This window comes from Nipponia nippon, unplaced genomic scaffold (genome assembly GCF_047370975.1).
Source record: "Nipponia nippon isolate SJK-2023a ecotype South Korea unplaced genomic scaffold, ASM4737097v1 scaffold_3, whole genome shotgun sequence".
In the NCBI taxonomy this organism is placed as follows: Eukaryota; Metazoa; Chordata; class Aves; order Pelecaniformes; family Threskiornithidae; genus Nipponia; species Nipponia nippon.
Window position 1 is genome coordinate 50908385 of NW_028262347.1, and position 106470 is coordinate 51014854.

Here is a 106470-nt window from a genome sequence, read left to right on the forward strand (position 1 = left end):
GAGGGTAGCTTAATTTAAACATTTTTCAATAGAAAACATCTGGACTCCTCATTTCAAAACTATTTTCATTCTGAAATTGGTGGAGGCATCTTGAAAATGGAGTTAAATAACCTGAGAATGAAACAAAGCACTCCTTTTTGGAGCTGGATGGTTGAATCATTGTTTCTCAAAGAGACTATTTCCTTTAAAAGGCGTATAAATCTTGTGTTGGGTCCCTACAGTCACAAGGGCCTCTGATGCATTTTGCAAGTGATGGCTTAATTTCTGGTTTGATTTTATACTACAGAAACTACATGGCTGAAATAATGAATGATTTGGTAATATACCTTTCACTATTTATTGCTTATTTTCATCACAGTTCTGCCATTTTTATTCCCTCTGCAAGTCAGTACATCTTCCTTGATGTTAGAGACTGGTGAACTAAATAAATATAAAGCAGAAACTGTCTGCAGCAAAATTTCTATTAGAAGTTCTCTCTTTTCCGTTGTAAATAATTATGTCCTATCAACTGCACAAAGGAAATAACAAAGTCAGCCAGTAAATCAGAGGCAGTAAGTAGAAAAAGGGACTGTTGATGGTGTCTTTAACTGCTGAAAATGGATATATGCATGAAGTAGCAATACTTTACAAAGTCATAGTTATTCCTGACTTTATTGAAATGCCTGCTGCTCATTACAGAGATTTAAGAGGTTGATGCTATGAGGTATAACAGCTATATTTAATGAAAGTTGCAGCACTCCTGCTTTCTGGGCTACTGCAATTATGTTTTACACAAACTGTAGAAGCATTAGGTTCACCTTTAAGTGACCGTCAAAACATCCCATGTTGTTATTCACAGTGATTTCAACATTCATCGCTTGTAATAACTGTATGGAGTTTTTGTTAATCCTTCTACTTCCTACTTGTGCTGTTTATGTTAAAAATTCTTGTGTTTTAAATATTATATGCACTAATTTCAGGTACAGAAAAATTAAGGGCTTAGAGTTGAACAAAGCACCTAACCAAGTACTTACCCTTTTACCGTAAGAACAGCTCCGTTGGCCTTAAAGCACCTCGCTTACGTGCTTAATATAAGCCTGTGTTAAGAGCTTTGCTGGATTTGAAAGTGAAATCACTTAAAAGCACTATTTAGAGACCCACGCAAAATAGTTATGAAATACAAACTTTCTTCCTGTGAATAGCATTCCTCCTCTTTAGCTGTATTTTAATTTTAGAAAAAAGCTATTAACGAAAAGCTTTTCTGTAGGACAGAATACCTACATTACTGTCTTTTTTCCTACTATTGAACATGTGGTCTGGGTTATCCCAAGCTACCACATACCACTCTGAATTCAGTGCTTTTGCTGGGATAACTCTGATGGATATGCAAGGTAGAAGCATGCTGCAAGCTCTTGTAATGAGTCCCTCAAGAATAGCTGTGCAAGGCTCAAATGGTTTAGGTGCCCTTGAATAACCAAAGTACTCATTCACTTGAAATTATAGGCTTCACTTCATTACTCATTCACTTAAAATTATTAAAATTATAGATAAAATTATATATCCAATGTGGACTGCATAAGTAGAGTGCGCAAACAAGGGGAAGGATCTGTCTTCTTGAAAGAGGCTTGGGATTTAAAGACATTTTTCAGAAAAAGGTTGTCCATTTGCAGAAAAACCCTTCTTTAGAAGAACCTTGAAACCACATTTTTACAAGTGTGTCTTCCAAAGGCACAATTTTAATGCAATTTCTAATCAAATTGCTTTTGAGTCAAAAACTACTCATTCACTCAGAGCCTGTTCTGAAGTGAATAAGCCTCATGGCCATGTACCACAAAAAGAAGAAAAAGATGGCAAAAAAAGAATCCAGAGGTGGCAAAAGAAGATAAGGGCACTCTTGAAATGTTTATGAAATGCCAGAGATTATTTTTCCTGTTAAAAATCAGCAGATTAGCAGTAACCAGGTCAAACCTACCTACCATTCAACAAGAGAGGTAGGGCGCTAAGAGGAAGAGTGCAGCAAGATGTGTTTCTGCTGGCAAAGTCTATGCATACTTCTGAAAATTCAAAAATACACTTGTGGTGAGTATTTACTGATTGTAAAATGTTAGCACAGAAGTATCCTGTTTTATTTTGATTTTCTTTTGAATATGCAGTCACTTCATATAAATAGTACTTCTCCAGACCATCCTTACATAGTAATTTTTATCAGCTCTTGGCATCATGTGTTCTGGGATATCTAACTCCACAAAGGTTATTATTATCCTATAATTTGTCACTTACAAATGTGGGCTACATTTTAGCTGCCAACAGCACAGGAATCATCTGTGGTTATAGGTTCTAGCTGAATACTTCCAAGGCATTTATGTATTGTGGTTGCAATAGAATTATTCTTCAGATCACCCCGTAAAATTAGGAAACTATGAGGTCATTTCCAATAAATGATTACCATATAATTCACTGAGTGACTGGGGGGAGGGGAAGCTGTTGTCTCTTGCTTATTGTGTATTCCTTAAATGAGCACAAGGTAAACATTGAAACATTGGTGGAATAGGTAAAGGAGCACAACCTGCAACTAGCCCTGAAATACAAGAAAGAGATATGGAGAAAGTGCCCATTAGGAAGGAGAAAATAGAGTTAGATCAACGGGAATTGAAGTTTGAAAGGATGCTGAGGGAAACAGAGGTGCAAACTCATCATTAAGGTTCACTGGAGTTGTCAAGGTGTTGGTGCTGCCCTGTTGATGAAGCAGCTATTGTACTGGCTACGTAACTTCCAACAGTTGTTTTGGGTTCATGGACTCATATAAATCCTTCCATGTGTATCTCCATGTTCAGATTTGCAGCTTGGGGGTTTATGAGGAGGACGGGGCCATTCATGACTTGACTTGTTCTTTCCTGAAACATATCTGGCTCCAAGATGTGGAGATGTGCTATGACATGATGAGTGAGGTTTGGCTTCATTTTGTATTCCTTTTTTCCTGCTTTCAAGGTTTCCTCATATGCTGTGGGATTGCAGAAGCAATGAAAACAGCCTATGTGGAGATGAAATAGGTATTCATTCCCATGGCATCTTGGAGGATCTGACCTGGGTAGATACATGGGAAAGGTAAGAAGCAAGAGGAGGAAAGAGATGGGAGGAGGTTAAGACATACTTCAGGAGGTGAGGAGTGTTGCCTAATGTTGCCTTCCACATCTCCTTCTGGACACTCCTTCGAGTAACCCCTTTACACATTTTTCATTGCAGCTGTGGACAGCTGTGTTGGTATGACGGCAGCAAAGTGGCTGCTGTCCTTGCACTGCCAACTGCTGACAGAGGGAAAGCAACGCTGGTGCCTGTTAAGCAGACAGCTGCATGTGACACCGGGCAATACATTATCCATGCTGGAATGCCATGGAGACACCATCAAATGATCGGTCTTCAGGTTGCCTCCCTCTAAGGTTGGTGGTACAGTTACTGGAAAAACAGAGTTATGCCAAGACTGAATGGTCCTGAAAATCCTTTTGATTCTGATCAAATCCAACCAAAACTGGTGGCATAAAAGATTCCCACTGAACATCCCTGGCAATTGGATCAAGGCTTTTTTGACTGCTGTCTATCATACTCTGCTACTCCAAAAATGAGACGGGCTCTGCCCAGAGAAAAATGGACTGCTGTTTCCATCAAGCCAGCAGGAATGTAACCACCAACATATTGAAAAGGTTTTGTATGTAAAATGCTCGGCTTTGAGGACCGAGGCCTGAAGTCCTTACACAGTCTAACATGGTTCTGGATTGGCTGAAGTTCAGAAGCTTGCTTTCTGTCTGTACAAATAAGCCCCTGGAAGTCCAGTCAAGACATTCCTAAAACAGAGCTTCTTACAGTTTAAAATTAATACTCAGTAGTAAGTCATTATGATTTTACGTAATAAACCAGCTATAAGGGTTTGTAGCCAGTTCTTAAACTTCCAGGAACTGTGCTGCGGGATATAATGTTTCTATAGAGATCTTTTGTTGTGCCACAAAATAGGTCCACAAATGTACAGCAGGGTGTCCCCTCTTCTACAATTCTTATATCTCTCTGCCATATATTACAGTGGTGCCTCACTCAACAGGCGCACGTCTTCCCATAATTGTATTTTCTAAAGATGTCTTTGTGCCTTCCAAAAACATGGAGAGTAGAGATAGAAAAATAAGTTGACATTTTCAGTTTTCAGAGGAGTAAAACCTCAGGTCTACAATTGCTGCTTTTGTTTCCCTATACTGATTCTTGTATTCTACCCTTTTGCTCCTGCACATACAGCTTCACTGTATTTTACATTCATATTCTACTTTGAGTTAGAAAAAAATCTGAGATTTAGGAATGAGAGGTGGTTAGAAAATATTAATGTAGTACCGTTCACTCAGATTTAAAATAAATAGCAAGCTACTATAACATATTGAAACGGAAATAGATTTTTAAATGTTTTCTACATAAACAATTTTTTTGTTGGAAGCTCAGGGAACTGGGAGGGTCTGATAAGCAAAGTTAATTTCTTTAAAAAGTAAAGAACATTGGAAGGAAAATCACATATGGAGCAGGATTATTGATATACAACAAATTTATAATGAGCTATTTCTTATAGCTGCTAAAATCAATAAGAGAAGCCGTGAGAATATTCCTTCAAATGACTAAATTTCTTCACTCAAATTATTTTAATGGATTTCTGTAGACTTTATGCATACTCTTCTATGTTAAATTAAAAGAAACGGTAAAAATAATCTTGCTGGAGAGAATTGTTTAAAGAAATACTGTAATTTCCATTGAAACTGCAAAACACTTTTCAAAAGAATTTTAAAGGTATAAACATGAACTCTTGCATTGGAAATCTGGCTCAAAGGATTAAGTGGATTGTGACTAAGACCACGTTTATGTTCTGACTTTTTGGTCTAGACACAGTTAACCAAAGCAGTGAACTTTTTTTTAATCAACGACTTAAAACACCTTTATCATTTTCTACAGATCAAGAATTTTTCTGAAAATTACAATAAAAAGAAAGAAAAATAGATTCCAGAACTTCCAGAACAATGCTAGAACAAATTAAAGATTTAGAATCCATCCAAGGAGTATTAGACTTTAGTTATTTTTTTCCAACAGTACTGGGGAGTATTGTTTCTGTAAAAAAAAAGAAAAAAAAAAGACAAAAAAAAGACAGTTTCCAAACACCAGAATTGCTGACTAAAAGAAGCTAATCTTGCAACATGTTTGTTGAGAAACCATTAACTTCCCTGTTTAAGACCAGCTGGCACTTCACAGAAGCCTTTTATGAACATTCTGAGTTTAATTAATCCTTTGGGGTTCTCCATTGACCTCAGGACAGTTACACAAGGATGAGATTTGTCTTCTTGTTACAAACAACTCTGATTATAAACATGTCTTTAATTTTGGTGGGAGCTGGGTGGATTCTTCACTCTTTCTCAGTAGAGCACTATGAGCACAAATCCGAGTTATTTGTTCTTTGTTCGGTTGCTGCTTACTTAGACTTCACAGTTCTAACCAAGCTTGTTATGGAGCTCACCTGCTGCTGGGCTTGTGTTATAAACCCAGCTTTCATCACAGGCTCGCACGCTCTTGTTTGTTTGCATCTACAGCATGCTTTCTATGGTTTTCTAGATAAAAGAGGCCAAACTTGCAGCTTTCAAGACTTGGGTTAACCCAAGGGAGAAGGGCATAGTCTTACGTGACCTCTTTTTTTTCAGCTGTGATTTCTGAGTTTACATGAGCTGGGGACTCCACACAAAGTTAACTGGGAACAAACCAGCACAGATTAAGGTCACCGTAAACCCTCCCATTAAAACCACCCATCTTTGCCTTGGCCGTAAATCTTCACATGTGTCAACCTAATCTTTGATCGTGTTCACAGCAAGTAGCTGTGATGTTACAAAGAGACTTCTCAGTCACTTGAGGAACGAGTAGCAAGAGCTGTTGAACTTGTATAGTTACGTAAATTCCTATCTCTATGTCAGGAAGCTTGTTAATGTATGAATAAGGAAAGGTGGGGAAAGGAAGGCACGTGGGAGAAAAGCCACACACATGCCAGCATTACGCCTTCTCCTTCAGGGGAGAGTGAGTCAGAAATTTTTGCCTTCCACACATCCTTGCTTTGAAGTGGTTCATTTTGGCTTGATTTGACTGTGCAGGAGACATTGCAAACCAGCGTTTGTCCTGATACTGTCAGCCCTCTGGTGGGTAATGAATCTGGTGTAGACAGCTACCACAGTACTCCCCAAAACTTGTTCAAAAACATCAATCACGGGGATTACACAATGTATTTCATAGCTATTTACATGCAGAAATCTCACCAGCTGGGCTAATCTTGTAGAAGCAAGTACAATTAGATGATATTTTATATGTATTATAAAGGCTGAGCCACAGGGCTCTGCGCCAAACTCCGCTCTCATAAACAGCAGCGTAAATCCAGAGCAACTCCCTCAACTTCAGTGGAGATTACATCAAAGCTGAGCCAGGATTCATATTCTAGGTTGCTTCCCACTGCCTACAGACAGCCTACTACGTTGCCTAAACTGAACCCTGGCTGCCTCATTTCTGACACCTTAAAGGAACAGTTACCAAATATGTACATATAATGTACATATATATGTATTTTTATATATATGTAGTGTGATTTGTTAGCAATGCTGGAAATAGTAACCTAACACCACAAATTTACTAGTATGGATTTTACATTTCAACAAGTGCGCATGTTCTTGTGCATGCACCTACGCGACGTTCACACAGACAGTAGATTTTAGAGATGCGTGTGTGAGCCCTGAAGAAAAGGAAGAGAAAGGGAACTTTAACAAAACAACAGAGAGGGAGATGACAGGCTGATTTCAAGGTTATTCTTCCAAACTTACAGCAGTGACAAGCAACACTCAGGATGACTACGCTGGAGAAAAGATATAAAGTGTTATATAGTGTGTTTTGGACCTGTGACGTGGTTTTTAAGTCAGTTTTCCCATTTCCTAGTGTAGTCCTTTAATGAGGATATCCTGTGGCTTGGGTAGGACAGTCACACAGCAAGAGCTTACAGAGAACCTATTTTTAGTTGAATTTCCTACAGCTATTTGGCTCTTCACATGATTACGTAGCCTGGAGATCTGTCTGTCTTTCTCCTTGTGCTTCTCAATGACTTTTGGCCAGTTGCAGCCATATCAAAGAGAGATGCAGAATTCTTAAATATATTAAATTCCTACAGGTTTTGTGATCTTTTGTGACTGGGTGGAGGAGAAAGACCTAAAATAGTGCTCTTAGTGTGAACTCTGAACACTATGACTAGACGTTAAGGGAAGCCACCCAGGAGAAGGGAAGTTTAAATACTGCAGTCATAGGAAATGCTTCCATCAGAGCTTGCACCGTATGAGGTGCAGAATGTCATTAGTACTGAGGCACAAGTAACCAGAGCTCATCGGTTCTTCTGCTCAGGAAACTGCTTCTTAAAACAATGGGAAATATCATGCTTCCACCCCAAAACCTGATAAGGCATAGAAGAATAAAATTGGAAAGTGGATTTAAGTCATTACTCTAGTTTTCTAATAGATCTCCAGTAATTTTCTAATTGGCAGTGACCCTTTATAGCTGCTTTAAAAATCTGTTCTAAAATGGTGTCATTTATTTGTTTCTGTGTGTTGTGTTCTCCTTCTTTATGGTCTTTAAAAGCAAACTTTGCATTCTAGCACCTTGCATAGGAATCTCTGGTGAGCTCAAAAAGATTTGTTGTGGTTGGGTTTTAATCTGGAGCTTTCTGGCAACCTTGCAGAAAAAACCTTGATTTATATATGACTTTTGTAGCCCACACCCACCTTAGCAGATAAAACAGTCACTGGATTCACATCTCTGGATGGGCTGACCCCTGGAAACTCTGCCATTCCCTGTGGAAGCTTCCTGTGCCCATTGAATCCTCCACCACAGCTCGGCATTCACTTAAGATGAAACGATCACACCAGTTCTCATGATTTCAAAGAAACTCTTGAAAATAGATATCCCAGAGCCTGAGCTTGCAGCTGTCTGGGCAGTGGCTGGGAAATATGACCTCCAACTTTGTGCCTCCTTGCTGTTAACTGTGAAGTTTAAAGCTGACATATTAGGCACCGAAGACAAACAAATCATGTGCATTTCATTTAGTATTCAACTAAATAAAATTGGAGTTCCTGTAGCTCATCTTCAGATGGAAAAAACCACACCAAAACCTTCAGTTTTTCAAGTGCCAACAGGTTTCGCAGAGATTTGTATCCAAATGTCACAGATGGCAAGCACCACGCTGCAAAGCATACAAAAGCATGAATTCATCCGTTGGATCCTTGACGAGGATGTACTGTGCTCATACTTGGAAAAGAAACATTTGATTAATTTCCAGGAAGTCAAACTTTCTAAACTATAAAACTATAGGTATAAACCTAACTCTTGCAGTCAATACTGATATGCTTTCTTGGCTGCTGAAAAAGACCTTTTCACTTTGTTAAGCAGCACCTCCAGAGCCCTCCCCTTTCCCATAGGACGTGCTGTGCTCCCATCCCTAATCATGGCAATCACAGAGATGTACGTTTCTGTAAAGCCTTTCATGGCACATCACGCTGCTCTATAGACGTGCTTTCTGCCCATGCTGAAATCCTCTGGAGAAAGGGGGAAAGTAGGTTCCCTTTGAAAACAAAAAAAACAAGCAAGCAAATAAAACATCTATTGACACCTCGCCGTGCCAGTGCTGCGTGTGTTTGCTCTCCTGGGCAGCCCACTGGCAGCACCATGGCTGAGTCAGCTAAATCAGCCACACAGCGAGCTGAACCTATTGCTTTCCTACCACCTTTCCCAGTGGTGGTAAGGAGCCAAAGCCCATGCCTTATCTGTTGGACCATGCCCTTCGCACCCACAGTGGATGCCAAGAGCATCGCTTCCCAGAAGATGTCACGTGGGAGCTCCCCCCGCCATCCTCAGCCAGCCGGGGGGCTCTGGGGGCTGCTGGCCCCTGCAGAGTGCGGTGACCTTGCCTGCACCCCACCTCTCCCCACCGACTGCCGAGCATCTTGAACCTGTTGTGGTTCCAGAACGGGCAGAGCTTGGGCTCCCCAGCCATGCTGAGCACTGCCCTTTGAACGGGGAGCAGCAGCAGCAGCAGCCTCTCATGCCTGGGGATGGCTTGGCCACCGACTGCCGGCTGCGGTGTTACTCATTATCCCAGCCGCACGCATGGCTGGAGTTACGATGATTTCTACCAGCTTGAGGATAAAACTCTAAATGTACAATTTCCTGCCCCGAAGGCCTTGGCTTTTGAGGATATTTAAAATGTGGGCTTCTCATTTAGATGAAAAAGAGGAATAAGTGCTTAAATCTCGCTCAGGTACTGGTTTTAGACTCTTCTCATCGCTTTCCAAACAATCTTTCTTAAGCCGGGAAGTTTAACAAAAACAGGCTTGTTCAGTTGCATACATAAACCAACTAAAACTGGAACTGAGGGACAGCAGTAAGAGAAGAACTGGTGTGTGGAAGGCAAAGGCCTAATTACCTGTGGTGTGTTAGAAGATCTGATAACAAATACAAAGCAGAATGGTTTTTAGATGATCTGCATCAACAGGGAAGACTCCTGTTGTTTCTTAACCAAGCAGGAGGGTAATAAACCTCTTGCTGCGCCGGTTCGTTAGGACTGGAATGCATTGTGACTAAGGAAAAGAAAAGCAGCTCTGACACTTTTAACTGATGAGGGGTTTTTTAATGAGACTAGCTGGCCTGACTTTCAAATGTTCGATAGATGTGTGCAGGGTTGAATGGAGGTTGCTTCATAACTGTAATGATATTGCGAAGTAAATGCAGGCAAAGTTATGTGAAACCAGTCGAATGTGGTACTCTGAGTTACTGTGGAGTTATACTTACAGACTATATCTAATGAATATGGAAATTGACTGATTTGGAGACAAAAGGGTGTTAAAAAACGGTTCCTTGGAGCTCCTTCTCAGGCTCATGTTTTGACACTTGTTTTTCACCTTGTGCCTGCCGTGCCAGGCTTCTCTAAATGCGGAGCTTGTTTGAATTCTGAGTTCTTAGTACTGGTTTTAATGTTAGTAATGTAGTTCATTTGGATTTTGTCTGGTTTCTGCTGTGCTAAAACACAGCTACATGAAACCACCAGTTTTTTAGTGGATGAACCTAACAAAAACTATCAACATTTACAACATTCACAACACTTAACATTTACAACAAACAGATCAGGAACTTCAGGAAACATTTAGGACCCTGCTCATTATTATCTTGACAGTGAGTCTTCTGAGTTACAGCAGGCCAAGAACAAACCCCGAAGAAGCTGGTGTCCACAAACTGTAGGCTTTAAACAACAGTTAAAAATCTACTTGTCATCTACAGCCCCTTGGAGTTTGTCCCTTATTTTGTCCAATTCAGAAGTTCAGTTTCTTAATTTGTACAGTTAAGCCTTTCTGAAGAAATAAAAAGCAGAGGGAGGAATTACTCCATCTATACCCTGGCATCACACTGGTGTTCAGGACCACCGGGTGCAGTAACTTGTTTTGATGAACCGGGAAGAGGTTTCTACAAAGACTGACATTTCCCACCTCTGCTTTCTGCAGTGGATGCCACCAGCCCTGGAGCCACCCCATCGACATCTGCACCACCTCCTGCGCTGCCAGAAGGAGAAGTCAATGACAACCTTTATTTTTGTGCAAGCTCTACAGACAGAGCTTGCAGGAGATGCACTGTGAAGGCTACCCCAGCATGACCTGCTTGCCCCAGGGGAAGAGGCAGAGAGCACCTTTGGCAGGAGAAGAGGGTGTCCCTGCAGTGGGACAGAGGACAGATGGCAAACAGCCCATTGACACAGCATGTAGAGAGCTCGTAGCTGCCAAACTACCTGCCCTTAGGTGTCCTGAGAGACTTCTAATGAAACGGTCACTTGTGGAAAATAACCTTTATGCTGGAGTGCATTCAAACTGGGAGGGCTGAGGCATCCCGTCAGAAAGCCAGCCAGAATGCCGTTTCACCGGGTGGATCCGACGGGCTTGCACCAGTCCCCATGGAGCAGGCAGGTTGCCTGCAGCTCCGTGTCCCCCCTGTGCGCCCCGCCGTCCCCACGGGGAGAGGAGCCCTCACCTTCCAAACCTTGATGCAGCAGAAGGGCACATTTGAAGTGTTTATTTGGGGAACAAAAGCTTCCTTATACCTTGACAGCGGGGCTGCCTTCAAAGCCTTCGTTCAAACAGAGCTGTGTTTATTGAATTCCTCTGCGCTGAGTATATACATGCCTGAGATTTTAATTCTTTCGTAACTGTGAAACACTCGGTCGTATTTCTATCTGTGGCATCAGGATGGGAATTATTAGATATTTGTGTGAATTTCGGTCTGTTTAGATCAAGACTGGGAAAAAATCAAGTATGTGGGACTTCAGAGGTTCCCTGGGCAGAGAGACTCGGGAGGAGGGAAATCTCTTCTCCCCAGTGGCCTGTTTTGTGACAAAGTGTGTCATAAAATCTCAGACATGGAATAAAAAAGCCCACATATTGCTTTTGATAACTACTCACCCTCAGGCTTTCCGAACAGATGGGAGCACTAAACACCAAAATTCTTCAGCTTACAAACTGGCAAAAGGCCCGGCAGCGCTGCTAACAGAAGGACTTGTATGAGCTCTTCATTATTTACAAATTGAAATTCTTCTGGAAAGAATTACTATAATATGTAGGACATGATCCCAGGGTTTTGGCAAAATGTATTAGTAACGTGAGCTGTTGATCCTAGGAATTAAATTAGATCTTGGAAGGTTAAAGTGTGATGTTGTCTAATGTATCGGGAACTTTACCTCTAATGGAAAGTTGTTTACACCTGTTGCAAGTGCTTTAGCTAATACATGAAAGTTGGTCTTTCCAGGAGGGAATAGGCCAGCCGTTCCTCTTAAACTGTGCCTGTGGATATCAGGTGAGCAGTTCTGGGCTAGAAGCATGATTGTAATATCACTGCCACAGGACCAAAATGCTACATCTACTTTATCTCCTGTTTTTTGTCCAATGTAACGTTTTGGTCCCAAATATCTCATTGTGGAAACTTCCGGCAAATAATTCAAAGCTTAGAAAGTTTTTTATTACAAGAATATTTTAAGAGGCAGGGTTTTTTGCTTCTAGGTACTATCAAAACAGTTTACTTTTAAGGATTCAACTATATCATATCAAATTAGATCTGCAAAATTATTACTGTCTTTGTAGCACATAATCAAACAGAGGTTTGAAGCACTGGAAATAAAACGGTGGGAACAGAGGGCTCAGCTATATGGAGGTGCTTCTGTAATTTCAGAAAACTACGGAACTCTGAGTTCTGATGCCGGCGGGAGCTGGCAGCTGCCGACTCAGGCAGCAGTGAGGCAGTGAGGAGATCTGCTGGGAAGGGAGCGGGAAGCATCATGCAGACATTTCCTCCTTCCCCGGGAGTTTCTGCCAACACGCTTCATCTCTAATTTGGGAAGGGAGGATACCATCTGGCATACTGGCTTTGAAGGGAGTATGCCCGCAGTTTATATTGCAGGCAGCAGCTCCGGTGGGTCTGGGTGGAGGGAGACACCCGGGCACAAATTCAGTGAGCGGTAGTTTCCCACTTGCCAGCTCATGTCCCTCACGATGGGGTACCTATCAGTCGGAAGTGGATGTGTCTGTCTCCGAAATACCTTCCTCATTAAACTTTCACTGGCACTCCTATTGTTTCCCTTAAATGTTTTGGTGTTGACATGTTGTTTTGTTGAAAAATTCCTGTCCGGCTCTGCTCAGTATCCCTTTCTTCAGTAAGCTGTCAGCGCACTTTGATTTGCCAGGCTTATGGCAGTCACATAACAAGGAAACTTGCAATATGAATCAGTGATATGTAAGTGTCTCCCAGAGGATGCAAGTGATGGAAATCCCAGTTATTGGTTATTATTGGACCAGTGGGAACTTAGGGCTGGGAAAGAGATCGTCTTACCAGTCTCACTGTAGTAAACAGAGCCCCTGCCTTTTTCCCCTGAAGCCACTAACTGTAATGGCAGTTATTTTCAGGCCCCAATTTCGGGACCATCCACATGGGGTAAGGGAGACTGAAGCATTCGGATTATCCTGCAGGCTCGAGCTTTTGTTGGTTTGAAGTCAGAACAAGATCTCCAGAAGGCAGTCAGACTATGATTATTTCTGCAATGCATTTCAGGAATATCCGAACCAGCTTTAGCCAAGAAGCAATAGCGCTAATTTTTTGCAAGAGTTGTGCAAGCTTCGGCTGAAGCCTGCTGTTGCTGTGCCGTGCTTAGAAAGTTAATAGTGGGAAGGAGGCTCAAGCACTGTATCTTTGGATCGCAGCAAAGGCAGAGTATTTGTTCAGCTGTGCACGTGAAGGTGGGCAGGCTCTTCCCCCTGCTGAGGAGTTTAGTAGATCTCTCACTGTTTTATTCTCCAGTCTGTGCTACAGAAGACCATGCTGCATTTTTTTTGTTCAGGAAATCTCAGATTCCTGCTCCTGCCAGCTTGCCTGTGTGGGGCATCAATAAAAAGCGACTGACTCAGGCCTCCTTCCATGCCTTTGCACTTTTGCTCCTGTCAGATCTTTTTAAAAAAGCACAGTTGAGTTTGACCAGTGCTCTAACTAGAAAAACTCTGAAGGACAAAAATGGTTGTCTTTGTTCAGCACAAGTATCTATGGTTTTTCTACAGCTATCTGCCGGCAGGTCCTGCGGCAGTTGGATTGTGTTACTCCCTCCTCCCCCACCCTTCTGCTGTATTCTTCATTAGCTTAATTCTTTAAATAAATATTGTTCTTTCCCACCACTGTGAATGCAATTGTCAATCATCTGCCAAGTGGCTTAGCAACTTGAGCCCACATCGCAAGACCTGCAAAAGCTAAAGGCACTGGCCCAGCCTGCCCTTACGCCGGCTGCAAGCAGGCAGGTGAGAAACAATGCAGATACCATTATTAAGGAAAAGGTGACATGGTTATCAGTCTGGGAAAACACAACACCAATTACATTTGCAAACAGGGTCGAATGCCTATTCTTTTCCAGTAACTGCCAGTGCCTTCCCAGCTCCTACCCTAGCTGCCAGCGAAACAGTCCCTTCCACCAAAGTCCTCACATGGGAGATGCAAGAGGATGCAGAGCCCCAGTGTGGTCACAACAGCTTCAAAAGGAGCTGCTTGCCCCAAGATATGAGGTCTTGGGGGCCATCCGTTCTCTCAGGACACAAGTTCATGGACAGCAATAATGACTTCACATGGCGTTAGCTAACCTGTGAGTAAATAGCTCATGCAAATAACACCCCATTGCAGCACCTCTCTAGGGAAAAAAGAGTTTTGAGATGGTGATTGGATTTGGCAGAGGAAGGTGAATTTGTTTAGAAGAGGATTTGGGTGTTTTGGAAGGTGAGGAGCAGATACCAAACTGCTTCATGTTCTCCAAAAGGAAGTAACAGCCATGGATCACTCGGATTCAATACCAAAAGCCATCCGGCAGCTGAGCTGCCATGGAGTAGGGCAGGAGTACGTATATGCCTACACACATGTGTGCATTCACGCGCACGTCAGGCAGGAGACTGCCAGAGCTTTCTCTGAACGATTTCAGCAGAGTGTTTTGATTTCTACAGCCTGACACATTCCAGCCATTTAATGAGAATCTGGGGATTTTTATTGAGCTCACATTTAGGGAACTGAGCAGACTGTTTTCCTATGGGAACATCAGTCCTGTACCTTGCACGGAAATGGCATGAAGTCGCCCTTAATTTCTTTTATTTACTTTTTAAAATTCAGGATCTTGCAGAATACAGGGAAGTGAAACAAGGTGATATATAACTAACAGAAAAATGTGAAATTCTTTTCGAAGGCTTGACATTGAAATGCATGCCTGAAACTCACTGTTGCATGAGCTAATATCAGGCAAGTGAAAGCAACTGGCTATGAATAGAGGCAAATTTCTGTTTAAAATATGAAATCCCGTCGGCAATCAAGAACAGCTCTGTGAGGTTATTTGTCAGCCTGTCGCCATGCTGCACTATCACGAATTGAATTCAGGCAGAGGATCAGTGAAATTATACCTGCCTTGGCCAGATGCCAGCAGCATTCAAGAAGTTATGATTTCCAGGAAAAATTTATGACTTCCAGGATGACAACATGGTCTCTATCACCTGCAAAACCATGAATGTAGGTCAGTGGCTCCCAGTTGTTTTGCAAGAAAGGCTCACTAGAGAAAATTGGTAATATTATATGCCCATGTCCCTCTCCCCCTAAATCCTGCTCCTTTTACTCCTGCCAGTTGTCCCCAGTGCTGCTGCTACCACCACTCCCCTCTTCTTCTCTGGTCACCCAACAAAGGATTCCCACCACATCCTTCTCTCCCTGCCTTTTGTCATTGCCTCTCAAAGGAGACCCAGGTGAGTGCTCTGCCAGTGGTTTTCAGCCAGCATCTGCCCAGCTGTTGTTGGAGAGATGACTCAACAGCATTGCATTTTCTCCTTCTAACTGAAGATGCTGCAAAATGCTGATGGGCTTTTCAGTAAGTAGTTGCATATGTTGAGATGTATGCTTTTCCCATGTTAGAAAATATGCATTTTCTTAACCACTGAGGACCGCAAATAAATGTTTTCAGGACTGAATATATTATTAGACTACCGTGATGGTATCGCAATTACAACCGGCAGTTCCTGACAGAACAAAGGTCGCTAAAATAGTGAGGATAATGTGAAAAAAAAAAAAATCTGTTTGAAAAAAATCTGCATTTTACTAAAAAAATATCTGAAATGGTACCTTTCTAATGAAGATGAAGGAGATGTTTGAAGTTTGGAATAGGATTAATTGCTTCACTAATACTTTTAATGAATTTGTATGACAGCAGAGATGCATAGCTTATTTTCAGCGGCTTCATCTCAAATCATATCATAAGAATCAGGGTTTTTAACCCTCTATAACCATATGATGTTTATGAAATACCTCTTAAAGTTCTCTTTTAGATCCTTTTATTATTAATTCTGCCCACCTTTCACTTGTGCACTTTAATAAAAGGCCATTCTTTTGTGAAGAAACATCTTGACTGCAGCTGAACTGAAGCCCGTTGGTGACTGCAAGAAGGCGGCTATTGTATAAACCTTTGGACAACAGGCAGCCCCACAAAACCTAGTGTCACAGGCCGCGTTATAACAACGCATGCTGTTAAAATTACAATCTCATATTTGCTGGAGGAACTGGTTTTGTCAACTGAATTGGTAGCGGCACCCAGTGGCTAAAACACAGACTGCAAATTTTACTAGCCCAAAGATTTCCCAACTCCAGTGTACTCGTGTCCATCAGGTAAAGAGCTTCCCCCTAAGCCTAGGGAGATCCTACCAAGGGGAAACTGTTTCCAGCCTCTCTCATGAGTACTAAAAGAGTTAGGCATTTAGGAATCTGATTACCCTTGGAATACACCCTTTTTCATCGAAACGGCTAAGTATACATATTTTCCTAACATTATTTTCCTGTGCAAATGCTGCAGTTGCCATGGGAGAGTTATATAATGATTTGTGGGAAGGGATGTGATCCACGTACTTGCAAATAGGAAGCAAAATATCTGCAGTGAGCTCCTGGCTATATCTATGCTATAACACACTATAATATTCCCTGCCTTTGACATTATATGTATTTCTTTTTATATATGTACATACATGTTATATATAATTATATATGTGTGTGTGTGCGCACATGCACACGGACCATTTTGCAGGAAAACAAATAGGTCGACCCAGAATATCAACACCAAGAGTCCACTATCTGCTGGTGCATGTTGTTTGCTCCCTAAAAGCTGACATGAAGTTGTGCAGCATTTACACTTCATAAATCAGTGTTTGTGGAAGAAACACTGGGGCTGAAATACTGGCCCCCTGAATGCATCCGCCCCAGGTAGGCACAAGGGCAGCTGATGCTCGCGCTCCCCGGCAGGCTTCGTCCCCCTGCTCCAGGTAACAGGGGCAGCAGTGCTGCAATGGCACTGGCTGTGACCTACGGTAACTGGAGATGTGCTGGGTCCCTTACGTGTGTGTAGGAAGGCTTCGGCTGCTGTATCTTCCCCACTGCTGGCAAAACTCTCATGGACTTCCCTGAGACACGGGTTTCTCACTGCATGGCCTTGGGCCTTTGGACTGATCCTTAGGACCCTTTCAGGACCCTCAGGGATGAACCCTGGGGTGGACCCCAGGGTGTCTGTCCATAGAGGGGCACCTACTCTGACAGCAGCAGCCAGAAATATCTTGCTATAATAATAAATGTCTTTCTAAATACCCAGCCACAGCTCTTAGTGCAGCACATAAAAGTAAAATAACATTTTCAAGGCAGTGTAAGATCACTACTAGTATGAGAACCACCAACACACCCTTCACATGAGATAAGGAACAGAGCTGGTGTGAGGTGCAGGTGGTTGCAAATACATGGCCACTCATGGTAGTTCAGAGAGATAACCCAGTGTGTGAAAAGCTGGAAAGGAGCAAAAAAAAAGAAAAAAAAAGGAAAAGCTGGCTGATGCAGAGAGGCAGTGACAGTGAGCAGTCACTGAGGGCTCACCACAGCCCAGACCTCGCCTGCCGGCTGGTGATCATAACTATAGATCACTGCTGCCCTCGCAAAGCCATCTATGAAGCTTAAGGGGAAGCTGCCCAGCACACTCACCATAAAGAGCTTTAAAACACGCACCAGCAGGTGCCATGTTGTTCTGTCCCTTGTGCACCAAGATAAAAGGCCTGGAGGGGCAGTTTCCAAACTGGTTTCTGTTCTAGTTGTTCCACCTAGTTGTAAGTCTCTGTTGTGGTTTAACCCCAGCCAGCAACTAAGCACCACACAGCCGCTCGCTCACTCCCCACCGGTGGGATGGGGGAGAGAATCGGAAGAGTAAAAGTGAGAAAACTCATGGGTTGAGATAAAGACAGTTTAATGGGTAAAGCAAAAGCCGCGCGCACAAGCAAAGCAGGAATTCATTCACTACTTCCCATCGGCAGGCAGGTGTTCAGCCATCTCCAAGAAAGCAGGGCTCCATCACGCATAATGGTTACTTGGGAAGACAAGCGCCATCACGCCCAATGTCCCCCCCTTCCTTCTTCTTCCCCCAGCTTATATACTAAGCATGATGTCATATGGTATGGAATAGTCCTTTGGCCAGTCTGGGTCAGCTGTACTTGCTCTGCTCCCTCCCAGCTTCTTGTGCACTTGGCAGAGCACAAGAAGCTGAAAAGTCCTTGACCAGTATAAACTCTGCTCAGCAAGAACCAAAACATCAGTGTGTTATCAACATTATTCTCATCCTAAACCCAAAACACAGCGCTCTACCAGCTACTAAGAAGAAAACCAACTCTGTCCCAGCTGAAACCAGGACAGCCTCCCTCCTACCACACCAGACTTTAAGCACCAGAGAGAAACAAACCTAAGGCTCAACTAGTTACAGATGTGATCCTCACTTGGTGAGTTGTTCCTCCTTTGGGAACCACAGGCCAAGAGAATGCCATATGAATGCTCACTTCTAAGTGGAAGGTGTTGGAATTAGGAAGAAGCAAACAGCTGGAGACAGCCCCATCTCTAACCCCCACCTCTCGTCCAGAGTTTCCTCTACCCACAGCTGAAGCAAATTCATCTCAGCACCCACCTTTATGGGCACTTACACAGGCTGGACCATGAGCTTGATGCACTGGAGCCTTCTCCATTTTCACTCTCCAGCTGCTGGACAGACAGCAGATTGCAGAACAGGACAGCAAACCTTTAATGATAGTTTCCTAAATAGCCAGAGAAGACCTGGTTCAGCTTATCCATTCAGTCTCTGCCTGTATGGTTAATGAAGCACAGGAATAGCTCATCTTGGGAGGTAGAGGACTCTCCACCGCTGATGACTCTTACAAATAGGAGAGACAAGAATCTCTTGAGAATTATTTACTTGTAGCTGTTCTTCCATTATGAGAAAGAAGATGGACCTCTTAAGGTACTGTTCAGCCCTATTTTCCATGATCTCTAGTTGTGACTGAAATTTTCAGTCTCTAGAGATCTCTGACTGATGTGAAGGGACTTTCTACATCGATTACAATACCCAACAACAACACACACAAAAAAAAGAACAAAAAACTCCACTACACCAAGAACAGCGAAACTTCTTTGTAGCAAATGTAAAGTCTTATTCTGTCTTAATCTCATTAAGAGCACAAAAATACATGCTGATTAGTTGTGGTCAATTTTAAAAAAACCTGTTTAATATATGACAAAGTTTGTGTTGCATTTAAACTTGTCCTTAAAAGAGGATCAACATCCCTTTTTCATGCTTCAGTAATTGCTGTCTTTCATATCTGAAATAATTCTTCTACCTTTAATAAATATGTATTAGTGAGATATTTTCTCATCAGTTTTCCCAGGCAATACTTTGAAAATGTTCTGCCTGCAAAATGTTGACCTTATTTTGCCTTCATCAAGCTCAGTGGCTTCTGCAGCTGTCACACTACGAGGGACCTTCCCTTTTCTCACAGTGGTAAGAGAGGTCAGCATCCCCGGGTGGACTTGCGAGAGCTTTTTCCTAATCCCTGGAAAATGCAGGATGTTCAAATAGGATGAGGGAGTGAGAACCCCTTTCCCCACTCCTCCCCCAACCAAAAAACAGTTTGAAGGGGGAGAAGGAATGACAGACACAGAACTGATAGAGAATGAGAGAGAGAAGCAAATGTCATCCTGACATCATACAGAATATTACTGGCTTGAATTTGGGATGAAGATACGGAACATGAATGCATAACACATCTTCCCCAATAAATAGTGTCATCCCTAAACACACACCCCCCTCTCCCTCTTAGAGTTACTCATTATTCATGTCTGCTCAGGCCCAGTTATTTTCAGCACCCAGGCAAGACCAACTCTGCCTGTCATTCCTGACCGAGGTTTACATTCTTAAATACTGCCCAGCAATCGACCCTTTGAGACTTTGCTTTCCTGACATTTCCTAATGTCAAATATGAACCTCACTCACTGTACTTTTCCTGTCATGCAATCAACCGCAGACAAGGGGAACAAACTGTTCCCTTTCCTGTTGCATAGTTGAAGATCATCACAACCCTTCTCAGTTTACCCTTTTCTCTTTTCCTCTGGAGAAAAACAAATAAAAAAAAATCTAATTAATTCAGTCTTTTCTTCAAAAGCCCATTCTGGTTTTTGTTGCTTTCACTGGTTCTCCTCCTCCTTGAAGGGTGATGCCCAAAACCAGAGGCAACGCATCAGCTGCTGCCTCGCCGCTGCTGAGCAGAGCAGAAGGATTGCTTCATGCTCTTGCAGACAGTATTTCTGCTTATACAGAAGTTTCATCTCAAAGTGATTTTGCACAAAAGCATGATACTGTTGAATGATATTCCAGCTTGTGATAGGATACCCCATGGATCCTTTTCTGTAAAACTGTGGGTTACCTTGTTTCTCCCAATCTTGTGCCTGCAATGCCGGTTGTTTCAGTTACATGTGGAACTTTCTACTTTCAAGGAACTTACATCATCTTTCTAGCCGTGGGTTTTACAGCCAAACTAATTATGTGGGTTTTTCTTTTCCTTTATTGAATTTCATTCTATTTTTCCCCCAGGCTACTTCTCCAATTTGTAAAGATCATTTTGAATTATAATCCTGTCCTCCAAAATGTTTGAAGCCCCTCCCAGCCTGGTGGCTGCCAACACTCATTGCAAACAATGTCCCCAGGAGACTTTTGAACACAGCTGTTAAACGTTGACTTTTTGCTGAGCTCCATCACCTATGGGTCAGTTTTGGAAAGTATTTTCCTTAGCCTGGATTAAGAGACTCTAAGTACCTTGAAAAGGGAGAGACTTTATGTACTGCTACTTTTCTAAAGGAACAGACATCTGGGCTGGCAAACTATGTTAATCCAGAGCAGTCCTGCAAAGATTCTATTTCTTGTGGCTCTTCCCTGTCTAAAAAGCAAGCTTCTTGTTTTGCTCTTTGGGCCACTGTCTGGCCTTCACACACTTCTGTAACAGATCTAATTCTTGAACTGCCTTTTTGAATCATTTTGAAGACTAACTGCATATATGTCTACTCATTTTTTTTTTTAAGACAATGATTCAAAGGCTTTTTGTACATGTTGAATGTTCACAGAAATACTTAACAGAAGTGCTCGTGCAGAAAACTAGTTCTCACCACGGTAAATTTTGGATCAGGATGACCTCTTAGCTTCTGGGTCATTATCGCATACTTTATATTATCACAGATTAGCATTTTTTCCAATGTGTATTTTTGGCTTAGTGTCATTGTCCTGGTTTCAGCTGGGATAGAGTTAATTTTCTTCTTAGTAGCTGGTATAGTGCTGTGTTTTGGGTTTAGGATGAGAATAATGTTGATAACACACTGATGTTTTGGTTCTTGCTAAGTAGTGCTAAGCTGTTGCTCAATAGTTGCTAAGTAGTGCTTACACTGGTCAAGGACTTTTCAGCTTCCCCTGCTCTGCCGGGTGCACGGCGGGGCTGGGAGGGAGCACAGCCAGGACGGCTGACCCAGACTGGCCAAAGGGCTATTCCATGCCATATGACATCATACTCAGTACATAAGCTGGAGGAAGAAGAAGGAAGGGAGGGACGTTTGGAATGATGGCGTTTGTCTCCCCAAGTAACCATTACGCGTGATGGAGCTCTGCTTTCCTGGGGATGGCTGAACGCCTGCCTGCCCACGGAAGTAGTGAATGAATTCCGTGCTTTGCTTTGTTTGCCTGCACAGCTTTTGCTTTACCTATTTAACTGTTCTATTTTATTTTTCTTCAATTATTAAAATGTTCTTATCTCAACCCACGAGTCTTCTCCCTTTTACCCTTTCGATTCTCTCCCCCATCCCACCAAGGGGGGGGGGGGAGGGGTGAGCGAGCGGCTGTGTGGTGCTTAGTTGCTAGCTGGGGTTAAACCACAACAGTGATGTTATCTAGAGGATGATTTGGGTGGGAGGCCTCACAATAGATTATTTGGTGAATTAATGAATATAGAGATTATGAGATAAAATGATAAGTATGTAGAGAACATAAAGATATAGAGAACACCATCACCTTTCAGGCATTGATTTTGCAGACAAACAAATAATGGGGGTTTTTTTCTTTTAATTCAGACTAAATTTTCTCCTCTGTTTCAGATCCTCCTTTGGGATAAACTGCTATTGCTTCATTGACCACAACAGACTTGTGACATTTTATACCAACTGAGGACCTGCCTCTGTTATACTTCAACAAGAATATTAAAAGCAATATACTGCTCACAAAACAAAAACACAAACAAAAACAAAAAAACAACTGTATCTGGTATCCTTTCATGTAGATTAAGTCATGGAAGGTTTTAAATCATGGTATGCTTCAGTAATTTAAGCTCTATTTCAGTTTCAGACTGTACAGTAAACATTTCATTTCATATAACTGGTGTCATTATAATACCCAGAGAGTTATTTGGATAGGAGATCTAGTAGATTATGTGGTGAATTACTGAAGTTAGAGGATATGGGGAACATGAGGGATCCTGGATGCATTTGTGGGTGATGAGAAAAGCCACAGGTGTTTGTAACAAGATAAAAAAGAAGCAAGATATTTCTGAAGATAATAAATAGGCTCAATGGCATTTGTAATGGGGAAGCTGACCACTCTCATATACACCAAGGTTTCTTACTTCCACTGACCTTCACTCAGGTATAGAGTCCACCATCCCTGTTTTCCTCTGGCAATCCAGAATCCCCTGGCTTCACATTCACACTGTGGATTTCATTCAAGCAAGAGGGCAAATAGGGCATGCAGCACAGGTTTGTTGCCCAGATCTGGCACTGAACAATGTCCCAGGTGGAAGGAGAGGAACAGAGTGGGAATCTGTGGGAACATGGTCCTATACTGGGGTGTAAAAAACTCCCATGAGAGAAGGAATTTGCAAGGAGCAGGCAGCATTTTTAGAAGCATGAAGACAAACACGATTAGGAAGGGAAAAATAAGAGGAGAAAGAGGAATAGGAATAGAGAAAGAGCAAGCAGGAGAGTGGGAGAGAGGAAAGAAAGAAAGAGAGAAAGAAGGAAAGAAAGAAAGCAAGAAAGAAAGAAAGAAAGAAAGAGAAAGAAAGAAAGAAAGAAAGAAAAGGAAGAGAAAGAAAGAAAGAAAGAAAGAAAGAAAGAAAGAAAGAAAGAAAGAAAGAAAGAAAGAAAGAAAGAAAGAAAGAAAGAAAGAAAGAAAAAGAAAGAAAGAAAGAAAGAAAGAAAGAAAGAAAGAAAGAAAGAAAGAAAGAAAGAAAGAAAGAAAGAAAGAAAGAAAGAAAGAAAGAAAGAAAGAAAGAAAGAAAGAAAGAAAGAAAGAAAGAAAGAAAGAAAGAAAGAAAGAAAGAAAGAAAGAAAGAAAGAAAGAAAGAAAGAAAGAAAGAAAGAAAGAAAGAAAGAAAGAAAGAAAGAAAGAAAGAAAGAAAGAAAGAAAGAAAGAAAGAAAGAAAGAAAGAAAGAAAGAAAGAAAGAAAGAAAGAAAGAAAGAAAGAAAGAAAGAAAGAAAGAAAGAAAGAAAGAAAGAAAGAAAGAAAAGAAAGAAAGAAAGAGAAAGGGAAAAGGAGAAGGAAGAAAAGAGAAAAAGAAAGATAAAAAGACAGAAAGACAGGAAGGGAAATAGGTTGAGCAATCTCTGTGAGACTCTTCATTGCAAAAGTGGCAACAATGAAAAGACTGGAGATCTGCTTTCCAAACGGTATTCCAGCTTGATGTAGTGCGGGTACAACCACCAACTAACAAGCTCTCCTGGGTAAATTTGTTGGTGAATCACCAGAGACAATGGCAATTGAATCAGATCCTTCTCAGAATGAACAGAGTGAAGGGAAAGATCAGGAAAAAAAAAAAAGAAACCATTTCAAGCAAATTCATATCAAATTAAGGGGTTCGTCCCTGTTCCCTTCAGAGGCACCGCTGTTCAACAGCATTCAAGGAAAGGCAAGCTCTTGCATTTAGTGCATGGTACTAATTAAAAGCAATTATTGTTGTAATTAAAATACTTAATTCCACTGCTCTCTGGTGGCAAAGGTAGTGTATATCTTGGGTCTTTCTATTAGCTCAGAGTGGGAACACTGAGGAGATAATTTGGCAAAAACTATCTTTGTAGCCTCTGGACACAAAACTGAAAGTTCTCTTGGTTAATTTCATTAGCTTAATTAATTTGGCTAACTTAATTAATCAGACTTTCATTAAAACCAATGAAAAAACAAACTAAGTACTGCTGTCGTGTTGATAATGGTTTTTGAAAAAATGCTCATTAAAATATTGTTGATACCCAGACAACTTTGAAAAATATTCTGTATAGAAATAGGGGTTTTTTTAATGTGCCAAGCTTGTCTTTCACTCTGTTGTCTTTTTGATTCCTCTTAGATGACTGTAGAAGAAAAAAAATATCAGCTTGCAGATCGCAGCCTTCAGGCACTCAATATCCTGCAGCATTGGGCTAGCTTGTCTGCCTCGAACGTCCTGTTTCCATGCAAAAGTCCTTCATCACCAACAAAAAGGGGGAAGTGAGACTGAGATACACGAAAAACAATCACCAGAATGATGAATCAGGAGTTAAACTTGGGTCAGCTTTTACCTTTCCTTGAAGGCTTGCTCATGGAAACCAGCCATGGAGCCAGGGAGGAAAGGTCAAGCACCAGCAGTGAGAGATCAAGACTGGTTTTCAGGTTACCCCCGAGTGGAGTTAACATCTTTCATTGCCTTCCTACGCACAGACAATTGCAAAGTTGTTTTTTCCTGATAAGCCATTAATTTCACGGCATAATTGCATAGATCTTTAACTCTGGGAAACAATACAGTTGTTTTTCTTTCTCTCACCAACAGTATTTCCAAAGATGAAGGTCAGTATGCAAGGAGAAGTAGATACATACATAGATAGGTGCTTAGTTACACAGTCCCTTAAGTGAACACGCATTTGAAAAACATTTTGTTCTCTATTCCAAAATCAACTTTAATTCCATGCATCTCTCTGAATTAACGTATCTAGCACCAGTGTGGTGTTTACATCTTTAATTACAAAAGAAAAATCCAAGATGCTTTTCTGCAGACATGTTGGACCTTTCTCTAACATAGGTAAGCATTTTAATTTGTTGAACGGGGTATGTGGAGGCCTGCACACTTAGTAACGACTGGATTCTGCGGTCAGCGTTTCAGTTGGGATCTCTCCCACAGTTAGTGTCTGGGTTGTAGAATGGTAGGACTCCCAGGCTAAAGGAGCCCGAGTTATAAATAAAAATGAGTGTGTTTACACACATCTGCAGTGGGATTGCACAAAATCAGTGGCATTTGGGGAAATCAGAGAAAAGAATGGTGGAAACAAATAGTACCTGATCCATTCAGAACCTATTGTAATCCCAGAGCATATCAATACGTGACAATACCATGACAGCTATTGCACCAGGTCTGTAGTTAAAGGTGAGATGACTATTCTTCAAAGCAATCATTCATTTTGCTTGTCCCTGAGGAAGATTACAGCATCCTATTCCCAATTTTGAGCACTTGGGTTTTTTTCAATTCTGTGTGAGTATTGCGAGTTTAATTTGAAATAAATTCAATGAACTAATTTTAGCATGCATTTTAAGACTTTTCTATGACTTGAAGGTTCTTATTAATGGAATGACACAGGCTTTTCAAATTCTACTAAGTGAAAATTTCTTGAATTCAAGTGCAAAAAGTTCTATTTTAAAAAAGCTCTTGCTAAACGTATCTATTAAAGATTGTTTGTAAATCCATTAAATTTGTTATGTTTGTTAGAAGCAACTAGGGTGAGGGCAAAACTGAATAAGGGAAGGGTGCCAGAGATGAGAAAATATTAAGGATTTAGGCAGAGGGTCACTCTGCAAATGGCTGTGCTGACGGAAGACAGTACTACGGTGTTTTTGTGCTGAGATGCTCTTGATGACAGCTGATGAGTCTTTAATAAAGACGTAAATTAAGAAACACTCAAGGCGTCTGTGAAAGGGATGTATGCATCTCACTCAGGCTCAGTTCACATCAACGAGACACTATCAGAGAGACATACCCAGACTCCTGGGGGGTCAGCCACTGTTTCCTTTACCACTCCTTGGCCCATACCCAGCTATTTACCACCACAACCCTCCGCTTGAATTTATCATCCCTTCAGATCTGCCAACAGAAAAACCTGTGCAAGCTCTCTTACAGCTGTCTCATTCGAATCAGATGGGCTGGTTTAGACAGCTTAAATAGCAAACATGCTGACCCAGCAGCTTTTGTTTGAAATGGTTTAGTAAACCCTTGGATGAGTATCTCCTCTGCAGGTGTAAAGGTGCAAAGGGGAAAAATGAGGAGGAGTTCAGGACAGGTTCTTGATAATTTTCCTTTTCTACTGGCACAGTTAGATGCGGCAGATAAAATTTGTCCTTGTTTTACTCAAGGCATGTTTGTCTAATACTGAGGAACTGACTTGATACGGAAGTTTCTGTTTTGTATTTTGGCACACACAGGAAGGGCCACACCATACAGCGTTTACTCTTCTCTCATTTGATCAAAATCACTCTTGCTTCACACCTTGCTCTAGATCTTAGGTCCCTCCACTGTGTGATTATTATCACTGACCAAAGACACAACCAGGTCAAGAGCTTGGGTCCCTTTTAAAAGCATTGAGTAACACTAGGCACCAACCTTCCTGGCTGGTTTGACACAAGACTGAAGCACTGGAAAGAGCCTTCTGGGTCATAAATTCCTGCAGGTTTCCATGTCATATACCCCCACCATAAAGTCACAAAGTTCCACTCTAAAAGCATTGCCACTCCTTGTACTCACTGCTCCTGTTAAAAATATTTTCTAGGACCACGTTATGATAGTCAGAAGCCATCCCTACGTTTCCAGCCCTGCTTAGTTGGAGGCTGAGTCTTTGCTTATAACATGCTGGTCCCATGAAAGGAAGCACTAACCAGCATCCAGAGCACTCTGCTAGGTCAGAGATGCCCAGGCATTGCATATAGCTTCAGTGTTTCATCAGAAGGGAGCATCTCCCTGGCAAGTGGCTCAGATGCACTAGTGGGACTCCAGCAAAGCAACATTTTCCCTGGAGCCCATGGACATATCGCTGGTGGCTACAGCTGACACCACCCCACACAGATCCCCAAGGAGTTATGACAGCATAGTCCTCGTTGGCTGTTATCAGCCTTCTCTCCAGATTTATCTACACTCCGCTCATTCTTACCTAAAAAGATATTGTTCCCTTCCCCTTATCTGCCTCACATCCTTTCTCATCCTCCATGGTTCAACCTCTTTCTCTCAGTAATCCCCAGCATTATCCTCATATGAGTCTCTCCACATTCCCTCTTGTCACACCCACAAACCTTTTCTTTTGCTCAAGCCCTGGGACCTTTTATTCCAACTGGGTTCTTTTTTACCTTCACAGACAGGCAGCACCAGAAAAATGAAACAATGTGCATACCTACAGAGGATGGAGGTACCTGCCATGGTTTTGCGACACCTTTGTGCCTTCCTTATTCTGCATTGCCCTGGATGTTGGCAAGATACACTGATACACTAAACCCATCCCCAAGTGACTATAGGCAAAGCTCTCTGTCCAGAAGTCCTTCTGTGCTGGGTACTCTTTGTGTGCATCCAAACGGCAGAAGCAAACACACCAGCAAATACCAGTTTCAGGTATATTACCATGCTTTGGCCAGTACCATCCGGTTGCCTCGTTCTGCTTCAGTGCGATACAAGCCAGACGGCACTACCCATGAACCCTGCCAGTTGTGAAGGAAAGAAAAGGAGATGATTGGTATTGTTCAACTCTTATTCCTCTTAGTTGATTCATAGAGACATTATTTTGGTGGATGCCACGGTACAAACTTTTATAATAAATAAAATAAAAAGAAAATACATCCTAGGTAATACATAGCTGTTGATATGTATCATCAGCTCTGGAAGTTAAGATAAGCTGAGGATAAAAAACCATTATTTTCAGTAATGATGTTACGTATATGTCATGTGTGCCTTCCTGTAATCCTGTAATTTTATTTCCCATGCATATAATGCCTTTACTGGTGTGGATTCCCAGAGCTTCCTTGAAAGGTAAGTAATTTTACTTCTTTCATAAACTGAGGAGACAAACATGGGGTTCAGAGAGGGATTTGTCTTGTCCAAGGTTATATAGGAAGGTTATATAGGTGGCACGGATCATCTAGAGCCCAGGTTTCTTGCTTGTGTTTCTGATACAAAATCAACCTTCTCAGTGTCGCTTTAATTTAGAGTATGAACATTTTTCAATGTAGAGAAGAGCAAACTATATTTTTCCTTTGTGTATATTCCTCAGTTCCTTTTCTGTAACATTGCTACTGTATCTCCAAAATATCACATTTGAAAAGAAAGGAAACATAATGGGATTGAAAAAAATGTGGTTTAGATCTATAATCGTGGTTTCCTGATTTCTTATCCAAAATTTTATAGCATTTATAATGGAGATGATAGGATTAAAACTTTCTTCCTTTGTTTCTTCATCCCTCCCTCTCTTCTTTCCCTCTCTCTCCTACAATACAGAAAGTATCAGTACCTGTGAATATTTTAATACAGGCAAATATGTGACTAGTACATTCATGAATTCAGGTCAATGTCCTCTACCTTCAGTTGCATTATTTGCAGACCTTTCACAGTTAATTGCTCATTTTTTGCAATAGCGACTGGAATTTCCTCTCGAGGGTCACAAAGGCGCCTGTTCTTCAATCTGCCATTTCCTCATTGTGAAGACCACCAAAAAAATGCAGAAGGGTCAGTAACTTTTAGATTAAATGATGCATAGAAACGAAACTGAAAAGCAGAACTAAAATCCAAATCTGCAAACTCAGTTTCAGTAGTCAAATGCGCTTCGTCAGGAAGGGAATCCTTCTCAGCATAGCCTTGTGAAAAATTGCCCAGCATTTCTTTTTATTTTGTCAACATTTAGTTACAGTACAAAATTGACTTAACTATATAATGAGAAAAGCAGTTATTTCAAGTATTACACTGAGGATAAAATGCATGTTAACATTAATGTTACCTATTATTACTTTTTAAATGGAAAGTTATTTACCCTTTGAGAAAAAACATTTCAGAACCAAGCTAAGATAACCACATGCATTAAATAAACAAATCAAATCAAACCTTAATTGGGCTTGGAGCTTCAAAACAGGGAAAATTATCAAAGTTAAGCTAAATAAATTAAACATAAAAAATAAATCTCATTTACTGAATAATATTTTGCCAGATTCTCTGTGGAGTCATAAATTCAGAGAAATTTAGCATGCAGATGAGAAATAAGGAGGAGGGAATCAGGCAGATGAACTCTAGTGGGAAAGCAACCGTAAGTTAATTCAGGATGTGTTCTGCCTAATACTGATGAAGATCTAAATGAGAGCTCTTTAAATTGTACATGTAGAACCAAGTCCTGGTGTGATTCACATTCTAACTTCAGATCTCATACGCTGTGCTGAAATACGTAAAGCTGACTTAGCCTAGAGAAGGAAACTCAGTTTGGTTCCCTGGCTTTTTTAGAAATTTTGGCCGGAGTGCCAGAGTTAGGCAGCAACGCTTTGTAAAGTCTAACATTAACAGGCAGACTCCCTTGTTTGCACTTCCTTCGGTGCCTGAAAAATAAAACACAGTGCAACAACAGGATAAAAACACGACCAAGAAAATACAGCAAGACAATTTGCCATTGTCTGCTTAGTTTTTATAAAAGTATCATAGGATGGCTTGGGTTGGAAGGGACCTTTGAAGATCATCTAGTTCCAACATGAACATTAGAACATGTTCATGTTGGAATCAGTTCAATCATGAACTGGTTGCACTGTTTTCTGGTCTGCTGTATTAATAACAAATATTACACTCTGCAGCATTACAAAATAAACCTGTAGCCTCCCCTTCTATTTCCATAACATCAGTGGAAGCTCAACTCTTCCTGTATCCTATTGGGTATCTCTGGAAGAACGGGTTGAAGATAGGATCTCCTATTTACTTCACAGGCTTTGAAAGGAATTGAGAATACTTTGCCACTTCAAGAACTCAGCCACTCATGAGTAAAACTTCATGCACTAATTCTCAGCGCAAATCTGCTTCAGTGGCTCTCAGAAGTGTGTGCAAAATTAGACGTTGCAAGATGAGGCTCTGGACCGAGCTACTGCTTCCAGGAAAGAACAGACACAGAAAAGTCATGCAGGCAGGGAAGACTGCAGAATTGGGCTCTGATGGCTGTCCCTGGGACAGGTGGGGTGCAGCCTCCTATCCTATCCTATCCTATCCTATCCTATCCTATCCTATCCTATCCTACCCTACCCTACCCTACCCTATCCCATCTCGTTAGTACCTGCTACCCCACACCACTAGACTGTTTTCTTGTGAGGGCAGCCATATGCAGTCCAGCCTTCCCAGGTCCTAGAATAAGCAAAATTTGAAGCAGAACACTGCTGTTTTGGCAGTCAGAGAAGTCTGCAGCCTTAGGAGCTGTCGCCATTCTCTAAGACTAGAATAAGCCTGGCCTCACCCATTTAACCAAATCAGTCATTCGGTGAAGTACACATGGCTTATTTTAAACATAAAGCCTGAGAAACAGGCTGTTTGGTCAGTCCTGAAAGCCAACAAATGCAGAGATCGGTGATTTTGCAAATGGAGGGATGTCTGCAGAAGGAGACCTATTGCTGGACGTGCTCTGTGGCCAGGACCAAAGATGTCTTGCAGATAGGTTGGTGTGCTTTCCCGGTTAACCTCCTAGGCTGTGAGCAAGACGTAGATCACGGAGAGCTTTATATTTGCACTGAAAAGCCACTAGAAGGCAAGGTAGTGTAGAATGCACTCCAGCGTGACATGTTCAGCCTCCTTTGCAAAGCTGTATAAATTGCATTTCTGTACACAATCTGTTTTGGTGATACTGGCATGAGGATTTACTTTGCTTACATGTTGACTAGAAGTTCAGTCCTGCACGGGGAGCTGCAGGCAGTGTTTGTTAGTAGGCAGAGCATCTCTGCATCTGGCAAGAAGAAAAATTGTGCAATGATTCTGTTCCACATCCTCTGCTACATTTTGCAGATTTTGGACGCGTTTTAGAGTCACTGTACAAGAGATAAGCAGATGAGTTGTGGTGGGCTCCGGATTTCATGGTAATATTTGTCCCAGATGCTGATCGCTGCAAGATGGTCAAATATTTTTGCTGATCAGAGCAACATCAATTCTTGCACAATAACTGCTGCTGGGTACAGTAATGGAGAAAGATAATAAAAATTTGCTAACTATGTCACACTTCCTACTTGAAAATGTTGTGCTTGACTCATTTATACAGAGGTTACTTTTGTTCTAGTTTTAATAGTTCCACTTATTCCCGTTGTAAAGCTACTTTAAGATAAAAGCGATGTAAATGGAGGGTCAACTGGCCTCTTCATTTTGAACATTATGCCCTCTTCTTGGTAAGAGTGGCAATGGGCCCTATGCCCATCCTCACCCAGAGTTTCCAGAGACACCCATGAGAGAACACTAAAATGCATCTTTGCTACCTTTCATAAGCCCATTTTTCATTTAAAATTCAGCAAAACGATCATTTACCGTTAGCTGAGCGTGCAGCTTATACTTCTCGTTTTGTTGAGCCTGTACCAGCAACGCCCCAGCGGGAAATAAAGTGAACCGGTTGGTGCCATTCGGTGTGGCCCGTCCTGCCCCCCAGCACGCGTTGGAGGGGCGTCCGTTCCGCAGCAGCACAGCTGGAGAGGGCTTTCTGCCTGCCCTGCGGAACTCAGGAGAAAGCCTAGAGCCTTTGCTCTGCCTCAGGCAAGACCATGGGATCTCTAACTAGAGATCTGACACCTCAATCTTCCCGCTCAGGGTGGCAGCGACTGACCCGGCTGCTGGGGTGCCGTTTAGCAGGCCGGTTATGCGGAGTGTTTTAACGGGTACAAGCCGGGGTTCCAAGCTTGCAGCGTCCAGAGCCTGCCCCCGCCAGCGGGCCGGTCCCCCGGCCTGCCCCCGCTCGGCACCTTCACCCCCGGCCGCGCTGCCCCGCTCCTCCGCCCGCTGCCCGCACGGTGGCCGCAGGGAGGCTTCAGCCGGGCAGGGAGCGAGGCAGAGCGGGGTGCGCGGGGCCCGCCCGGCCCCGGAGGGGTCCCCGCGAGTGACCGGGTGCTGGGCGCCGCCGGGGGAGGCGCGGAGGGGGCCGCTGTCCCGGCTGGCGGCCAGGCGAGGCGGCCCGCCTGGGGCGAGGCGGGTCTCGCCCCGCTCCGCGTCCCGCTCCGCCGCGGCGAAGGGGCCGCCCCCGGCCCCGGCGCCCCCCAGCCCGCCGGCCGCGGTGGGCTCCTGCCGCGCCGCCGCCGCCGCCGCCGCCGCCGCCCCTCGTCCGCGGCGAGGCGGGCCGGCAGGGCCGGGGGGCGGAGGGGGAGCGGCGGCGCACGGCGGCGAGGTGGCTCGGCAGCCCTCCCGGAGGAGCCCGGCCCACCTCTCCCGTACAGGCACCCCCTCCTCCCCGCCCCGAAAGAGGAACTCCCCGCCCGCCCGCAGCCCCGCCGCGGCGGAGGGAGAAGCGGCGGCGGCAGCGGCGGCAGCGGCAGCGGCAGCGCGCCCGGCCCCTCCGCGCAGCATGGCGCAGGAGCGCCCACCGCCCGCCGCCGCCTGAGGCGCCCCGCGGTGCCGAGCCGAGCCCGCGCCCATGGCGGCGCCGCCGCCCGCCCTCGGCTGGGCGCTGCTCCTGCTGGCGGCGCTGGCGGGCGCCGCCGGCCCCCAGAGCTTCGAGCTGCCGGGGGCCGCCATCGACAACATCGAGGTGAGCGGCGGCGTGCTGGTGGCGGGCGGCAGCTGCCTCTACGAGCTGTGGCACGACCTGCGGCTCCGCCGCCGCGTGCTGCCGGCGGCGGCGGGGCAGGGCTGCGGGGAGCCCCCCGGCGTCCGCAGCAAGCTGCTGCTGCCCTACGAGGAGGCCGGAGGGGAGGGCGTCCTGCTGACTGGCTGGACCCAGAAGGATGGCACCTGCCAGGTGTGGGAGCAGCCGGCCTACCGGCAGCGCTTGAACCGCAGCGAGGTGGTCAGCTGCCTGCCTGACGGCTCCACCGCCGGCGTCGTCTTCCAGCAGGCCGGCGCCTGGTACCTGGCCGTGGCGGCCACCTACTCGACCGGCACCTACGGACACCGGCTGGGCTGCGAGCCCTCCCAGTCGGACGAGGCGACCGTCATCACGGTGCGCAGCATAGCCAACCTGGAGTCCAAGGAGGAGCTGGGCATCATCAAGCGCAACGAGGAGCCTTTGCACTTTGTTGACGCGCTCCAGTGGGGAGATCACCTCTTCTTTCCCTACTACAGGTTGAAGGCCAGGTTGGGCAACGACACGGAGTCACCAAGCATGGCTGTCCTGGAGCAGCTGGGCTCCTCAGAGAGAGGCTTTTCTTTGCAAGGGCATGTGTATTTGGACTGTGGGTGCAGGAACCTCATCGTTTCCTCCAGCCTTGTCCGCCAGGGCAAGCGGGGCTGGTGGGCGGGTGTTTTCCGCCACAGCAACGACACCAAGTCCTGGAACGCCAGCGCCGTCTGCATCTTTGGGATGGAGGAGGTGAAGGAACAAGCCCGTGCGGTGACACACTTCGTCACGAACAAGGATAGCCCTGTAAGTCTGGCAATCGTTTTGCTAAGCTTTCCTCCTGCACACCGTTGTTGTCACTGTTGTCGTTGTGGCTGGTGTCGCTGTGCGTGACTTGTGGGGTGTCCCTGACCTGAAAGCACGTGAAGTTTGCAGGGAACTTCAGAGCCGTGCCAGGCGTTGCGCATCAGCCCTGGCTCCATCAGCTCTAATGATTTCTCCAGCACTTTCTGTTTCTAAAAAGCTGGTCCCTTACCAGATCCTGGAGTGTCATTCCCACCTATGTCTTGGGAAGGACATGTCTGACGGGACACCTGAGGGCATCCTGGGTCAGGCCCGAGTCTCAGGCTCCTCACTCAATGTGCCCTTTTCTGTCAAGGATTAGCGTATTTCATTGTATTTTCCGTACAGCCTAGATAAAGCATCTCCTACCTTATTCAGTGCATTCACATCTATATCAGAGCTGAAAAAAAAAGCCCATCAGATTGACTCCCGTGCGCTGGGCGGTGCATGTTGTTATCCACATTGCTCGCTAGTTAGTTATGCTTGCTTGTTCGGTGGTAGGTGTTTCCCAAACTTCTCAGGATTGGTCCTGCTTGAGAGGGGTCACAGCCACCCCCCCAAACCCATATGCCCAGCAGACAGCAACAGGAGATATGTCTTTGTTGTTGCAGTGGTTACATTTTCACAGGCAGTGGTATCTCATGGAGATCCCCTGGTCACCTACTTCTCTAACACTCTCTCTTCAGCTCCTTCCTCCTTTTGAGGGTGGGCTGTGCATATGGAGGGCAGGGTGGGCAAGGCTACTGGCTTTGCTGTGGCCTCCGTAGCTAATAAAGAAATGAACTAGAAATGAAATTCAAGAAGCTAAAAATGTAATTCAGGAGAAGAAGGTGCTTTTGCAAGGCCCATCCATGCTTTTAAGTCACACTCAGAAGTCTTTTCAGAGCTGTGGCAAAAGGAACAACACTGAAAAGTATCAGGGACAGCCGTAGGGGATCGAGCAAGCCATCATAAAGCAAGCCCTGGCCTTTTGCAGCTCCCCCACCAGCCAGGGACTTTGCAGCTTAACCCCTGAATCCTTGCTGTGTTAAGATGGGAGTTTGTTGGAAACTCCTTCAAAGAAGTGTGGTAGATTTACTGTCGCTCCTTGGCTTCCCAAATCTAGCCCACAGCAGAGCGCAGTGCCAAGATTCTTCCAAATACAAACTACTGGAGCACAGGTGTGATTCAGTCTGCTTGTCTCCCTACTGAGCTGCGAGACTATTGCCAGTGTTAGAGGACATAGTTAGGAATGAGAACCCCATATGTGGGTGAAACAACCGTGCTGAAGTAAATAGTGAAACTCTCGCAACAGAGCCGGAGCCAATCCTTTGATTTCCAGTGCCAGTTTGTATCTTACTGCATGATTTCTGTGTTCTCCCAAGACAAACTTGCTGAATGCATTTGAAGTCTCATCCTCATCCCAAAATGCCTATTTGCTAGTTGAATTTTTAATTTGTATTCCTTGTTCCTAATTACTCATGGGGTTTCTTTGTGAGGTGCTTTCTGAGCCTGCAAAACAAAAAAAAAAGAAACCTCCTTGGGCAGCAGATCCTTTATAAACACTTTCTAAAGCCCCACGCTAGAAATGCCAGAAGAGTCTCGTGGATGTCATAGAGTAAGATAATGCACGTAAGGTGCAGTAGGTATTTCTGTCTCACTGGTGTTCCTCTCAGTCCTCCGTCTCCGTTGCCTCCCAGTGCCTGAATATGAAAAATCGATGATCCACTTGTTTAAGGATTGATCTGATTCACATCAGACTCCTGTGACTCCAAAGTTACTTTCGTGTCCCAAAAGGCTCGTCCCTCCTGGAAATGTAATTATATTTGGCTACAATGCTGAAGAATCCCAACTTTAAAAATTATTAAAAGGATTGTTTACTTAACATTATATCCCTTACTATGGTGATGTTATTAATCATGATATTTTGGCACAACAATAAATACAGTTTACCACTGACAGGAAAGTGGTATTTTAATATTTTGTGAGATAACAGGACATCTGGGTGTTGTGTAGTAATACGACCTATAACATTACATGGCTAATTATGCTTCATTTTTAAGCTAATTATATGTGCTTATGGTGTATAAACATAGAAATAAATGCATGTCGTTCAGCTTTAATACGTTTTTTATAGTACAGAAGGTTAGGCTAGGCTATTGCAGAGTAAGTTTGGAGATGACAGGCGCATATGCTGCTGCTTCTGGGTTGTTTTAGTCCAGATCCTTCTACTGTCTCTAACCAAATCATGGGGGTCCCTGCAAACATGGAACGTGCTCTTCTTGGACTCAGAAGTACGCAGGCTTCAGAACGGGCAGAAAGAGGGTGTGCGGCACGTCCGTCAGTGAGCAGCTTGTAGAAGTGTGTGCAATAGCTAGCAGTGGCTCTGGCCAGAAAGGAGTGCCGCGTAGCACGGAGCCGTCATGAGTATGTTGTAGTATGATGTGTAGGAATGGCAGCAAGCAACAGTACTTAACGTGTGTTGTAAAGTCCAGTCTTTTAAAGACAGTGTTGGTGCCTGGCAAATGAATGTGTTGCAGCATTATGGTTGCCTGGAGTACAGGACCTGTACGGCGTTTGTGGTGGGCTGACCATGCTGAATGTCAGCCTGACTTTTGCATTGCAGATGCCATGTGTTGTAGGGTGCTGCGGGTCTTAGTCTTCTTTGGTGAGTACACTTGAATTCTGCAGCTCCAGTGTGGTGTTAGGTACAACGATCATGATCACAGGCACGGACTGTCACTTTATGTAGGAATTGAAAACACAATTTTTTTTCACAGCAGGAATACAATTTATGGTTAGAGTATACGTTAGGGAGTAGTGGCCGTTTGTTTTGCTTCTGATCTTGTCATTCTTCAGATTTCTGTAATTATTCTGATTACGTTTAGGCAAGACATCCTCTTACCTGTCTGCACTCACACAGCTGCTTGTATTTGCACTGTGTTGGCACTGTGCTTCTCAATAGCACACTGCAAGAGGGACTTAGCCTGAAGTATTTGTGGTCCTGAATTCCCTGCTATGCTACTGCTGCATGTTCTGCTCTGAACTCATTCCTGTAAGGAACCGAGCTTTCTGGCCCTAACCCAGTAAAGCACTTAAGGGCATATTTAACATTAGGGATGTAGTTCCATCATCTTCAGGGGAACTGCTCATGCATTTAAAGTTAAGCATGAACTTGAGTACTTCACTGGATTGTAACCAAATTGTTCCGCATCCTGTAGGAACTCATTGTAGGTGTGTAATCTCTTTAGCCTCGCATTGCTACTTAGGCCAAAGTCGACATTTGCATTAAGTTTTACTGCTGCATTTGAGCCTGACGTTGAAAATCAGTAGTTTTTAAGATCCTTGCTTACCAACTTCATCAAAAAGTAGGTGACTGCTACAAATTCTTGTGGAATTTCTGCTTATGAGAACTAGCTAATTCTGTTTTCATTTTGTGCAGTAGTATGCACAAAGCATTTTGTCCTAGTTGGATGTGTTTATTCTGGACATATATAATACTGGATTCCCAGAAACACGATCATAACTAGCAAGAGGCAAGTGGTGTCTTAGATGAAACTACTCTGAAGACATTTTGCAGTTTTATATTCCGCTTGTTGTCCTCTGATCCACATGTCTCTTAGTTTTGATTACATCTACTTATATGCACCATCAAGGTGTATGTGTTAATGGACTCGCTAGCATAACCTACATGTACATAAGCGCATCTTCTTCACAATTTCCTTAGTTAATAAATGTGAATTTGCCAAATCTCATTCTCCGTTTCTTTTCAGAAACTTGACTGAGCACTCACAAATATTTTTCGTGGATCACAATTATGAAATCCAAGCTCCTGAGACAATACGTAGGATGAATGCTGGAATTTGTCACAAACTCGCTCCAGTAGCTAGTGAGCTTTAAGAAGGCCTTTCTTTCTGTTCCGTGGCTGAACAGGAGCTACTAGAATCTCAGATGTCTCCCAGGATCTTGTGGATCACAGCCAAGCAGATCAGTAGGAGAAGTGCTCAAATTAGAGAACATCAACAGGAGAGAGTTGTAGGATGTTACCTAACCTCAGTGACAAATCTGGAAATTAGTTTTGCCATTAAAAAAAGTTGCATGGGAAGAAAAGTATTCTACAATTTTTCAGGGAGAAGATCCAAAAAAGTGTTAGGCATATACGTGTAAGACAGAGACAAGTTGCTGTAGTTAAATTAAGGTGTTTATTTTATGATGTGCAAAGGCTAAGTAGCTGTGATAGCTACTGAATGCTAAGCTATCTCGGTTGGATTTTCATCTGCTATTTAATGCAAGTAAAGATATGTAACAGCCTGTTCTTTGAATTTTTGCATTTTTCAGTGGGTGATGAATATGTGGGTTGGTATATGCCCCTTAATTTATCAAGCATAGTTTGGAATCCTAGGACAAATCTTAGCTGGTATAAGCTCTACTGAAATGAGATTTTGAAGTCAACAGAGTCACATCAGTTTAATCACGGCCATTAATTTGCAGGAATGGCATTTGAATTTGTGTGGTAACTCATTCCAAAATGATTCATAGTCTTTTATTTAAGGAAAGAATTACAGACTTCTAAATATCGTTTGGTATCAAAATTGATTCTGTAATAGTTTTCTAGTAGTAATCTCCTGTGTATTACCAGACCGCTAGTATTTCATCTGATGTTTGACAGATTTCTAGATTTAACATTTCTAGACTGAATATTTCTGTCCAGTTACAATGAATTTCCAGTTCATCCCTGTTTGGTGTGGGAAGTAAGCCACAGAAAACTTGTAAACTCTTACATTGTCAGTGAGAAGAAGAGTTGCTTTTAGTCATCTGTCTTCACCAGGTGCTCTTAGCGGAAACTTTTCAGAGCCTGGGGGCTCTTGAACAGAGGATTCGTTTCCTTGGGATCACAGAATCGTTCAGGTTGGAAGGACCCAGAAGAGACCTCCAGTCCGGCTGCCTGCTCACAGCAGGGTCAGCTCTGAGATCAGACAAAGTTGCTCTGAGCTTTGTCCTGTCAGATCTTGAAACGTCCAGGGATGGAGACTGCACAACCTCTCTGGACAACCTGTTCTGCTTAGTTGTCCTCATAGTGGTATTGTTTAATCTCCTGTCCACTAGAAACATCCCCTGTTTCAGTTTGTGTCTTTATCTCTTCTTGTCCTGGATACACCTCAGTCAAGAGCCTGGCTCTGTTTCTCTGGTCCCTCTGAAACTGTCTCTTCTGTAGGCTGAACCAGCGCAGTTCCCTCAGCCTTTCCTGCTAGGGCAGGTGCTCCAGGCTCTGACCATCACAGTGGCCCACTGTTGAAGTCACTCTGATTTATCAAGATCAGTGCTGTACTGAGGCTCCCAGAACTGAGCGCAGTATCCTAGACACAATTGAATATGTGCCAGGTAAACGAGGATAATCACTTTCCTCGCTCGATCTGGCTATGCTCCTGTCGATACAGCCCAGGATGTTATTAACCTTCACTGCTGCCTGGATACACCGTTTAGCCTACTGCCCTCCAGGACCCTTGAGTCCTTTTCAGCAGAGCTGCTCTCCAGTCTGTACCATCACAGGGGGTTAGTCTATCCCAGGTGCAGGACTTTGCATTTGTCCTTGTGGAATTTCTTGGGGTTCCTGTTGGCCTATTCCTACAGCCTATCTAGGTCCCTCTGAATGGCAGCCCTGCACTCAAGCGTGACAACTTATTCTGATGTCATCCACAAGCTTAACCCAGAAGCTTTCAGTGTCTTCCTCCAGGTCCTTGATAAAGATATTGAGCAGAAATCCACTTGTAACCAGTATCTAGGTAGAGTAAAAACCATTAACCAATACCCTTTGAGCCTGACAGTCCATCCAGTTTTTCCACCCATCCAGTAGGCCCCCTGTCTAAATTGTAACATCTCAACTTGGATACAAGGATGCTGTGGGAAATGGTGCCAAGAGCCTTGCTAAAGTCAAAGTAAATGACATCCACTGTTCTCCCGTCCTCTGCAAATCAAGTCATATCATCAAAGAAGGCAATCAGGTTGGTCAGGCATGATTTATCCCTGGTGAATCCATGCTGGCTTTCCCCAGTCACTTTCTTCTTCTTCTTGTGCCTAGAAATGGCTTCCAAGAGGATTTGCTCCATGGTTTTCCCAGGGAAAAAGTGAGACTAACCAATGTGTAGTTCCCCAGGTCATCCTTCTTGTCTTTTCTTGAAGATGGGTGTAGTATTTGCCTTTATTCAGTTGTTGGAGACTTCCTCTGATCTCCACAACTTTTGAAATATGAGAGAATGGCCTCACAGTGTCATCAGACAGTCTCTCAACATCTTCCTACAGATCCCATCTGGTTCCCCTGGGACTTCTATGAGCTGAAATTTCTTAAGAGATATCTGGCTTAATCTTCTTCCAGTACTGGTAGTTTCTCTCCTCCTTGAACTCTGTAGACCTTGCTGGTGAAGTCAAAGCCTTATCTGCATCCACTGTCAGTAAATCACCTGATCTATTCAGCAGCTGGCACACATTTTCATTGTTTATTCTTTTATTGCTCATGTGGTGGTAGAAACTCTTCTTGTTGCCCATAACATCCCTTGCCAGTTTCAACACTGGGTGAGGCTGGGCTTTCCTAACACCATCCCTGCATGTCCAGGCAGTTCCTCCTTAGTTGCTTGCTCCTGCTTCCACCTCCTCTATACTGTTTTTCTGCATTGTCATTCAATCATGACTTCCCTGCTTGTTTTCCTGAGTTTTGTGCTTGGAGGAGGTTGTCCTGAAAGACCTACTAGCTTTCCTGAGCTCTGTTTCCCTTCAAAGCTGTTGCTTAGGGGATCCCACTAACCAGTTCCCTGAACAAGCTGAAGCCTGGTCTCCGGCTCTGTACTCTGCTGTTCTTTCCTCACCACCGTAAGGATCCTGAACTCAGTTATTTCATAGTTACCACAGTGAAGGCTGCCATTGATTATCACATCCCCAGTCAGTTCTTCCTTGTTTGTGAGTAGCAAATCCAGAAGAGCATCACCCTTCACTGACCCCATAGGGTTACAAAGCCTGGGGTCCCATCTCCTTCACTTTCCCCCAGAGCTCTGTAGGCCTGATCTGCACTAGGCAATGTCTTTGGTGTCCACGTGGATGTGCAACAATGGGTAGCGGTCCAAGGAACGGAAAATGATTGGCAGTCTCTCTGCAATGTAATGGATCGGGGCCCCTGAAAATAAAGAAACCTGTTGTGTCAGCATGACGGTTTCACAGTTGTGTGCCTTCATCCTTTGCAGGAGGGAAGCTCCAACCACGGTCACCCACCACTTCCTTTTGCTTTCTGCTAATGCTCTGTTCAAGCTCATTTGGTTTCAAAGCCTTCCTTAATGGAGCTTGTTCTCCCTCATTGGTTATTAGGACACTTTATCAATTCTGTAAACACAAATCTAAGTGCGTTTCTGCTGCTGCAAGAAGCCGCAAATTTCTAGCCTCCCCCATTTCCGGAGTCTCCATCAACCTCTTGCTCAAGTGTAGCCTCTGACTGTCCTTCCTGCCTTGCATCATGAGGCTCAGGATCTTGCTTCTGCAAGGTCTCTGTGAAGACCCTCTCATTTCCTGGTCATCCTCCCTGATTTTTTGCAGTCTGCTCGCCTGGGATGATTTGTCCACCTAGCATTGCTATGCAGTGCACAAATTAAAAAACCTCATGGAAATAAAATTTTGGAACAGTTCATCTCCTCATTCCTTAGCCCTAATAAAGGCTCGCTGCATGCACCAATATTTGTTACCCTCTGATATAATAAAAATTGGGCAGGAGGTCAAAGGGTGGTGAAGTTAAGAAAGAAGAATGAGGTTCCAGAAGTTTTTTCCCTCTAGGAAAAATATCTATGTATTGTTCCAGTGTTGACTATTGCTATACGCTGCTCACAAGTCTTGTGTCCTTTTGTGTAGCTGCATCTGTTCATTCAGGCTGATGCTCAACCCCCTTATTTTTACTTTTTGGCCAGCTGCAATATGTTGATTGCTGCGTGAGCTAAAAATGCTGCCCTTCCCTCTGAGGCATGCAATGTAAAATTATCAGGAGGAAATCAAGACAGACAGTAGAAGTGTGAATATGGTTGCTGCAGCTGGAATCATATGGAGATAAATCTGCAAATGAGATGCAAAATAGAAAATTAGTATAAATACCTTTCATGCCAATAGCGGAGTGAACATAAATGCAAAATGTAAGTTAATTCAGGAGATCTCTAGGCTGACCTGTGCATGTCAAGATTTTGGGGGACTATAGAATAGAACAGAGGGTGGAACTGAAGAATTAAAAAAAGAAAGGTCTTCTAGAGCAGTATTGTCTTTTCTTTTGCTTTTCTTGTTTTTGTATGAGCCTGAAAATGTTACAGGATAGACAGACAGATGATTGTGGAGATGAGTGACTCTTCAAGTATAAAGGAAGTTTAGACGGTAAATGCATTTTAAGGATGGATTTAGCTGTGAAAGAAAAAGCTTGGGAAGGCCCTACAGCTCTGTAACCCCATTAGTCACAGTGAAAGATGTAAAAGAGCTTGTTAGAAAAATAAATGCACATGGAAAAGGGATGACAGAAGGGTCAACAGCAGCTGCACCCTGGAGGAAGCAGGCAAGCTGGAGAAATAGGTTGCAAAAGAAAGAAGGCAATTTTTGTTGTGATTGCCCACCGTCTAAATTCCCCCTCTTCTTATCTGTATTAGCTCAATGTCACATTGACCCTCCCTCTAGCAAGAAGAGTGAGGGGAGGAGGCTTCCACACTTGTCAGCATTGGTTCTTCAGTCAGATGAGGAGGATGCACTGATATGACACTAGTTATTTTACTAGTATGTGGGTCAAAACAAAATCTGGCAGCAAAGCTTTTCAGAGACTGGGTGAGTCCTCTGCTCTTCTGCGATCTTATTGTACAGAGTCTACGAGGAACCTAGGGTGGTTTGTTTTCCTTACACCACTATATGGTGCGTTGCAGAAAAAAAAAATCCTAATTCTGGTGGAAATGAAAGCCTGGAAGCTTCACCTCCTCACTCCTCAGCCTGAGTGAAGGCTGACTGTGTATACCAGTGCTGGAGTTCTGTTACCTTCTGATCTAATAAAAAAGTGAGTTAACTTTTTCCACCTTAAAATGCTTGCAATCACTTCCCCCCCACCCCCCATATCTAAACCAGACCACCGTGGTAGTGGAGTCTCATGCCTAAGTGGGTTTCACTGAAGTTCTGTGCCAGTACATGACAGTTCCTGTGTTTTCTTCCTGCTGCATGAAAAAAAAAAATGTTTAAATATGAAAGTTAATCAAGTCTTCTTTTACTCCAAGTGGCTGTTCTTGCAAGCTAATTAAAATAATTCACACGACTGAAAAACATTTTAATTGACTGAGGTTTGCAGTTCAGAAAAAAATTATTTCTATGTGGAAAGACTTTTTGGGGTTAAGCCAGCATCCTAGCATGCAAGAGAGTTGAATTCAGCTGTTACTATATTATGGATTCGCTTCATAACTTTGAGAAATGCCTTCACCTTTCTGCAAAATGTCAGGTTTTATGGTCCATTCTCACACTTTGTCTTGTGCATTAAAGCGAAATAGGTTCCTGCACTCAGAGGGTTGTTGTAGGTTGAGGAATCCGTCCTTGAGGCTGAGATTCTGGGCTTTGTAAGCTGACCTACTGGGCTCGTTCCGAAGGACCTGGTCCTGTGCGAGCTCTTCCCCCCACCTCTCCATGCCTGCCATTCCTTTGTGCCGGCACTGGCATCCGTGCAGCCACATGTTCATGTGATGAGGAGAAAGAATGACTCAAATGAAAATTTAGGTAGGTAGATGCATTTACAGACCATTTTCTAGGTGCACCTCATTTCCTTAACGAAGCTCACTGGAAAGCATTATACTAATAGAGGGGAAGGGGAGGGAGAGCTCAGCTGGGGTTGGACCCATTTGATGAGCAGGTGTGATCACACCTTTGGCAGCATCTGCTATGGAGATTGACTTAAAGCACTTACAGGACTGCAAAACTGAGGTACTGCTTGCTAGGGAGATATCTGGGCTTGTAGGGAGTTTGGGGCAGAGATCATCTCTCACCTGGTGAATGACCTTATTCTCACACATCAGGGCTTCCTTTCAGCACTTGATCGTCTACAGTCGGGGTTACCTTGTTTGGTTTTTCCTTCCACAAGATACAGGGATTTCCTGCATGATGTTTACTTTCCTGAGCTGCTTACACGTGTTTGTCACTTAACTTTCTTCAGCTTGGACAGAGAATTGTAGGTGACATGTTGATTTTAAAGTTCACATGGGTACATTTATATTCTCCCTGACATGAACTTTATGCTGCTTTATCTCATTTTTATATTTATGTAATATGCAAGTCTTGACTTCCTTTAGTGTAAAGCAGGAAACCAGAAAGGGGAGGATGAAGCTCTGCATTTTCTGACATACACACACACACATACACACAAAAAAAGTTTGTGTGTTTGAAGCGCCTCTTTTCTCCAGGATATTTGCATGCCAAGTGGTTGCTGAGTGTATCTGTAGCCTTCATGGTAGGTGTAGTCAGATGATGGCACAGCATGGCTTCATTGAGAAGAACTGACAATTCGGAATAAGCCCAGGGCATTACGTCCCAAAAAAGGGAAATTCTCTTGCAAAGTAACTTGCTGCTGCTCGGCCAAGTCTGTGTCCCACTGAGGTCAGTGATTTAGCTGCAGTAGATGTAATCTCTATCACAGATGTGACCAGTTGCCTCGTATAAAAAAGAAGTAGTTTCATGTGCCATTTCCAAAGATATGTTGCTCTGAAATTGTGTCAGAATTAAAATGTTACTCGAAGTATTGTCTAAAGTTGAGTTCTCTGAGAATCTTTCCAGGGATTTTTCTTTTTCTTAATGTTTTGCAGTATAGGTGAATGATTTTGTAATAGCTTTCTCTTATATCTGATTTTCAGAAGGAACGATCAATCAAGAAATTACCTACCTTGATTCGCTCTGGATTAGTGGCTGTTTATGGCACGGTTGTTTTGAATCAGATAGTTCTCTTTCTGGGAACAGATGATGGACAGTTACTGAAGGTAAGCTGGGCATGGCAGTTCTTCCCTTCTCCATCAGCTGCTGCTGTGTTCAAGCGGGTAAATGTTTCCTGGTTTAGGCACTGTGTTATAAAGAGATACAATCCCCTGAATCTCTATTTCTTTTTTGTTTGTTTGTGAAGTAACTGCTGTATTGTTACTTGGAGAGCAAGATAACTTTCAAAAGCAATTATGTACCCTGCTTAAAATTCACGGAAACATTTTGTTAAACTGCTAATGCCCACAGTGTCAATTTATGGACTGTGGAGTTCTGTTACTCTGTTTTTTGTTTCCTTCCTTCCTTTGATTTTCCAGTAGAAATATTAAATATTGTTAGATGTTGGAAGCATGTTTGTTTGTTTGTTAGCGTATCTGTGTGATGTGAATAGCTGTCCATTAGAGAGAAAAGTCAAGATTAATTTTGCCTTAGCTTCTGAACAGTTGACCTACGCTAGCTTAAATCAATCACCTGGAAGTGAAAGTCATCTTATCTCATTATCAAACTTTTCAACCATCCAGTCAAATGTCTTTTATGCTTTCATTTTTTCTGGGTTTTGCAAGAATATGCATTTCCTGTCTACATTGCAAAGGATGACTCTTGTTTTTTGTTTTTATTAAGCAGACAGTTGGAGAGGAATATAGTAGAGAGCTTGAAAAGCTTTTACCCATATGTTTCACTGTGCTTTTGATAATGAAAAATGAATTTGAAATCTTCTGTGTCTCTTTAGCACAGTGAAGACCATGAACGTATCTCCCTTGTTTAGTCTTGTTTATGGAAAACCTTGTATCAGTGTTGGTGTGCTTATTAACTTGCAAAATAAAGTTTCTGTGGTCTCTGGTTCTCTTGAATTCTGTGCGAAGGGTGGCAGAAAACTGTAGAGTTGGGCAAGGTAAGAAAAAGAAGTACCACCTCAGATGTATGCTCACAGAAGCCATAAAGAAACTTCTGTCCTGAAGACAGTTGTCACTAACTTGCGTAGGTTCCTTTTTCCATTATGGGTGTCTGGACGTTAGTTTGTTTTCTGAATGCTAATCCTTTCTTCTCCATTCATAGGAGTACTTACCACATTATGACTTTGGGATACAGGCGTCTCTTCCACAGTCATTTTCTGCATCAGTCAGGAACATACTTGGTGGTAGGGATGTTTCATACACTAAACCAGTGCCAGATTCATTGCAAAATGTGTCTGGCATGGATTTTGTTGAAATTCTGTTCTGGTGGTCTTTTCCTCCATCTTTCTGCAGTGTGAGAGCCAGTGCAATAGGTGAATGGAATCAGGTCACAGTAAATCATCTCAGAAGCTGTGATGTAGCTGAAATTAGGCTTTTGTTTAAAATGCTGACTGATCAATAAAAACTTGTGAATAATTTAATTTCCTGTGGTTTAGGCTGTTCTTAATGAGGATATGGAATCTAATTGCCCAGAGGTTTTATATGAAATTAAGGAAGAAACCTCCATTTTCCCCAAACTTCGACTTGATCCAGTAGATAATAACTACATTTATCTGTCCTCTGCCAATAAGGTAAGCACAATATTAAATAAAATAATAAATTCAAGTAAACTACTGCTTTAAGGGTTTCTGCCACTTTATAAGTGAAGCATCAGTTTGGGTCAGAGTTAGACCTTAAATATCCAAACTGCAGTTACCAACTTTACATCTAATATCTGGTTATGTTGTCTAAATTTGGGCTGCCGTTCTGCAGAGCTTAGAAGAGCTTCTACTGTCATGGTGCTGCCCACTGTTGCTATGATCCAGCGACACACTTAATCCCACGCTTATTTTATGTCATTCTGTTGAGAGAGTCTTTGTTTCTCTTTTTCCTGGAGGCATCATGCAGAATCAAGCTTGGAGGTAGCAAACAAAACTTGTAGACTGTTTGGTGACGGAGTTCCTCTGAATTAGCAATCCACGTATTGGTAGGGCAGGGTTTGCTAGTCAATTATGGAGTTTCTAATGTGGAGGAATCTCTTAATCTGAGAGACAGGTTTGAAGTCTTAGTTCTGCTGAAATCAATGATAAAATTCCCATCATCTTCAGTTAGGCATAGACTTTAAAAAACAGAAACAAAAACACAGCCAGAAGTGATTAACATGCATGCATAGTGAGGCCAAGGAGTTCAGCAATCACTGGGGGCTACTGCACGTGAGCAAAGGCATCAGCGCTGCGCGTCAAGCAGCGAGTGGCTCCCAGGAGCCGGTGCAGTTGTTGCAGCACATCCTGCAGCAGGGCTACTGAGCACCAACTCGGCAAATTCCTTTGTCTTACCAGCAGCAGGGAAGATGGCAGTGAAAATATAAGGGCTGGCTGTCCATCTTAGCTGGAGAGGATTTCACCCAGCACTTGATTACCTTCATTTACAATAAAATCACTTTTCCAGCACTGAACATAGCATTTTACCCACTCTCTCAGACAGCAGGCTAAGTTGGTAGGAGAACTCCTGACTAAACCATCTATCACAACTACAGAAGGAATCAAAATTTCAGTCAAAAGTATATGTAGATGTTCAAAGTAAAGACTTGAATTTTCTTTAGCTTTGGTAAAAGAGCAAGTTGTTATAGAGGAACAACAGCTTTTAGGAATAAATGCCTCTCTCTGATCATCTCTTGGAGCTTAAATAAGGCTTCTACACTGTCTTTTTCAACTTGCTAGTAGTCTATGATGTTGGCTGGTTTCTGGACTGATTATCTCACACACCTTCAGATAAATTGAATTTTACAAGATATGTCTGGAAACAACAGTAAATATAGTTTTGCAGAAAGCCATGTATCCTTATTTGTGTTCATAAAATATAGGAACTTGTAATTCTTGCAAATTTGTAAAAAAATGGTTTGAATTAGGACTATTTTTCCTACTAAGATTATTCATTAACATTGTTATTAATAACATTATTTATATTTGTATTCAGTATTTGTAATCAGCTTTCTCTTTTTTCTTTTTCCTTTCCTTTTCTGAAAATGGCTGGCTAGGATATTCGAGCTGAATGTACAAGTATAGCTACATACAATATAGCCACAATTATCTACATTTACTTGTTGAAATGGCATTTTCATGCATGCTAAGTAGTTGCATGCATTTGTTCTAGTGTGCACATGCAGTAACCTGACATGGTGATGCAAACACAGATGCATTTTGTTTTGTGCATGCATTTTTGGATGCACCTTCATCAATCATTTAATAATCTCAGTTCTGATGAGAGGAAAACAGTATTCTGCTAAGCAGAGCATTATTTGTAAAATATACCTCCTTTCTATTGCTATCTATAATTCGCTATGCTAATCAGTCTTTCTTGCATTAATCTGTCCATGCTGGCCTTTGAGCAGTAGAATCAAATTGTCATTGTCAGAGGCATTTCGTTATCTGATGGCAAAATACAGCGTGCATAAAATAGGTTGCATATTTCTATCCAAAGGTCGTCTGGCAGAGGGGAGTCCATAAGGAAACTTTCCTGAAGGGATCGTGCTTGGTTGCTGTCAGATTTTTAATGGTAATCCTCAATTTCTCTGGTTATGGAGGCTATTTTAATTCAGTGTATTATTGCATTCTTTGGTTTTAGGTGAGAAGAATACCGGTTGCAAATTGCAGTAGATACGTTTCTGAGCAAGAATGCTTATCTGCAAAGGATCCCTACTGTGGGTGGTGTTCTTTGAATCAAAGGTATTTTTTGGTATTTTAGACTTTCATATAAAAGCAATGCATTATTAGTCAGTGTACATTTTGACTGGCTTGGAGCTATTCAGCATCACGATTGTATCTACTGAATTTTTATGGAATCAGTCATAGCCATAAATGTGAGACACTTTATTGTCATGTGGAAGGGAGCTCTGTACCTTTTAAAGACCATGTTAATCCTCAGATTTTTGAGATCTACCAATAAAATATATGTTGGGCTAAGAAGAAGAAATTATTTTGGTTTTAGAACAGATGTTTTTGCTTTCCAGATTGAGGGATAAAATTATATCCTCTTACTTGAAGCATCTTAATGGCTGGGAGCATCTTGCATGTGAGAACAGGGAAAGAGTGCTCAGTTGTCTTCAGTATTCAGAGTTTCTTGCTTTGGAACCACTGCCTTTGGTTTAGGCCAGAGGAGAATTTCTTTCTAAATGCTTCATCCTCATATTTGAGTCATTAGTTTTTCTGCTTTCTTTGAAGCAGGTTTGAAAGCTATTTTACGTCTTTTGCCTGGACTGGCGAAATCCTGGGTCATCAAGCCCAGTCTTGGCAATTGCAAGCAACCACATCGTGTAAACCTACTCATAAACTAATCAAAGACCATCCTAAATTTAGATTTTTGTCCTCCCTGCCCTGTTTGTGTGGCTGAGTGTCTCATTTTTCTGCTGGTTACAACCTGTCTGCTCGTTTTCATCACGTGTATGTTCATGGACAGGTTGTACTCATTTGTTCTGGTGCTCACGTCGCCTTGGCTTAAATAGGTTTTCCCCCTCCCTCACACTTATCTCCTCAATGTTTTTGTGAAAGCAATCTCTTTTTTCACTTTCACTTTGGTGTGCTAAAACAGCTAACTTGACTAAGATCCTCTCACATAAGACACTCCTTTCTTAACACTGCTCTAGTAACCCTTCTGTGAAGTTTATGCATCCTTTTAAAATAAGGATGGCCAGGACTGTCACAGTATTCCAGAAGGGATTTCGGCTGTGCCTTGCTCAATGGTGTTTGATCAGTCCATCCAGAAGTCGTCTTATTTAGTGTGTCCTGGGATCACAAACGTCTTTTTCATGACAGCATCACATTGACAGGCCACAGTCATCCATGATCAAATAATGCCCCCAGGTCCTTCTCTTTCTTTGTTTTCTTTCCAACTGATGAGTTTCCAGTCTGTAACACATATGGGTTGTGAGATTTTTATTGCTCTAGATATATGTTCTTGTACTTCATGCTTTGAAATGTCATCCCATTTCAAGGTTATCCAAGTTTTCCTGTGTGATATTCTCATCTTCCTCTGCATGCTAATGTTCCCAATTTTGTACCATCAGCAGATGTCGACAGTGTAAACCTTCTTTTATGCCAATTCATCAGTGATTCAAACATTAAACAAAAGTGGTTATAAGATTGATTTTTGAAGAATTCTACTAGTAGCCTTCTTTTAGAAGGTTAATACTACCTATTTTGGTTTGTTTCAATGTTAACGTGATTTTGCTGAAGACCTGCTACTTTGTGTTTGCAAAGGTAGTTATTAGAAGAGAGTAGGTGTTTATTCTGTAACGTGTTTTCTTCAAACTGTCTTTTGCTACCTTGTTAGAAACTGTATATGTTACAGTGCTAAGCTTTTCAGGCTTTTAGTTACCTTATAAAGAGTTTGCGAATAACGGTTATTAGTCAGTAAATCCCCTGTTTATGAGGGGAATCACCAAAAGTTTCCATCTGGTTGAAACAGAAATAATTTACTCTTCTGGAGAAAAAATGAATTACTATAATATGAATCCCGTTCAACACCCACGTAACTTTTCACCGTTAAGCACGTAGCGTCATTAAATATTTGGTTTTGTGAAGAGAGAGCTCTGAGTGAAGCTTTAGAAAAAGAGGAGGACAAGTTTTTAGCCAGTATTTTAATGTAAGTCCATACATGTCCACTAAAGCACTATATTTCATAATAACTTTGAGATCAATGATACGCTTTCTACTCTTACTGGGAAATAAATTTTATATTAAATATGTACTATATTTTTAAAATAAAATTTACCAGCAGTGCTTCATTTTAAAGACAGTGTGAACTCAAATCCAGTATTTTGATGAAAAAATCTGCACATCTTATTGCAAGCGAAAACAAAATGAAACAAAATGTTTCTGCTGTTCCTATTTCTACTCTTTCTTCCATAGGGACAAATATATAAATTCTTCTTTTCACTTACAGTTGTTCAAAACAATTAGTCATAGCATTGTGTGATTTCTCTTAAGGTTTATATATTTTCTATAGATGAATCAGATTTACCTGAAGTATGCTGAAATGATTCCAATACAAGGTACTGATGTTTTACATGTATTTTCCATATGGAAATAACACAATAGATCTTAGTTATCTGACATGACCAGACTTTTGAATTTGGTCAGTGTGCGTGACATCTGTGGACTTCATTCAGGGGCTGGTACCTTGGAAAAGGAAGCCAAAACTTTCTCTGATCCATGTTCTCATTCCATGAGGAAATCAGTATGCTTTAGCAAGGCAGAGAGGGCAAACTCAGTAGGATCTGTAATTAATACAAAATTAGTGAAGCAGAGACTTAAGTAAATATAAATGAACCAGTATGCATAGGTATCATGTTATCATAATGAAATAAGAGGAACTCAATTCCTATTGTGAAGAGGAATCTTTAGTAGTATAAAGAACTAGCTTGCTGTGAAAGATTAAAAAAAATCTTGACTCTGCTTTTCTCTGTACACATATCTATGCATGTCTGGAATCTGATCCTAGGGTTTCATACCTTATAGCTTCATACTTGTTTAGGGTCCAGTCCAGTCCACCATTCTAAGAAAGCCAGACTTAGTAGTTGTCTGAGTCTGTATATTAATTCTGTGGTTCACAAATAATATTTATCTGTTACATTCATTCCAGTGTGCTTGCAAACAGTATCAATTATCTAAACATAGGGATATAACAAAATAATCTCATCTTTAGGTGAGTGGAATTCATGTTACTCTTGGCCTGTGCAGGGCAATTGTGAGAATTTCTGCCGGGGGGGCATCAGATGCTTGACTGTGCCCTTTGCGACTGCTTGCTACAAAATGACGGTTCTCCGTAGCACATTGTTTGAGTGTTAAAGGTCAGCTTTTAGAGCAACAAAAGACACATTTTTTCCTGGCATGAAGACAAGCATGACCCTGGGTCCTGAGTGGCATTACTTTTTTTTGCCATTAAACTCTTAGATTCTTCACCGTAGATGAGGGAAACAAGTTCACTGCTTGTGTTTCTTGGGCAGTCTAAGAAGGCAAATAACTTTGTCCTAGGACAGTTTTAAATATTCAGCTTTATAAACAGTTTTCTTTTTTAATATTTTAATATTAGTGTCATTGGAATGCATACACTCATTTAGTGCCTTGCATCTTCAACATTATAATCCTCCTCCTATAGTCAGAAACTATAGGATGTCTCTTTCATTGCCAGTGAGAGTTATCTACCCATACATATCTGAGCATCTGGTTTGTGCACATCTGGCGATGACAGATCCCATCCTCTGTGGTTCTAAGACTGTGGTGCTAATGGACCTTTGTGATCTCAGTAAGGTGAAGAGAGATGTAAATGAGACTGAGCTTTGTCCTAGTTCAGACAGTTTGAAATATGTCAGGCATAGTCCCAATTTCTTACAGTATAGTTGTGATCTGAATGTATTCAGATGCAAAGCCCCACCAGGTTCTTGTGCAGCAGGAACTCAGTTTCCTGAGTTAGACCGCAAAGGAAGTGACCTTGTGCTTAACTGCATTCCAGTTGCCAACGTCTTGATCTACAGAGAAGACAGCTTTATGGTTTCTATGGTTTGTGGGGTTATTTTGGGCATTTTGGAAAGCGATAGATATTTTTCTTGAAAGTCATTCTTGTGTTATTCCTTCTGGAGAGAAAACACATTGTGAAATACGTTTAGTGAGCTCCTCATGGAAAAAGGCCCATGCTTTGCAAGTATGTACTCATTTCTAGTTTTTAGCGAAGGAGTAGTTCATTAAGGCACATGTCACTGATCACATGATTGAAGCTATACATGCTTCTATGTTTGGTAGAAAAGTAGTATTATTAAAACAATATTAAACGTTACATTTATTTATAAATATTCAATCTTAATATTAAAATATTAAGTTACATGCAGTTAGCACTTAAGTGTCTTTAATTGCTAGCTATATGAAATTACTTGAAGTTAATCCATGGATTGTTCATTAACTGTTCACAGCAGACAGTATTTTAAGGATTCACCTTTCAAACTCAGTGGTTGTCCATCTAATTTGTATGCCTACATTCTCCTTTTCTTATCACATGTTTTTAATACATGTAATCTTTGTAGTACCTGTATATTCCAGTGTTTCCTCATTCTTCCTTTTCTGTTGTGTAGTTTCTGTTTCCTACAATTTGGCATCTATAACATTTTTATTAACTTTGTTCCATCCTACTTCTGAAATGGATTTTATTCTTGAAGACAGAGAAATCTATTTTGAACTACCTTTTCAAACCTGTTGGTTTTAACCAAGTGCACTGACATAAAAGGGAAAGATTACCATTCACATCAGTGGACGACAGAGGAGATTAAGGAAGGAGGATGCATCTCATCAACTATACGCATTCGTAGCATAGCTCTACATCTGAGCTTCACCCCCATCTCCTCTTTTACTCTTTGGAGAGAACAAGCAGCTTGTATAATGTGATTCATTTCATTTTTGTATGAATGTCTAAAATAAGTTCGGTGAATTGCACCTTGAAAGAGTGTACTTCTCCCCATTGAGTGTAGAGGAAACTGTGGGGGTCAGATCTAGAGCTGTACAATGGAGCAATCAAGTTGGGGGTGATGAATTCCATCCCAGGCTACCAAGTCCACTGTTACTGGCCAAGCATCTAATATTTGCTAGAGTCCCACTGACTTAATCAGGACCCTAGAGCATGTATCAATGCATTGTAATTCATTTTGGTAAGCAGAAGATTTTACTGATTGTTTTCCTGAAGCTTTTTGCAGTTATAACCATATTCCTGTAAAAAATCAATAGTGTTCCTGTAAAAAAACAATAACACTAAATAAGTTGAAGTACAGTGTCTGAAGTCAAAGCCACGATAAGGAGGCTAGTATAATTTTATGTATACTTTTAGGTGCACATTAAAAGAAAATTGTACACGTTCAAACAGCATAAAAGGTTGGTATAATATTTCACATGCACCTGATAAAGATCTGAAAATCCTGCTAAGTTTCCCTGCCAAAAATCAGGTATGTACACCCAGTTTTTTGCGTGTTTGTTCATTGTGACTTAAAATGTGTCATTTTGTTGCTTGTTGCAGCTTCCCTTCTTTTGTCACCATGTTCCATATATTAGTCCCTCTTACCTCAACAATTGGCAAATGTATTAGAAATCCCAGTAAGCTGAATGTGTCAATCAAATAGATGTTCTCTTCCTCTCCTATAAAATGTATCCTGAAGCTATACTTCATGATGTTGAGTCAAAAATTCACTGTGCTGACAAAGGCAACGTTTCCGTTATATCACTTTATCAGCTATTTTAATATTTTCAGTGACTATATATCAAGTGCATTATGTAAGTTCTGAGCTTTGTAACAAGTTACAAAACATTCACTGGGACACATATGCTAACACAAATGCGTCTTTAAGTGTTTGATATTAGTATTTATTCAGTATCTCTTCACAGCACACACAGCCTTCAGTATTTGATTATCAAGTATTGTGACTGGCCACTTAATCTACATGCTATTGTTTCTGGTTTCCTGATTGAATGCACTAATGTGATCATATTTGTAAAGCGCTCTCAGCCAGAAACAAAGGATAATTCATTACAAGACAAACTCTGTTTCATAATTAAGTGCACTTTGGTTATGGATGCAAACGTTGTCTCTCTGTGAGGATTTGTACATTCTTGCTCAAATATTTGTAAGGGACTATAACAGCGTATAACACTGTTATAGCAAAGTTCTTGTTTTAAAATCCAAAATTATTCCAGATTGCTCCCCTAACATACCTTACAGATCCATGTAATGTTTGAAAGTAAGCAATGCTGTTCCTTTTAGGACTCTTTCTGCATTGCTTCTTCAGTTGGGAGAGGCCCTCTCCTTTGAGAGGCTACCTAGTGAATTGTCTGCTTCTGCCACAAAAACTCTCATTTTGTACATTTCATAGTTTGTAGTTTTCTGTAAAGACAAGGTGACGACTTCACAAGTATTACAAGAAATCTGTTGTATTCTTGTTTTTATTGTTTTATAGGTTGCTGTGGCTGCAAGCATAAACAAAATCCTTACTTCCTGTATGATAAAAATTGTAAAACCTGTTGAAATATTTTATGAAAATGTAGTGCTGAAAAACTCATTCTGTTTCTGCAATCTAACCGCTCCAGCGATAACTGATAATGGTATGTTTTACTATTAGATGTATTTAATGCTTATTCACTGTCCTTTATTACTGAGGAGAACTGAGCGTACCTACAGGCCTAATGAGTGTGAGAGTAGGTAATGCTTTTTATTAAATGTCGTTGAAGAAAAAAAAAATCATGTTTTGTCAAGTGATTTGAGTATACTCACGCTATTCTTGATAATTAAAGATTTGTTAGTATGGAATCCTTTCTAGACGTAATAAAATGTTAACCTGTGGCTAGAAGTAGCTTCTTCAGTTCAGCCTATAGCAGTGCAGTGTTTTAGCATTAGGAGTATATTTACATGGTGCTATTAATCACTGTAACATTAGCATAGCTGCAGTGACAATCAAGCTGGCGGAGCTATGGAAGCAGTGTTGGTCCAGTGCTCTGCCTTGACAAATTAACCCATCTTAACCATTCTCTCATCTGCAGACAGAATTTGTTTTTGCAAGAAACTGTATTAGCATAAATAAGAAGAGAATCTGACTATGGATGCCTGTCCAATAAATATTCTTAATATTCAATTAACTATTTCAACCTAACTTAGACACTCGTGAGAAAGTGATTGTCCCGTGTGGAAGATTAGCAGAAAAATATATGGTTCAGGGGCAATTTGGCTGGTACATCTTTTTGACTTGATTTCATTCATCTTTCTGAATTATTGGTTGAATCATTTTCCAATAATTCTTATACTACTTTGTTCACCAGTAGTTCTCAGAATTAGAGACCTGAGCCATTTTTATCGGATGCATGGTGCATGTGATCTGTTTTGTGCATCTTATGGGCAACTACAGGTTTTAGAATGAGGTGGTAAATTACTGAATGTCTAGACTTTTGAGCTGTTCTCTAGGCTTTGGTCTCAAAGATCAGATGATAATCCTTCACAGTAGAGTCTTATTTGACTAATAGGAGGAAAACGTCCCCCTTGCATTGCTTCAAGGGTCTGTATAGAAGCACAAAGCTTTTTTAATACACGTTGACCTTGTACCTTTTAAAAGTTGCTTATGTTAGAATACAAAAGAGAGTTTTAATCTAAACTGAGGGACAAAGATAGCAAGCTCAAGGATACGTTGTGCTCTTAAGGGACTTGAAGAGGAAACAGAAAATTCAGATAAATGCCTGCCTTTATCTTTTCCTAGATAATATAGCCCAAAAGACATGTAATACTCTGCATGAATCTGATTCTTTTATAATACCTCTGTGTAGAAAGAGGAATAAAATGTTAAGCAGAACTTACAATGATCTGTTGTTCTGAAGAGCTCAGTGCTGCAAAGAGCTCTTTCTCTCGGGGACCCTTGCCCCTGAAGGAGGTTCCTTGGAATATTGGGATCTCAGGAGCTCATCCTATGGCCTTTGTATGGGAAAAGCTCCTCTGACATCATACAAGTGTTGTGTCAAGTTCCTGTCCAATACTGATTTGGGAATCGAGAAGGAAAAACATTGTCGCTAGCAGGTGACAGCTAGGGTGATATCCAGGAGTATTCTGGTCTATTAAGCTGTCTTTAGTAAACACTATTACTGGATTTTTAAGAGGGACAAATGCATTAGAGAAGAAAAAAATGTCCTTTATTGACCCAGTCCCAAAAGCCATGTTTTCTTATAATTATGGAGTACATTGTTTTGGTCCTCTGTCTTCTTGGGCTAAGGCTTTCTCTTACTTCATTAGCAGGTTTTCAGAGTATAGAGTTATGGAAGCCAGCTCATCTTGCCTGTGCTTTGTGTCAAAGATGAGCCCTTTGACAGTGTTAACCAGAAGGCTGTGAGCTTAGCTTGTGCCCATCAGTATTACTGTCACTCACATGCTTCTATGAGCTGAGATACATTAGTGGATAATGCAAGTGTGAAAGTTATGTTGACTATGGCACCTCACGTAATGTGACCTCAGTCTCACAAGAAGATGCACTTGCAAAACTCCTTCAGGTATCATTTCTGGAAAAAAAACATTTTGAAAATAACTCCTACTCAGTGCAGTTGTGGTGCATTTTGAAAGATCAGCCCAGGCCATACAGAAAATAATAGGTTATGTTAATTTCAACACAGACAAAATCAGGAAAACATATTTGACAGTGTTCTTGTTAAAGTATTTATACAAAGTTAAAAGAGAAGACAGGCTCTGCCAGAAGCAGATAAATTCCTTACTTTTACTTACTACTCGTAGTAAAATACTGTTTTTCAGTAGCTCACGGCTTGAGACATATAATGACCTAGGCAAGTGATTTAGGCAATTCTGTGCCAACATATCAGATTTCTGCAGATACATAGATTTCTGCAGATACATAGATTTCTGGAGATGCAAATAGGAGTTCGGTGAAGGATTTCAGAATGTCTATGTGTGCTCATCCACATCTTCAAGCTTTGAAACACCTTTAAAAATCAGACTCTTTCTTTGTTATCTGTTTAGTAAGGTATTTAAGCATGCAAACAGTCCCAAGGGCTGTTTCTAACAAGCCATGCAGGTGACCTTTGCAGTGAGCACCCGAGTGGGAGGCTGACGTGTGGAGCTAGGAGATACTTCTGATTTAACAATGTAGATGTAGTCAAAGTTGGTTTTCATCTGAACAAGCCAGCCTGTGATAAAGACAAAGCTTTGTCTGCCTTTGCAAGGTAGATATACTTTAAATCTGTGTAACTTTCCCAGATTAAAAAAGCTATCTACTTCCCAGCATAGAGAAGCCAGAAAAGTCTGCACGCATGGATTTCGTTTGATCTCAGACAGTCATTCATTTCACAGACATACGCATCTGCAGGCACACAGATGAAAGGGACCGTGGCTTAAGTGGTATATATCTAACTCTACTTTTCGATGTGGTATTCTGCTCATGGGAGAAGATACTCTTTCATTCCACAGCTGTCAGTGAATTGTCGGTATAGTAATTGCTAGCTGAAATAATGGCAAATTGACTCATGCAATCATAAAAGATTTAAATAGGATGAAAATTGCTACTGCATAGATTACAGAAGACGACTCTGAAACCAAGTCTCTGAGACAGAAAGAGAGAGAAGTACGGTATGTTGGGGTCTCACATTAGAACAATCTGTTGTGTTAGAAGGCTTGAATTTGGGGTCTGGCTGTGCCACAGTATACCGCTGTGTGCTCTTCGGGAGCTGATTTTATATCCCTGCTCCACAGTAGCATTTTCTTATCTGTATCCTGACAATAACATTACTTTTGTATGTCATGCAGTGATGGCATCAAGCTTAATTAATGAGTGTGTATAAAATCTTGGAATAACTCAGCTGAAGGGTGCTATGGAAGGACAAAATGTAGTTATTTTTATCAGTCAAAAGTGTGAGTGAATGTTTAAGAGAAGGTGCATACCATGTAGAGAGCAGCTGAAGGCACATGAACTTTCAACTGGATTATTTTTTACAGTTATTTCTTGTAATATCCAGCATATGTCTAACAGTCACATTTTTCCAGATTGTCTAGTTCTCGAAGCATCACTGTCCTCAAGCTCTTGGAGTATCACAGAAACATTTCGGTTGAAAAAGTAAGAGCCTGGTTCCTACTGAAGTTCATTGAGGTGTTTATGTGTGTGTGCAGGGAGGGCGGTGGAAGTATGATCATTCTTTTTTTTTTATTATTTATTAAGGACATGCATTTTGCTAAAGATAGTCAAATCCCTTTTCTTGGCCCATTTCCTGCTTCTCCTCTTTTTTTTATTGTCATTAGAAAGCTACTTCTTCTGATGACTCTCTTATTTAACGGGACCCTGGCAGCTAGCTGTAGGAGAGTCATTACAATGACTGAATTTATGACAAGTGCCTGAAGAGATAATAAAGGATGTCACGATGACATTAAAATCCTTTTTGTCCTTGTGAAAAAGGTGGGCCCCTGATACTCAGGATAAGACCTAGATCAGAGGAGTCAAGAGATTCTGTAAAAGTCACTTTAAGGAGCTGTTTTTTAATAGAGCCAGATGCAATTTAAATATGGTCCATGAGTAACATGAATGCAATTAAACCAGAAAGTAACATCTAATCTGCTAATAGGAATAATGAATACCTATTGTTCTGTACACATTATTTTTCAGCGTGACACTCTTTGTTGAGAGCTCGCAGTAGAAAGCATTTGCACCCAGTACATGGCCTAACCCTTTACGATACGTGGTTGTTAAAACTTAGAAAGTTTTACCTGTAGGTGACTACAGCGTTCCCATTCAGAACGCTCCTCCCCTATACAAAGAGGCTCATTCATAGGCACCTGGGATGAAACTGAACTCCTGCTTTTTGGGAAGTGGCACATCACTTCCCTGTCCCTGGAGCAACACAGGGAAGGAACTGTCTTTCTCTAAATCAGAGCATTTCTCAGCATGCGTGGAGAGGGCCTGTGCTGCTCTTGGCTTTCCTCCATGCTGATAGATGCATTGCAAAGCAAGATAGGGACTAACTAGTCTCCAGCAGGCATATTTTTTGGTAGGGAAAGGCAATAGCAAACTAGCCATACTTGCTAGCACTACGCGCACAGAACAGAAGTTTAGGCAAGGTGCAAAAGAATCAGTGATTGTTTTCTGCCCTTTTCTGGTTAAGAAGTACTCTCTGGCTCCTTATGTACTGGAGAACACCACAGCAAAATGAAACCCGAAGTGTTCCGTCTGCTTCATGCTTTTTGGAAATTTATGACTCTCAGCATCTCAGCACAGATTGTATTTCATGCTAAATGTGTCCTCAGAATAAGCACAACAGAACAATAGGCTTGGAGGGTAAATGCAGGTTACGTGTTTTATGCATTTCATTACATGTTTGCCAGGTTGTTCTCTTGGGTTTGTAGTTTTTTCTGTCACTTGAAATTTCACATTCATAGGTGAATCTAGATTGAGTTCCTGTGTCTTACAAAAACTCTCTTTTCTGTGTTACCAGCTGCTCACGATGTATACACAAGGGTGAGTGTGCCAGCTGTAAATGGACGCGTGTTTCTCCTGCCACCACCTGCCAGGTGAAGTTTGTTGGGGAGGACTGGAATGCCCTGTGATGCCTTTTCCTTGTATTTTTTACATCTGAGCAGCAATCTGTCTCTTCCTTGTCCTGACATGGAGAAATGCTGATTTTTTTTTTCAGGATAGTTGTAATGCAGCTGCTTCCAAGGGGATCACCACTGTGCAGAAAACAGAGGTTAGTTCGCATTTTAAGATGGGCATTATTGAGGTTCTGTGGGTTGGGGGAGAAATTTATTTAAAATGAGAGGATTTTGCAGGAGGAATAGAGATATGGATGAGGAGGCAGTCAGTTGGTTACATAGAAAGGTAATGCGGGGCTTGGATTGATACTATTTTTTCTTAGTGCTTTGTTGGTGCGTAAAGGTACCAACAAACATTTGTGTTTCAGATCCAGGCATTGAAACAGTGAATACTGCAATAGTCATGTGCCTACCTCTAGATGCGGTATTTACAATATTGCTTTAAATGCCCAAGTCCTTGTATGCTGTATTTAGGCACTCCACAGGAGCCAGCGTGCTGAGGGCTGGGGCATGTAAGTTGACCAACAACAACAAAAAAAAAGCTAAGGAGAACATCTCGGGCTTAATCCTTTACCTAGACTTAAGTGCATGTTGGAGTCCTGCTGTCACAGGCAACTCTGTGGAAATACGTTTCAGAGTCTCAGACCTCTTTCTCATTTAATGCAGCTAGATCGCAGCTTCTCCTGAAACATAGCTGCCAAGGGACCAGAAGGAAGGGGAGGATGTGCCACCCAGTTTCTGCATAACAGACAAGTGGCTAGAGGATGCATCCAGGAACTGAAATCCCTGGGTGTTAGTAAATCCCTGGTTCACACTTCCAGAAAAATTTTCCTTGCTTCCAGGCTGTAGACAAAACTGGAGATGGAGCTACTCTCCATCCATCCCGCTCAAGCTGGATCGCTGGAAAGGAAGGAGTGTTGCTGGTGCCAAAGTACCTTCTGAATCTGGTTGTTGAGTTTTCTGTTGAAATCATATAGACTGTATCTGAGCGCACAGCCTGTACTATTCGCCTTGTAGGCCAGCCCTTTAACCACGAGGTTATCCCTTCATTCTTTATTGTGCCAAAATGGTTTTATTTTCTCATAAAACTGAGCAATCTTGTCATCAGTGGTTGCTTATGACATGCAGGTGTTAGGAAAGAAATGAGTAGTGAAGAGAAATTTGACTGATGAATTAGTACATAGAGATTTGCTGCCTACACTTTTTGGTTTCTGCTTTTCTGTGAGTGATAGCATGGTTGGTATAAATAGCAACTGTGTTCTTATCTCTAAATGTGTTGTTAGAACTACCCAAACTTTTACCTCTGAAGACAGGAATTACCTCTTAAATTCAGCTGTTCAGCTGAGGTTTCTCAAACAAAATCACAAAATCCATTTTGTTTTTCACAGAGATGAGTGGGATTGTAATACTTGTGCTTCTGAGCATTAATATTCTGGATTTGGTCTGCATACAAAGCATTACGGCTGGTGAAAGACCAGAGGAAATTCTTCTTTGCTCTGCTTCCAAGTGCATTAATTTGACATTGGTAAATAGTTGGAATTGCCTGGGAGATGGCTTTCTTCCACACGCCTTATCTTGGAAAGACAGTGATGGACAAGGCAGTGAAAGCACTAGAGGCAGTCCAAAGGCAGATGTTTATTTAGAAGTGATTGATCCATTCAGAGGGCTTGAAATTGCATTTGAAATCCTGCTCTCCTTTGACTGCTGGTGCTTTAAGGAGAACATACTGGAGAGCTGAGAAAAAGGATTTGTGTTTTCCCACAACCCCAGCCGAGCGTTTAGATTAATATACCTTTTTTACAGTAGCAGCCCCAGCCCTCCTCCTGACTCCAGCTGCTGGTTTCCACGCACGCACCTTCCCCCTCCCTGCGCCAGAGCAGCAGTTGGAGCGGTTGCACGAGTATGCTTGGCTGGGGAACTGATTTGGCTGGAAATAGCTGTTGTCTTTCGGCAGGTTACTTTTCATCTGGGCCAGTTCCCTGATCCAGTTCTTCATGTGGCCTCAGGGCCCCATGCTAGCACCGCAGGAGGGGCTGTGCCAGAGTGGGGACGAACTCCCCGGGGTGGCAGAGGCTGCTTAACCTGGGCTGCTGCCAGATATCTCGCTGCAACCTGCAGCCATGCTAACCACACCTCTGAGGATGTGGCTGTGTGTTTACGCAGCCCAAGGGAAGCATGAGGCTGTCCAGGGGACGCGGGGCTGCAGCTCAGAAATGTGGAGCTCTATTGAAGTTGACAGGGCTGTGCTGATTTACATTACCTGAGGACCTGGCGCACGCTTTCTGTATGTCTCTCTGTGTGTTTATGCTGCTTTCATCGCATGCCTCACAACTAGTGATTTTTATAAATATCCTTCTGCCTCACCGCTGTCTCCCTTCCCTTTTGCTGCTGGGCATCTCTCCCCCTGCCATGCAGCGACCGGAAGGTCAGAGGCTCTCTGGCACTGGGGAAACGAGCACCGCAGACCCCAGCGAGGACGCTTGGTCCCTCCTGCATTCAGTGAGGAAATTCACGGTTTCTTTTGCTGCTGAGGAAGGTGTTGCGGACCATGGCGGTCAAGCCGGGAAGCAGCCTCTTGAATAGCTGAGGCCAGCTTGCCTCAGTGCTGCGAGTGACTGTGCTGACGCCGTGAGTCTGAGGCAGGATGCAGCGAGGGAGTCCATGTGGTGTAGCCACAGGGAAGGCATGATTTCAGGGGGGACTGAAACTTCCAGAGTGAACCATTCTTCCTGCCATTTCTTCTTGGTGTAAGAAAAGAAACAAGGCAAGCTAAGCTGAGGCACCTTGTGGTGCGCGGTGCCTGGCAGAGGGACCAGCGGGAGCCCTGAAGTGCCGCAGCGTCCCGCCGCAGCCCTGGGCAGGGCATGCCTGGCGTTTCCCTCACCGGGGCTCGCAGCCCTGATGCAGCCCTGGGGGATCTCCGTGTATTTGTGTGATACTGTGTTATTCCTGTGCTTCAGGGCTCCCTGCTGGTTACCAGTGAGAGTCCCGAAGCAGTGTTTTACTCCTTTCTGTAATATTTGGCTTCTGGATTTGTGTGAGGATATTGACTGTCCTTGGTGCGCTGGAGGCTGGGCACAAGCAGAGGGATGGGATGTTGGACGAGAAAAGCACGGGTGCTTCACTGGCTTTAATCTCTCAGATTTCTACTTCAGTTGTCCTGCTTGCATACTAAGGGTTAAACTGATCTCCAGGTCAGGGTGGGAGTGAATTTTACCCCTCAGGCTGTTTGTCAGGGGTTTCCTTTGCCCTCTTCCATTATCCATACCAGAGGTCATCTTGGAGGCCCTTTTGCAGGCCCTCTGGCGCCCCAGCCTTTGCACTCTCTTGCCCTTTCCTAAGGCACAAGTTGCAGCTTTCAATCAGTTGTGACAGGTCTCACATTTGCTGCAGAGTGCTCTGGCATTCAGCAGGCCATGGTAGCATGTGGGGACAATGTGCCAGGGACCTTTCTGAAATGGGCAAGTGCTGTGTTTGCAGTGGATGGCAATGTGACCGTGGTGGTCTCCTCAGGCCACCAGCCTGAAGGCTTGGTGCTGCTCTGGGTACATGAAAAGATTAGTGGGGAGAAAAAAACCCTGTGGCAAGGACTTTCCTAGAGGTTTTGCACCAGGTCCCTTCTCAGGGTCGGGAAGGCTGAATTGCCTGGTGGATGTGTCCACAGGTGCACAGCAGAAATCAGGATAATCACAATACTCTAAAAACTCACTTTAAACTAGTATTATAGGCAGTCTAAAAGCACACTAGAAATCTGCCTGAGAAGGTCCCAAACAGTTTGTGGTTTCACATGCATATTTTCCTGTTTTTTTGAATGTTTTCAGTTTGTTGTCTGAAAGATACACAGAGAGGAAACCGTCTGTGTGATTATAAAACAGGGGAAGCAGCAAAACTGATTAAACATGAGATGCTGTCAAATGTATCAAGTAAATATACTAGGGAAAAAAAATCTCTCTTCTTGCTCCATAGTGTTTATAAGTTAGAATAAGTAAATATAAAGATACACAAAGAAAAGCACAGTTTAAAAATTGGCCACATTTCTGCAAGACTGTGACAGCATCAGAGCAAACTAGGATTATTCTTAAATGCTGGAAAACAGATTTGTAAACTACTTAGCATCAAAATGGGATACCAAAAAATCCCCGCAGTTGTGTTGTACCTTTAGCTCTATGTATGACTTTGAAAAAAAACTTTCTAGTAAAGCTAATTCTGGGGCTCTTTCTCAACTTTTCATTCTAGGATTTGACCCTGCTTCCCCTTTTCAGGTCTTGAGAGATGCCTTCATTTGTTTCTCTGATCTCTCATAGTGACAGCACGATGGGTTTTGTCTTGCATTGTTTCTTAGTTCTTCAACGGTCACACAAAGTGTATCATTTCAAGCTGTGTTTTTATGATACTTACCTTCCAGTATGTCAGATTGTGATTCATTTGGGCAACTTTGTTATGAGGTAAATTGAAATATAAAATATGTAGGTAAAAATAGTTGGCTCATAAGTAAGTTGTGATTGACAGTACTTCCCAGGATCAAGCTTAACAAGATTTGAAATTAATAAGAAAAATGTATCCCAGTGCCATAAAACCCACATTCCTGAGTGGTGGTTGGTTTTGCAGCTGTTGTTTAACTGCCTAGCCTTTTTATAACCAGATTTTGTTTTGCTTTGTTTTCTAATAGCATATCAGCATTCACTCCATTGAACCTTTGTGGATTTCTACATTAGGCAAAAGTGAAATAACAGTCAAAGGAGAAAATTTTACACGTGCATCAGGCATAAAACTGATATTGACTGGAATCACTGGCTGTAAACCAGACATGTGAGTCAAGCTCTGAAAAATAATACCGTTTACTTTGCATGGTAAAAATTATGCCCGTTTTGTGTGAATAATTGTCACGGAGCTCTCCTCAGCAGAGGGGGAGATGCTCTGCACTCCTTTAGTTATACTTCCACTTTAAATTCCTGAAGGATGGAGATGAATTTGGTGTTTGGGTAGAATACAAAGGATGGGTGGGCAGCTCTCAGCAGTAGTTACAGCAGTTCTGTACCTGTGGCCTGCTGTGCCTTGCAGCAAGTGACAAGAAGTTAGGTCACAGGAAAGCCTCAGCTTTTGTTTGACTCGCACCTGCTTCAGAATATCCCCCATATATTCTAGGATTCTGCTTGTGAAAGCACAGACACCGTGCCAGGGAAGGGAATCTCTCATGCAACAGCGCGTACTTTTCTCTGTTGATGATTGCACAGCGTAACCCCCTAGATAATTAGGCTATCTTATTCTGAATCAGTCATTTTCAGGTGCAGCTGCAATGGCTGTCTGTGATTACCAAGCCCATTTTACATAGCTAGCACTTGAAAAAGTATTCATATGGTACAGTTCAATTTTTAGTTCAACCCTGAATTTCTTGGGGACCATAGAAAACAAAAGGAGAGAAGGATGGAGAGAGGGAAAGGAGAAAGAGAGAGGGAGTAGAGACAAAGAGGAAGGAGAGAAAGGGAGGAAGGAAAGAAAGGGAGAAAGGAGGGGGGGAAGAGGGAAAGAAAAGGAAACTGAAGATTCTCATTCTTGACTAGCTGGTGTGTTGGTAGCACACAGAAGTACACAGCAAATTACAGTCTACACAGCAAAGTGATACATTGCATTACATAGCCTCATCCCAAGGCCATAAGACCAATATCTGTACCGTCTTCTGTGATTATTGTGACACACAGCAACTTCATTCAAAAGAGACCCTACTTTGTCTTTTCAGCTCCCTGCTTTCTCTTTCCACTTCCATCTGGCAGCTCAAAGAGAGATTCATTCCTCTTCTCTCCTCATCCTTTGCTTTAGGTTATCGGCTTTGTGTAGTAACACCAGTGAGTGGCATAGTGGCATCTGTGTTTCAGCATCTGACTGTTTTTTTTCTCCTCCAGCATTGAAGTTAGAAATGTGCTAAATGATACACAAATGACGTTTGCTCTCCCACCAACACGTAAAGAGGCCAAAAGTATATGTATACTGGCTAATGGGAAAAAATGTTCACCACCAATGACCCTACATTATGTTTCACTGCCATCGTGTTTTGGAATCACACCAAATAGCTCCTGGATCAGGTAAATTTGTCTTTCTGTACTTTTTATGTATTTTTTAAAATGTAGTCCCACTGAGCTGATATAAGCCTTCTTCCTTGGCCAGACTGCAGCTGATGTAAACTTGGATGACTGCTGTAACCTGTGGTGGAGGATGAATTTATGCCGGTGAACTGATTTAACATTTAACATACAGATAGGGTCATGATAGCTGCAAGACAGATTCTGTGTTTCTGCAAGAAATTCTGAATTCTGCAGGATTCTGTAAACTCCTTTCTGCCCACCCCAGGTCTCCTTTGTAGAAGTCAAAAATAGTCTCTTCATACTAAAGCTAAATCCAAAATATGGGTAGCACACATAAATTCAAACTCCAGTTAACTTTGATTTCTTGATACTAATATACCCTTCACCTCCAAAACAGTATAAAGTGTCAGTGAATTGGAAATGAAGTGAAAATAATCACCACTGCAGTGATACGTGCAGACTTGCTTTAGGACCAGGTTTCCTAAAGCCAAAAGAGCCCTTTTCAATCCTCTGCTGTGTTCTGTGGGAGACTCACAGCTCCGGTGAAAGACTTACAGAGTGGTTTTAAGATATTCTCAGGCACAGCTTTCCACCTGTCCCTCTGCCTGCACAGTTTTTACCCACTTTCACGTACTTAATCTGATATCTTGGCATCAAGCGCTGGCAAGTGTAGATTTGAGGTAAAAAGTTGGGCTGGCAGCTGCAGCAGCTGAGCAGCTAGGACACATGCCCTCATCTCCAAGGTGAGGGGCAGCTCAGGCAGCTGGAAATTAATAATGCCTTAAACCACTCCAACTGCGTTCAGCAGAGGTGGTGAGCCAGAGCCCTCAGACACAAGCACCATTGTGTGTGCTGAGACAGATGGTCTGAACGCTGCCGAGAATGTTTCCTGTGAGGTGCCTGGCACCATCGGTTTGTCCTGAAGAAGGCAAGAATTAAGCACAGGTGGGGCTGCTCTGGGGCAGTGAAATACCATGTCTTCAAGACAGAATATTAAATCATGGTCTAGTTCTTTGGCTGCATGAATAGAAAACAAGGCGGAGAGTCCCTGAAAAGAAGTATGCTATCAAGTCATTTGGTTTTGCGGTAGCAAAAGCATTTACCGTTACATTATGAGGAAAGAATAGAAGTACACTGTATAGCTCAAATTATCTTGTCCTGCAGTTTGACTTTATTATACTGGCTGCTACCAAAGCAAAATGCATGTGTAGTTTATTCACGGCTGAAGCCTTAATGTAGGACTTACCTGTGGGAAAACAGATGATGTTAACCTTCCTTTCCCCCCCTTCTTTTTTTACAGTGGTGGTCGCAGAATTACTACAATTGGTAGAAATTTTAATGTGGTGGACAGCGTGATTATTTCAGATGACCAGAGATCAAACCTCACTGTAAGTCTTAATCTCCTTTACGATACTAAATAAAGGAGGGATCTTCAGGGATTAGGTTTTATTCCTAAGGTTTCAGGAGGATCTCAATATTTTTCAAACCCTTGCAGGCACACAGCAGTCACCCTACTGAAATAAATATGACCGCTTGTAGGATTACAGTTGCACACATTCTCCGGACAGGATCATGGAAACACATAAGCTACTCTCCTGCATAATTCCCTGAGCCTTTTTGTTATGCTCTAGAGACTTGCTCTAAATCCATCCTTTCTGAGCCTCCCCACCCTCCATATATGGGGTCTTTTGGACGAGGGGGTGCTGTACTTCTCTCTGGCTTTGTGTTGAGAACCCAAATGGTGCCACTGCCTCAGCAAGGGGCGGGAGACTGGAGCTGATTTTGGGACAAAACCCCTCCTCTGAGGCTGTGAGGAGGTGGGCACCCTGTTGCCTCCTGGGCTTGCAGCACAGAGACCAGAAAACAGCAGCACCCCCCCATGGCGTTACCAATGGAGTGACTGTAGCAACTCCCCTCTGTCAGGAGTTAAGCTGGGGAGAGCCAATGCCCAGGGGTGCTGGAAAGCTCGTCCTGCTCTTCTCTTGTCACCTGCATTGAGGGGAAGGAAGGAGAAATCACTGTGACTATTCCTGTCTCACTGCAGGAAATAGCTGCCTTAGCAGCGTGCAATCTGCCTTAAAGCAGCATGCAGAGTGTGTGATAAACGTGCGCAAAGGTAGACACAGGATCAACACAGAAACTTTCCCAGGTGCTCTGCATGCAGCCCTGATCGCAGAGAAGAGGTTTAGCAGATACCTGTGTGAAGTCAGGAAGATGTTAAAATGATTTTGAGTGCCTCTGTTTGTAAGTGTACCCACTGTTGAGTGCTTAATGACTGCAGCTTTGCTATTGCATTTCTAGGTCTCTAGGTGTCCTGGAAATGAATCTGAATATCATTACTTAACGCCAAGCCTGAGCCATGCAACAGAGGGTAAAGTTGTTGATATGATGTTAAAAGTGGAAACTACCTTTATACCATGTGTCAAATTACACTATCACCCTGACCCAGTGTTCATTAACTACCAGCTGCACACTGAGCTGGATCCTGATCTGGAATTAAAAATATATGTAAGTTTGAAAGTAATAAACTATAATTCCTTATTTGAAATAGTTGTTGGGGATCATTTTACTTCTTATTGTATTTAGTGACTGTTTATTATCTTCAATTTTTTCCCTCTAGAAAGAAAATGACAACTTGAATATTTCTAAAACTGAGGTAGAGGTTTATCTGTCATATATGAATGGTGCACAGACCAAAAAGGTATGGTTCAGCGTCCAAAATATTACCGAAAAACCAGACCGTAGCACCATACTGTGCAAATTCAAAAGGGAAGGAACAGACAAGATTGACTTTTCCACAGTGAAAGTTTTTGTAAGTAGAATTCCCTTTTGTTGCAATTTAACAATATTTGGATGTTTATGCAAATGTAGTAAAATGTAGCATTAATGCTCTGGTCATGAATACTCTTTATAGTGGGAGGAACTGGATGCATTTTTTGTTCTCCTGGTACTTGGTAATCCGGTTATCTTCCTCACATCTGAGCATGCCTGCCTAGCTTAGGGACCACTAACAGTACTGAGTTCATTCACTGCCTGGTTACTGCTGTAGTGTCAGAGGTAGGCTTTGCAGTCCAAGCTCAGCTCACTGCTGCTGAGCTCCAGGAGAGCAGTAGCTTGTCAGACCTCTGGCTGCAGCAGACATCACCAATAAAGCATCACTGGCTCCAGGAGAGCCCCTCATCTTAGATCTGTAAGTAATCTGCTGCTGCAGTGTGGCAATAAGGAAAAGGATTGCATTCTCCCATTCACTTTTTCCCACTAAAGTGGGTAAGGTTCTTGAGCAGTGCATAGTGATCACCACTAAGACAGAAGAGAAGGCATTTCTGGATGAGAAAGGGGGTAAAATTCAGCATGCACTGGGGAGGCCAAAATGCTGTGAACATATGGCACAAAGCCAGGCCCAAATATAAGAAACAAATATAAGAACATTAGCATGGATGTCAAAGCTAAATGGCAGCTTAAGATATTTGCTCCATGAATAAGATGAAGATATGAATTTTTTAAAAAGCAATCATCACCATTTATGAGGGAGAAGAATGATGCCAGACTCTTATTGCAGTGTATGGTGGTAGAAAACTGAAATAACTCTATTGACTTCAAGGCATATGGCTCATAGTAAAGATTAACGAAGCTACTCTCAATTTCATATCACTGTTAACTGATCCCCCATCTGTGGATCCAGCCGTCTGAGCCAGTTACGGCATGGAAAAGCCTTTCTGAGATTGGTGTTGCATTTAAATATTAACGTTGCCTTGCAATATCACATGTTCATCCTGCAAGCTTCATAGGAGTGACTGTCACAGAAAGGTCACCACTTTGCTAAGGCAAATCAAATGCAATAGTTATAATGTAACATTTCACTTCTGATACCTTAAAAATTGTTTTTTCCAACATCAAGAAAAATGTAAAAGTAGGAAATCATCACACTTTTTTTTAATCTTATAAATAAATCATCATAGAAGAACTAGGGCCACTCTGCAGAAAGGATAAGCTGGGTATAAAAGGTAGGTATGGCCCAAGAATAATCATATCTCTTGCTTTAGTTTTCAGGAGGAAAAAGGATATTAAGTGTGGGGTCAAAGACAGGATGATCAGTCTGAATGGAGGTGTCAAAGAAGAAAATGCCATTCTTGTGACAGAAGCAAGATTCAGATAGATCAAGGGGCTCAAGGCAGCTGGAACAGGATCATTCCCATAACAGCACTGAGGAAGAACTGGCACATGATATTGTAGGCTTAGTAGGAAAGGTTTTAAATAAACCTGTAGAGTCAGGAGAGATACTGTATGACTGGAGAGCAGCAAATACAAAACCAGTATTTAAAAGAAAAAAAAATAACTAGGCAAATAAAGGTTTGCTGATTTAATCCTAGCTCTGTGTAAAGCTTTATAATGTATTTTGAATGAGGGACTCATGAAAGACCTGGAGGTAAATGGAAAATGGCATAATTGTCAACTTCTTTTTAATAAAGGCAGATTATGCTAGATATCTTTATTTGGTAAGATGAGTGATTTCCTCAACAGCAAAAAAGCAGTAGATCACATGTACCTGGAAGTCATTCAGTAAACTACTTAACATGGTGATTATGAAGACGCTAGGGATTAGAAAAACTAGATGCTGTGTATGGGGAGCTGACTTTGGACAATGTTGATTTTCATACAGATATTATTTAATATCACTAGTGACTTGAGCACAAAAATGTACTAAAAACATTTGCTGATGGCATAAAGCTTAGAGGCATTACCAGTCCAGAGGAGATTTTATAATGTCATGCAGGAAGAATGAAATGAATTTAGGAATAGGAATCAGATGAATTCAGTTGTACTTTATTTAGTCCGTGATTCATAAGCAAGATAAATAAAAGATAAGGAAGGAAATGGAGCCATTGAGTAGGAAGGTTATGGTGAAGATTGAAGATAATCTAAGTATGAACAGAAAATTAAATGAATGCTTTGCCTCAGTTTTCAATAAGCAGGGATGAGTAACAGGAATTTCTGCATTAGGAATGCTTTGGTTGTACATGACAAGTGCAGAAAGTCAGGTGTATTAGTCATGGGATGATTCATGTATGTAGGCACCAATGCATTTCAGCCTTAGAAAAGGCAAATGGGATCCTAGAAAGGCTCGGACTGAAAGTACTTTGTATAGGAACTGTGAAAACACATAAACAACCAAGGGAAAAATACATTTGATGGAGGAAATAGGTCTGCTTTGTCTTCTGTTCTTTGTAGCCCCAGAAATACGAGGGCTGTGTCCTTCCAGTCCTGTGGGGTTTCTTTGCTCACTCATGTCCGTGTAGCTGTGAAGTAACGATGCAGTTGGCAGCATCCAGCTGCCCTGGCTGCTCACCTCCTGTGACAAGCCACTGATTGAAATCACCAGATCTCTGCCTTCCCTGCTGTAACCCAAAATAATTTCAACCCAACTCTCCTTTTCAATTATCTCAGGTTCATTTCTATCCCTGGCACTTGGTGGTATTCTTTTTCTGTGTCACAGCGTATTTTTACTTCTCACTTGTTTATAGTCTTAGCTACCCTTTATTTATGTGCTTTCACAGTCCTCTTTGAGATCCTCCTTTGTGAAATTTCTTCTGCCATAATTATCAGTGGTGAATGCCTCAGTTTGGCATCTGGCAGACTTCAGCACTTTCGTGTATTCCTAAGAATTAATGCCTGTCCTGCCTTTGACAAGCCCAGTGGCTGTTGGGGGATGTTGTACATGTACTGTATGTTGTATTTGTTCTTAAGCGGACCTTCAGGAACGCCCTACATCCTACATAAAGAGGTTGAAACTTCTGCAAAGAAATAGGGAAGAGGGCTGTGGGCCAGGCATCTATCAAAAATTTTACTTCCCTCATTATTAGCGTGAGTCTTATCTTACTTTTCTGCTCAGCAGAGTAACACTGTGAGTGCAAAGGAATGTTTTTAACTGTCAACGTGTGCCTTCCTCGCTTCAAAATGCCAGAGCGTTTAGCAGCGATTCTGAAGTGCATGAGCCACTTGACCAGCTGGAGGCTAGATCTTGCCATTCATTTGTGCGCTCTAGTTTGCAGTGAGAGCAATGGCAAAATTTGGTGCTGCATGAGGACCTCCAAATTTTTCTCTTGTCGCTGCTGTTACCCTGCTTAAACATCAAATACAGTAAAAGTTAAGTTTCTGCGGTTCACATATGTTTTCCCGAATTGCTCCTGTCTTCCCGATAATCTGCAGAACCAGGGTCCTTCATACGCCTCAAATACATCTTTTTTTATACATTAAATGTCGTTTTAAGTACTGATATAATACCTATCCTCTATTAACACAGCCATTATTTTTCTTCAGGTCAAATTAGGAAATTTTGAGCATGAAGTCAAACCAACATCATCACACATATATTTATATGTTCTTATTTTGCTGCCTATCATAGTGTGTGTCATTATAGGTAAGTACAATAATGTGTTTTCAATTTTTGATTTGCTGAAGGGTATAATCATGAAACATAAACACATATACATACACACATACATGTTTGGGACTGTCACAAATAGCCTGGTGGTTTTCCGCTGTTCCCGATAAGAGTGGACAAAGTTAACTCTGGTCTGGCGGTGAAGTCTGTCTTGTCAGACTACAGCATGTTACAAGACAGTAGTTTTGGCTGTTCTGCTGGGATTCTTCACCACCGTTTAGTGAGGCAAGCCATAGGACTGACTCCTTGTGGCACAAATGGGGCCTTTCCAGCTGTCAGAGCTGGGCCCCCCTCCTGTCCCTGGGGCAGATGTTCCCTAACAAACTGCTTATCCTCAGGCAGTGTGTGTGGTGCTTCTGCTCAGTCTCATTTGGATCATTCATGAATTTGTAGGTCATTACTAAATTGAGGGGGTAAATAGTTATCCTCTCCTCTTTCTGTCACTCCTTTTTTTTTTTTTTTTTTGAATGTTTTGACCTGGTTATATATTCGATAAATTTCCATTTATTGTAATAAATTTAGGGGTTTGTTCTTTTGTTTGGTTGGGTTTCTTTTTAAAAAGGGCATTACCTTTACAGGAACTGTATCTCATGCCTTTACTCTCTCAAAATACGTTTTAGAGAAGTTAACAATTTGGAAGTGGATTTCTTGTTCAAAACAACTGTTTTTCCTGCTTAATCAGTGCAACTTTCAGCAGGTTGCTAGTAGTAGAAGCGGTTGTTAGATTCTGTGTCTCACTGTGCGGGTTGTACATAGCAGGGTGTGCTGTACTTTCAAATAAATTTGGATTGACAATTCTAAGACCTTGTTAAAAAGAACGTTTTTTATTAAACATTGGGGTTTAGATCCAGATAAATAGAGCTCATGGGTACTAGCACACTGACAACAGTAGAAACAGTAATCCTCCTGGAGAGTGCAAGTGTTTATTAATCTTTCTGTTTCTTAAAATAATATTAAAATATGTCTTGTATAGGGGTTGTCTGTTCTGCAGTTTCTGTGCTCAGAATCTTTTTTTCTTCCTTTTTAGTGGCATTCATAGTTACTAGATACAAATCCAAAGAGTTAACTCGTAAACAGAGTCAGCAACTTGAACTACTGGAATATGAGATTCGGAAGGAAATACGGGAGGGTAGGTCTAAAGAGCTTTATAGAGCTTAAGTACAGCATAATTTCTGAACTGAAACTGTCAAGAAGCTCATATTATATAAACATTTTAATTCTACAACTGTTAGAATATTTTTGTGTTGTATCAAAGTTCCTCTTTAACGTTGGTGTGCACTGCAGTAGCAGACAGCATTGACCTAATAAGATTGCATGTAATATTTCCTTCAACACAAGTGGGAAAAAAATGGATTGGTACTTTCCCGCTCATAAGAGCTTCAGCTAGAAAAACAACCCCTCTTCCCTGAAAACTGTTTTTTTAAGGAACATCTATTGGGGCCAATTTATAATTGTGAAGGTGATTTTATGTCAACTAAACTAACTCTCTGGGTGGGGAGGGGGGGTGCTTTTTCAGGATTTGCTGAACTGCAGATGGATGAATTGGATGTGGTGGATAGTTTTGGAACCGTTCCCTTCCTTGACTACAAACACTTTGCTCTTAGAACTTTCTTTCCAGAGGTAAATATTTGAGTCTTTCAGTTGTCAGTCCTGTCTAATAATGAAAAAGCTAGGACGGTCAGAATCAAATAACTAAAGTAAATACTACACAGTAATTGCACGCTGTTTTCACAAGAAACTTTTCTTAAATCAAGAATTACCAGAGAACACTTCATGCTATACATCTCTATATTTAACCAAGCCTCAGTGCTGTAGATAAAGCACCGTTGTTGAATTTTCAAGGGTTGTGTGTGCATCCATTTCTTTTTTGCCCAGCCTCACTAAGCTGCTTGCCTTTCAGGCCATCCTAACTAAGCTATAATTTATCCATTGCTTTTTTTGTTCTCATGCTTTCACTTTCCATGCTATAGCTAATTAAAGTAATGGTCAGGCTAGCTAACATGCTAGCTAACATCATGACACTTTGTAATTAGACTTGTGGAATGAAGAAGTGGTTCTAAGGTCATGCTGTCTTTTTACTTCAAGCTGCTAACAGAAATGGTAAGACCTTGATTCAAAGGAGTGCAGGTCAAATGCTTTAAAATTACATAAGTACTTATGGGCTGTCCAGTTTAGAGGAGGACATTTTCATTGTTCTTTGGAGCAGTTTGTGCCACTGTGTCAGAGGACAAAAGAGGCCTTCTCTTGAATGTTTTACTTCTCTTGCTATTTTTTTGCATATGTGGCCCATTACGATGCTGATAAGTGCATTTGCCACAGCTTCCAAAATTATGTCATGATGTTAACCAGTGCTTACCGGCATTTACTAATTGGCAGAAGCTGTGATCTCAGCTGGTGATATTTTGCTGTGTAACTGACACCAATGAGTAGAAACCCTTGGTTAGTGCTGTGGTGTTTTAGGGTATAGCTGGTATGTATGTGAATTTTGTACTAGTCTTTATGTGTTACTCATCACTGCTGCGGCCCAGTCCTGCAGTCTTATCTGCACACTGCTTCACTTTATTGCCATGTGTGATCCCGCTAAAAGCTCATTGTGATGAAGTTAAACGCATGTCATAGTGCAGAATCAGGGCCTTTTTTTTGTACAACACCAAATACCAGATACTAAGGCAGAATAATATTTAACAATTACATATGCATAGTCCTTGTACACTTTGAGTCCAGTTCTCACACCAAAGGAAACTGGGAGTATCTCTTCTGGTACTGGTGTGATGTCCCCAGTCTAATTTGTATGGGGTCACTAGGAGGTTTGAAGAAAGTGGACCAAGAAAACCTTACTTTCTGCATCTCTTTCCTTCCAGTTTGTTTTGTTGTCAGGCATATTAGCATTAAAATAGTGGTTTTATTTTTAGGAATATGTCTTTTCCTAGTGATAGTCCCCTGTCAAAACAGTAACAATCTGTAGATGCTGTCTGGGTTGAAATGCTTTGCTTTATGCAAATAAAAAGGAAAGAAAAAAAGGCATGAAGTCTGCCACTCTGTTGCATTATGATGTGAGGTCAGAAAGGGAAGGGCTCCTGTTTTGCCTTGGCGAGTCTCAAGCCACTGCACGTCCTGGAAATTATTCCAATTAGATTTTGTCTCAGTTTGAAGTACTGATACCACGAAGGTAAACTTGCCACTATTAGCTCTCTACAGACATGCAGCATCAGGCAAGTTATTTAACGTATTGTGTACCGATTTTTCCTGCCTAGTACTTATCGTTTACATTGCGGGAGTGTCCAAACATGCCTTGTGCTGTATGAATGTGGTAGGAGACCAGTGCTCTACTAAACAAATATTACAGATGAACAGAAAAGGCAATGGGGTAGTAGATTGAAACCGAGTGTCAGAAGGGTTGACAGAAGGGTCGAAGTGACAAACCACCGCTTCCCTCACTAACCTCATGTGTTTGAATGATGTCCATATTGTACTCCCTCTGCCTTCCAGTGCGTTCGATGGGTTTTGTCTCATCTAATCTAAGGTTTTTAAACACGGAAATCAAAGCTGTTCACTGAGCATCTTCTGTAGTCAGTGCAGAGACAGGCAGCTCAAGAAAGTGAGTCATCCCGCTTGCCTGAGACATCTGTCTCAGGACAGGATGAGTTGCTTAAAGAGGGAGTCAGATACCTACAATTAAGAGTGATGGACCCTGTCTTCATTTTGAGCTTCTCACTTCCTGCTGCTTCAGTTTTCTATATTTAATCTGGCTTGATAGCTTTTGTTTTGTGCTTAATACTTATAGGTGTTAAATGGATATTACATCTATTCTTAAAATATTCCTTATGTTCAGCCTGATTTTTGCTTTACTTGTTAAATTTGGATTATTATTTCTGTTTTCCCTCAATTTCCCACATTGTTTGGTTTAATGCTACCATGCTTGTTTCCTGTTCATAAGCACTTTTAACCTTGAACATGGTTCCCGTTGTTTCACTCTGTGTGTGTGTGGTTTTTTTATTGGTAGGTGGTGTTAGGGATGCTGAAGAAGTTCTGGAAAAATGGGAATAGCCAGTGGAGGAAGAGGAAGAAGAGTATGGTAGGGGAGAAGAGAACAGGAGGCATGAGGAAAGGGAGGGGTGAAAAATCAGATAAGTAGATGAAAAATGAGATGTGAGCCGGCAATGTGCGCTTGCAGCCCAGAAAGCTAACTGTATCCTCGGCTGCATCAAAAGAAGTGTGGCCATCAGGTCGAGGGAGGTGATTCTCCCCCTCTACTCCACTCTGGTCATACCCCACCTGGAGTACTGCATCCAGCTCTGCGGTCCCCAGCACAAGAAAGACATGGACCTGTTAGAGCGGGTCCAGAGGAGGGTCACAAAAATGATCCGAGGGATGGAACACCTCTCCTGTGAGGAAAGGCTGAAAGAGCTGGGGTTGTTCAGCCTGGAGAAGAGAAGGCTCCAGGAAGACCTTATTGCAGCCTTTCAATATAAAGAAGGCTTATAAGAAAGATGGAGAGAGACTTTTTGCCAGGGCCTGTAGTGACAGGACAAGGGGCAATGGTTTTAAACTGAAAGAGGGTAGATTTAGATTGGACATAAGGAAGAAATTCTTTACTATGAGAATGGTGGGACACTGGAACAGGTTGCCCAGAGAAGTTGTGGATGCCCCATCCCTAGAAGTGTTCAAGAGCAGACTGGACGGGGCTTTGAGCAACCTGATCTAGTGGAAGATGTCCCTGCCCATGGCAGGGGTTTGGACTAGATGATCTTTGCAGGTCCCTTCCAACCCAAACCATTCTGTGATTCTATAAGGAAACTAGGGGCTGCCAGCATCACAGATAAAGCAGATGACAGTAAATGTTACTAGTGTGAATTTGTTGCTCAAGAGTGCTGCTTTGGGAACACACAGCTGTGTTGGGGCCTTACAGGCTGTAAGAGTCAGACAAGAGGCATTGACAAGGTATTTGAGAACTGGGGGCTTCTCTTTGTTGTGAGAGCTTTTGCTAGGACTGGATGTGTGGTGGCAGCTGTGCCTCTCTGGAGACTGACAGCATGGACCTCCTGGAGAGTTCATTAGGGAACATTCATGAAGTGCCTTGAAATGAATGGAGGCAAATGAACTCAAGTGTCACTCTGTTACAGAAACCCCGTATACCAAAGGCTATCATTGCTGTCCAAGAAGGATGCAGCCTGCAGCACCCCTTGCACACCAGCACATGTGCAGATGAGGGTAATAAACAGCTTTTCCTGCAGAGCATTAGTTGACTGCTGTGCTAGTGTGGCTCAGCACCACAGAGTAACACACACAGTAATGCTGAAGTCAATACCAGGTCATCTTTGAGAGTCTGCTTTTCAGTGAACCTTGGCAGCACCTTTGCAGAAGTTACTGTGTAGAGTTTTTATATTGTAGCCTCATTAGAAGCCAGCATTTCCATTGTTTTATTTCAGGTTTTATGCTATCAGGAACATGCTTGACGTGTTTAACGTACATGTGTTAGAAACTTTTGGTATACATAAGAATGATAAATATCACCTGTCTTATATTTTAGTCAGGAGGCTTTGCATCCATCTTCAGTGAAGACATGCCACAGGTAAGTTGATGTAGTTTGATATGCCTTAATTAGTAAATATGTTTTCAAGAGTGATTGTATCCCGTATCTCAGTGTTGTCCTAGAACACATCAGATTGCATTTTCAATATGTTCCCTTTCCCCCATAAGGAAGGTTACATGAATTTATACATAAAAAGAATTTGCTGTGTAAGATGCTGTTATCCAATGTATATTATGACTTATTTAAATAAAATAAACAGAATCTAGTCATGGGAAATGACAGGCAAACTTAACTATTGGCATTACTTTGTGTATATGACAGAAAATGCATGCTTTACATGTGTGTACTCCGTGTTGTACACAAATGCAAATGCATCTTCGGTAAAATCCTGAGACCCATGAAATAAATGCAAAATTCCCACTGATTTGAATGAGGCCAGGATCTTATGCCATATGCTGCTTACCGTTTTTCTGAGCATTAAGAATCCATCAGAGCCAAACTACAGTTTGCTTATTTTTGTTTAACTGTTCCAGAGCAGAGACCAAACGAGCAAGGATGAAAGCTTCAACATGTTGCATGCTTTAATTTGTAACAAGAACTTTCTTGTTACTCTCATTCACACCCTTGAAAAGCAGAAAAATTTCTCTGTGAAAGACAGGTATAGTATGATTATGCTTATCATCTTCAAGACAAAGAATTAGCAGGAAAAAACAACATGGATTGTAGCACAAAAATGTAATTTCTGCTTCTTGCAAAACAAACTTGCATTACTCCAGAGCATTTTTCCATCTTCTCCATCTGCACACACTGAGGAAGAAAAAACATTGCGATTAAAACAAGCCATTAAAGAGAAATCAGGATGTTTGTACATGTAAACAAAGAGACAAAGGAGCGGGAAAACTCACTTCAAAACTGTAAACACTTCCTGCAGTTAGATCAGCAGTTCTACAGCTTAGAACTGTTCTGTTGCTGAAGAGGGTGTTGTTCTGCAGAATTAAATTTAGAGACACAAATTCTGTGTTTAAAAAATAATCACAAGAGCAGATGGACTTGCATTTTTTTATACTTTTGTAGATATCAGTGGACAGTTTCTGTGCCTGAGGAGGGAGAACTTAGGATATGAACTGCACTAAAGTGTGTTTCATTTATTAAAGATGACTGGGAAGAGAAATTCCAAATATTATAGCATTCCTGTTTCCCGCCCCCCGCCCCCCCTTTTTTTTAACAGGTGCTTGTTTGCATCCTTCTTGACTATTGCACTACAAACTAAGCTAGTTTATCTAACCCATATTTTGGAAGTATTGACAAAGGATTTGATGGAGCAATCAAGCAATGTACAGCCTAAGCTCCTGCTCAGACGAACTGAATCTGTGGTAGAAAAATTACTGACAAACTGGATGTCTGTCTGCCTTTCTGGATTTCTCCGGGTACGTGTACATCTTTTCACTATCTAAGATAAGCAAAGAATTTTTTAAACTGATTTCTTCCCTAGGAATTAGAGGGATCAGTTTAAAGCATTCAGTCTAACATTTGACATTATTAACGTGCACTCTTCTAGTTTAGGTGACTTAACTAGCTGTCATCAATGGGATGTAGGAAAAGAGCGCATCTATAAGCGATGATCATGTCATTTATTTGGCTGAGATTTGGGTAATTTTGCAATTCTAGCATATCCTTTCCTCATGTCAGACATTATTTCATCTCCGTGAGATGTATTGTGATCATACTAAAAGACTGACACACTTGTTAAAATGCAGCTATACCTTTCTATGCAAGCTGTTGGAAAGCTACCATGTAATAGAGATTTAAGGAATACCATCTTTTGGAAAACTAAACTTGTTTCCAAACTTTTTAACCTCCAAACAGCATTGCAGATTTCAAGAACTAAATGACTTCAAGTGGAAACAAAGTATGCATTTTCTTTAGTTTTACTGTTTGTTTATTTTAGCCACTTGGTAGCACTTCATTCTTGGTTCCAGTGCTTGGTTATGCTTCCTATCTCTCTTGCCAGCGTGATGGTATCGCACTGTTGGTATCACTTATATCAGTCCTTGCATTTATACAGCAGCAGAGTTGTCTGAGGCTCAGCAGCTCACACCGGTTTCCTGAGACCCCAGGAGAGAGCCAAGGAACTGTCAGAGATGTGTTCTCGATACACCAGTCATCTTTACAGAGCTGTGCTAGTGAGATGCCTTAGCCAGGTTGCAGGAATGGTGTCACGTGGAAACAAAGATCCATCCTTCCTTTCTCAGGTGCTTTTCTGAAGCCTGGAGTTCGGGCAGGAGAGGGAAGCCCCAGTTTCATTCCCTCTTTCGCTGATACACCAGTGTATGTCCCACCACCTTGCTCCCAAGGCTTTTTTCAGAGAAAACAAGGGGAGTCGCCAATTCAAAAGGAAACTAGTTGTTAGCTTGTTTTCTCACAAGACTGAAAAAGGAAGACATAGCTGAAGTATACGTGTGAACACATGCACGTCTCACCCCCCACCCGCTCTTTGGTGGCACTAGGAAGCATCTGCCAGGTGGAGCAGGAGCAGCTTGCCTGTAGTATGCTTGTGCACAGCAAGGGGCTGCGAGCTATCTTGCCACACGCTCCAGCTGTCCCTTGCTATTTGCATGAGGCTTTTGCGCTGAAAAGCAAAGGATGGAGGTTAAACAAATAACTAGATAAATCTGTTCAGAGGGATTTTCTTTTCTAATTTCAAGATAACAAGTTAGTTAAAAGGAAATAACTTAATTTGTTACACTTGATTTTTTCCTAGTTATTCATGCCCATTTAATGCCCATTAATAAACATGTTCCTTGCGTTTGTTTCATGTCCTAGGAGACGATTGGTGAACCTTTCTATTTGCTAGTGACAACCCTCAATCAGAGGATAAACAAAGGACCTGTTGACGCGATAACTTGCAAAGCCCTGTACACGCTTAACGAAGACTGGCTGCTGTGGCAAGTGTCTGAATTCAAAACAGTGGTATGTTTGCCAGTTTGTGTTCCCTCCAAACACGGACAACTACAATGTTTTCTCTCTTTCTAGGAAGCTAAATTAAGGGTCTTAGACACAAAGGTGATGGTTAAGTACCCAGATAATAAAATTGTTATTGCTGACGAAGTTTCAAAACACAGTAGAGTTTAACTAGCTGGCATTTCACCAATATACATTTCACAAATAGCACTCACTCCTCACTTCACAGCATGCCTTAATCGCCAAAGGTTAGGTTTAATGAAGTCTCAGGGTATTAAAATTCCTTCTTATTTTAAAGTGTACTAGAAAAATATAAACATATGCTTAGAATTTAAACTAAATTACACTTTTCCAATGAATGAAAGAATGGAATGCAGAGGTTTTATTTTTCTATTGTGTTTACTTGTGACTAATCTTCAGGCAGCAATAATTTGCTGTGGGTTTCCATTTTATTAGCTCCAAATTAGCAAGGTTACAGTGTGATGGATTTTAATTAGTTGTTTGGTTAAAAACAAGGTATCTGGGAAGCCTAGCTAAGTTTCTGAACTTTACCATAGATTTCTTGCCTTTCTCAAAGCAACTGCGAAGTGCTTCCTATTTCACAGTTACACCCAGAATTCTTTGAAAGCTGGAATTCCCTTACTGATTGGCATTCTGACACTGAGGGGAGAAGGGACAGCAAGGATTATTGCACTTCGGAGCGTGTAAAAAATTGTGACGTTTTGAGTAGGAGGTCTGAAAAAGGTTTTCAGAATAACCAGAGCGCTTTTTTCCCCAGAATTTCCAAGTGATTTTGAGTCTGACAACTTAAAAATCTGCATTTCCAGTCATTTCCATAGATTCCTTGCTTCTTAACTCCTGGCTTCTTGTCAGAGTTACCACACATACTTAGGAGTATGAGAAGTGCGACTGAATAGCAGGCTTCAGAGCTTGGGAGCAGAAGCTGCCAGGGCAACAACTGCCATGGCAGGGACACCGCAAGTGCCGGTGCCTTTGGAGGAGAATTCAGGCCTTTTCAGAGCCCATATCGTGAGCCTCAGGTAGGGCTAGACCTTCCAGGTCTGCCCATCTTCTGTTTTTGCAGCAAGAACCTGGAGGTCCTATGATGCCGCATAATGGAGTAGACTACGTGACCCTGGAAATTTTGGCTGGTCAGCAATCCGTTGGACTTGGCTCACTGGGTCACGTAGGAAGCTCACTGAAAGGACAACCTCTCTGCAAAACATTTCTGAATTGTCATTTTCTGCTGAAAGCTCTTGGATTGACAAATTTATAGTCAAATCTTCTTATAGCTATTTACAAAGCTGCTGTTGGAAGCTTCATTTGAAGGTACCTCAAGCTAAGTTACCACAGTGTGCATTTGGACAGGGAGTTTGTGACTAAAAATTGAATGCGTAATACCGTATCTTTGGTTTCCTTGTTTGTGCACTGCATTCTGGCATGCATTTGGGATCCAGGGTAAGTTTAAATGTATTGCTATATATAGCCAAAGGATACAAAACCCAGTAGTTATGCAGAGCAACAATTTTCAAATAAGCTCAATATGCCCGTTACTAGTAGACTGCACAGGAACATCTGGTCCTTTGGAATTGATTGACTTTTCTTATTTATAGCACAAATTCAAACTGAGAGCACCTTGGGGGGATAGCTGACTCTGAAACTGCTGAACACTGCCTTAAATACTTTTCCTAGTGCTACTGCTATGCATGCAGTTGCTGATCGGGTTTTGTGGGCAGCCTGCAGTGAAGAGGAGAGAGGGGAAGTGGTCCGAAGGACTCGGTATCAGTGGGGAAGGCTGTGTGCAGATGGATGAGGAAGTGAGAGAGCAGATAGCCTTTCTCGAATGTTGTTTGCTGCCTTTGTACTTTGTATTCCTGCTTTTAAATAGGAGATAATGATACTATTATAGGGTTAATAAGTCAGCTTTCCCCGCTAAGGTCCAGCAGTTTATTGGACTTAGTTGAGAAGGGGCTGAATGTTCCCTTCAAAACCATCAGAAAAGAAGAGAGGTTTGTGCAGTAAAATTACAGAGATGGAGCCCAAGGATGCTAGATCTGGCTGGACAGGGAAACAGTTTTGTTTGGTGTTTTGTCTAAGATTTATGCTGGAAACTAAAACTGTGCTGTGAAAGAGATTTAGGTGGAACAGTGAGGCTTTCTGGGCTGGGGAAGCAGGCCAGCTGTGCACGTTTTCTCTTCAAGAATACCATTTAACAGGATGCTAAAGTGGAAGGAGTCAGCTTTTCTTCTCTCACTAACACTGCTTCACATGCACTGCAATGACATGCAGGACCTGTGAGCGTACAGACAGGGAACCAAGTATTTTCTCCTTTCTTTGGAATAAAATATCTGCCTGAAGGATCGCAGGTTTTGTTTTCTAAATGGAATAAATTCTGAGCTGAGTTTTCAAATGGATTTGCACATTTGCTCACTGTAATTACATTCTGAGTCTTGAAGTATTTTGTTGGTATTTTATTTTGCCCCTTTCCACAGCCCCACAATAGCAGTATATTAAAACATACCTGTCCAGAGCAAAGTATAGAAACATAGCCAAAAAGAGTGTGATAGATACTGAAGCACATCTGCAGACACTCAGTGTCCAGATTTTTAAGCTATGTAGGCACTTGAAGACACAGGGATGCATCTGGTAGGGAGTTCAACTCTTAATCAGTGGCAAGGCACAAACAAGGGTGTAGGCGCTCTGCATGCAAATCTCTCCTTTCAGGATTGGGACTTCAGTTCCAAACCAATAAAAGCAGGATACAGACAGGCTCCTAAAAATCAGGGGGAGCTCCACAGGTCTTCTAAACACACCACTATGCAGATAAACTCTTGGGGCAGGAGAAGGAAGAAGCGCTGAGCATAGAGAAAGAAGGAAGGATGGGAGAGGTTTTCTAAAATTCAGGTCATTTGTAAGAGGGAAAAAAGAGAACTAAGAAACATGTTGCTTATGAATTGTATAAGAGCTGTCCCTTGGCTAGGCCCCGTGCCTTTTTCAAAAAGGCCATGGACCTTGGGACCAGCCAACCCCCTACTGTTACCCCTCTCCGCTGGAAAGGGTCACATATTGAACAGAGACGGGCTGCTGAAGTAAATACTCAAGCAGAGGGTTTGAAGGAAAGATGCGTCTAAAAGCACTGGTCTAGTATGAGCTGAGGAGCTGTGTGGTTTCATGCTGTGCTTATGTTTGAGTACTGAGAAATAAAACTGCCTTGAAAGAGACTTGGATGTCTCGTGGACCCTTTTTGCAGGCTGAGGAAGCAAGCCTGCTTTCTCACAGGCAGACAAGCAGCTGCACCCCTCGGTGGATAATTTGCCTAATGACTGATGAAGAAGCCTGGTGCACAGCTGAGTGTTAGCATTTCACTGAAGTGTTTCATTTTAAATAGAAAAGCTACACAATGCCAGCCTGGCATGGGAGAAGTTCTCGGTGGAATCTCTCCTGTGGAAAACCAGGGGAGACTTCTTCATGTGGTAGACTTGGTGCTCTGGCATTCTTTTGAATAGTCACGGCTTATTTTGAAAGGGGGATTTGGGCTGTTGAATTCTTTGCTGAAATGAGTTTGCATTTTTAGATGGGAAGAAATGATCTAATTCACCTGTTCAGCCAACAGCCTTTTATTCAAAGTGAAGCAAAGCCACATGGTGGAAGGTTGTTCAGCTGCTTTACAAGTTAAAAGAAGGGTGTTAAAAGAAGTGGGAGGGCTGTAAGGGAGTAAAAGCAGAGACAGGGAACCCAATTTCCTAATAAGACGCCATGGTTGTGGTATTATTAGGCACACTTTGTGAGAGATAAGGAAGCTATTAAAAGCATGTGACATATGGGGATTTTCGTCAGCAGAAAAGGACACAACAGCCCTCGCTAGGAAGCGAGAAGTGCAGATGTTGGCTACAGGAGAGTCTTCTGAATTAGATGCAGATTGAGTACCACAGGGTCGCATCACGAGTACAGCCCTTGCTTTGCACAGTGCCCATCTAGCCTAAATGTGACTCCTGTAGCACTTTCTATGCCAATTTGTTAGCTGTTCTATAACCTCTTCATGGGTAAGTGTTCTGGCTGCTACAGAAGGATCATATAATTAGTCTGATTTTTCCTGTTTATTGTATTTCATAGTCTGGGAGACAGGGGAGTAGGTTTAAGACAGTTTTGTTGTGCTGTATGTCATGGTGCTGTCTCCTGTACGTAAATCCTCTAACTTTTACCAATCAAAAGTTTTTCATGTTTTTTTTTCATTCTGTCTGTTAAATGGAAATATGCTTTGTTCAGATGCATAGCTGAATAGAGAACAGGGTAACGAATAAGAGCCCCTGAATATCCCAGATGATTTTTCTTTACTTCTAAGAAAATATGGTATTATCACATTTCTTTATTAAACCACATCTCACTTATTATCTTCTAGGGTTATTAATAGCTTTACTAAATAATTCATTGTTTGAAATTCATTTTCAAGAAAACTACAGATCTGAAAAACCATCTGTAAGCATTGTCTTCAAATGTCATTATTTCTGTCACTGCATGAGTGAAAAAATGTTTTTAAAATTTGTTCCTGTCTTTTAGCTAGGTTCCAAGCTAGTTCTTATGCAAGTAGTTGCAGATGCTTGCCTTGTTCTCCTTAAGTAGCCTTTTACAATTCTTGCAACCCATGTTAAACCTTTGCTGAAGAGCACTGTGACTTTGTGTTGCTAATCAGTAATTTCTAGTGCATGAAGTCTCAACTCTAGATATTACTAGGTTGAACCACATGTCCTGTAATTTCCTCCTGAATCTTTCCTTAAGTTAACTTGTATTTTCGTTTCCGTTGCAAAGTGAGAGAGCTTAGAAAAGGGCGTGATGTTTCCTCGTGACTTCCATGTGTCCTCCTGTGATTTCTCTTAAATGTTTTCTGATCTTCAGAGCTGGTCATAAAAGGGTTTTCATAATTTTACGGTAATTTCTGATTCTTTTTCCAGTTCTACACTTTGTGTCTAAATGCAGTGATTGTGACTGTCAGCTTCTGATGAATGGTTTCTAAAGCCAGGGTTTCTAAAGCCTGTTGTCAGAGAGGTTGAAATATGATTTATGAAAACTTCGGCTACAGAGGGAAGACTTAATAATAATTGGCTTTCCTAGCTCCCCATCAATTGCTTCATCACTTAAGATAAACTTCTGCAGCAAATCATATGAGCAAAACTGTCTGGTTCTCTTGGTTTAGAGACTTTTATGTGTTTAAATATTTCTTCCCATCTGACCACTTCTTTGAGTCATAAAGTGTTGTTGTTATCCTCACATTGTGGATACTTTCGATTAAGGAGTCCATAAATGACTTGTATTCTACCTACATAAAGGACGACTACTCTCTTTTTACAGTCCTGCCATCCTACAATGAGTTGAGCGGGGATGGGAGGACTCTCACATGCAAATAACTGAAGAGGCTGCATGTTTGTTTGCAATCTGTGTGAGAGCATGTGCTGAAAAGGAAATGCAGCAGAGAAAAAGAGTCTGTCTTGACAGTCTGAAAGGAAGATGAAATTAAGGAGAAGCAGGAACATGAATATTGCAGTGTAGGGATAATGTTAGGAGGAAAGGATCAACTAAAGGAAGGAATGCTTCCAAGGATGTAAAGAGAAATCAACATCAGTTAAAGTGTGAGTAGCTACTCCAGAAAGATCAGTTCGGAGGCTAGAAGAGACAGAGACTTTGATTAAAATGAGTTTTCCAAAGACAAAATACAGTTAGTCCCTGTCCACATTTTTATCCTACAAGACCATGACCTCAGGGCAGTCAAAGTCAAGGACAGAACTGCTGTCTGTTCAGTTGGTCTGTGGGCCTAACCAAGCATGACTCCCTCATTCCTGTGCCAATATATTTTTTACTAATTTTCTGCATGAAATCCCAACCTGAGGCATGGTATCCAGTCTGCTTCTCCTTCTGCAGGCACTGTTCCCACGTCTCATCCTCTTCCATTCTGTCTGTCCTTTCCATGGACTCATTTTCCTCACAATTAAACATCTTGGTGTCCTGATTAAGTTATTCTCAGTTACTTCAGTTACATCCTAGTCTTTGTTAAGCCCTGATCTTCATAGTTTTGCAACCCTGTTTTTAATACTCCATTGGCTTCTATAGAAACAGTAAAGTTAATTTATGTTTCATTGGACTACTTTTTTTCACTACCAGCATGCTGGAATTTGCAGGGTAATAAAGCAGAAAATAACATTCTACAACTATTAGTAACTACCCATTTTTTGGAGAACAGAGAAAAGTTGTCCCTGCAGCAACCTGGACAGAAGTTCTTTCCTTCACATGACAGCAGGGAGAAAAAATCTTTTTAGTTGCTTCCTCTTTCAATGATCACTCCACTGAGTCATACCTGTAGTCGTCTCATTTCAGTCAAAAGATATGTATTAATACCAGAAATGTCCAACAGCCAGAATGGTTTGTGTACATAGATTTTCCTACGGCTCTTGCAGTCAAGTGCCAGCACCTAAAACACTTGTTTTAATTCTGTCCCAAGACATCTCCAGCAGAACGTCTGTATCCATGTAGCTGAACGGTGATTTCTCTGCAAGGAGCAGGCTGCGGCACTGGGAATGATTGCGATTATTGCTCGGCACTAGCAATTCTGTCCTCCTCCCTTTTTCCCTGCCTTTTGGCAGCTGATCTGCCTGACCTGACCAGAAGTACGACCTGACTAAAATGATTCCCTGGAGATGGTCGCCTAGTCTCATTGGCACCTCCCTCTAGTCCATACTCGCCTTGTGTGCAGCCTAGCAGATGAGTTGTGTCCCAGCTAAGAGTAGCTGTGAGCTAAAGGGCAGGGGTGTTGTAACTGGATAGGTTGTGTGGGTGTTTGACCTGGAGTCATAACTAATAGAATAAATCAGGCTTTTGTGTGCAGATCTGGACCACTTTGGGTTCTGTCTGCTGCAACATGCTTTCCCTTTCCACTGCTTCTGCAGTAGCCCTGTCTCTGCTGTCTCTAGGGACATGGCTGTATGCAGACAGATACTGATGTCTCCAGGGGAGGTGTATTTTTTTGTACAATATAAGGCACTCAGCATAATCTGCTGGTGTAAATATGCATTTTAACACTGCCTCCTATCCACTCAAAATCAATCATGCTTACCATGACGACTTACTTAGCAACCTTAGCATATCTCTAGTTGCTTACAGTTTTGCTTTTAAGGCATTAATTTTAAATAAAATATCTGCTTTTTTTAGGATGTGCGTTGTCATTTTTCCTAGTCTCCTGTCTTTTTTTTTTTTTGGTAATTCACTGAAATAGATTTCCACAAAAGTAGAATACAAAATACACTTTTGGAAATATATATCTTTGATTCTTCAGACATGAGGAATTCTAAATGCTTCATTGTATAATTCCTTCAAATAATCTTCATTTGAAATAGCTTTAATAATAAATATGCTGAAAGTCTCTCAGGTTTGCTGTTAGGACTTTGTAGGTTTCCCATGCCAGGTGTTCCCTGTAAGTCAGAATAACTTGTGTTTCTTTCCCCAGACAGTGAACATTATCTTTGAAGAAATCCCAGAAAACGAGAGTGGAGATGCCTGTCAAACTATCCAAGTTAATGTTCTGGACTGTGACACCATAGGCCAAGCCAAGGAGAAGAGCCTTCAGGCTTTCTTTAATAAGAATGGCTTTCTCTATGGTCTTAAGCTGGATGAAATTGGTCTTGGTAAGAGAGTGTCACCATGTTATATTTTCATGGAGTTCACTGGTCTGTCTGTGGAGTTTTCTTGTTAGGAATTCCTACCTTTGGCTTTGATTTTTTTTTTTTTTTTTTTTTTTTTTTTTTAGCACTTAGGCAGAACATAGCTTTTATAAGGAATTTCTAGGGAAATACTAGATCATTTATGCTACCAGTTAGAACATTGGAACTACGTCTGCTTTGCTTCTGCAAGGACTTCATCATGCAGTTAACAAACACATGTTCTTTATTGAACATGTATAATTTATATGTTCCTTTTGTGAGTTAAGTAAGGTGGCTTGTCTACCTAAGTACAGCCGGTTGATAAATTTTATCAGCTGATGACGCGTCATGATTACCAAGCACTTTAGTCCCTACCTACAATCCCTCCTACCGCCCTTCCTTCCAACAGGCCTACATTTCCCTTGATCAGGAGAATCCACAAATATAGTTTATTTACAGTCAGATTAGGTTTATGTAATAGTTCGCGTGTGACTCATAAAGATAGGTACAGTACAGATGTAAATAAGGCCATTCCAGCAGATGAGTTGACCCACCTTTTCTTGTCGGGTTTTCAAGAGCCCAGGGTCAGATAAAAGCCTGTAGTTGCCACCATACCACTTCCCATGTGCTCCAACAGGAAATCTAACAAACTCTACATTCTTGGCATTTGTCACCTCCCGGACTTGCTCCCTAAGATACAGATATTTCCTCACCTTCTCAGACGCTATGTCAGCAAGTGATGATAATTTACTTTTGTATCTGATGTTTATATCCACCACCAGTGCCTGACCACCCTTCACAAATACTATGTCAGTCTTGTACAGGTCATTTTAGTGACCTCTTAGAAGTGGCTTGTGAAACCTTTCTTCTAGTCCCAATGTGGCCATAACAGCAGGGCATACTTGTGCAACAGAATAGCTAGATTAGGTGAAAGAGCCAAAAACTCAGCCTTGACCAACACAAAGTGAAGCACCAATAGCCTGCAGTAATGGAAGCCACCCAGGCGGTCACCTCAGAAAAGGAAACTGTAGTGTGGGAGTGCAAAACCACTCTCACGTGACCTAGCACAAGGACAGAGGGAAACAGTTCACCTGGGAACCACTGGTCCAAAAATAATGAGGTGTTGTTTTTCTTCACAAACATCTGTACAGTGAGAATGCCATTGGGTTGTAATTGCTTTTTGTTGTTGTCATACTGCAGAACTTGTGTCTGAGGAGCAGCAAAGAGAATTGTTAGATATTGATGGTTCCTCAGAAGTGATGGAGGATGGGATAAGGAAGCTAAATACCATCGGTCATTATGAGGTAAGCACGGAAGCCATACCAATGAATCGAGAAGCAGTTTCTCCTCAACTCCGAAATGCTGTCTGCACAGAAGTATCTTGATTGATCAAAATCTTGAAGAGATAGCTGAGCATCATCAACAGAAGGAAAGAAATGTGTGGCACACAACTCTCTTGCCAATGAGTCCTATGTTTCCTGTTACTTTTCAGAGGTTTGCTTGTTGCAGGGTTGCTTGCTTCAAGCGTACCAGGTAAACTGTTACTTCTGTTGAGATTTTCAGTTAAAACAGCATCTGATTTCAGTTACGAACATTGCCTTGAGTCTTTTCTAGTCTCTGCTGCTGAGTTTTTGTTGCACCATGAGCAATTGTTTACCTCTTTCCAGCTCATATTTTGATTGTCTGAACAGGCAGTAGTGATACTTGTGAAAGCTCATTGAGAGAATAAAAAGGACTGATGAGTTTGCTCGCTCTTCTCTTGAGACCTCCTGTGTCAGTCTCCTTCCCTTATTCTCTCTGCTTCTGCTTCCGTCTGCTGTCGCCATCCCCTCCACTGCCAATTCCACCTGTAAACCAGTTGTTTTCAATGCTGCAGTAACCTGTTCATCATTGCAACAACATACAAGGCTGCAACTGGTGGCAGAGCCCTTCTGGGTGTAGCACTTTGCGAAATCATAGCAAGCAGCATTGCCTGGCTAAGAAGTCTCCACTGACACTAGTCAAAATAGAGGTGAGAGGCTGGGGTAAAATGTGCAACAGATGATTGGCCTCAGGTGATATGGTAGCTCACATTTGGATGCTTACAGATAGATTTTTGGAAATGAGGTTAGTATGCTGAGTGTTTTTAGTGAGCTTTCTTCATGCCTCGCTGTTGAATTTGAAAGTCTGGCTCTTAATGTGATAGTAAATTTTTATTTATTTAGAAGTTTTGCTGGTGAGTGTAGGTCTGTGCCACGCAATGCAGTATGGTGCTGAGAAACCTGAGCCAGCCCTGAACACGTTTCTGCCTGCATGAGCAAATACAGTGCCGTCCACAGAGAGGAACAAGGACTCCTAGCAGGACTGTTTGTAGCTTGGGCACAGCACAAGGCTGCATGGATCTGGAGCAAGCTCATTTGCAGTCACTTTACAGATTTCTGTAGGCGTTTGTTGCTCCTTACGTCCTGGAGAGGCAGCCGTGAACCCAGATGTCCTGAGTCACCAGCCAGTGTCTTAAATACAGCTTTTCTGGTGGCTCTCTTGAATCTTGTCTCTAGATTAATGTGAGACTTCCTCCACTCCACTTGTAAAGATTTTGTAGAAATTAGGACATTGTGGTGTTGCAGTCAGAGTCTATGCAGCAAAGGTCAACGTAGATTTGAGTCTGATTAGATAGCTGAACTTCTGTCTAATGTGATAGTACTTACCCTCTTTGCTACAGGCAGCTATTGCAAGTGCTCCCTGATTTTACCTGGCAGCTTTTTGCACTTCCTGAGCTCGTGGCGTGCCGTGGTTCATGGGTGCCATACCTCATGGCAAATAAGTCTGCTCCAGTTGGTCACTGTCATCCCTGGGTATCTTTGTCCCAGCCCTTGTTTTTGTCTGAGGTTTCTGCAGACAAATGCAAGTTAGGCTGGAGGTTCAGTTGTTTTTGCAAAGCTGTAACTACACTAATTATAGCTTAGCAGCTGCCTTATGGAAATTGTGCTGTGTATCTCTGTTAGATATTTTAGTTCACTTTTTCTGACACTGACAAAATAATGTACGTTTTAGGCAGAAGCTTAGTGGCATTTTAGGCAGTGGCTTAGTGGCAAGTATTAGCCATTAGCATATCTAGTTTATTTTCTTGTATACGTATTAATGCGAAAAGGAATGTAAAGGTGTCTAGTTAGCAAGAAAAAGGAACGTTGCATACACAGTGTGAGGATACTAACGTTGCCTGAGGAATTCCAACTCACATTTCAACAGTGCCTAGAGTTTTGTGGCAAGCCTGAATTTTTCTTTGTGTTTGCCAGCCTTAAATGCTAGCAAGTAACCAGATTTTTGAAACTGGGAAGTACCGTCAAATCTTTTTAAGGTACTGGAGCATGAGGGTTGCGTTGTAAAGGTCCCAGAATCATCGATCACTCTTGAAAAAGCAAACCTAGTTTCTACACTGATTTTTAAAATGTGCAAGTAGAGGATGTTTGCATTTTTGTGTGGTGTTTCTGAAAGGAAAAAAAATCCACTGTACTCTTATTAGACTTCCATGTGTCTCTGACTTGTGTGTTCCTTTTGCTCTAATTTTTTGGTCCTAGTAGGGTTATTGAAGTGATTATTTATGAGGTCTGCACTATTGTTTGCACGAGAATAACCACAAGCCTTGACAAGAAAGTTGCTGATTATCATGATGTCCTATTTTCCACGCAAGAAGAGAGCTAGAGAACCACTTTCATATCTGCTGCCCAGTCACAGATCTCCAATTTCTCAACCTGTGGCAGCATCGCACGTTCCAGGAGCAGGCACAGCCCCAAAGAGTGAATCTGAATGTGTGATTCAGGGACCTCACTGTCAAGAACTGGATTATAGGGAGGACAGGAGGCCTGGAGAACAAGGAAGAGATGTAGAGCCACACTACTATATCTTCTGTTTTGCAAAGCAGATGTACTCCATGTTATGTGGATCTGAACAGATCTCGCCTCTCCCTGTTTGTCCCCCTCAGTAACACACCTGACAAAGTAAAGATGTTTTGAGGTGCCCATGGGAGCAGCCCACCATGAAAAGTGACTTAGGCAGCAGGACACAAAAAGAAGGGCTTTTTTTTTTTTTTTTTTTTTAATTGGATCACACTGAAAGAAACAGCAAGTGTGGCTGCTGCAATAATGATAAAGAAGGGAAAGCATGTTCCATTCAATGCTAAAAGCATCATTTGTCCCAGAAACAAAACCTGAAGTGGGGGTTTGGATCATGGCTGCACTGCACCAACACCTCTGGTTCCCGGAGGAAGGCATGGTTCTCCCTCTGAGCTCTGCCCGTCTCCCTCAGGACAGGAGCCAACACATTTCAGCGTTGAGCTGCTCTCCTGCTTCTCGGAGAGGAAGTGGAGGCAGCGTATTGCCCGCGCCGCTCTGGGAGGGGGTAAGCTGCTGGGTAGCCCTGTTCCTGTTTACCTACCTTCAGGGCCAAGTAGGAGGACTGTCTGGGTGTTTGTGTCACCCCGCAAGCTAGCCTTCGAGCATATTCCCACTTGCAGTGTGGTTTTAAAGTGCTCTGTGTTATCTGAAAGAGCTCTGACACACTGTATGATAAATGGAAACCCTGCAAAAAATCATACTTATAAAATAGATTGGATTTACTTTCCAGGACCAAGTGTTAGTGCAGATTTCTTTGGCGCAAGACAGAGCTTTTGATAGAGTATCTTAATGTTTAAACTGGTTTCTCACACCAGGCTGGCTGCCAAGGTTTAAAAAACACTTAAATTATTTTGGCAGACATCCCTTCCTAGAACTGGCCAGTTGTTTTTGTAATTATAGAGCGAAATACACTAGCACTTGGCAAGACCCAACATTTGACAGCAGAGCAGTGGTGTAGTTCTCAGTGAGAGCTGTTTTCGAGTTACTCTTTGACAATAAAAACATGACTTGCCAGTTTCTTTTAAAGATAATAGTTACCATCCTGGCAGCACTATAAATTCAGGGGAGGAAGGGGAAAGATTTTTCCTAGAAATCCCAGGGTACCTTGGTATGGATCTTGACTTTACGGTCCATAGGGCGTAAATATTTTGCTCAGTTTGAAAACAGTTCTTGGGAGCACCAGGCTAGACCCTCAACATGGCCCCTCCATAGAGGGGAATGGACTGAGCTGGAAGGAGGGGGACCAGAAGAGAAGACGTCCTTGTGTTCCCCTCCCTGCCTCACCTTCCTGTAAGATCCTATTGCACTGGAGCCAGAGAATTCAGCCTGGGCAATCTGTAGAAAGATGGGTGCAAGAAGCAGCACAAAGCAGTACACAAAAATGAAAATGTCCAAATAGGGGCTGAACCAGAAAAATCAAAGAAAGGGCAAGGTCTTAAAGGCCGGTTTGTTGGAAGAGCTGCCTTCCCACCTTGCCAGGTAAGGCTAGCAAACTGCAGCTGCTGCCCATGCCTGAAAGCCCGGCCCTGGCTGCCTGCTGAGAGCCGTGCACACCGTGGTGAGAACGAAGTGGGCTGGCATGCTCCTGCGCTGCCACGAACTTAAGGACGGAGGAAATGAAACTGAGGGTTTTGTGAATTCTAGACAGTTGTTTCAGCATGATATGTTTGTTTTTGCTTTCAGATTTCAAATGGAGCAACCCTAAAAGTGTTTAAAAAGAAGGCAAATACCCAATCAGGTAACAAAGGAACTGCAATGTAGTTAATCTTTTGTGGAGAATGGGCTGGGAACGCAGAGAGCTGAGCTATGACAGGTTGTATCTTGGTCAATAGGAGGTTAGAAAAATTGGCACTTCGATACAGCTGAGCCAAATGAAGAGCCATGTTACCCTGGCTGTGGGCCTCTGGCAGGCACAGTGGGCCTAGGAGGAGGGAAGAAGGGAAAGGACAGAAGGACTTACAGTCCTCAGAAAATGAAGGACAGGAAAAGCAGGGCAGGGAAGCCCAGGTGACACAAAGTGCTGACTGGTGAGACCAACACAGGGAACGTGCCCTGCTCCAGTGCCCAGCGTTGTGCATTACGGACATAGTAGTGCACTGTCCGGAGACAGGCATAACAAAAAAATGCAGTTTGGGAATTTTCCTTATTCTCTTGACTGTGTTTCTGAAAGCTTTGACTCGGCTGTGTCAACAGCAGGTCAGGAGTTAAAGGGTACTTACAAGGGATTAGTTCATCTCACCTACCCCTGTGATGCAGGTTGCTCCAGCCCAGATGGTGGCTCGGGGGAGGTGGACTTTCTGTAGCCCCTAGGGAGAAACAGACACTCCTAGGATGTGATTCACCATCAAAGTGGGCATCGAAAGTTAGGAGAGATGTGTCGCTGAGGTGCAAGTCACTGGGATGGCATTGCTCTCTCCCGCAGCAAGAAGGAGTTGTCTGTTCTCAGCCATTGCTTTCAGTTGTCTGTTCTCAGCCACCGCTTTCAAGCCTGACCCCAGCCCGCCTGCACTGAGTACCCTTAGAGACTAAACCAATGCAGTCACCTCATCTGCTGTCTGTTGTCCTCCTTTCAGAGGAGTCGTGATTTGCTGCCAGCTTACCCCAGCAGCAGATGATGATGCCCTAGCTTAGTGGTCCGAGCTACAGGTTGGCACTGGGGAGGTGAGCCAGGAGCTGTGCGTTTCTCAGAGGCTTCCCCCACGCTGCAGGCAGGAAAGCGTGATGCCGAGCCTGCTTGCTCAGCATCCTGGCATGCACCCCGCTGCACAGCCCAGAGCCCAGCAGAATTCACACGTTTGTAGCTGTGTGTTTCATTAATGCCTGTTTGCTCTCTGCCTTCTGTTGTTTAGATGTGGACTACTCGGATGAACACTGTCATTTGGTGAGTTCAGTCATTACACTGTTAAGTGGTGGATTTATTACTGAGCCGTATTTGTATCTGTGTAATCTCTCTAATCTCTTCACGACAGATTTTACCAGACTCCGAAGCAAACAAAGATGTGAAAGGAGCAGGTCACAAAGGAAAGCAAAAATTCAAAGTGAAAGAAATGTATCTGACAAAGCTTTTGTCAACCAAGGTAAACTGTAAAGGCCTTGTTTTGGGGGAGGGCTGATGTTAGGCTTGGCTAGTTTGGCACAACAGAAATAGAAATTAAAGCAGAAATTACGCAGACTTCCTGTATGTGCATCAAATGTTAAATAAAAAGGTAGCCTATAAAACTCGCTGTGCTAGCTGTGGATTACGACCATTTGCAATGACGGACACACATTGCAGGTTTTCTAATGCTAGGGTTCTAAAATTGTCTATTACTCGCACTCTCTATCTCCTCAGTAAGCACAACCTTTTTCCTCGGGTTAAAGAAAAAAGGTAGTTATTGAGCTTATAGAAAGTGAGTTTTGCCACTGAGTCCCATAGAGTGAGAACGATCTCTTCTGGAGAGACAGCTTTCAGTCAACAATCTCCTCACTCTCTACTAGAGTTTGCCCAGCTTAGAGACAACTTCCAAGGCCTGAGTTTCACAAAATACTGCCCGTGAAATGGTATCATTTTTTAGAGTCTCAAATTAAGCATCCAAAATAACTAGATTAATTTTGAAAACAAGGTCCTTAGGATTTATAATACGATTACCTAATTTATACAATGCTCATTCCTTAGGAATAAGCCCTGCTCTCTCCCTCCGGTAATGTCATCTTGTTTCTGACTTACTCAAAAGGGTTATAAAACTCTTTGCAACAGCATATTACTTAAAATATTAATCAGTGCGCAACACTGAGAGCTGTGCAATACAAGAGGCCTGAAGGGATGATGATTATGGCCGCCTTGCATTTAAAAATCTATCAGTCATTATTTAATTAGATTGTTGATAGCATCTGAAGTAATTTGGGACACTGCCCAAGGTGAGAGTGAAGACTGGTCATTTCTCATTAGCTGTGGAAACTAACATAAGCCCTTAGGAACTGCTGGAGTAAACCAGTAGTATCTTACAGTGGAAGACTGAAGTACAAAAGGAAAGATCAGGCTCTTAAGAAATGGTCCTTTTAAAGGGCTTTAAATTAGTTGTCTTCTCCAAAGTAGGATAGTGCTCTGAACAACAGTGCTGTGACATCCTTCACTGTGAAATTCCATCCGTGATGTGCCATGCACTAAAGGAAATTGCATCGAACCACCTCTCTCTCCCTCTCTCTCTCCTCCATACCCGCACACAGACACAATTACAGAGTTTGCCACATGAAATCAACTGGCCAGTAGTGCATCAAGGCCCTGGGATACACTTAAATCCTTCTTGTGGAGAGAAGGTTGGGCTGAACTGAGCTTCAGAACAGATGTGAAGAAAAAAAAGCACAAAACAGTGTTTTGCTTTGTTTGCCTCTGCTTGTGAATACTCTGTGACGATGTCAGTGAGTCCGTCAGCAACCAAGCCCTTGCTTTTGTGTGAGCCAAGTAGCTTCACTTCTCGATCAGAAACACCCAGTTTTCAGTTCTTCTCTCTAATATTAGTGTCTTCGTATGCCACCCAAAGCTGTTATCCTAGAATTAGATCAAGCGCTGCAGTCGCTTGGCTGTGAAGTGCTAATGAGCACGTGTTCAACGTGTGTCGCAGATGGCACCATGAAGACCAGTGCCCTAGAAAACTGGTTAAACTCCTTTTGCTCACCTCCCTCTTACTTCCAGTCACAATTTCCAAATGCCTTTAGCAATGGTGCCAACAGTATCCGAAGAGTTGATGTTGTCTTCGTTGGAATGAGTGATTCCGTCCACCTACGATTTATCACAAAGTTCACCGCAGTTCTCCTGTCGGTAAAGTGATAGGACACATGGCATTTGAAAGCAGCTCATTGTGGTGTATTTGTAGTTTCATTTTTGTTGTTGACTGTCTTGTTTGCCCATAACCTGTGGCCTAGATGTTTGCCACAAGCGTCTTGTAGTTTCTGTGTGTGGTTGCTCTGGGGCACGCTCAGCTCTCTGAGACAAGAAATCCTTTTCTTGTGTAATAATAGCACTGTTCATTTTCTTACTTTTCAGGTTGCAATTCATTCAGTTGTTGAAAAGCTTTTCAGGAGCATTTGGAGTTTACCCAACAACAAAGCACCTGTTGCCATCAAGTACTTTTTTGACTTTCTGGATGCCCAGGCTGAGAGCAAAAAAATTACTGACCCTGATGTGGTCCACATATGGAAAACCAACAGGTATGCCCATACGATATGCGCAGGAGTGCGTGCACTCTCCGAAAATGTAGTTGCAAAGGTGGAACAGCTCACCTGTGATCAGAAGAACAAGATTTTGGCATGTCTGGGTGAAGATGTGATTTGGCTTTGTAGATCCCAGTAATTTTAGTGTATCGATTGGATATCGATACAAGCCATCATAGCTTCCAGGACTTCTAAGTCTGCGTACTGAATTCACACTCAGAAAGAAGTATTTGCAGGTTGAGAGCATTATTTGAAGATGGAAGGGTGACTGACTGCTGTGTTTGCTCTGTAGCCTTTGTTCCCTGATTCCTTTTTTAACATGAATAAGCAGCCCAGAAATGTGCTTCTTTCCGTGAGTGCAGTGCAATTGAACTACCATTTTAAAGCAGTTGGGCTACCTGAGTGGTTAAAGATGCCTGTTCTTTCTCTGTCTAGTCTTCCTCTTCGCTTCTGGGTGAACATACTGAAGAATCCCCAATTCGTCTTTGATATTAAGAAGACTTCACATATAGACGGCTGTTTGTCTGTAATCGCACAAGCTTTCATGGATGCCTTTTCTCTAGCAGAACAAACCATGGGGAAGGTAATGCTGCCCTTTCAGTCTTCTGCTAACTTCTCAACCAATGTCTTTTTCAACTGTATAATGATTTAGGGGATGAACTCCTGGATCTGCTGACATCGGGAGCAAAACTGTGGGGGCCTAATTAAGCTGGGTTTCCATTCCTTGTTGCTTCCATCTCGCGCGACTTTGAAGAATTCATTGGAGTAGACAGATACAGCTACTAGAATGCCATATTTATAGTGAACTGCTGCTTGTCTTCTCTGCAGTTAGTTTCTGCGCAGTGTGTTTATAGAATATGTGGAAGAGGGTGGGAATTGTAAGATTTTAATGAAGTTTTAAAGAATTTTTAACCAAAGGTCTTAAAAGTATTAACGTTATTTGATAAGTAGTCCAAATTTTGTCTGCCACACGCCAATGTGCAGCAGGCAGGCATAGTAAGCTACCGGGAGCTGTAAGAATACTTGAAAGAGCTCTGAAGTTTGAAACAGTTCCTTTCACATGTATTAGCTGCTCCCTTTTTATATGCAAAATTGTTTGGTGGAGTAACAAGTTCAGAAATCTTACATTCAAAAGCTCTTTAGTACAGCATCCAGAACTCTGGGGATCAGAAGTACTTCATTTTTCCTGAGGATATTTTCCTTTTCTTTGGACCAAAGCAGGAAGCATTTGTTCAGGCTCATACTACCAAGAAAAACAGGCTAGAGATTTTTTTAGCCTAAAAAAAAGTATATAATAATGGACTAATTTCCTGTGTGGTCTGAACCAATGGCTCGTCTGTTCAAGGTAAATAACAAATAATGTGCTTATTCATCTTATTTTAGGAGTGAAGTGTCATGAATTAAAACTAATCACATCACTTACTTGATGGAAAACCTGCAAATGAGCATGGTCTGTTAGGTTTCTATGCTTAACATCCATTGATACAACAGCTCCCATTAAACATTTGAAAAGGGATGCTGAAACCTGATAAAGGTTTGCAGCGCAGTAAACATCTTGTGGCCTTTTAGTACTAAAATGTATTTACTTTCATGATTTTTAGCCTTTTATCATAAAACTTTCTTTAGCCACTTAGAAAACAACCATTTAAATCATTTCATCACACGGTGGAAACAGTAGTGACAAGACATCTCACGGTTGTGTCATTTATTCCCCAGAATTTAAACCAGAGCAGTGACAGGAAACTACCAGCCCCCACTTTTACGTTCTGAAAACATGGTTTCCAGGTGGGGCTTCGGCTCCTACCACAAACATCAGCATTTATTTCCTCGGATGAGCCTAAAGCTGCCTGGTAGGTCACTGCTGACCTGGGTTGTTGAAGCCCTGGGGAAAAATAAAAAAAATCCCTTTGGCTGTGCATGCCTGGCAGTCAGCTCTCCATGCTCTCAAACCCCTGAGTGAAAGGAGTAGTAGAGACCGAAGAGTTTTAGGGGAAACCTCTGCCAGTGATACAAAAAGTCACGGATGCTTCTCCTCGCAGTCTGAATCTCCCCAAGGGAGAAATGGAATATTCAGAGAGTCCCTGAAATGAAACTCAATAGCAACGAAGTTACTATTAAGCAGGGATTCTTTATTGCAGCGCTGGGCAGCACTGGGGATTCTCCACCGTGAGTGCTCCACCGATGTGGTAGACTTTCAGAGATTATATACTATAAAATCCTATATATTCACAGGATTTCTGAGAAATCATTTACATAAACATGAGCTTTCCTGGAACTTATTAACATATGCAAATGTCCGATCCGCATGCACAGTGTTTCCCGTGGTGGTCTTCAAGTGGTCTTTGGGGGTCTTCAGATGAAGGCTTGTAGTCTTCTTCACTGTGTTCGCTGATTGACCTTTGCTTCTGCGCAAACTCAGTCCTAGGATCACCTAAACGGTGTCCTTCAAGGCTGTTGTCATTCTTTTGTGACTTCCTATCTTCCATGCATTTGTTCTCCCAAGGCCCAGTTATCTGAGATGGGATTATCCCCGGAGCCCCCTTGTCTTACAACCATTCTAACTACTCCCTAAATCACAAAGGCCTTTCTTTTGACTTAAGATATTGAAATATCCTCCTTGCCCCTAGGCTTTTCAGGAGGCATTCTGATGCAGTGGCTTTATGTATCTTGGCTTTCCTTTCACCAGGGCAGGATCTAGCAAGGCTCTCCTAGCAAGGCTCTCCGCATGTTACCCGAGGGGAAGCTTCCTAGGGGAATTTCCCACAGCACTGCTGTATCCTGTATGCAAATACGTTGTCAGCTTCAAGGCCTTTGATTCGGCTTTCACAATCTTTCAGGTCTGGGGAGTGGTGAGGAGGAAGTAAGAAAGAAAAATATGTCTAAGGGACAAATGTTCATCACTCCTGATGCCAATAGAAATAATTATATGGCAACTGTCACGAAACACAGTGCACTGTTACTGAGGTCCTGCGTCTCTTCTTCATCTTTATTTCATAACCTTGATTCCTTGCATATAACCACTGCAAAGAGAAATGAGTCACACAGAGAACAGACACAATTAGATGCAATTAACTATGTGGAGGTGGAACCTCAGGAAATCTGTGCTGTGAAAATTGACAAGGCTTCAAATATTTTCTTTTAAGGAAGCACCAACAAATAAACTTCTCTACGCTAAGGACATTCCACTCTACAAGAAGGAGGTGAAAGCGTACTATAAAGCCATCAGGGATCTGCCTCCATTGACCACTTCAGAGGTTGAAGAATTTCTAACTCAGGAATCTAAGGTATGGTTGAGAAATGGCAACTTCATTTGCTTTCATGTTAAGTTTTTTTAAAAAGGAGAACTATCTGACCAGAACTGCTTTCTATTTTAGAAACATGAAAATGAATTTAATGAGAAAGTGGCCTTGACTGAAATCTACAGATACATAGTGAAATATTACGATGAGGTAAGCACATCTTCTATTCCTGCTTAACCCCTTAATGTCAACTTGCTACCTCAGGCTTGACAGTTGGGCTTGTCAAAGTAACCGAGGGCTGGCCTGGTGCGCGACTGACCGGGTGCCGCTCTGGAGGCAGCCCCGCAGCCCGGGCTGCTCCTCCCGCTGAGCTGTGCGGGGCCAGAGCAGTGCGTCCTCTCGGGGGGGGTCGCAGGCCCAAGGTTTGTACACGCACCTTTGCTGTCACCACAGAGACAGTAGCAATAAAATTCTCCCTGCAGTTTTGAGAAAGTTCCTGTATAGTCTAGACTTCTTGTTTTACGGTGTTTGCAGAGTATCTGCTAATGCCTGTCACAACTCCTGTGCATGCGCTCCATTTCCCTGGAGATTCAGAAACCAGATTAGACTGTAGCACCAGGGATCTCGAGTTAACAGTCAGTACAAACACCTCAGCAGAGCACACTCAGCCTTACAGCAAGAGGCGTCTGCTCCTTTCCCATCATGGCCCTCTTACGCTCTGCTCTAATAGTCTTAAAGAAAAGAAGCTATAGCTTCCAGTCCCTGCTATTGCTAACAAAAGAAATCTTTTCTCAACTGAAAGCACTTAGTCGCAGGCTACCTCTAAGCTGCTTTGTAAGAAAATCCCTGCCCTCCGCTTTGCACGACAGGCTTCTCCACTCCATTTTGCTTGGCATCCTTAACAGAGGCTGCGTGTGCCTGCGCAGGGATGCAGATAAGAGCCAGCTGGGGTGTGTTGCCTGAAGGCCTCGTTACCACTTCCAGCAGGTTGTCTGGGTCTCCCAGCAACCAGACCTTTCTCTCTTTCATCCCCAGCAGCACAGCATCAGCGCTTGCTGTAATCATCCAGCTCTCAGTCACCTGTTAGCTAGCTTACCGCTTCTGATCTCTCACAGCTCAAATTACCTGGGTTCGGCATCAAATCTTTGCCTCTTAAAAGCAGCTTGGCATGATACTCAGAGTGGCACTGCGCTTTATGACGCTCATTAAAATTGTTGACACAGGAGACTTCAGAATACTTTCTACTCTTAGTGCCCATTTTTGCTTTTTTGAAGCTAGTACTGGCTAAACTTACCCCATCCTTAGAAAGAAACCCTCCCTCTGCTCTTCCCGCTCTGGCTTTTGACCGGGAGCAGCTAAACCTCATTCATTGTCTGCCGAGACCTCCGTCGCTTTGTAGAGTTGCCAGCAAAGAGTTTTCAGACAGCGGTAGTGCTCCTTCCTATCACCTGGGCCGGTGCCAAGTGGGCCAGTTAGAGGAAGAGAGGCAGTTTATTGCCCTCAGTTTATAGGGCAGAGGAAGAGAAAGAAAATACCATCTGCAGATCTGCACTAGGGTAAAACTGGAGCGCTGGCCCTGCCTCACACTTCAAGAGATGAACCTGTGTTGGATTTGTTTGGGTTTTTTTTTTTTGCTTGGCTCCGTCATTCTTTTGTGGAAGTGTTGCAAACCCTGTAATCATAATGACTTGAAAGGAAAACTACGAAAATAGAGTGTTAAAGTCAGAAGAGAATGTTTACATATAGGGAGGCATTCGGATGGATTTTTCTGCCAGTAGTTGTTGGAATGCCGAAAAGCAGGCTTTAAAAAACAGCAAGTAAAATAAGCACTAAAAAAATGATTCTCTTTTTTGATAATTGTTAACAGATTGTCAGCAAACTCGAGCGAGAACGGGGGTTTGAAGAAGTCCAGAAACAGCTCCAGCAAGTAAAGGACTTATTCGATGAAAAGAAAAAATGCAAATGGCTTTGAGCAGAGCACTGACTCACAGCGTCACTGTGGGGGGGTTTAAATAAGCGCTACTGCTCCCAAAACTGTTTTGACTGACTATATGTACAGGGTTTGAAACATATGGACACTCTTCTTCACTCCGACCATTCCAAGTAATATCTACGTTTGGGAATGAAGTATGGGGAGGGGTAGATATTCAAACATGGGCATGTGAAAGTGAGTCTAGCGTTGGCAGGGCCAGCATTTTTAGGTACTTGAACACATGTACCTTTTGGTTCAAAAATACTGCCTAAGTAAGCCTTCCGCTTACTTAAAAACAAGCTTGCAGGAGATGCACAAAACACACTGCAAGTGGGGAGTCGCTTAGCTCTTTTTTTAAGAGAGAAAACTGATGCTTCGCCACATCCTTTCAGCAGCCTTGGCAAACTGCAAGGATGCGTTCCGGCTTCAGAATACGGGTCAGCTGCAGTTTGTTTCCAATGTACACTGGTTCCTGTTCGGGGGAAAAAAAACAAAACAGCACCAAAGTGACACTCGGTACAAGTGTGTTTAGCAGAAAAAGTGGGTCTGAGGGCTGAAGTCCAAAGGCCGCGTGGCAGGACTTCTCTTCCTCAGGTTAGAAGCTCCACGTGCAAAGCGAAGCCAACCACTGGGCAAGGCGGGGGGAGGAGGCGGCTTTTGGAGAAAGGCACGAGGCCGGCATCAGTCTGTGTTTACATTTCTGCCTTTCCATCCTTAAATCGGCTGTGAAACACTCGTGAGCAGCTTTACACATGAAACCTCCGTGCAGCTGCGCCGCATCGGAACACGGTTGTGAGCTGATGAAGCAGCTGGCGATGGCTGCGTTCCGGTGCACCAACCTGTGCTCAGGTGCGTGATCGGCCCACGCGCCGGTGCTGACAGTCCAGGCCAGTCTCGCCATTCGGGTACAAGGGCCTCACAAATCTAAAGCCAGCATTTTTTTTTTTTTTTTTCAGGTTGTCCACACAAAGGCTTTGTCAAAAGAGGGTTAGTTTAATAATAACACGTAAGCACAGGAGGGCTGGTGTAATCTCTGACGCTGTATGAGAAACCGTTTGATATAAACGGGATAGTTAGGGTTGCGGGGGGAGGTAACTGCCTTAGTCCTGCCGGGGGGTTTTTTTGAGGCTCGGTCATTTTCAAAGAAGGGGCTCCGTTACATTTGCATTGGTGGCCAAAGCTAGCCCAGCTGGAAAGCAGGCGCGCGGCCACGCTGCTGAGACGCGGCTGGCGCAGCGGCTGCTGTGCAAAGCCATGGAGGAGCAGCCGTGGCTCTGCCTCTGCTACCACGCCAGCGCGGTCCTACCCTCCGCTTCAGAGCTGACATCTGTTGTTGCCGTGGGCTCTGCTTCAGTCACGTGGAGGCACTGAGGCTGCAGCCTGCCCTTCGGTTTGAGGTAAGGCGTTGATGAGACGGAGATGCGTTTCCACGCGTTTCCGGAGGGTCCCACCGCTGGAGGCGAGCAGCGTAGCTCAGTGGCCTACAGGAGAGGGAAGAGCTGTCCCCTGCCTTGGCAGCTGCGAGGGTGCCACGGGCTGCGACCGGCACAGGTGGTCCAAGTTTAGTACAGGAAGCCTATGCTGGGGCTGTCGCCAGCCAGGGACGCCTATGCAGGGCTCCCAGGCAGCGGAGCACTCAAAACATTTATTAGCATGCGCCGCTGCTTTGGAGGAGCCCGGAGGCTGCAGTACAACAATACTAAAGCTGGCGGGTTTGGGTGCAGTGGCTACCAGAAGCTGGTACCAGGCGCAATCCCACGGCACGCGGTTGGCCAGCGCGGGCGAACGCTGACTGTGCTTTGGCAGAAGCGAGGCCGCCTGCTAACGTGGGGAAAAGCAAAGACAAAAACGCGTTGCCTACTGGTCTGCCCCCTCCCTACCCTGTGATTGCACAAATTGTACCTCTTGCATATCAGCGAGGGCAGCCACCAACTCATACTGTGATGGCTTTTTTTTGTTGTTTTTTCTTTTTAATTCAAGTCTTACACTTGCTATTATTAAGTTTACACTTTATACTTGATGGAATGTATGGCTTTGTTCAGGAAACTGCACTACAATGTTGCAGTACTTTCAGCAGTTCTCTGCCTGGCACAATATAGTGCGGTAAGTTTAATTTTAACGGGAAAAAAAAAAACCCACCCCAACCCTAACCTATCTTGGCCTCTGTCCTGAAGGAGTGGACTGGGGCTCGAGTAGCACTTAAGCTTAGCATACCTGTACTTAAGGGCTTGATTTTTAATCATTCTTAACCTAATCTTTAAAAGAAGCACAGTAATTAATATTAAAGGAGGGGCATGAGCAGATTACTCTTTCCAGTTAGACAGATGCCTCCGCAGTTCTGTGCCACTTCAGGCGTTTGCTGGCAGTGCATTTGAGTGAACTGTGATAGCTTTGTTCAACAGTAACCTTCTGTACAGGCAGGAAGAAAAAAACAAAAAAAACCCAAACCTAAACCAACATTTCTGCTTGAAAAGCTGTAAAATATAATGTTTGCGTGGGTCTGATCCTGTGATCTTCACTATATGTGTTTATATGATGAGGAAACGCAAATCGGTCGCATTTGTACTACTGCTTGTTTGCTACACTAGCTTTAATGCGTTCTAGAAATTACGTGTATGTGTTGAAGCAGGCCCTGTAGCTTTAGCCTGCAGTAGGATTCTTGCCTTTTATTCAAGCCTCCTAAGCAGCGTCACTCTGTTAGTAAACCATTTAAAGTCATGCTGGGACTTTGTAACCCATCGAGTGGATCTCACGAAGTGATGTGAAGTATAATTAAGTGGTCGTGGCTCTTTTGGTAGGTTTGGGTCAGCACACAAAACACTGGCACACCTTGCGCATCTGCAAGTCGCTGTTAGTTACCGTTACACGGACAAACGGGACCGCCTCCGACTAAAGCTGTATCATGGCAGCCCAACAATTCTAATCGAATTCTCCGAAATGAAAGCAAACTTGTCTTTAACTTATTTTCACATGTTTACAGGCAAACTGCTATGGCAAACAGCGTATCTTCTAACAAACACTAGCTTACAGAGCATTATTTTGCAGTCATCTAGTTTGAAGTCAAATCTTCCTAACGTATGAAGTAATTCCTGTTGTTTAAACTGAATGTTTAAACTGGTTGTTTAAAATGAATGATTGAAAAAAAAAAAAAAGTGCAAATGACAAATACATGTTGGTGTTTGTATGGGCTTGTCTAGAATAAAATGCATTTGCAGGTTATTTTGATTAACTTGTGTACTTGAAAACGGTTAAAAGCAAGCAAGCACAGCTTGTCGCGGCGCCGAGGCCAGGCGAGGGATGGGGCGTGAGGCACTGGCTGCGCCGCGGCAGGCTCCAGGGCCGAGCCGGTGGGACAAACCGCCGCCGTCGTGCGACGTGCGCAAAAAGGATGGTACAGGGCAGCGGCAGGTGGTGCTGGGGGCAGAGGGGTACCGACCCCGCAGCTGCTGCGCAGAGACTTCCCTGCAGGGCCCGGGATTCCCGGCCGGATTCCCGCCTCTGGGAAGCAGCGGCAGGCCAGAGGCAGGCTGAAGAGGCGGTGCCCGCTACACCCCCTTTGGGAGCTGCACTACAACTTCATTGCTTTAAGGCTCTGAGGCTGATGATGCTTTTAAAAAGCCGAAACTGTTAGAAACGAGGCCAACCTGATAACCACTCTTTCTGGAGAGGGGGCTGCGGGGACGGGACGTTAACTCTCACGCAAGGAGCCCAAGACAGACCGGGAAAGGGAGCCCACAAACCAGTAGATAACCATCCTTCTTCCTCCTGCTGGTACCCTTCTGCCCTCCAAGGCTTCCCCAGTTGGTACAAACAGCCCCCTCGCCCCCCGACACAGCCAGAAGTCTTGCTGAAGACCACCTACCCAGCTGAGAGGTAGCTCTTTGCAGCCATTACAGACCTG

At 42.5% G+C, this 106470-nt stretch overlaps 1 protein-coding gene across 2 annotated transcripts; it reads left to right on the forward strand.

Annotated features, from left to right (window-relative positions):
- Nucleotides 1-32576: 32576 nt before the first annotated feature.
- PLXNC1 (plexin C1) lies at nucleotides 32577-105788 on the forward strand. Of its 2 annotated transcripts, XR_015706444.1 has the most exons (32): nucleotides 32577-33550; nucleotides 44452-44574; nucleotides 45960-46094; nucleotides 48127-48227; nucleotides 53371-53485; nucleotides 54491-54635; nucleotides 58060-58129; nucleotides 59499-59574; nucleotides 59697-59750; nucleotides 64265-64404; nucleotides 65496-65675; nucleotides 66976-67063; nucleotides 67977-68183; nucleotides 68296-68487; nucleotides 71994-72093; nucleotides 73145-73246; nucleotides 73634-73737; nucleotides 77648-77689; nucleotides 78184-78308; nucleotides 78879-79077; nucleotides 80474-80620; nucleotides 88104-88281; nucleotides 89497-89600; nucleotides 93852-93906; nucleotides 95018-95049; nucleotides 95138-95245; nucleotides 97192-97355; nucleotides 97794-97941; nucleotides 100502-100642; nucleotides 100733-100807; nucleotides 102465-103418; nucleotides 103526-105788. XR_015706444.1 is itself a non-coding variant. In XM_087765371.1 (31 exons), the coding sequence occupies exons 1-31, from the start codon at nucleotides 32603-32605 to the stop codon at nucleotides 102567-102569; spliced, it is 4503 nt and encodes a 1500-aa protein (XP_087621497.1). In that variant the 5' UTR covers nucleotides 32577-32602; the 3' UTR covers nucleotides 102570-105788. The 2 variants fall into 2 exon arrangements, 1 of the variants encoding a protein (XP_087621497.1); XM_087765371.1 differs by having other exon boundaries at nucleotides 102465-105788.
- The last annotated feature ends 682 nt before the right edge of the window (nucleotides 105789-106470 follow it).

Excerpts from the sequence above, each read along its gene's own strand:
- PLXNC1 (XM_087765371.1), top strand. The coding sequence starts at position 32,603 with ATGGCGGCGCCGCCGCCCGCCCTCGGCTGGGCGCTGCTCCTGCTGGCG. Across the intron at positions 67,064-67,976 it reads ACCAGAGATCAAACCTCACT|GTCTCTAGGTGTCCTGGAAA; the intron begins GTAAGTCTTAAT and ends TTGCATTTCTAG. Across the intron at positions 72,094-73,144 it reads CATAGTGTGTGTCATTATAG|TGGCATTCATAGTTACTAGA; the intron begins GTAAGTACAATA and ends CTTCCTTTTTAG.